Consider the following 141,460-nt stretch of genomic DNA (forward strand, 5'->3'; position numbering starts at 1 on the left):
CTAAACTCATGTAGCATGCCCCCCTTTTACGGGGCATGCGCTCAACCGACAACACGAGTAAAAATAAAAAAGTGAAAAGGTTGATACACATATACATGTTTAACCTATGTGATTGTTACAAAGTTATTTTCTCTGATGACGCCCCCTTCAGACTGTTTCGGATATATGGACAAATGATTGTCCTGAGAAGAAAACGTGAGCATTACCATGAGTTCTGTGTCATGCCAACAGTGGGGCATTCTGAGACCATTCATGTGTGGGGTTGCTTCTCATCCAAGGGAATGGGTTTGCTCAAAATTTTGCCTAAGAACACTGCCATGAATAAGGAATGGTATCAAAACATCCTCCAAGAGCAAGTTCTCCCAATGCTCCAGGAGCAATTTGCTGATGAACAATGCTTTTTCCAGCATGATGGCACACCATGTTACAAGGCAAAGGTGATAACCAAGTATCTTGATGAACAAAACCTTTAAATCTTGGGTCCATGGCCAGGAAACCCCTCACATCTTAATCCCATTGAAAACCTGTTGTCAATCCTCAAAAAAAGGGTGGACAATCAAAAACAGAAATTGTGATCAACACCAAGCACTGATTAGGCAAAAATGGGTTGCGCTCAGTCAAGATTTTGCCAAGTAGCTGATATCCAGCATGCCAAGATGAATTGCAGAAGTCTTAAAGTAGGGTCAACATTTTAAATATAAATATTAAGTGTTTGCTTAAACTGGATGTATTTCTCAATAAAATGTTTATTTTAAAAAGAACTTATGAAATGCTTATAATTGTACTTCACTATACCAAAAATGAGGCAGTAAACTTTGTGAAACCAAATTTGTCAGTCTCAACTTTTGGCCACGACTGTACTGTAGTATAGTGTGCTGAATGACTGAGTAGCCAGCAAGTCGCTACGTAGCTGTCCATCTGCACGGCCTTTAGTGGCTCAGCCTCTAGGGCTCCTTGCTGGTGCTGCCTCTACCAGTAAATCTGACTGTCATCTGCATAGGTGTGGTGAGAGAGCCCAAAATCTTGTGCTATATGGCCAAGATGAAGTTAAAAAAAAGAGCATGTGCTAAATGTCGTCAATGTAAATAAGACAGAAACTTAATTTTCTGTTTTGACAAAATATTTCCTGTCTTACAAGTATATACTGAACCATTTTAGGACTGTTCCTGCGAGTCATATGCGCAGGAAATTTGTATGAATTACGTCACTGAATTACACTGTGACGGATTAATTAAATTTGGAAACAGTGGACTCCATCTCTGTTCTCATTGCACCGGTGATCTTAGATCACTTGATTAGATTCCACCCACCTCTTTAATGTGAAGTTTATGGAGACAATTAAAAGGCCGAGGGATGAAAACAGAGGACGGTTAATACGTGTAATAATAATACAATACCGGTTTTCTATGACGTATGCTTTCCACTCTTCTCCGTCCAAATCTATTTGGATATATTTTTTAATGTTATAACTTAAAGATAGGCTTGTGTTTAAAGTTCTCCCATGGTTCAGTATCCATGATTTTAAAACCATGTTTACAACACTGTTTTTAATCGCCCATGCTTTTATACAAACTTGCAAAGAGTTTCCATCTGACGTCCACTGAGGTTCGTCAAATTTCGCAGTTAAATCCCTTATGATGAACAACAAGAGTTTCAGATTTTAGATTTTTCTGAGCACTCGGCTACTGAGGAATTATTGCCATGTCATGAGATGTCTGATCTCCTTGACTTTGCGTTATAGGGGCATGATTTCAGTGAGCAGACAGATTATCTGTCCTTCGAAGAACAGGAAGTAATCATGTTGTCTAGTAACACTTTAAACTGACAGACGAGGCTACAGACATTCGTCTGCAACATTCTGTGGTGTCTGGTTTTAGGAATAGATGTATAACCTGACTATAAAAATTGTTCACGAGGTAAGAGTACTCTCCTCATTAAAATATTTATTCTATGCTCTCTGAACTTTGGCAATGTAAATGAAATCTCTTGCACCCTTGATACTTCACTGTCAAAAGTCAGGTATCGCCATATTTATAAACAAACACTGGGTGTTCAAGTGCATGGTCAGAGTGTTTCCGACTTTGTTATAAAAACCTTCAGATTTATTTCTGGCATTAGGATAGCAAGAAAGCTTGGTTCAGTCAATAACGTTGAGATATCAGTGCGATGGTTGGTGCTGATGGAATTTGCTTATGGTAAATCCAACATGCTAGCTAGCTAAATCAGCTATTTAGCTAGCTAACCCAGCTAAATGCCTTCATACTGTTACTGTTGCATAGCTAGCTATAATTTTTGAATGTGTTGCCGACAATAACGTTAAATGGATCGCTTAGACGCGATATCTATCCAATTATATGAGGTCTTTATCTAAAACCACTGAAATTATATAGTTACACATTGTGAATCAAGTATTCTTTAGACGTAGTAGCTGTCGTTAATAGTGTGTTTGTGGTCACTGTGGTATTGTGCTGGCAAGAAGTAACATGTAACCAGATAGCTAACGTTACCTACTTGTTGTCCAATGTGTGGGTGCTAGACTACTGGTTGCACAGGTAAAACGTCTTGTACCCACTCCATTGTCGAGACTGCACAATATTGAGCACATTGCACACATTGAAGGAAAATATGAAATATTTGGTGGAATATTTTAAAGTAAGCTTTCAGAAGTTCTGCAAGCAATGAAGTTTCACATTCAAATTGGGTTGTCTGATTGCTGTGCAGAATTTATATGAGAAACACTACTAGACTCCAACACGTGTAAATGACTGTAGCCCCTTTAACGAGTTTTTTTTTTTTTGTTGTTGTTATTTCAGGGTTCCTGAAGGACAGCAGAATGTGGCGGCTTGGGAGGACGGCGACACAAACAAATGTGCCCCAAAAGTTTCACTCAGCAGCTACAGCAAAAAGTATCTTTATATTAAATGCCTTTATCTGTGGTCAAGTAACCAGTTCCTTACATGTGAAAGCCATTATTTTTTAATTTACTTTATCACAAGTCACTTTTTTACCCTTTCACCAGCTGACTTCCGTGGTATGAGAAAGACAAGGACCTCCCTGCTTCTCAGGTAGGATGATAACACAGTTTAAAGGTAGTATGGTGTGTAGTACGGCATATGGCAGCATGTGAAAATAATTACACTTTTATAGTTTTTAAGTTATTTTTCCTACATCCTTTATCCTCAGCAGAGGGATAGGTCCTCATGGAAGTGTGTGGAATGAACGGATACAATTAATGAATTCACCATCCACTGCTTTCAATTTGAGGTTATTTAGTTATAGCATATCTGATGCAGGTAAGCTTGCATTTTTACTCATATCAACTGTAACTGTAAATGAAGATTTTATACCTCTAAAGTATCCTTAAATTGTATCATATTCAATTCAGTTCAATGTTGAGCATTTGTTCCTAGCCAGTGGCTGTAAATGTTGTATTGAAAACATTGTTTGCCCCCAGTGACATTAAACATTGTCTCCTCTCAATGTTGTTGCTGTGTTTGGCCCCCAGATCCTGTAAACATCCACAAACAGAGGTTACTGTTATGGTTCAGTCACCTTCCCCGGGAAGAAAAGCAGTTTGGGGGTTACTTTTCTCCTGAGACAATGCATGTAGAGCCACTAATCCTGAAGAGGAACCCAGAGGATGGAAAAGGCCTTTCAACCAGTCCCTATAAGGGAAATGCATCAGTGAGCCATGCTCTCACAGTCGAGCAGCTTTTTGACGGAAGTCAAAGTGATGGCCAGGGACGAGGACCAAATGTTCTGCTGTATGGGGCTGTTGGTACTGGGAAGAGCACAGTTGTTCGCAAGCTGGTTTTGGACTGGTGTGCTGGGTCTGTGCTGTCCCAGTTCAAGTTAGTGCTGCCCTTTTCATGTGAAGACCTCTCTAATTTGTCCAAATCCACATCACTGAGAGACCTTGTGGGTAGAAAGTATGTGCACCTTCGAAAGACAGCATTTGTTAATGGAGATGGTAATCAGGCTAGAGAGGTACTCTTTATTTTCAATGGCATGGAGAAGATGAACTTAGACTTTAGGATTGGCTCCACCGACCTATGCAGTGATCCTAATGAGGCACTTCCACCAGCAGCCATTGTGGTTAACCTGCTTAGGAAGTACCTCCTACCTGAGGTGTGTGTGTGTGTGTGTGTGTGTGTGTGTGTGTGTGTGTGTGTGTGTGTGTGTGTGTGTGTGTAAAAGGTCCAGATATTCTCTTCATCTTCATAAGAACTTTTTTTCTGTTTATTAAATCTGTATTACTATGTTGTCTTGCTGTCATTTATTTATTTTTTTGTTTCTTTTTTGTAAATGTTTATTTTAAAGTGAATAGATGTACTAATTTTTATCTTTTAACAGCCAAATTGAGGATTAATGCAATGTTTTATCCTTTTGAATATTTTTCAGGCCAGCATTTTGATTACAACCAGACTGTCTGCTGTAGATTATATCCCCAAAAAGTACGTTAGCCGCTATGTTCAGATCTGTGGGTTCAACGATCCTGATCGCCAGAGAGCCTACTTCACAAGCAGATTGTTACTGCAAAGTGGAGAGAAGCCAAACAAGGAGGCAGAATCTCTGATCGAGATGCTCTACCTCAACCTTCAGAAGGAAAGCCAGCTGGCCACAGCCTGCTTCTTACCTTCCTACTGCTGGCTCACCTGTGCCATTCTACACTTACTGCACTTCACTGATGTCCATGCACCCATTCGCACTCTTACAGGTATCTACACCAGCTTCCTGGGGCTCAACTTTGAAGGAGAGGTGCTGGCCACGGGAGACGCATCTTCACAAGAGCCCCAGACGTCATTGATGCTTTACGTGGTTCGCACTGTAGGGAAGCTGGCTTTTGATGGAGTGACTAGTAAGCGCACATCGTTTTCCAAGAAAGACCTAGAACAGTGGATAGGTGGACAGACTAAAACTGACGAAGAACTTCAGCAGCTGGCAGTGTTTCGCACAGATGTGCTGGACTTTTTTCTGGTGCCTTGTGTTGAACGTAATAAAAATCTTACTGAGCTGGATGACAAACGATATGTCTTTGCAGTTCCTGCCATGCAGGACTATCTGGCTGCACTTTATGTTGTTCTTGGTGAGAATAAGAGTGCTATGGAGAAGGTGACTAATCAGTTGTCAGTAATAATTGGACAAGCTGGCGAGGATGTCACTGCTTTATTGAGCATCCTCTCCAAGTTTCTACCTCTCAGGATCTTCGCCATTTTCAACTTGGTGAAATTGTTCCCAAAACTTTTTGAGCGTGTCAGCAGTCTTAGCAGGGGTCGTATTGCCAACACCATGGCTGCAGAAATGTTTCGTTCAGAAGACAGTTTCAACGAAGATGTTTTAGATCAAGTGGAGCAAAGCCTGCTAGGAGTGCAGGGCCCGCAGCTGCAGCAAGAAGACGACACTGGGCCCTTCGAGCTGTACCCTATTTTTAAGGGAGGACTTCTTCATTATGGCAACAGAAGATTGCTGGATCAGCTGGGCTGCAGCATCAAGAGCTCCACGGTGGCGCAGATCACTCACACGCTTAAGAAGCAGCTGATCAAGGGGAGCCGCCTGGTTCTGCCTCCTACCGAGTTGATGGACCTCCTGGTTCTGCTCTACGAGCTCCAGAACCCGCAGCTCATGGCTGAGGTCCTGCAACCCATCAAGGCCATCAAGCTGTCCACCGTGCGGATGACCCCCCTCAAGTGCTTTGTCTTGAGCTCGGTGCTGGACTGCACACCCTCCACCTTCCTATTGAACGAGCTCGACCTTTCCTCCTGCCACATCACCCCAGAACTGCTACCCATGCTGTGGCCGGCCTTTCATCACACCCGGAGCCTCAAGTGAGACATTGCTTATTAAACCTGGCAAGCTTACAGCACTTATGGTAAATCATAAAATGTTAAGCATGGCATTGGTATTAGCAATTAGCTCCTTGTCAATTACATCAATTTTCTCACATGATTTACATGATTACATGAACTGATTATATGATTAATTTTGGAATGTTTAGTAGTACCTTGCCATGTGTATTTTTTAATACATTGACACATTTTATGAATCACCCAAATGTTCTTTCAAACTGTTAACTCTAATAATTGGTTTAATTATAGTCAGTGTGTAGTTATGTAAAGCCTTAACTTTGCCCATTATGTAAAACTGATGAAGGTAGGTTCAGGCAATATAAAGTGAGCTCAAAGATATCCGAGCATATCTTGAGAATAATGCATAGATTACTTGGTGTTTACATAATTGTATAGTCATACAATGCTCCTGCATGGACGATGATGTAAGGTAATAGAAGACATTAATTGAATTTTTAATCTGTCTCAAAAGGTTCACCAAAGGGACCTGATTTAAGGTGCATTTGCAAGCAGTATATAATCAATATATGATTTAAAAACACATTACCCTCTTTTTTTAAAAAGTAGCAAACTAATGGTGTGTATGTGTGTGTGTGTGTGTGTGTGTGTGTGTGTGTGTGTGTGTGTGTGTGTGTGTGTGTGTGTGTGTGTGTGTGTGTGTGTTTTTCTTGCCATTTTCAGTCTGCAGTTTAACAGCCTGGGTCCTGAATCATGTGCACTGCTGCGAGATCTGCTACTTGGACCCAGCTGTACAATTAAATCACTACAGTAAGCTGATTTCATCTGCATTTTGTTTTATGTTGAGATTGCTTGGTTCAAGAAGATCAGTGGTCTTGAAAATGCTTGTTTTCTTTTATATAAATTATTCTAATTTTTCTGTATTTGCTAGGCTCTCTTCTAAATCAGCATACTTGTACACAACTATTTTTACTGTGCACACATGTAGAAATAGGGCCACTGTTTCTTGCATTCTTAGGTTATTTGACATAGATATATGCTGTATTGCTTCTTGTGTATAAACTTTATTCTTCTTGCTCTGGCTACAGGTTGTGTGATAACTCCTTGTTGGACAGCGGAGCGAGTCTTCTGCTGGATGCTCTGCCTGGTAACAAGTCTTTGCAGAAGCTATCTTTGATGCATACTGGCCTGGGAGACTGTACTGCGCTTAAGATGGCAGAGCGGTTGAGCCAGCATACTGGCTTACAGGAGCTAAATGTGGCCTACAACAACATTGGAGACGATGCGGCACTGACCCTGGCCGACGCCTGCAGAGAGCATCCGACTGTCCACACTGTGCAGTGAGTGTGGCTGTTCTTGCTTTCACTCTGCCATTTTACTATCCATTTTGCTGCCATCTGGTCATGATGCTTTTTCAGATTTTAGAAAGTGCATCAGTGATTTGATTGAGCCTTTTTTCCGGTGATTTCCCAGCCTGTACCTGAATCAGTTGACTGACGCTGGCAAACGGTCACTGCACATTCGCGGTGTCCCGCAGAAGAAAGGGGGCAGGCGTGTGAAAACTCTCGCATCGGTGACGGAGGGGTCGGACATCTCGGAGGACTGGCACCCCATCCTGAACGTGATAGGGAAGAACTCACTGTTGTGGGAGAGAGAGCGCGTGCGTGAGCAGCTGCGGGTCTTCCTGAAGGACCTGGAGTGGGGACGACAGCAACACCACAGCTTCTGGAAGAAGCTGCACTTCCACAGAGTGGAGAGTGTGGTGAGGAAAACCCTACGAATGCTGGAGACAAGCAGCACAACAGGCACCACACCTGCTTCAAAATAAAAGTCTAGGTGTTGGGGGGGGGGGGGGGGGGGTGTTTTGGGGGATCCAAATATGCAGTCCTATGAACATATGTACAAATCTAGTCTTCCTTTGCATGATTCATTTCTGTTTATTATTCACCGTGCATTTCCCCACTCAGTGCTTCCACATAAAACATACTTGTTTGTAGACAGTGTTTCAAGTTATTATGGATGAATTGGACTATATTTCTGAACAGTACTTGAAAAACCTTTTAGTGGTACAGTGATCAGTGTAGCAGGTCATGTAACAAAAAAATGTTACCTTGGTTTTTGGTCTGTATAGATATTTATTAATGCTTTTGTAAGGTTTGTCTTCTGCCTATAATCAAAATGTTGTTCCAACCATTATGGGTTTAGCACCCTACAAGCAATAGTACTACACTGACTAGTTTTGGCAGTCTTCAGTGACTACACAGTTGGTACAGTATTAAATTAGCCTATTAATTAACACCTACAATTTTCTTTCACCACTGAGTTGCAATGGATATTTAATAACTTTCTACCGTTTAACTAACAATTTTGTGCCTTCAATCATAGTTTACCTCATTTTAGCATGCACTATGTGCTCCCTCAAAGAATAATCAATAAATAAGAGACAAAATGAGAACCTTTCTGTCTTGTTCTTTTTTTCATGTGCAGTCTAAGAGTCATTGCATTTGTACTGTTTCCATTCATTACACAGTTAACATGTTCTATTTTGGATCTTTATGTTTGACTTTACGCAGTGTTCTATAGTAAAAGCATTGGAGCCTGCTGACAGCTAGCTCTTTCTGGGCTATTGTCTCATAAACCTCAGCTTAAATATTAAACTCCAAAGGGGTAGAGGAGAAGGGAGGAGTCATGGGAGGAGTGCGCTAGGTGCTTCGACATGCACCTTGATCCTTCTTACTGTCTGCCACCTACTGAGAGAGTCAGGACGCAGGACACAGGACACAGCACCATGAAATACACCGCAGGTAACTAGCCTCGATCGTGTTTAGGATAAGGAAAATGTAAATCACTGGAATTTGCAAATATAGAAGCAATATATGATCTTTTCTCATGTTAAGGATTTTATGAGTGATTTGGTGTGTTATGTTTATAATGCTTGTTTGGGTTTATATTCATATCTTAATATCAGATATAAACAAGAAATAAAGCACCATTGTAAGTTGCTCTTGACAAGAATGTCTGCTAAATGCAAAGGAAATATATATTGAAAAGATAAACCTTCAAATACTGTTAGCTAAGTGTTATCACTTTAGAAGATGAAATCAGCATATTAAGGCGGTGATTCTCTCAGGACAACCTGTCATAACAGTTGTAGCTGTCAGCTGATATATTAGAACATAGCTGCTCTTTGCCTAGGCCTACACAAACCATTAGAGCTGGCATGGTCACAAACTGTGCACCAGATAAACACTGTCATTAGAATTTTTAACCTTTTAACCCTAATATTCTGTATGTCATATTGACATACAGAATTTCAGGTTTATTTGACAAATATGTTCATTTGCTTATTTTTTATATTATTTTACAAAGTGCAGACTGCATTACCCAAACCAGTGAAAGTTGTTTTCAAGTTAATGTTAAACCTCAGGCACACGTCAGCAGGCAGAATTATATTTTAAACTGGAGGAAAGATTGTTGGTGGAAATAGGGCAACATTTTGAATGTTACAAAGTTATTTTTATATCTATAGGGCCAGGGGATGCGACAGAGTTGCCACAGTAAGTGTCCTTTAATAGTTTCATGAAGTGAATAAATGATAAGTGAGAACACGAACATTCTAGCCTTATTCTGCAACTCTTGCAGAGTAACCTATCAGTTAAATTGGCTAAATTAATAATATCTGTTAAATAATGTACTGCAATGACTACATACCAAATCCCACTTTTTTCTATGTCTGGTTGTCCCAATTTGATTTTGTAATTTTATTTATTTGGTGTTTGTTTAAAGAAAGTTCACTTTCAACCCAAAAGAGGGGATTGACAATCCGGCCCTGGTTATCTCAGATGATGCAGGTAAAGTCAACCATCTCTTCTGTATTTGGAGAAGATACCAGATCAATACCCAGTGGCGTCTGCTTTAGGTCCAGACCTGTGTCCACGTCTGTGCCTGTTAAAGCGAGAGGAGGGTGAAGGCTTTGGATTCTACCTGCGGGAGGACCAGGGTTGCAGGGGCCATGTGGTGCAGCAGGTGACTCCATGGAGCGCAGCACAGCGCAGCGGGCTGAGGGACGGAGACCGCATTCTTGAGGTCAATGAGCACTTTGTGGACAATCAAGAGCATTCAGAGGTAAAGATCTACTTCAAAAGGTAAAGACCTACTTCCTAACAGAACCATGAAGGAAAATGGATGTTCCCCCTGTGCTCCCAAGGTAACCTACATTTCATCATCCCTGCGTCCTACACAGCCGAATTGCTAGTGACTAGTGTTAAATAAATGTATCAGTCACAGGGAAACCACAGAAGTTAACTGCAGCACTGCTGATTTTTCTGTAAATGGAGAAAGCAATAAATGTATGCCTTTTAAGCAAACAAACTAACAAACAAACAAACAAAATATTTGAGCACAATGAATCTTTAGCAAGTATGTGCAAAAGCTTCTTAATTCAAAATATATTTTAAAAAATACTTGACCACAGTTACCTGCATTGCTTCTGTTTTACTGGTTGTGTCTCTGAGCTGTGCTGTCTCTGTGTCTGGTTGTGTCATTGAGCTCTGCGTCTCTGCTGTCTCTGTATCTGGTTGTGTCTCTGAGATCTGCATCTCTTGTCTTTGTGTCTGGTTGTGTCTCTGAGCTCTGTGTCTCTGCTGTCTCTGTATCTGGTTGTGTCTCTGAGCTCGGCATCTCTATTGCCTTTGTGTCTGGTGGTGTCTCTGAGCTCGGCATCTCTATTGCCTTTGTGTCTGGTGGTGTCTCTGAGCTGTGCATATCTGTCTATGTATCTGGATGTGTCTCTGAGCTCGGCGTCTCTGCTGTCTTGGTGTCCTGTCTGGCAGGTGGTCCAAAAGGTGCGAGCATCTGGGCTACACGTGTGCTTACTGGTGCTGGGTGCTGAGGAGTATGAATGTGCTGTGTCTGATGGAACAAACCTCATGGCTCTGGTCCGGGCTCACCGTGGAGATGGCTATGCCCGCCCCCGCCTGTACCACATCAACAGAGAGCCTGGCTTCGGCTTTGGGTTCAGCATCATCCCAATTGAGGGTATGGGGTCATAGTAGGTTAAATACAAACTACAACAGTGAAAATGTATGGACGTCTGTTTGTATATACAGATCTACACAGACTGAGGGAACACTGATTACTTTTTTTGTACAGGTGATAGAGGGAGGTATTATCTGAACCCAGCGATTGAGGGTCCGGCTGAAAGAGCAGGCGTTCAGGCAGGGGACCATCTGCTCTGGATCAATGGAGTTATGGTCTCAACCCTCTCACATTCAGCATTGTCAAAAATGGTTGGTTGGCATCATAATTATGTAACATTTGGCCCAGTGACTATTTTTAACCTGACATTCTCTGAAATTTTTTTTTTCTACTAGATTAAGAGGTGTGGCGAATATGTGACCATCTTGGTGATAGACAGCACAAGTGAAGAGAGCTATATTCGCCGAAAACTGCCCATTGTTCCTGCATTTGCTTGCACCCATAACCTACTGCACAGGCCAAAAACTCTACATCTTGTCCAGGGACTACAGGGCTATGGCTTCCTTCTACGACAAGAGAAGCTGACTTCAGGGAGAATTGGTGAGTCAGCTTCAGCACACAAGTATTCTCTCTACATACTAAATTATTAGACAGTATTTAACTTGATCATCATCAAATCTCAGGATTTTTGGGGGGGGGCAAACCCATGTAAAATGACTAGCGGGCACAAGTGCTAAAATGTGGGTTGCATCAGCGTTTTGCAGTCCACTTCTCAAGACTCACAGTTCAAGTATTTGTTTGATCCCAGCTCAGAGTATTACCTAACCACGTGAACTGAGGTGTGTCGGGAGCTTGGTCAGACCAAACAGAAGAACTATATGCAGTGGTCTTGAGGACTCTATTGTGAACCACTGGCTTATAAGAATAGGTTCTGTATGATACAACTCAGATTCAAAGCCCAAACGTGTTTATGTTCTATTATGTCCATATTGGTGATTTGGATTTTTGCCCAGGCCTAGTGTTGGTTTGGTATTATGGGGTATGATGAAGTGTGTTCTGCGGTATGGGGCACTGTAGCTCACGTGCTGCGAGAGGTGGACCCTTGTAGCCCAGCAGAGGCTGCAGGGATGGAGGATGGTGATCTGCTGTTGGCAGTCAATGGAGAGCAGGTGGAAGGTTTGGAGCATGAGGACATTGTCAGCAGAATACGGAAAAGTGGTCAGCAGGTCACGTTTACCACCATCTCCATCCAGGGCAGAGACTACTTCACACAGGTGTGCATTAACGGCAACACACACACACATGGGTGATATACTACAGATTTGTGGACTATATTCAATGCCATATAAGGAACAGTGTTTTAGTGAAACATTAATATTCATATCGCTTACTGGGTTGGTTGCTGAAGCAACATCTTTTTTGACATACAGTACATATTACCATGAGGATTACACTCAGCTCTGCACATTAAGACTCTCACTAACCCAAATGTGTTTCATATTGAGCAGATACTGAATGTAGAATAGCTGTGTCCTGTGTTTTCCGTATATTTTGTTTATTCTACAGACAAAACCTGATTTTGTTGCGATATTCTGAATGAATAGCAATCATTTCCTGATTGTGTCCTCCACAGCTGGGTTTTTCACCGTTATTGTTTTACGAACAAAACATTCCAAAAAGGGAGCATTTCCCTGAGCTCACTCTACCACGCAAGGATGTGCACACTAACCGGTCGTGTCCTCGCCTCTGTGTCCTTCACAAGGAGGCCAGAGGATTTGGCTTCATCTTGGCTTGCAACCAGAACAAACCGGGACCCTACATTGGACAGGTTCTCATCTATTCACCTGGAATATTTTATCAGCAGCATACTGTACTGTTCAAGACCAACATTACATTTTCTGTAGCATTACCTTTAGGCATAAATCAACATAATTTTCACTGACCTCATTCAATGGCAGCAAATCTGATTTCTCCGCTGGGTAAGTCACTTCTACTCTCCAAATGCTTAAACAGAATAAGGTATCTTGCTTTTGTCCTGTAGGTGACAGCGGGGTGTGCTGGAGAGAGAGCAGGACTGTGGGAGGGGGATGTGATCGTGGAGGTGAACGGCCAGAACGTGGAACATGAGCACTTTGAGGAAGTGATGAGGCTGATCAAGAAGGCAGGCACCTCTCTCAGACTGCTGGTTGTGAAGGGTACAGGGTACGAGGCCCGCAGAAACAGTGGCCTACCGATCAACCCAGGATTGATCCCGGAAGGCACACAGGTGAGGAAACGCATGAGGGAATGGAAAAAGATAAATGTCGGTCTGTATTTAGGGCAAATGTACACCTGAGGGTATTTTATACATGCATTCCTTTCCACCCGAGATTCCCCACGTGACGCTCAGCTCCTTAGTTCATGCAAATGTTTCAATAGAAATGATGGCCTGTGCTTATTTGATGCCCCTTCCTGCTTTCACTTGTAATATTAAATGCAATTAAACAAAGATAAAGCAAGTTAGGATGTTCCTTAGGAGCAATTGCTCTTCAAAGACAAAGTCAGTTTATTTATATGATGCTTTTCAAAATAGCCTCTTCACAAAGCAGCTTTACAGATGTCCAATTCCAAGCACCCAGTACGCAAGCCAAAGGCGACAGTGGTGAGGAGAAACTCCTTGAGAGCATGAGGAAGAAACTCTCACGGAGAACAAGAATAAAATTCAGACTAGAGTCTTTCTATTCTTTCCATTACAGAGCTGTACAGTGAAAAGTGCACAAAATACAAATTTTCAGTCCGTGTTGAACTTTCCTCAGGGCCAACAGAGCAATGCATTATGAGTCACCATATAAGTAGATCAATAAACAGGTGTATCTAATCAATGAATTCTGGCTTGGCCATTCCTGACATACTAAAATAATATGAATCCATAGGTGCTATGAATTCATATTATTTTAGTGTGTCAGGAATGACCTGACAATAATTGGCTTTGGCAGCTTCTCCATCAAGCCATAGTTCACTGATACACCTGTTTAGTGAACTACCTATATACAACACTTTCCCATAACTGATATTCACATAAACAAATGGTTGTATTTCACATTGATTGTATGTCATATTTAATGGAACAAATGTGAATATTTAAAATCTGGAGAGTAGATTATTAGAGTGGAGAGACGAGCTGTCTGAGCAGTAATTACAGTAAGTGCCTTTTTGTAATTAAGACAACTCTCTTTCACATGCGATTCAGAAGACTACAGGTCCAGTTGGGCACCATTTGCATTTTATCTTTCGAGTGTTACCTTTTAAAATGCGAGTACTAGTACCACGGTACAAATATTTCTTCCATTTTTTTATTTTTAAGTGGAGCAAGTGTATGCAGCAAAACTCTGTGTTAAGTCATTTGATCCAAGTTCTAAAGGGTTTGGGGGTATCCCAATCAAAACTTTTGGGATAGATTTGCAATAGCTGTCGTGAACATACATCTGGTGTGTTAGTGAGGCGAGGCGACTATATTGTGACTGATGCATAGTTCAAATAAAATAAGGGAATAGTCTGAGATGGACTGGGGTAAGAAAGCTGTTTTCCGTGTCTATGCTGTATATCAGTATAAAGTCAAGCGCATGTCCACCAGAATGGGTGGGTTCTCTTATACGTTGAGTGAAACCAAATGAATCTAGTACAGAGGTATATGCTGATCTCAAAGGGTTTTAAGGATCACCAAAGTGAATGTTGTAGTCTTTGACAATAATAGCTCATTCTACCAAAAGAACTAGATTATAGAGGAAACGTGCAAACTCATGAAGACGTTCAGAATAGAACACACATATTTGATTTATTGAAATGCTTTCTTACAGCCTCCAGATTCAACAACAGACTACTTTGTGTAAAGGGGTATGACATAGCCCAGAGAAGCTACTACAGCGATTGCTCTGGCCAATTCTAAAGGAATTCAAGCCAAACTCTGAACTACCACTCTGCTCACTCTACTGAATACTAGATCTGCTGCCATATCAGTCTATTGGAGGCAAAAAGCTAATGTGCCAAAGAAATAAACACATTATGAATGTTTTTTTTTTTTATTCAAGAGATGCATACATATTACAATGCACATAAAAACATATGCTTGTCAGTTTATACATTGACATTAAATGTTTAATGATGTATATTAAAATAATTGAAATGTGAAATCTCAACATATACTCACAAGCCACTTTATTAGGTGCTATTACAGGGTTGGACCAATTCTTTGTGGCATAGATTCAACAAGGTACCAGAAACAATCACCAAGTGGTTATTTTTGAGTTATTGTTGCCTTTCTATCAGCTCAAACCATTCTGGCCTCTCTCCCCTGACCTGCAACATCAAGAAGGCCTTTTTGCCCAGGGAACTGCTGCTCACTGGATATTTTCTCTTTTTTGGACCATTATCTGTAAACCCTAGTGATGGTTGTGCATGAAAATCCCAGTAGATCAGCAGTTTCTGAAATACTCGGACCAGCCCGTCTAGCACAAACCACCATGTTCAAAGTCACTTAAATCTCCATTCTGATGCTCGGTTTGAACTTCAACAGGTCATGTTGACCACATCTGCATGCCTATATGCATTGAGTTGGTGCTAATATTTAATCAGAAAATTAGATGTGTTATTAACAAGCAGTTGTGCAGCTGTACAGTTGTACAGCTCTACCCAATAAAGTGGCTGGTGAGTATAGTTTTAAGATTCAATAAAGGACATTGAGTTGTATTGTTAGTGAAATTTTAATGTGGCCAGTGATAGCTCAGTGTTTAAGGCACTTGACTTGTTATCAGAAGGTTGCTGGTTCAAGCCCCACTGCCAAGTTGCCACTGTTGGGCCCCTGAGCAAGGCCCTTAACTTTCAATTGCTCAAGTTGTACTCAGTCATAATTGTAAGTTGCTTTGGATAAAAGTGTCAGCTAAATTCTGTAACTGTAAAGTGCCCTTAATTGTGTACAGTTCAGACTTTGTTTCACATTCTAAAAATGTTGGCTATTAAAGGTTTTGTAATTTTATGCTTGGCTAATATCCTTGTTCGCCACACATCAGCCAAATTCTCATTTCCTTCTTCCTTCCACTGCTTGTTATTGTTTTTTCATTGCCTATGGAGAAAAAGATCACCTATACATCAGTTCATAAGTAGGTTTGTTAATTTCAGCTAACACCAATCTTTAAAATGTAAGACCTATATATAATTGACATATATATATGCAATAACAAAATAAATATGACATTTAGCTCTTTTTTTTACTAACCATCTTTGTGTCTTTTGTCTAGTTATTGGAAGCATCCTCAATTTCTGTAAAAGACCCAAATTCAAGTTTTTTTTTTTATCCATGCGTTTTTCTACATTTAAAAATTGCATTTCCAAGTTAGAGTTTCAGACCAATATTAGATGTGTAACCTTGGAGAATAAAGCCAATTTGTTCAGTCACTCTTTCAGCATCCTCCATGCTAAAGCACATAGGGGGTTTGAATTTGATCACATTCGCCCATGGTCCATCAGTGCTCAGACATATGTGCCTCTCTTTCAGCCTGAAAAAGAGAGTATGACAGCATACATTCTTGGTCAAAAGAAATCCTAAGTGACTATTAAGGAACATGTACCTTGGTTGGCATGTCTGAATATTTCTCACCTCTGGACAAGCAGGCCCGCTTCCTCTGTTGCTGGTGTCAAAGCTACTCTGTCTTTAACCAGTTCAAAGCCCAAAAACAGCCCTACACCACTGCAAAGAAGGGATGTCTTAATTAAGAATGTCCTGATGTATTTCTGAAATTGCAGTATCATAAAGGTCATGTCTAACATGCATAAGATTAACCCTTGTGGATCATTCCAAAAATACCCTTTTCCATGTTTAACAATGAACCTTGTAACTTCCAAAATCAACCGAGCTCTGACATTATACTCACCGCACATCACCAATGATTGTGTGTTTGGCCTGGAGCTGTTTGAGGAGCTTCTTTAATTGACTGCCAACACGGACAGCGTTTGCTCTCAGGTCCTCCTTCTCTATCACATCTAGTACTGCCAGGCCAATTGCACAGGACACTGGGTTCCCACCAAACTGCATAAAAGATTGAGTCAAATCTACACTTATATACAATACAAATTATGGTGCTGCCAGTTTGGTGGTTGAACTTTCCTATCTATGTATAGCCCATATACATAGCATTTTACACTAAACCGTTCTGAATGCTGTTTTGTAATGAAATAGTACAATAACAGCTCCTTACAGTATTGAAATATTCTACACCATTGGCTGTGAACGTGCCCGCTATCTCCTTTGTGGTGACCACACATGCCAATGGATGCCCATTACCCATGGGCTTGCCCATAGTCACAATATCAGGGCAGAAGTCTTCACCCTGGAGCTGAAAGGCCCAGAAGTGGCTTCCCACGCGGCCAAAGCCGGTCTGAATTTCATCAGCTACAAACACTCCCCCTGCAGCTCGGATGTACCTGCAGGAAAAATAAATATGGCCATTTACTTCCTTCATCAGTTCCCTCCAGGCAGTAAAAGTCTTAGTCATCGTGTACAAAATAACATGTAAAGGACCTCTGCACCTTTCTTCATTTCTGAGCTCAGCCATGAGAATTAGAGCCACAGCACATTGTATTATGTGGAAAATAGATCATTGTGAGTTATATTGCCCACAAAACTGTATTGTGCTGATAGGGGACACCTACTCTGCAACTTTTGGGAAGTAGCCAGGTGGCAGGATGATATGTCCACCAACACTGGGTAAGGACTCCACAAAGAAACATGAAATCTATAAACAAAAAGGTAAAGATCCGAATGTCAAAGGCATGACAACGCTACAACTACACACTGGCAGAAAATTTGCCGACTTTCTCAAGACCTAAATATGTAATTTCTTTGAGACATGATGAAACGCAGCATGGCTGCATGCCTTGCGTCCTCTGTTCTGCACTTCATCAATAAGGTTCTTCACGGTGTCTGCGTATGCCTGGCCTGGGTTGGGATGACCCTCTCGGTAGAGGCCTCTGTACGTATCAGGGAGTGGTGCCTGCATGAACACAAATAATATTGTAATATTATTATGTAATATTGCAAGAGCTATGCTGTCATACTGGAAAATTCTGTGTAGGTCATGTTTCTTACACACCACATGAACCCACTCTTTTTGGCCTTCCAACTTCCAGAACTTGTAAGGACTTATGTCAATAAGACTGGTAAGATGTCCATGATAGGCACTTGAGAGAGAGAAAAGGCCAACACTGAATTAAACACACTTTAGCATTACATTAAAATCAAGGGTATTGGTAGATATATGAGAATGCTCATATCTTAATTGGTCTTACTGGTTTAGAACTACAACATCCTTATTTTGAGTATATTGACGAGCCAATCGTAGGGCAAGATCATTAGCTTCTGATCTTTGGAAGAAGAGAATTATTCAAATGAGACAATTTCTGCTGTTTCAAATCTCTGTACATTTGCATAATGGCGGTTATGACAATGTTTTATCAAACAAATCTGAACAGGCTCCTTACCCTGAGTTGACGAAGTAAAAGACACAGAGTTTCTGGGGAAGAGTATTTGCAAGGCGTTCTGCATATTGCACGATATTGTCATGTAGGAATCTGCTGTTTGCGTTAAGAAGCTCCATTTGAGCAGTGGCTGCTTTAGTAATACTCGGATGACAGTGTCCCACTGCAAGATGCACGTGATAATTTGTTGCGCTTTTTTTTTTTTTTTTTTTTTTAAAGATCATAACTTTGGATGATGTCTTGCATCTGCACACTATTTTATGTGTGGTAACGAAGACTACAGCAGAGAGCATACGAGACGGATGACTTTACATTTACTTACCGTGTTGAACATTGCTAATGCAATCCAAGTACTGTGTCCCATTTTCATCATACAAATACTGTCCTCGCGCTTTCACTATTTTTAATGGTTCGTGCGAAAAAAACAGTCTGCACGATTGCCTACAGCGACACAAAAGGGAAACTAAATATTCTGCACAGTGTCAAAAAATATTACCAATTTCCCCCAAATAAGTAACTAGAAAACTCGCCAGCTATAAACAGAGATCAAAGCAACATACCCAATTAGTTTTTGACGCATTTGCAGAGTTCGTTCCTTGTCAAACATTTGCAAAGCCATTTTAATGATTTTTGCAGTTATTAGCCTATGCACTATTCATGTACTCTCACGAGTTAGTTCACGTTTGGGAAAGTGCTTGGCTAAATGGACTTTGGGACAAACAGCTGTCATGAGTCGTTCGATATCCACCGAGTTTGGGCTGTCGATGATGACGTTTTGCACATCCAGGAAACGCAGTAGTGGAGACTAAATAACACACATCATAGCAAGCAACATTACACGTTACCAGCAGAAACCAGGTATGCCATTTGCTTTGCTCGATGTGTTTTCACGACGTGCGTGGTCCCAGCTTATTCTTCTGAGACGTTATTAGTTGTCCTTTTTGCTAATACGTGCTGTGTCTGTACGGGCTTCCCCGACATCCCTCCTAGCTGCGCTAACCGAGCTAGCGTGGCAGCTCGTTACCTAGCAAGCCGTCTGTCCTCGCAGGAGCCAGTACACGTTAACCGCAGCCGCGCAGTGCTGCTCGTCCGAAGTGAAATGACACCTGTCGTAACTTATTTGAAAACCCCCGGTTAGCTAGTTCTAACTGTTTGAGCCAGTTGGCTAGTTATTAGTGTCATTAAGCCTAGTTAGCAGGGTTTGCTAGGGTTTGGTGGACAGTGGTTTGTCCATTTGGAAGGAGAAGGAGGAGGAGATTTCCTAATTTCATATTGTTCATAACTAGCTATGTGAACGCATACAAGGCAGACGTATGTGTCCGAAGCAACCTGGCCTGCAAATTCGTATCACCGTTCAGTATTTCTCAGTGCCAGCAGAGTTTAAAGAAATGTTTAATTGCTAAAATGTGTGAATAAACGTGTTAACATGCAGTACTCTTTACAGGCTGGTATTTAGCACCTGTATATGCTCCAGTGAAATGACAGACCAGGGTAATAATAATCAGAGCATCTCTCGAAACCCATTTGCTGCCCTCTTCGGTTCTCTTGCGGATGCAAAGCAGTTTGCATCAGGGCAAAATCAACAGCAGCAAGACAAACCACCATGTAAGTTTTCTGTTTATTGCATCTTATAAAGGCATACTGATAATTTCTCAGTATATGCTTATTTATGGTTATTTTATTACATAATTAATGCCACGATTTACAGCGGAAGACTCTGGTGAGAGCCAGTCTGAGTCTGAAAATTCAGTGTCTGACAGCATTGAGGACAACGATGACTCTGTGGCAGAGATCAGTCGTTCGTTCCGATCGCGCCAGGAGCTCTGTGAGCAGCTCAATGTCAATCACATGATCCAGAGGATCTTTCTGATCACACTGGACAACAGTGAGTGCTTCTCATCTGTACTGTTTGATTGTAAAGTTGAGTTGATTGATTGTATTGTAATTGATTATAAAGTTGAATTGTACTGCCTTGAAGAATGCTTTTATTTGTATTTTATGGCATTTTCTGAATGAGACATGAATCACTGTTCATGTAATGACATTATGATGATCTCACTCAAGTTGATTATAGTGAAGTGACATTGCTTTCCAGAGCTAGAGTAAGTAATGTCTATAATAACAGTCTACATTAGTTAATCTTCCCAGTATTCTCTGGCATTGGTCATCATGTGTTGTTTCTGAATCTTAAATACTAGTCTCCTGCAATATGAACGTCATTCTCATTTATGCAGAGTCATTCAAATCATTGCCACTATGGCACAGATAATACATCTATGGACATGTATGTATGGAAATGTATGTATACGCTCTATTTTTATGACCTTCAGGTGACCCCGGTCTCAGAAGTGGCAATGGCATTCCTCCTCGATGTGTCTACCTTGAAGAGATGGCAGCTGACCTTGATGGTCAAGACTGGCTGGACATGGACACCATAGAGCAGGTGATGAGCCGATGATCATCATTTTACTCTTTTCTCTGACTGAAATGAGCAACTCTGAAAGCAAATTGTGTACTACTTGTTGTTTTTTGTGTAAAGAAATAAAGTGTGTGCATATGGCCTCTTAGGCTATTTTCACCAGGCTACTCTTACTGGATCCAGGGAACCACCTCATCTACATGACCTCCTGCAGTGCAGCAAATCTGTCAGCAGACCGCGATGCTGGGGAGAAACAGGCCATTCCATACCTTTACGCCTGCTACCAGAGAGCTAAGGAAGAGGTGGGTTAGGTGGTCATCGTGCTGTAGAGCTCTGTACCTTTCCTGCTAAACCTTATTTGTTTTAGGTCTTTTGAAAAAAGAATCATTTAAAGTCATATGAAGGTCTACTTTTAAAATATCTCAGTCAGGGCAGCTCATGTGGTAGTATGGTATCCCATGTTCTCCTGCCTACCCCTGAGGGTATTGCATACAAGACCATACTCCATGCATCGTGTGGCCCTGTAGTAACATTACTGATCACATGATTTTATAATCCATTGATTATTGCTATTTGTAAGGGTTTTGTTCAGTTACAGATACAAGCCTGAAGAGCCTGCATTGGTACAAATGATTTGCAAGACCTGCCACGTTATTTTCTTTAAAAAACTGCTATAAATTATTTACTGAAAATCCCACAGATCACAAAAGTTCCAGAGAAGCTGCTGTCATTTGCAGTACGCTGTAAGAACCTGACTGTGTCAAACGCTCGCACAGTGCTTCTCACCCCAGAAATCTACATCAGTCAGAACGTGTACGAACAGCTCCTGGACCTGCTGCTGGAGGCAGTGAACGGAGCCCGTATGTCATATTAATTATGGAATCTTTAAAAAAAAAATTTTTTTTTACTCCAAGTATTTTAAGGTAATTCTAGGCATTATATGCTTACATTTTGTAATGAATGATTGATTGCTTGTGTTGCTGTTTTGGTCTTCTGGCTGTCACTGCAGAACTAGAGGAGGTCGTGGAGTTTTTAGAAGAAGTTATCGCAAGCCTTTTAACTGATCAGGAAGTCCGCACGTTTGGGGAGGTTATGGTCCCCATGTTTGATATCTTTCAAGGCCGTGTAAAAGACTTAGACCTCTGCCAACTGCTGTTTTATTCCTATCTGGATATTCTGGTGTATTTCAGCCGGCAAAAAGATATTGCCAAGGTTAGGACTCCCAGTTAATATTGTTCTTATATAGTGTTGATTAAACAGAGAACCTAAAATATCTAAGACATGCCTCTAAAGCCATTAATGATCATTTATAGTCAGTCCTTTCCTCCTAGGTATTGATGGAACACATTCAACCCAAAGATCCTAACAATGGACTTCAGTATCAGAAGACCCTTTTGGGTACTGTGTTAAATGTTTCTTGTCTACTGAAAACCCCTGGGGTAGTGGAAAACCATGGGTTTTTCCACAGTCCTTCCCGTTCCAGCCCACAGGAAATGAAGATTCAAGAGTCTAATATCCACCAGGTGAGTTTCCATGCTGACAGTAAAAAAAAAAAAATGTACAAAAGCATGCCATGGTGCGTTTTTCTTAGATTACGTGAGATGGTTTAGGTTTGTGTTTGTATTTAAACTTTAAACTTTAACCCTTTAATAACTCAGTGTCTGTGTTCCACTGCCAATTTCAGTTCATGGGGCAGTTTCATGACAAGTTGCACCAGATACTGAAGAACCTGCTGCAACAGTCTGGCGAGACACGTCACATGCTGCTGTCCTGGCTGGGCACCTGCCTGCAGGCCAACATGGGGCGGGCCAAAATTTGGGCCAATCAGATGCCTGAGATCTTCTTCCAGATGTATGCTTCAGATGCATTCTTCCTAAATCTGGGTTCTGCACTACTCAAACTCTGCCAGCCTTTCTGTCGCCCTTGCTCCCCCAAACTCTTGACCTTTAACCCCACCTACTGCACTCTCAGGGACTTGAGTGAGGAGGAGAGGCGCAATAGGAACGTACATGCCCGAGGTAGGCTACCCACTCTCTGCGCTAAGCTTCGCTCAGTCCGCTTTCCTATCAAAGGCTGAAAGGTCAGCTAAAACGGTATTACACTTTCCTCTTCAGGATTAGACAAGGAGACATGTCTGATTCCTGTTCCCCCTCAGCAGACGGTTGAATTTGCCCAATCGTACAGCCTTCTCACAGAAAATCTGATCCTCACTCAGCTTGCCCTGCACCTTGGCTTCCACAGGTCATTTCAAGCTCTATACTGTTGCCTAAAAATGCATTTGGTTATTGACATATTGACGTATTAACAATAATACTATAATTAATTGCTTCAGAAAGGAGTGCAAATAGTTTTAATTTTTTTGTTGCTTAAATGGCAGTTTAGTTTGAAAAGAGGTCCAGGGAGGATGCTGAGACGCTGCTTCTTCTCACTTGCTGTGTCCAGATTACATGATCAGATGGTGAAAATGAACCAGTCTCTGCACCGGCTGCAGGGCACATGGCGGGAGGCCCAGCTCGGTGGAGGCCCAGTGGCAGAGCAGCTGCGAGAGCAGTTTGAGCGCCTCATGACCGTCTATTTGTCTACCAAGGCGGCAGCCGCCCAGCCTGCCATGCTTAACAACTGCCTGAATCTGCAGGCCTCCTGTGCAGCCCTCCTGGTCCAGCTCAGTCTGGGCAACCAGGGCCCAGAACATATACCCCTCTCCTTCCCCCTGCCTCCACTGCAGAACAGCCTGCTCTGCTATGTGCCAGGTAATGCACGCCTTCATAAGCAGGTTTTCGGTCATTTTTTTGAGTACCGGAGCGATGTGCACACTTTGTGCATTTATAGTAGATCTGTTTCAACCCTCACTGAAGTATTTTGGTGTCTTTAACCTCTCACATTCCAAGCACCTGCCAGTGGGTATACACCCTCCATGACATACCTTTCATACTATATTCAGTGTAGTTACTGAATAATGTGCCTTACTTCACAGTGCTGTGGAATACTCTGTTATTACTGTTCAATTGAGGTGTTTGGAAGTTTGTGAGTAACAGACACATTGCTACTATAGCCAACCACTGTTATCTATTTAGTTCTGTTTTTTTTTTTTTTTGCAGAAACTTTTAATGGGCTTCTTAAATTCAAAACCATTAATAATTGTCATAATCATTTGGCATGTAATAAGCAAGATAACACACAGGCAGCTTATCATTATTGCAAAATAAATGCCTCTAAGGCAATTATAAGAACCTGCCACTTCACTTCCTCATCACCCTGTCAGGCTTTATTTTGTGATAATGACTAGACTTCTGCACATTATCCCCTCACCTACTCCTAATAAATAAAGAGCGAGTCTGGAGCTGGTGAGGTTAAATAAATGCCTGGTTTTACAGAGTTCTTTGCTGAGAACATGGGTGACTTCTTCATATTCCTCCGACGCTTTGCTGACGAGGTGCTGGAGTCATCAGCAGAGAACTTGGAGCAAGTGCTCAACTTCATCACTGTGTACATGGGAAGTGTGGAGAGGTGCGAGCGACTGCCACTACGTTCCCTCTGTGTGCTTGTGCGCCGTGTGCCTGATGCAACAATGGATGACTGTGCTCATGTAACTATTTACTGACAGAATGAAAAACCCTCATCTGCGGGCAAAGCTGGCTGAGGTCCTGGAGGCTGTGATGCCACATATGGAGGCTGTGTCTCCTGGCGCTCCCCAGCCTATCATGTTCCAGAGAGAGAGGGTGTTCAGCTCGTACTGCCATGCGCCTTATTTAGCAGAGGCTCTCATCACAGTGTTCGTAGACATTGAGTTTACTGGTGAGTTTCAAGTTAAATTTAGCTGGCTTGGAATAATTCATAATTTGTTGTTGATATTAAAAGTAGTCAGATAGCATTGTAATGCTCAGAGATGTTGCCTAAGTCTAACCTCTTCTTCCACCCTCCAGGTGACCCTCACCAGTTTGAGCAGAAGTTTAATTACAGGAGGCCCATGTACCCCATCCTGAAGCACATGTGGGGAGAGGAGCGCTACAGGGAGAGTATTAAGGTGATAACAATATTGCAAACATTTTATTTTTGGAAGCATTTAATCACCAATGTTCGTTCATTTTTTGTTATTCCTTCCTATATTTAAAAAATTGTGTTTCAGCATCTGGCAGATTATGCTTCTGAACATCTAGAGGCCATGAATCCTCCACTCTTCTTAAGGTTTCTAAACCTGCTTATGAATGACGCCGTCTTTTTACTAGATGAGGCCATTCAGGTATGGATTTATATCAAAGGGATTGGATTTATATCATGCTGCATTCACTTTTGCCACTTTATTCAGTTTTTTAGTTGGATTAAGATAAAGGCTTGGTGTTATATATTTGATATATGTAATAACAATGGTTTATCTTAATTATGTATGCCAGTTAGCTATCAGTATACAATATTTTTGTATCTATTTGTAATTAAAATCCAGTCAAATGAGTTGTGTGCACATGTAAAGGCTGTTTGATTCTGGACTGATCTGATGAGCACTTCTCCACGGGTTGGTTCCTTCCAGTATCTGAGTAAGATCAAGCTCTTGCAGTTGGAGAGAGATCGAGGTGAGTGGGAGGGGCTGACCCCTGATGCCCGCAGAGAGAAGGAGTCCAGTCTGCAGATGTTTGGACAGCTGGCTCGCTTCCATAACATCATGTCAAATGAGACCATTGGCACCTTGTCTTTTCTCACATCTGGTAAGGGACATACAGGTGTTTAGAGTCTATTAGAGGCAATAGGGTAATGTATGCTTGTAGCTGGTCTTAATTTTCTTATCTTGCCCAGAGATCAAAGGTATTTTTGTTCACCCTTTCCTTGCTGAGAGGATCATCTCCATGCTCAATTACTTCTTACAACACCTGGTGGGGCCCAAGATGGGGGCTCTGAAGGTGAAAGACTTCAGTGAGTTTGACTTCAAGCCTCAGCAACTGGTATCAGACATCTGTACTATTTACCTGAACCTGGGGTAGGCTTTCTGTATATATATGTAACATTTATACTTTTTGCTAAATTTAACAGGAGCTTCAATTAAATTTCATCTTTCTTGTGCACAGAGATGAGGAAAACTTCTGTGCCACTGTCCCAAAGGATGGCAGGTCGTATTCACCCACACTTTTCTGCCAAACTGTACGAGTTCTGAAGAAAATCAACAAACCTGGTGACATGATCATGGCTTTCAGCCTCCTAGCAGACAAAATAAAGGTTTGTCACACTATAGATTTGGGGACTAAGATTTGATTTTCTCTGTTATGTATTTAGTGTGTTGAAAATACTTTGTGTTAAAGTCTCTGGCAGACCGGCATCAGCAGGAAGAAGAGACCTACTCAGATGCTCCTGATGAGTTTTTGGACCCCATCATGTCCACCTTGATGCTTGACCCAGTGCTGCTTCCTTCTTCAAATGTGACCGTAGACCGCTCTACAATAGCCCGGCACCTGCTCAGGTGTGCGACACCATCCTGCTCACACTTTATGCACTAACATGACTGTTTACTTACAAATGCAATTAGTGTCTCAGTCTAATGTCATCACTGATGTGGTGTTTCTGTAGCGATCAGACGGACCCTTTCAACCGCAGTCCACTCACCATGGATCAGATCAGGCCCAATGAGGAGCTCAAGCAACAGATCATGCAGTGGCTGGCTGAGCATAAGCAAATGGGTCCCAGTGGCTAGTCCACATAGTTTACTACCATCTCAACCTTCAGGCACCATCCAGCAGAGAATTGCATACTCTGTCTCCTTCTCATACACTTCTGTGCCACAGAAAGAAAACATTCAACCATTAGTGAAGACCAGTCCACTAAAATGGTGTAGGTTTATTGCTTAAGGTCAAATACAGATGTGCAAATGCCATACCTCTGTAGTATTTTAAGCATTTTTCTCTCTAAGGCTCCTAAACATTTTCTGATCATCTGCTCAAAATCCTAATTATCATCAGTAATTAAGATCTACCTGGATAGACAGCTTTTATACTGCTGAATTAAACAGCTCATATTAATTTTACCTTGCTATTTTTCTTGTCTGTTTTTTATCCAGCAGAAATTTATTTTCTCTTTTTCAAGGATGTTGGTGTACAGATGATATGCAGGTCTGCAAAAATACATTCAAAACAAGCTGAATAATTTATCCCCTTTTAAATTATAATTAATTTGTTGAAACCATTTTGCCATGCACAGGATTAGTTACCCTGACAAAAAAATTAAAAGGGCAAAACTAGCATAAATCAGTTGTTACCTAAGTCCATTAGAATTGCTTTATTCATTTAATACAATAATTAGATGTCAAAACAGTAAAAATCAATGTTTGCGATATCTGAAATACATTATACCTAGGACACCTATGGCCATACATTAATTCTTGAGTTTAACCTTTTTGCAGGATATAATGGAATACATTGAGCTGTGATTTGTAATTGCTAATTGAATTTTTTTTGTTGTTGTTGTTGTTGTTGTTGTTTTTAGAGGACCATTATTAGCCACTGAACTAATGGCTTGTTAGCTTTTTGTTATTTAAAATTGAAATTTATTTTTGTTATTATGGAATGGGAAGTGTATTGTAATATGTTTTTGCGTTAAATGTTAGTGACACTGTGATAAGATTTTGAAACAAGTACTCTCTTTCATTTTACTTAGATTCATTGTATCTAGCGTTGTCCCACCGAGTTACTTCTCGGAAAGATGAGTCAGAGTAGACATGATGAGTCAGTTACTGTAACTAGCTCATTATATGCCAGATGACTTCAGTGCGTCTTTGCCAGTGACCCTGAGAAACTACAGATGTCCTGGGGGTTTGACATTGTCCTCTAAATAGAGAACTTTAAAGATGACATCAACTACTCTTCATCCTGCTAATGTGAGGGTGTATTAATGGTTGTTGCCTTCAGGATAACTGTTTTGGAGTATGTGTGCATGTAGTTTGTGGTTTTTTTAACTGCCCCCAGCTCATTATGTTTAACTATCTCCAGAGAGTGTCACAAGTTCTGCAATTACACAAATAAATAAGTTTATTAATTAATATATAAATATTCAGTTACATTTGAAATGACATTTTCTCTGAATTTTTGTTATTTTTTATTGAGATGGTTGTAAATATTTTTTCACATGATCATAAATACAGTTGCGATGGGGATGAGTACATTTCTACACTTACACTCAATAGATTAGAATATTAATGTGAATCATTTAGCCTTCAGATTTGAATGGTCGCACAATATAGCTTGCTTTTTTGTTTGTTTTATTAATAAATATGACAGTGATAACGTCTAGTATTTTAAATACTACTAATGTAGCTGTTAATTAACAGTAAACAGCTGTTAAATAAGTTTATCAATTAAGTAGGCTAAATGTTGAACAGTAATTGGGACCTAGAAATATGCATAGGGAACCTTAAATATAAACCATAACCAATGTTTGTAACCATTAATTATGACTGATTTTATTATGGGTAAGGGCTGGCTGCATTTAGGGAGTGATGCCAGAAAATAGCATATTGGGGAAAAATAACGGCCTTTTAACGACTGCGTAATAAGCTAATGCACCTGTAATACTCGCATCATGTTGTTTCAAACATTAAGCAACTTATAGAAGTCGGTCGAGGTGAGTTTCTTCAGCTATTTTCTATTTTTCTTGTTTTGTCTTATTTCCCGACGGCTATCAAACTTGAGCATGAACTACAGAAAAAAGTTATCTAAGTGGGTTAGAAGGATGGGAGACTATTAAGCAACTCACTTTGCTTTTATGATTATGTTTTCAAGCAGGTCTTCATTTTGAACATGTTATTGAACTCAGTTCGTTTGTTTACTCTGCTCTTTTTAATGCGGTGCTCTCCCGGGTATTTTAAGTGAACCTGCGTAAGGCATAATTAAACATTCTGTACTGGGATGTAAAAACGCGAAGTCGGGGGTCCATATTACTACCACCCCGAAACATGGATATTCAATTCTCGCCGCTTGACGAAAGTGGCAGTTTGTTGAAATCGCTCGTTTAGGGGCCACGCCCACTGAGCTCCCTGATCCTAGGGCAGGCAGGCAGAGTGTAAAATGGCGCACAGCTGTCGGTGGCGCTTCCCTGCGCGGCCCGGAGGGAGCAGCAGCTCGGGCACCGGGAGGAAAGCGGGCCGGATCCGGGTCGCCGCTTCCCTCCGAAACGGCACGGCGGCCCATCCGAACACCAGCGGGCTCGGCCCCGGTTTCGACGCGGCGTTGCGAGTGACCGCGGCGATCGACAGCAACCTGCGGAAATTTCGGGATGTTTTGGGGGAGTCGAGTGGCTCCAGCAGCGGGGAGGTGAGTTACGCCGGACCCTCCGCGCTGGCTGCACTCTGCTGGGAGCGGAGCTGAGTCTCTAACAGTACTTGCAGTGGCGAGTTGCTTTGGCTAAATGTGCACACTGAGCAGTTATTTTGCTCTACAGTAGGCACATGCCTCCATCCATGTGCAGTTAGCTTCGGAGGAATGACAGTCTAAGAAGCTGGTAGATAAAACGAATCGCTATCCGTATATCTGTCTGTGTGTTTTTCGTACGTCAGATACTAATTGGGCAGATAACGGCGATAGTAACTAACTTGGTAAATTATTGGTATGTTCTGGGGGAGCTTGGATAAACACTTTGGCCCTTGAAGCAGAACCTGAGTGTTTTGACAGAATAGTTGGAGACCCTGATAACGGTTCGTTTGCTAATATAAGAGGTTAGCATAAGAGTTTACTAGCTTGCTCAAATATTGCTCTGGTACACGAAAAGATGTAGACAGTTAAATAAAATTTGACGTTTGTAGATTAACGTCCATAATGGATCTCGTACACTTTTTTAATAGAGCTACTTACTAAAAACTTCAGGCTTGCTAAAGCTAGCTACACGAGAAAGGTATCCTAGCTTAGCTTAGCTAACAACAGAAGTGCAGAAAAATAAAACTCCCCACTTTTTCAGCGCAAAAAAAAAAAAAAAAAAAATTTAAATCTGTAATTCAGTGCCAAGACTTCACATGGATATACAGGTGCGTTGGCCAGTTAAACGCCATCATAGCTGGCCAGCTAACTTAGTTTGATCCCACTTGGGTTCAGCTTCATGAACTCGTGTAACCGCGGGTCAAGACGTAGGTTACTGTAAAGTGCCGATGTTAACAGCTACCAGGCGTTTCATCGACATGTTTTACTATCTTTGTGAATGAGTCAGACTTTGCAGATTTCCCCTCTAAACCTCGACTTCCAGCTCCTCTCCGACAGCGGAGCGTTCGTTACCGCAGTTATGAAATAACGTCAGAATTTTAGTTTTATTTTCGGTACGGAAGCGTGGCTAAAGGTGATTTCCCGAGGTATCGGCTGTATTGGACACATTATTTGCCATTTGCCCCGTTAGAAGGTGTCCTGGCCTGAGGTATTTGCGGAGTTGGATAGCTTAGCTAGTTTATTTGCTAGCTTGTCATCAACGTCTTGCTCTGGCCCTTCAAATAGTCCGACGATGCTAACCTTAGCAAACTAGCACAGCGCACCTACTGTCATTTTCTGTCAGTTTCCTTCAACTCTCCACAGCTTTGCGGCCCGAATATAAAACATTTGTATATTAGCGTTCCTCTGGGTTAAATTTCCCCGCTACTGTTTATTTATTTATTTATTTATTTTTTTGCTTTAAGATTGATTCAGTCCTTCACCAGGTGCTAATGTTAGCTAGCTGGCCAGCTAACGTTTGCTAACCAGTTAGCCGTTGCTGATGATGGAAAATGGGAGGTGGACATGTTTTTTTTTTTTTTTTTCAGCACATACTGCGTAGTACCAAAATTAATTCGGAAAAGCTGTAATACGGCGAGATGTAATCGCCGATTTCTATTAAAGGGGGTCTGTGTTGTTGTGTAGTCACCGTATAAATGGTTTATTGGTGTAACGGACGTGTTTGTTTGAACAGCCAAACGGCTACAATAACAGCGCGCCTTTGGACGGAGGCTGTGGGGGTGTGTGCGCTTACGAACTCGCGAGCTACCATCTTCCTTTTTCGTGATGAGCACGCGTACGAGGCGAGGGGTGGGAGCATACCGCTATCAGGACAGTGTCATGTTTGGTGCAAACCTATTTTGTAATGGGTTTTTTTCCGTCTACACGTTTGTTTTCGGTATCGTCTGTTTTGGATGCACTTTTTGCGTGCTGAAATGTTCGTGCCATGTTTTGGAAATTAGCCAGTGGCTTATTCTGTTTTACTGCCTTAGTGTACGTGCATCATTAGGGCGTAAGGGGGGAATTGGCCCAATATGCTTCGCATCTCCATCTGTTCCAGTTAGACTTTGAAAGTGCATACGAGTAAAATAAGAATAGCATGTAAAATGCATAAGTCCTATACAAGGTAGACAGACGGTCAAAATCCCAGTGGAACTTGCAGCTCCTAGAAGTTGCGGACACAGCATTGTGATTTCATTCCGAGGGGATGTTGCGCCTGAGAAGGATTGTTCTGGCTCATCACAGCCTGCTGAGCTCACAGAGCAGCCCGAGGCCAGCATCCTCAGTAAACAGAAGGACAGAGAGGCCCTCCTTCATGCTAAACCCAAGTCCTGCTGCTTGGGTCCACTGGGTCTCAATAGGAATTCACTTGCATTTTAGATTGCTTAATCAACTGGTATGGTTTGCTAAAGATGCTGCTTTATCAGTAGAGACACAGTTTAATGTTTCATATACAAATGTGTAAAATGAATAACATTTGTTTTCAGGTATGATATTGTTTCATGTAACATTTATGAATCTGTAACATTGACTGTTACTGACACTTCAAGAAGACATTGAGTCTGGTCATGTTTTGTTTTGTTAGGGACACCATTTGGCTTGCCTTTTAGTGTCCAGAATAAGCCCTACTTACCAAAGTAGAATGAGGATCACTATCAAGGCCTGATACAAAAGTGTAGTTGAATAGATACAGCAAATGAAGGCTTTGCTCCACTGCTTTCAGATGAATGGTGCAGCCTATGCAGAGGGCAAAGGTCCAGCAGGTGTTTGGCCTATTTATGTGGAGAGGGCCCTGTCCCCCAGACAGCGTGTGGATCATAGTAGGAAGCTTTGTGTCTGCTTTTATCCAAGTCTTTAAGAAGCACAGGCGGCTGAAAGAGCACAGGGGCTGATATCAAAGGGTGAAGAGCGAGCCCTCCTCCCCCTGGGACGGCACTGGGAGGGACGTTGGACACAGACCCTCCCATCCATGGCTTTATTCTTCTTTTTATTTTTTTGTAGACAGGCAGTTAGAGGAGCTTTGCTCCTGCTTTGGGGGGTTGGGGGTGTGGCTCAGGCGTTGAGCTGTTTGCTACGATTTTTATGTCCCTCATTACACCTCGCAGGAGGCGCGTCTTTTGTTTTTATCACGCCTCTGTCTTAAAGCCACAGCTACCCAGTTGTGTGGGTGTTAGGTGTTGGAACATGGTGTCTGTGCCGTCTCTGTTTGGGGAGTGTAATGTGTGGGTACATGAGACAGTTTATATACATAATGTAAAGGGAAATTTCTCCATGCACCTTTAAAGTCTTTTGAAAGGCTGAGATGATGGAATACCTAAGATGATTGGAATTCCCCTTCTTTTGTAGTGTTTTTGCTGTGGGTGGTGGAACAACCCAAATGAGTCTTGCATACGGCCCAGTGCAATCTTTGTTTCTTATTAAGATGTCTGTTAATCTTTCAACCCAGCAAATAATGTGATATAAAATCTTGGTTGTTTCTATACATCTTTAACATTCTTATTTACATACTTTCGAAGTAATGTGCAGATTTCATTCATTCATTCAGAGTGAGAGAGCGCCCAGATAATGATGGTCAGTATTTCTTTACCCAGGTTTAGAGAATTTGGAGAATTTGATCAGTCAGCAGTTGTCAGAACCTATGATCTTTTAGGGAAAATGGATTCAGTAATTTAGTCAATGCCCTTGCTATCAAATATCCTTGGGCTTACGGTTAAGGACTGGGTATGTTGCTTGATGTGGCTGTGTGGGCCTATGGTGATTATAGGGGTTTGAGTATGTTTAGTATCACTGGTCACACACAGAGTAATGTAATTGTGGCTCCTTCAGGGGATGGGTAGTTGCTAAGTTTCACTGTGCTTGCCAGTTTATGTCTAGTTTTTGAGTTAACTGCCATATTGAACTTTTCCTGGGTTTGAGACCATCTGCTCAGGATGGAAGCGTCACGAACATGTGTAAACAAATCGGCTGCTTGTTAACCTTTTGTTACCTAAAACTGGCAGATGGCCCACAAGTTGTTTTGTATAGAAGAAGGATTTTCAGCGTGGCATAGAGAGTAATCACAACCGTGCTTTTTCATCTGTGGCCGGTGCTCAGGCTTTTCATTTTTAATCTAGACGTTTAATTTTTGCAACAGTCTTTGTTTTAGCAAGAATTACTGTCTGAATGCATTCTTATTTCAGAGAAGGGAAAGTACAAGGGTCACTGTTTCTAGTTGACTCCTGCCTGTTTTCCAGAGTGTCCCTCAGTCTTCTTGCACTTTGTGTCTTTGTCGGCCATGCAAGGTGTCGCTTTCTCAGGGCCCAGTGTCTGAATTTCGCTATCTCTAAACTCCCCTTCTGCCGTGGGCGTCGATTGAGCAGCTCTGCTTGAAGCAGAGAGTCAGGAACTTGGAGTGTGTGGGCGGTGTTGTTTAGATTAGCTTTTCATGTGTGCTTGTCGGCCACTGAGCCTTTTCATCTCCCCGAATCTGCTGCGGCAACTGCTGCAATGTGGTCAGAGCAGTGCCCAAGATCTCTTCCGCCTCTTCTTTCTGCATCTGTCACTGGAGGTTGTTTACATTGTGTGTGTGTGTGTGTGTGTGTGTGTGTGTGTGTGTGTTACAGAAAAGGAATGAGAGTGTGCCTGAGGCAGTCATTCTGTCATTGAGAGCCACTCATGCTCTTATAGTGACTTCTAGCTGCAGAGCTTTAAGTAGTCCACTACTGCCAACACAGATGGAAGGGCTGCTGTCAGATCCACATCACAGATGATGAAAAGGAAACTCTTGGTGCAAAGTTGGACTCTAAAGCCTACTTAAGCTATCTTGGATGTTCCTTTAAAACTGCAAGCATTGCTACTAATGATCATAGGATTTCGTATAAAATACAGATGTTCATAAAGCCTGAACAATTATATTGACACATTTTTAAGTTAATAATAATCTTTGATCTGATTTTGATTTAGTGTTCTTTTCCAAAGTTCTCTGTTTAACTTGAATAGTTTGTTGTTTGGTCTAAGGTTTATTAGTTACAAGTTGCTGTAAATCTTGATTGATTGAACAACCCTCATGCAACAAAAACAAAAATAGGCCATTTTGTTTTGCTCATAAAGTGTCAGTTTTATAGCTGCAGGGAAGGCAAAGAATGTAATCATCATTTTTGAAAGCTTCAAAAAAAAGTGGCTTTATTTGAGTAAAAAGAAAACAAGAATAGCAGGAACTTTTATATTTTTAAATTTCTAGTTATTTGTAAGAGTCTTATATTTGAACGATTTAATAATTACATGTTTTGGTAAGAACTAGTATGTTTGCCTCATATGGTAACAGATTTACAAACATGCCCCCCACATGCTTCTCTAAATAAATATTAAGAAAGGACACCCCCCTACACACACTTTAGAATCAACACAAAAGGATGTGCAAGCAAGTCTTGGACATTAGTTATCCTGTGTTACAGCTGAAATTTAGTTCTGAATTACACAGAGGATCTAGCCTTAACAACTGCTTGACTAGGACATATTACTGTAGGATGCATTACTGTGTACTCTAATCTAGCATATTGGTGAAGGGGATGCTAGTTGTCTTTCATTCTTAGAGTAATGAACGAACGTGCAGGCTGTGTTTTTTAATACAACTTCATTCTTTAATAAGCATGATGAGATTGTTTAATGTGCCCTCGTGTTTAGAACTGGAGTGCCTTGTTAACCCTTTTTGTGTGTTCTGTTTGCCTAATGTCTACTAGAGTTGGCATTAATTAGTCATCTACAGTGTAAGCCTATTGAGAAATCTGATAAATGTGGACTTCATTGGGACAGATACCTTGCTTCTAAAATAAGCTTGGAATTATGACCTACCTAAACAGTTGTGACAGAATTAGATCATAAGGACTATAAATGGCTTTCGTAATAAGTGCTCCTCCCAGTATCCCTTGTGGTAGGAGTGGGATAGGCTGCAAAATATGCAGGCCTGTTGTATGGTAAGTTCCAAATGATCTTGTTCACACAGCCTGCCCTGCAGGACAAAGGTGGAGAAATTGTTTGGTGTTTTTGTAGCATATCTGGGCTAGTAGCTTTGTATGCTAAGAAAGGGTATGCTATTTGATGTTTTCTGTAGCTAACATTATAGCTAACTGCTGGTTTAACAATATTAAATCGGAGATGTAGCTAGCTAGACATGTTGGGATCAGTAAGGTTATATGGTATTGTCAGTATTAAAAATTAAACCTTATTCCAGCCAGAATGTAACGACTGTTTTTATAGTTTTGTTTTCAGATGGCATCATGTTTGTAATCAAGTGATGTCGTGTGTTTTCCATTCATACTGGAAAACTAGGAAGATGATGGCAGGAATAATGGTTTCATCTTCTGCCATGTGTCTCTCTGTGTAAACCGTTCTCATAGGAAAGACATTTCCGTATCAATCTAGGTTTCTCATTCTGTTTTCATGTGTATGAGGGGAATAACAAGTATTACTCCATTTGTGTACACTGATAAATATTTTCATCCCAGATTTCAAGCAGTTGTCAGCAACTTTCATTCTAATTACCAAATCCAGACTGGAACTTCCTTTTCTTTCCAAGCATATGGATTAACTGTTTACCTGACATACTGTTTCTACAATCTACATCACATGTTGGCTAGCCCATATTATATGTTATGTTTCTTAGAATATTGCCATTAACATTTCTATATCAGAAAGAATTTTGTTGAAGCAATTCCCTGGTTTTTCCTTTGTTTTGTATATTGCTTTTCTGTTGTGTTTCTGGTCTTCCTATGGATTATTTGGTTCTTCTAGTTGTGCTGTCTGCTGTTGACCAAAGCTTCTGCCTTTTGAATCTTGCTTCCTCTTGAAGTTTCTGCCTCGCACTCACCACTGTCGCCCTTGGCGTGCTAAGTGAACACTTGGACCTGGACATTTGTAAAGCTGCTTTGTGACAATATCTGTTGTAAAAAGTACTATATAAATAATTTTTGATTGATTGCTTGTGTATTTACAATTTCTTGGGTGTCATCGAATGGAATTTCAATGTTTTTTCCAAGCAGCAGACATGAGGGTAATTTTTTCAGCACTGCTGGTAGCGACCTGTGGTTTGTATTTACATGTGCTTTGGTTTGGAGGATTACTGTCATGAGTTTTCTACAAAGCTAAAGCTCCACATTGGTCATGAAGATGGAATGTAACTGAAGTCAGAGCTGATCCTCTTAAGAATTAGACTCAGAAGATGATAAAAGTGAATCAGGCATCAGCAGTACATTGCTAAATGACCTGCAGAAATCCAGCTGATTATTTCTCCATATTGATTTTTATAGGAAGAAGTATTTGGAGGCTTTGGTACGGTCAGCGAAAATGGAAGAATACAGAGTCCTGGATGGACCTCAGGTGAAGTGTTTTTTTTTGTTGTTGTTGTTTTAGCAATAACATGCATTGGGCATATTTCAGTACAACAGTACTGTGGAATATGTTCTTTTCAGTGTTTATCATGTATTCTGTTTAATACCAGAAGTGGAAATAGTAGAATATCACAATTCTGTTTTGAAAACTGATAATCTTGATCTCTACAGCCCATAGAGATGTCATACAATGCTCACAACTTTTTTTTCCAACACCAAATTTTTTTTAGTCTATAGTAATTACTGATTTCACTTAGTCTCTCTAAAAGAAGGGTGATGCACTTTCTGAATTAAGCTCATTCTCTTTGGGTTAGTTACTCCAACACAGGAGAAGAAGCCCAGAGGTCGCCCCCCAAGAGCAGCGACTGTACAGAAACTGGCAGGTGTTGAACCTAAGCCTCTGCCTGTCCTCACAGCTCCACCCACAGAGAAGGTGAAGCGGCCGCCCGGTAGACCCCCTGGCTCTGGCGAAAAAAGAAGAGGTCGTCCTCCTGCATCTGCCACCCAGAGGAGCTGGTCGCACAGTGGCCATGTGCTGCCCGATGAAGGGAAGGATCCTGCGCTGGAGCCCTGCCCAAGTCCAGCACTTCACAAGGATGCGGAGGACGACAAGGAAAGAAAGGCCACAAAACGCACACCCCTGGGGCCTGTCGCGCAGCAGGCAGCTGAGGCCAAACTGCCCCGAGTGGGCTGCGAATCAAGGGTGACCAAACTGAAGCGACTCCGAGATGTCAAGCTGAGTCCCCTTAAGTCTGGACTCTTGAAGGTTGTCCCAGTCCCTGTGGTGCCAAGGCGGAGACGTGGCAGGCCTCCATCTGCTGAGCGCCTGAAAGTGGAGGCCACTGCGACTGCTTCCCAGGCTGCTGTCTCCTCGGCCCCGGAGTTGTCTCCTGGAGAGGCTGGCATTACCAAACAGAAAGCCTTCAGGGTTCGCCCGGAACGAGATGTGGACCCCCGCACTCCACAGCATCTCAAGCTCAGGGCCCCTCATCCTGCTGATGAACGCACTAGCCCAGAACCCCATGGATCCCCACCAACAGTTGACCCAGCCACACCTTCAAAACTCGGAAGACCTTTGGGTTTACGGCAAAGCCCTCGCCATATCAAGCCTGTGCGCATTGTCCCACCTTCCAAACGCACTGATGCCACTATCGCAAAGCAGTTACTGCAGCGGGCTAAGAAAGGAGCACAGAAAAAGAAACTAGAGGCAGCAGGGTCTCAGAGTGGGGCAGGTATTGAGGTTGGGATTAGGAGGAGGAGGAGAACACAGCTGAAGAACATTCGCCAGTTCATAATGCCTGTGGTGAGTGCGGTTTCCCTGCGGATTATTAAGACCCCAAAACGCTTCATTGAGGATGAGTCCAACTGTGGAGCTCCACCGCCACACATGAAAATTGCACGGTTGGACCCTTCTGCACCAGCAACAGCACCTCAGCCTGCCTCCCCCTCCCCCACTCTTGTTTCTGTTGCTCCAAATACAACCGGAACCGTGGCCATCACCGGGGCAGGACCTGCTGTTGATTCCCTTCCCCCCCCTCCTCCTCCAGCTCCAGCTGCCAGTGCCACTGTGGTTGCAGCAACCAGTCTCCTCAATAACAACAGCTGCAACAACAGTAACGGACGCTTCAGTAGCAGTGCAGCCTCCTGTGGCTCAAGCGCGGTGTCACAACACTCCTCCCAGCTCTCCTCAGGGGAGTCTTCCCGCTCCAGCAGCCCCAGTTTGGATGACTCTTCCTGCGACTCCCAGGTTTCAGATGGCACCCAAGTCCTGTCGGAGGAGCCTGACCACTCTCCCTCTTCTCAGGGCGAGAGGGAGACTAGTCTGCACCATACCCCACATCCGCTGTCCCCACCCTCCGAGCCTGAGATGGAACACTTGTTAATGGAGCCAAACAGAAGGGGCCGTGGAGGTCAAAGCCTCAGGAGAGGTAGTCTCGTGGCACGTGGTCGGGGCAGTCTGATCAGTGATAGGAAAAAGGCCATCATCAGCCCAGCCACAGGGGTACTGATGTCCTCTTCCCAAACAGGCTCTCAGCATGCATCATCTACTGCCTCCTCTTCCTCCTCTCCTCCCCCACCTCCTCTTCTCACCCCACCTCCACCTCCTCAGTCAACTTCATCGAATGCATCAGCCATCAGTGAACATCACTCGCACTCTGCATGGATCATGCCACAATCTATTGCCTCCTTTTTGCCTACCCCTGCGATACTCCCCGGTTCTCATGACAAACGTCGTGCCATATTACGTGAGCCCACTTTCCGTTGGAAGTCTTTCTCACGCACAGAACAGCAGTGCTTCTCCTCTGCAAAGTATGCAAAGGAGGGCCTTATTCGCAAGCCCATCTTTGATAACTTCCGCCCTCCACCACTCACAGCTGAAGATGTGGGACTAATGCCTCCTGGTCCAGGTGGAGGTGGTGTGGCACCAGGAGGTTTCCCCACATCAGGTAGAGCAGGGGGGACAGGTACCAGACTGTTCTCCCCACTGCATCACCACCACCAGCATCCCTCGTCTCGGTTTGAGTCGCCACTCCAGAAACGCATTCCACTGCTCCGTGCCCCCCGCTTTACTCCTACTCCTGAACACTCCCGCATCTTTGAGTCGGTTACTTTCCCAACTTCCTCAGGGAGAAGTCCTTGCTCGCTTTCTCCTCTCCAGGCCACATTGCCATCAAACAGGACTCTACGACGCCGGAAGAGGAGGCAAATTGGGCTTTCACGTGGACAACCTAGGTCCCCTTCGCACTCTATGACTACTAGGAGTGGTCAGTCAGGTGCCCAGGCTGGAAAGAGCTCCTCTGAACTGTCTTCACTGACCAGCTCTGTCCCCACAAGTGTAACTGGAAACTCCAGCCCTTTACCTGGGGTTGCAGTCAGTGCCTTAACTCAAGCCCCTTTCAACACCTTCTCAGAAAGTTTTCTTGGCCCCATTAGTCACTCAGATGGCCGAAAAGTGGATGGTTGCCTTGGTGTTGGTGGGAGTTCTGCCTCTTCGTCACAGCTCTTCCCTCATTTTGCTTCCGGTCCCCAAGGTCAGAGCGCTGGAAAAGCAGGGAGAGAGCGGAGTGTCTCTACTTCAAGAGACTCTCTTCCCAAAGAAAAGGAAAGAGACTCTCTTCCCAAAGAAAAGGAAAGAGACTCTCTTCCCAAAGAAAAGGAAAGGGAGCCAGAGAAAAGTAAGGAGCGTGAAAAGGAAAATAAAAGGGAAGGGAAAAAAGATTGGGAGAGAAGAGCGAAGAGCCATGTTTCAGAAGGGCCAACCTGTTCCACTGCAAGCCTTTTCACTGTGGATGATAAGGATGCTGATGAGTCGTTCACCCAGAAAAAGACTCCTGGGCAGAAGAAATCTGTCACAGTTGACCCTAGTGCAGAGGCCTCCCCAGGTGAAACAAGTGTGGTCCAACCAATAGGGGCATTGTTGTCCAAGGTACGTCTGTCTAAAAAAGGCAGATTGTCAGAGAAAGGTGTGGAAGCTGACGCAGTGGAGAAGGACAAGGATAAGGAGCGGGTGAGTGTAGCCATCCAGTCTGGGAACACCCCAACCACAGCGTCCCTGGGTTCAGTGCTGGCTCATGCTGAAAAACAGCCAGTCACTGATCGGCGTGTGGCAGGACTGTTGAAAATGGCTAAAGACCAACTCTGCAAGATAGAGAAGAACAAGTCGCTGAAATCAGTGGATCAGCCTAAAGGCCAGGTTGGTGCAAGATGTTGTTATTTTTGTGTTTGTTTTGACCAGTCTTATTTTTAGTGTTATTCTGACTAAACAGGGCTGTAGCCAATTACTATTTTAGTAATGATCTTTCAATTATATATCTCCCTGAGAGAAAAAAGGGGTGTGGGGATCTGTGGGTAGGTAGGTGGGTGGGTGTGTTTTAAAACACACACAAGGGTCATTCCATGCCAATTCACCTGGGCTTCCCAGTTCATGTTGTGGATGTTCTTGAAAAAACTCTTGTGCATTTAAATTCTTGAGATCTTGCAAAATCCTAGTTATACTATGAAAACTTTTTTTTTTAGTTAATTTTGAAGTTGAAGGTATATTCTGTGCCTCACCAATTGCCTGATAATTACCAAATAAGGATAATGAGGATAATTAGCAAAACATATTCATAAATATTTGTTCCTGCATGTTTTACATTAATCAAATTAACACACATCATTTTTACCCAAACAAAGAATTAAGTTTTCTTTAAAACAAGCTTAAAAAGTAATACCTCTACTAGTTTTCACTTTTTCTGCCAAATTTTATTTTTTTGTAGTACTAATCCTTACATGATGTTCTTTGCTGCTTAAAAAATTGAGGGCCATGGGTCTTGCTAAATATATCTTCGGTACTGAAAAACCTAAATAGCTTTAAGTTTTTGTATTTGTATGGCAAAGTGTTCATTGTCAATATATGTATTTCCGAATTAAAAAAAATTATTGCTCCATAATTTAATAATTTTGGAAAATAGTTTTCATAATTTTCCCTGTCATTGTATTGTGGTTTTATTTTGTAGGTAGATAGTACAAATATGTTGACTGCAAGGTTTTCTATCTGTGTGATGGGCTGAATAGGTATTTTTCATTGGGGTCAAGAGATCAACAAGTTAGAGCTTGTAGGTAAATTAGAACATCTGAACTAATTTCCCACATCAGCAAGTAACATTAGAAACATGTAATGCAAGCCTGGGCTAATCACACCTAAAACAGGTTTGGGCTGATTCCTGAATGGATTGCTACATACTGTATAAAATATTGCACTAGAAATGAGATGAATTATTAAATAGTTTGAGTAAGATCATGGGGCCCTGCTCTATTGACCTATAAGAAGAGGGAAATTGTCACAAGACAGCCTACACTAATGGAAAAGTGCATTTTTCAGGTTTGGCCAAGTTTGGAACAGACAAGGAACTAGTGAAATTGAGAAATGACTGCTCTGACTTCACAGATGATTCACCAGAAGGGCCAGTTTGGTGAAAAATGGCTTTCTTCAGACACAAATATTTAATGTTTTTCTGGATTTATTCACTGTTAAGAGTATAAGAAATGCTTGTTTACAAAAATATATATATATATATATATTAAATTATTCAATTATTTTATATATTGGCACTGAAATATGAACACTTTCTTGTTTGAAGTACATTAATCCTCTTTGGGAAAATATACGGTCAAACTATATTAAATATAAATAGTGCGCTATTTATATTTATCAAGATCTGTATCACTTTCTTATGCAGCACCAAATAAATGTTATATGTGATAGAACTATATTAATACTATGCAGAAACTAAATTGGTTGAAAAAGTGAAAAATATTGGAGATATTAATTTTTGAGAACTAAAATGTTCTTTTTTGGGTAAAAAGGTTCTGTGAATAAATTAATGTGAAACATTCAACAGCACATTTTACATGAATATTGCAAATTTATACTTTATTGTATGTTCAGTACAAATTTCAATCCAAATCCAGTGAAAAATAGGCTGTTGATGAGGGTTGGAATACACATACAAAAAAATTCCCAGATGATTTTTACTACAAACAGTAACAGAACTTTTATAGATCACTGATTATTCAAACTTTAATGGGTTTTTAAATGAATCAAATCCTTTTAAAAGGAGCAAAAATCCTCTACTTTAAAAGTTAACTTCACACATTGTCATCATTGAATGGGGATTGATCATCTTGTGTATTTCCCCCAATGTTGAGGTTTCTTTCCCTGAAACTGAGAAACAACAGGGGCTTTGGGGGGAGGGGGAGTCCAGAATGAAGTTTTCTAAAGAGTGATTATACTACCACATGATTTCACTATGATTCAGGGTTCACACCAGGTGCCTGGTGCATAAAGTAATGAAAGATTCAAAGATTTATGTCCCCCTTTTATGAAATACTGTCTAATGTGTGGATGTCCACCCTTTCACTTTAAAATCTCATCCAGGCTTTTGGGGTATTCTTCGAGCAGATTTTGTGCCCTCACAGGTGTAATTTCAGTCCATTCTTACTGACATGTTTGCTCCAGTCATACCTGATTGCTGGGTTGTCTGTCGTGTACTGCTTTCTTCAGAGCTGTCCTCAGATTTTCTGTTATATTGAAGACCGTAGACTGGGAAGGCCATGGCAAAACCTTCACATACTTTTTAAACCATGACTTGGTTCACTTTACTTTATGTTTTGGATTATTGTCTTGTTGCAAGATTGCTACTAGTATCCCAAAATGCTTTGATATATTTTAATATCCTTCTCCAGGTCTGTGAAATGTTAAGTCTTTTTTTTTTTTAGGTTTTCCTGATCTTTCCTGATTTTTGTTGATCTCAGAATCCTGCTTGAGACTGAACCTGCCTGCAAGTTTAAAGTGCAAACCTAAAATGGCATACCTGATGCCACTCTTCAAGCGTCAAGTGCTGGCATTGATTTTATTTATTTTTTTAAAGATCAGACAAACAAATTACACATCCAAGTTAAATACTTTGACTGTTTATCAATGTGGATGCAATCATTTGAGCTTGCTAATAAAGATAAATATTGACTTGGATTAAGCTATTCTAACATGGAACTCAGATTTCAGAGAAAAATCACCTTTAAAATTAGTATGCAATGTTATTTTGAAGATTAATGGTATAATGGAATATCTATAAAAAATCCAAACATTTACCTCTTAGAGGGACACAAACTTTTGAGAGAAATGGGGTGGGCGGTGTAGAGGTGTGAGATATCTGGGACACTACAGTTATGCCGCATTTCTGTTGTGAAACCCTTCAAACAAACAAAAAAAGAATTGGTACTTGGAAAGTTACAAAAGTTTGATTTCAAAGCATCTTTCTGAACCTAAATAACCATCTCTGATCCTGAATAATTATAATAACTGCAGCACAATTACGGTTTTTATTTGTTTGTTTGGCCCGCAGTTCATCTATCAGTGTTTGTCTGCCTAGGGTCAGGAGAGTGATTCTTCCGAGACATCAGTCCGTGGTCCACGAATCAAACATGTGTGCCGTCGTGCAGCTGTAGCTTTGGGGCGCAACCGTGCTGTGTTTCCAGATGACATGCCTACCCTCAGTGCCTTGCCATGGGAAGAGAGAGAGAAGATCCTGTCTTCCATGGGAAATGATGGTCAGCACCTCCCAAATATTTTCTCCTAATTTTATCATGATTGGTTTGGTTTTACACTACATTTTCATATGTGATTGATTATTTCTGATTCTCTTGTAGACAAATCTTCAGTGGCAGGGTCAGAAGAAGCTGAGCCATCCACACCTCCCATTAAACCAGTAACAAGGCAGAAAACTCTCCAGGAGGCTCCACCCAGAAAGGGCCGACGTTCACGGCGCTGTGGGCAGTGTCCCGGGTGCCAAGTACCAGAGGACTGTGGGGTTTGCACCAACTGTCTCGACAAACCTAAGTTTGGTGGACGCAACATTAAGAAGCAATGCTGCAAGTGAGTATGATCTTCAGAAATTTAATTTGTTGTGTAATTTTAAGGATTCTGCAATAGTGGATTGAAAATAGGGCAGTGGTAGCTCAGCGGGTTAAGGTACTGGATTTGTAATTGGATGGTTGCTGGTTCAAGCCCTGCCACCACTGCCAAGTTGCCACTGTTGGGGCCCCTGAGCAAGACCCTTAATCCTCAGTCGCATTGGATAAAAGCGTGTCCGAATTGTATTTGACCATCCTAGCATCATTACAAATTGTAGATGTTCAAACAATATTATGATTCACTAATTAGCATTTCTACAATGTGTGTTGCAAATTTTAATTGCAAATGTTAATTGTAATTGCAGTATATTGCTGAATAATCAGTCATATTCTATAACCATTTGTCCTTGCATTGATTTGAGGACTTTACAGATATGCCTAACACAAAAGTATACATGTGCATTGTGACAGGGTGAGAAAGTGTCAAAACCTACAGTGGATGCCGTCAAAGTTTCTTCAGAAGCAAGCAAAAGGTTAGAATCTTCTCTAGCAACATGCAGTTTAAAAAATGCATTCCCTTTATTTTCACAATATACAAACTGTTGCGTGTTTATTGCTTTTAGGTAAAAAAGATAAGAAGAAAAATAAATTGTCAGAAAAAAAGGATGCACATCATTCCATCAAATCTCACTGTCCTGAGGTGAGCCCCAAACCAGTCCCACCCCCCTTAAAAGATGATCCTCCCACAAAGAAAAGTGAAACTCCACCCCCAGTACAGGGAGAGGACAAACACAAGCAGCGACCACCATCCCCTCCGCTACCCAGCTCTTCCACCGCCGACCCCCCTACGCTCCCCAGCCCTGACAACTCAAGACAGCCCTTGGCGTCTCTGAGCTCTGCCTCCAGGAAAGAGCGAAAGCAGCAGCCGCAGTCCAGCCCTTCCTTCAGCTCCTCGCCCATGACTCCGTCTACCCCACCAGCCCAGCACCTGCAGGAGCAAAGCCAAGTTCCCACAAAAAAGGAAACGTCTACGAAGTCGCCACCCGCTGAGCACAAAAAGAAGGCCCATCACCGTGGTGAGGCTTCGTCTCATGCACCCTCGGGTAGGAAGCCCTGATCACCTGACTTACCCCCCACGACTGAAAGGTGTTGAGTACACGAACTTCACGTTTTATGTGCTCTGATCTTTCAGCATCAGAAGCAAAGCAAATGAAGAAGCAGACTGCTCGCTGTGCGCCATCACCAAAGCTGAAATCAAAGGAAAAGGTGAGGCCCTTCCTGCCAGGTAGCCGTTTGTCTGTCTGTGTCATGCAGGAGCGTTTGTGGGCTTCTTGGCGGTAGCTCATGCCACCCACCTGACTTGCCGTTGTTTACAGGAGAAGCAGATGGCCACCAAACCCGACCACAGTACTTTAAACTTCCTGAGCACTCCCTCGACTGGGGGCACAGCCAAGCAGAAAGCGCCCTGCGACGGAGTGCATCGGATCAGAGTGGATTTTAAGGAAGACTGTGACATTGAGAAGGTGTGGGAGATGGGGGGCCTCAGCATCCTCACCTCTGTGCCAATCACCCCCCGGGTGGTCTGCTTTCTCTGCGCCAGCAGTGGCAATGTGGAGGTAAATAATCTCTCACTGGATCATATTGCACTCGCCTCTGTGGGTTTTAGTAACTGATACTGAGACTTTTGTACGCAGGATCATGTTAGAGGCTTGGCTCAATGCCTTCTCTCCTCAGCATCTGACACATGTAAGATTGCTGCTGCTACGGCTGTTGTTGCTTTGCTGATCGTGTGGCCTCTCTACAGTTTGTGTTCTGCCAGGTATGCTGTGAGCCCTTCCATCTCTTTTGCTTGGGGGAGACGGAACGCCCCCACGATGAGGAGTGGGAGAACTGGTGCTGCCGGCGATGCCGCTTCTGTCACACCTGTGGCCGTCAGCGCCAGAAGACTAAAGTGAGCTCATTTTCCGCCTGTTCTTCTTCATGCTGTGATTTATGCATGTTATGATATTGTTAAATGTCCAGGGCTGTTAAACTTAACATTTTATGAAGGGTTTTTAAAAATCCTTGGTTAAAGTAAATGACTAGTGTGGAATAATTTTCAGTATCTCAAATTTAATGTCCTGATTTAAATTTTTATTTATTCCACTTATAAAATTTGCGGTGACTTATTAGGAGAGAACCTATTCACATGCTTCCAGCAGTTATCAAATTGAATTAAATCATTATTTTAAAGGAATACATAACAATTTAACAGGAATACATTTGCCATATCTAATATGTTTGAACAGGGAGCGGTAACCATTCCCATTGAGCAGGAGGTATAAATTGAAGCTTGGCTTAAATTCTCTTGACCACTTGCTGTGTACCATCCAGTGCACATATTTTAGCTTTACGTAATGATTTAAAAATAGATTGTAAATTGTTATGCATTCAGAGAAGTAAATTTTGGTAAGTCATGAGTCAGTTCTAGAAAGGTTTGCAACACGGCAATGGAATATTTACTGCTTTAGATGAAAGCAATGTTTTTTTCTTCCCCCAGTTCATGAATCAGTTGGAATATCATACCACATAGCTACTATTCAGTCCATACATGGCATTACCCTGGAAGCCTCATTTCCTGTGTAAACATGTGATGGCCATGACCCATGCTTATACCTGGAAAATGACTTTAAAGCCTTTGGATCATCCCAGACCTTCACTTAATAGTTCAGGAATGTGATTAGAACTGAAGGTGGTCTTTGTAGAATCTGAAACTGTTATACTTTTCCTTCACACAGCAGCTGCTGGAGTGTGACAAGTGCAGAAACAGCTTTCACCCAGAGTGCCTGGCACCCAACCATCCTACCAGACCCACCAAGAAAAGAATCTGGGTATCTACTCTCCAGCTCCAGGCATTTATGCTTGCTTTGCAGTGTTGAGAGTTGCTGAGTTGTTTAGAGTTTCTTCATCTCCCCCCAGGTTTGCACCAAATGTGTTCGCTGTAACAGGTGTGGGGCCACCAAACCAGGAAAAGCCAGGGATGCTCAGTGGTCACATGACTTCTCCTTATGTCATGACTGTGCCAAACACTTTGCTAAAGGTTGGTTATGGGTCCAACACACCAGCAGGTGTGGCTCTGTGTGGCCGTGTGCAGGCCAGATTTAATATACGATTTCTTCTTGTAGGCAACGTCTGTCCTGTTTGTGATAAGTGCTGTGATGATGAGGAGAGTAAGATGATGCAGTGTGGGAAGTGTGATCGCTGGGTCCATGCCAAATGTGAGAGAGTAACTGGTGAGTGAACTGTTTGTTGTGCTGCTCCCAGCCTGGTGCAGCATCCCTCGGTGCTGAAAGCAGTAATCCTCTGACACCTTCTGCTTAACCTAACCACATTTATCACTGACACTTTTATTATGTAGCTCATTTTGAAGCAGGAATACGGGGGTGAGAAAGACTCTCAAATGCTGTGTTCACTCTGTTCGCTTTAGACGAGATGCATGAGCTGTTATCCAGCTTGTCTGAAAGAGTGTCCTACACCTGCATCAGCTGCACAGAGTGCAGGCCGTCCATGTGGCGCACTACCTTGGAGAACGAGATTCAGAGGTCTGTGCGGCAGGTTCTCACCGCACTCCTCAACTCCCGCACCTCCACTCACCTACTCCGCTACAGACAAGTAAGCCCGCCCTCTACTCCTCCTGTCGGTATATTCCTACCAGTAGACTATCTTATGTTGATTGACGTCTTATGTCACAGGCCGTGATGAAGCCCCCAGAACTGAACCCAGAGACAGAAGAGAGTCTCCCTTCACGGCGCTCCCCTGAAGGGCCTGACCCTCCTGTCCTTACTGAGGTCTCTGTGCCCAGCGACTCCCCACTTGACTTGGAGTCTGTGGAGAAGAAGATGGATTCAGGGAGCTATAAATCTGTGGTAAAGGAACTGTAATGTACAGTATGTTAATTTCTGAATGATGGTCTTGTGGAAAGTTCTATTACTACGTCTGTGGAAAAGTGTCAGCAGTGGCTGATTGATCCTCAGAAGCGGTTTCAGGAACCAGGTCCTCGTCTCCTTGTGTTTTTCAGATGGAGTTCAGTGATGACATTGTAAGAATCATCCAGACAGCCATTAATTCAGAGGGAGGGTTGCCTGAGAGCAGGAAGGCCAACAGCATGGTCAAGTCCTTCTTTGTCCGGGTGAGGCTGGACCGAAAGCGATGTCCACAATGTCAACCCATTGCCCTGCTGTCTGTAAAACTCACGCTACTGTGTCTCTTACAGCAAATGGAACAGGTTTTTCCTTGGTTCAAGGTGAAAGAGTCAAAATTCTGGGAAACGCACAAAGTCTCTACCAAGTGAGTTGCTCCTTTACTGAGTGTGCCGCTGTTGAAAAAATCATTAAGTATCTTTAATTTAGACAGGGGGGTGATGAAGAGATAATCCTCAGGTCTTGTGCTGTAACGGTTAATGCAGGCGGTGGCGTTGCCAGTCATGTGAGGAGCTGCTCTAACAGCTTGTCAGCGAGCATGTCTCCTCTTTGCTCGCTTTCAAAGCAGAATATCAGCTTCCCAAAGGGAATGCACAGTCTACATGCTTTAGCTCCACTGTCTGAGACCAACCTGCAGTGTTAAATTTCGCATAGGTGCTTTGACAAGTCTTGCGGTCACCCTGTGGTTGGTCTGCTGGTATTCATTTGTTAGTGTGAATTATTCAGAAGTTTACAAGCCACTTATTTCATATCTTGGAGAGAGAATTTCTCTTGCATGTAAGCTCATTTCTCACTTATTGCATTGTACTTATTAGCTTTGTTTTTGTTCATTTGCTTGTTGAAAGAAATTCATCACCAGCATCTCACATATGTGCTCACATATGCTGTGGTGGGAACACTTCTGCTTCCCGTCACTGTTTATGCTTAAGATTAAACAGTCAGACCTTTTGCCCTGACTCTGTTAATTATGACACTAAGTAATCCGAATCTTTCTTATCTCCTACAGTAGTGGGTTGCTTCCAAATGCTGTGCTGCCCCCTTCTCTGGATCACAACTATGCCCAGTGGCAGGAGAGGGACGAGAGAGCACGTGCTGAGCAGCCTCTGCTTATGAAGATCATTCCTGCTCCTCGTCCCAAAGCCCCTGGAGAACCTGAGTCCCCCACAGCCCCTTCACCCTCACCACCTCCTCCACAACCTGTACATGGTGAGAACAAGGGCACAGAATCCAAATTTGTCTAACATAATTACTTTTATAAAGTAGACTGTAAACTGAAATGTTAAATTTTTTTCTCCTTTTTTTGTTTGTTTGTGTGTGATTTCCCCCCCAGGCTTCAGTCGGGAAAACAGCCCAGGGAGCCCTCCTCTTCCTGCTGTTGGTGACAACAGACAGTGTGTGCTTTGTCTGAGCTATGGAGATGAGAACACCAGTGTAAGTGAACACACAACCACAGCACAGTCAGTGTGTTTCACAAGCACCAGACAAGTGTGAATGTGTTCGAGCATAAAGTAATTTATACTCTGTCCTGGCACCCAGTTGGTGAAAAACTCTCACTGCCTGTCTGAACAGTGTCCCTCACTGCCTTTCAACACCAACTGAAGACTTGTTTCTTTGAAAAGCGTTTAAATTAAATGGAAGAAGGCCCTTGTAGGAAGATTTTTATATTTGCACTTAACCTGTCTTATTTGCTAAATACCCTCAAATTGTATTATATTTTATCGCTCAATTTAGGTTTCAGCACTGATACTTGTTTCTTGTAGTATCTCGGTTAAAGATGTTTTAAAGATGAATGTTAAATTATTTGTGCTAGCAAAGGATCATTTTTTGAGTAGACAACTAAAGCACTTTTTCTAAGTCGCTCTGGATAAGAGTACATGCAGAATACCTTAAATGTAAATGTAATTCCGCTGGTGTCAGCCTATTAGGTTATTTTTTCCAAGCATATTGAGTGAGCCGGAGGTGTTGACAGTCTCATTGATCTCTTTTCTTAGGATTGTGGAAGGCTGCTGTACATTGGCCAGAATGAATGGGCCCATGTGAATTGTGCGTTGTGGTCCGTAGAGGTATTTGAGGAGGATGATGGCTCTCTGAAAAACGTCCATATGGCAGTGAGCCGAGGCAGGCAGCTGGTAAGGCGACGCTAGCCATATGCTTTATGTTCAGTCTGTCTATGTGCTTATTAATGCTTTATTAACATTTAAACAGGCATATTAAATAGTTGTTTTCTGTTTTCAACACAGCGATGTGAGAAGTGCCAAAGATCAGGGGCCACTGTGGGCTGCGACTTTCCCTCCTGCTCCAGTAACTACCACTTCATGTGTGCCCGGCAGTGCAACTGTGTCTTTCTGGAGGACAAAAAAGTGTACTGCCAGCGCCACAGGGACTTGATCAAGGGCGAGGTGGTGAAACATGCAGAAAGTACTAAATGTTTTTTTTGCACCAGGGCTGCATATTGCATACACCTAAACAATATTATTGGAATTGTTTAGGTGGTGACAGACACAGGATTTGAAGTAACCCGGAGGGTTTTGGTGGACTTTGAGGGGATCAGTTTGAGACGAAGGTTTATCGGGGGCCTTGAGCCAGACAATGTCCACATGATGATAGGTTGGGTTATATATATTTTTTATTATTATTGTGATGAAGTGGAGAATGAATGATTGATTGATTGATTGATTGATTGATTGATTTTTTGCCTTTTTATTTTGTGTAGAATAAAATATCAGTTTGAAAGCATGAACTTTGCTCTCTGTGTTTTCAATGCAGGTTCCATGACTATTGATTGTCTTGGTATGCTAACAGAGCTCTCAGACTGTGAGAGAAAGCTTTTTCCTGTTGGATACCAGTAAGTGCCCATTATATCAAACTGTTTTTCATGTACATTGTTAATTTAACAGCGATTTTAATGTGCAATTTTGTATTGTTTTCTATTTTAAGATGCTCAAGAGTCTACTGGAGTACTTTGGATGCCCGCAAACGCTGTGTGTATACATGTAGAATTCTGGCATGCCGCCCTCTAGTGGCAGACACTGTCAGTAACGGCATGGCCATGACAGAGGATAACCATACCATCGCCCACAGCCCACCGCCTGTCTCTGGTGAGACCTGAAGGGTTTTTTTGTTTGTTTGTGATACATGTGATGCTGTTTTTTATATCCATAGAAGCTTGTTTTAAAATACTTTTTAACTACCACTTCTTTCATCAGAAATGAACCCATCACCCTTGCCTGATTCCATTTCTATTGACCACACCACCACGCCCATTACACCAAAACCAAAGGTTTATTTTAGGAACAGACACCCCAGTTATCCACCCTGTCACCGTTCTCCTTCCTCCAAAACTCTTCCCTCTCCAGGTATCCATGTTAAACAGATGTACCATTATTCAGACTGTGGATAAGAGAATTCATTATAAGCCTTTTTTGTTCACTCCATGTTTCTATCTGTATTCTCTTCATTAGGAGGTGTCACGAGCTCATCCCATGAGATTGTAACCATCGGTGATCCTCTGATGAGCTCTGTTTTGCCAAGTATTGGGTCTCGTCGCCATAGCACCTCCTCTCTTCCCACTCAACAGCCTGGACAAAGAATTTCCTTTTCTCCACAGAGGAGTAGTGTAACTAGCCAGAAAGGCTCTCCTTCGTCTGCTTCAACTATAACCTCAGCGTCCCAGGACCGTGGAATCAAAGACTCTGTGAAAGGAAAAATGTCTGGTGTTGAAAGGTCTCAGTTTCAGGTGGCAAACACTGTAAACACAGGAGCTCAGTGTAGACTCAGTTATGGTTTCACTGACAGAATGGATGGTGGTAGAGATGTTGCCAGAAAGCAGCCGGAAGGTGAGAGTTTAAAATCGGCTCCACCAGGAGTACTGACTGGAATGAGTCAGGTGTCCCCTCCACTGGGAACAGCAGTATTGACTGGGAATCAGAGGGGAAGTGGAAGTTTGAGAACAGAAAAGGGAAAACAGACCACAAAAGACACCGACCTCCCACCTGGAGTGACTCTCTTGTCCTGTCATCCACTTGCCACTCTTCTAAAAGATAAGGCTATTGCAGTGAAAGAGGGAGGCTTGACCACAGTACCAGAATCTAAAGATATTGGGAAGACTGGCTCTCCCCAACCACTGTACCACAAAAGTAGGAAGTCTAATGACTGTGTTTCAGGACCATCCCCTGCTGCAGCTATTAAACCTTTATGGTCAACTGTAGTGAAGACAGGAGAGGAGGACATAAAACGTGGATCCCAGGCAAGCCCTTCTGTTACAGATGTTCGTGGAACCTCTAGCACCAAAGAGAAGCGCTCCAAAGTTAAATTAACAGTGGCCAGGGATATTGCAAAAGAGAGAAAAGGTATGCCTCAAAATAGTAAGACACAGATGCACAATAGCAACTCTAAAGGATGTAATATCAAAACACATGGTCAAGTACCATCATCACAAAATAATACCCACAGACCTCTTAGCAGTAACAAGGCTGCAGGCACTGCAGAAATTAAATTAGATAGTCAGAGAAGCGAAAGACCATTAAAGTCTGGCGAGAGAATTGGCACAGAAAAAAAGCACAGTTCCGCATCAGAAGCAGTCCAGCCAAAGGCAGGTTCAGAGCGAAGTTTAAGACCTGCACAGGTTCACCCTAAATCAAGTAAAGTGCTTACACCAGTGGAGAAGAAGTGCACAGAGAAACTGTCTCTGATGTCTCAAAAAATGGATCCTAATGGCACCAAAGCTGTCAGCACCTGTTCTGATACAAATACTTCTACTTCCATCTCTGCTGTAAGTCATGGTCCACAGAGAAGGTCTTCCCGTGCAATGATGTTCTCCCCGTCTGCAAGCTCGGAGAGCTCAGAGTCCGACAGTCACATTCACCCCGAGGACTGTGAAGAGCATCTTATGGACCACCAGTCAGCAGAGGATGATGGTGATGGGGAGGATCATCATTTAGAAGATGAAAGCTTGGCAGACAAACATGAGGAGGACAGTGATGGCTCGGCCAGCTCAGCAAAACGGCGATACCCAAGGCGAAGTGCTAGGGCTCGGTCTAACATGTTCTTTGGGCTTACTCCATTCTATGGTGTGCGTTCCTATGGTGAGGAAGATATTCCCTTCTACAGCACTGGGGATATTCCCCTAAGGAAGCGCTCAAGCAGCAGTAAGCGATCAGCTGAAGGACAGGTAGACGGGGCTGATGATATGAGCACGTCATCTTCTGCTGACAGTGGAGAAGATGAGGAAGGAGGGTTTGGGTCAAATAAGGATGCATACTATTACAATTTCACACGAACCATCATAAACCCCAGCTCAAGTCTTCCAAGTATTGAGGGCATTGATCAGTGCTTAGGAAGAGGGTCGCAAATCCACAGGTTCTTGAGGGATGGAGCCAAGGAAGGTCATTCTGAAAGTGATGAAATGACTGCAAAAGCCAAGACTTTGGAGTGCCAACAGATAGGCCAGCTAGATGGCGTGGATGATGGTTCTGAAAGCGATGCCAGTGTGAACACCAGCAGCACTACCACTGCTACCACTTCCTCTACACTTAAAACCTCAACGAAGAAGAGGGGTCGAGACAGTCGAGCAGAGAAACTGAACATCAGTACAGGAAAAGATGCTACAGGTGGGGGAAGCAGCCACAGTCGTGATGGTCGCAAAGGTCAGAAGGATAACTGCCTGCCTTTGGGAAGTGTGAAATCACAGGGTCAGGATCCTCTTGAAACCCAGCTGTCACTCAGCACCGACCTCCTTAAGTCTGACTCGGACAATAACAACAGTGATGACTGTGGTAATATCCTTCCTTCTGATATTATGGAGTTTGTACTTAATACTCCTTCAATGCAGACTCTGGGGCAGCAGCCAGAGGCTCCCTCCACTGAACCATTTTCCTTGGATGAAGGCTATGGAGTTGATGTCAACAGAAGGAAGGATATACTGTTTGAAGACTTTACACAGCCACTGTCCAGCACAGAACCTGTAGAAGGTGGAGTTAACACCTCGATCACAGTAGAGGAACCATATGTCCTCCCTTTGGAGTTGCCGTCTGATCTCTCTGTCCTAACAACTCGTAGTCCATCTGTAAATAACCAAAATCATGGCTCACTCTTGAATGAGAGCTCTGAGCGCACTATTTTGACCCTAGGTACAGAGGACTCTGGAGTTGAGAAAAGTGGTGACAAGCAAAGAGCAGTGGGTGCAGTATCCAGTGAGAGCCCACGTGAAAGTGGTGGAGATTCACAGGTGACAGAAGGGCACATGACTCCAGAACATTTCATTCCCACCCGCATTGATGGAGACCACATCTCAAGTCCTGGAATATCCCAAGTGGCAGAAGCAGGGAATCAGGATTTGGCCAGAACATCTGGAACACCTGGCTTGCCAAGTTCACCTACTTTGTCTCTGCAGGGTCAGAAGTTTATTCCAGCTGCCACAGTCAGCACAGGTCCCAGTCAGATTGCAAGCTCTGCTGTTCAGTCCACCCCCTCTCATTTGAAACCTGGTCCAGAGAAACTGATAGTTCTCAATCAGCATTTACAGCCTCTCTATCTATTGCAGACTCTCCACAATGGTGTAACTCAAAAGATACAGATTGCGCCATCTGTCACAGCAACGGGTGTCATGAACACCAGTACTCCTGTTTTAACAGGCCTCAACGCTGGGATCCCTACTTCTCAGTCCATTTTTTCTGCTAGTGGCAAAGGATTGGTACCTGTGCATCATCATTCACAACTTCATGCTTTCACTACCACCACCCAAACAGGTTTCCAACCAGTTATTCCCAGTACCACATCGGGCCTCCTTATTGGTGTTCCTTCTCATGATCCCCAGATTATTGCATCTGAAGCTGGACAGAGACATGACCTGGCCCCCAGTGTTGCTATGGTGTCCAGTGCATCGTCCATTTCTCCTACACCTGCTGTGCTTTCCACTGCACATGGCAAGAAGCGCCCTATTTCTCGCATCCCACCTCGGAAAATAAAGAAGCTAGCTCGTTCCAGAAGCCAACCCACACTGGCACCATCAGAGGTCGGGCCCAACATGACCCTTATTAACCTTTCCTCTCCACAGATTGCTGCAGGAATCCCTGCTCAGTCAGGACTTGTTGAACTTGGCACCATCACCACTGCAGCAGCCACGTCTCATCGCAAAATGCCCAACATTATAAAGCGTTCAAAATCTGGAGTAATGTATTTTGAGCCTGCACTCCTTCCACAGCCAATGCCATTCTCTACTAGTCCTCAGCCTAGTCTTCTTGGACATGATTCTTCGACTCACTTATTACCGTGCACCGTATCTGGACTTAACCCTAATCAGTCTGTACTGAACGTAGTGTCAATGCCTCCTACAGCACCTGGGAACCTACTGGGTGCAAATCCAGTATCTTTAAGTACTCCAGGTCTCATTAGCTCTACAGAGATCACCGGACCCTTAAGCAACCTCCTGTTTAAAGCAAGTCCACATAATCTGGGCCTTCCAGAGCAGCAGGTGGTTCTTCATTCAGGAACCTCCATGATGTCACAGATTGCCAGTCCAGCCCAGACTTCCATTGCTAGTAACATCTGTGTTCTTCCACCAAATCAAACCATCAATATGTCTGTCAGCCAACAGGTAGACAAAGAAGGCAACCTTCATCTTCAAAACCCAGTTAGCAGAGTTGGGTCGGATAAGGCCATTGATCCCATTACAAACACTTCTGGCCAAGTCCCTCTTGCCCCCAGTTCCGTCACGCAAGATGTGACTAAGGGTCGTGTGGGTGGAGTTCTTACACAGAGCTCGCGGACTACACCGATCTCACGACCAGTAAACCAGCAACAGGTACTCAAGTCACCCGCTGTAGCAGTTTGCACAGCCGTTGGGAAGGGGAAGCAGAAAGCAAAGAGGACTCTGCCAAGTCTAGATAAGCCTGATGGAAAGAAGCACAAAGGCCTTCAGTCAGAGACCCAGCCAGAACAACAGGGTCCTCCTGGCTCAGCAAGTCAATCCTCCTTTGCAGGGTAAACACCATGGATTTTGCAGATTTACCTCCCTGAATTTTCCTTACCAAAAGACATCAGTTTAAGGGGTTGTGTTTTGCTTATCAACAGGCTTAGAGAGAGTGTCACTCCTGAGCCAATGGAAACAGGAAAGCCTAATGAAAAGGGCTCAAGAAAGAGGTATCCAAATTCAAGGTGTTACATTTATAATAATTGTGTATGGATGGATGATAATTATTGGACTAAATTAAATGAATCTTGCCTGCAGTGACTCTGTAACTAGACCATGTGAATCCACTCATAAGCAGAAGGCCATAGAACCCAATGATGAAAAACCTAAGCCTACAGGTGGGATTTGAAATGTTTGCAATTCATCTGTGCTCTTATTTTCTGCTTTATTTAGTAGCCGAGTGTGTTGATGTTCAAGTACTTGTTTCCCCCAAAAAATGTTTTAATGGTTAAAGAGCAAATTCATGTCTTTGCAGTTCTTGTTTGTATGATATTTTAGGATGTCTTGTAATTCTCTGCATGTTGTCTTTTAAGGCCTATCTGGCCAGAATAGCGGGACAGGATCTAATGTCATACAAGCCGCCACTCCTGATCAGAAGGACGATGGGCATGACTCCTCTTCAGACTTCAAGCCCAGACAAGGGCTCCTGTTTGAAATCTGCAGTGACGATGGCTTTAAGATCCGCTGTGAAAGCATTGAGGGTAGGATTGGTTTTGGACAGAATGAATAAAGATAACTGTAACCAAAGTAGTTTATGAATTCTATATGGTCCCCCAATTCTCCTCAGCATAAGTGTATTCAGATTCTGATGTTTGCCTACTCACTTTCAGAGGCCTGGAAATCTCTGACAGATAAAGTCCAGGAGGCACGCTCTAATGCCAAGCTTAAAGAGCTGTCTTTTGATGGTAAGTCATTTTCCATATAATTTTAAAATAAATCCGATACATGGTTTGTGGCTTCCAAATGGTCTCCTCTAACTTCCTGTCCTGGTTCATGGTTCTGTCAGGAGTAAATGGATTGCGCATGTTGGGTGTTGTCCACGATGCTGTGGTTTTCCTGTTGGAGCAGCTTTGTGGTGCCAGGTACTGCAGGAGCTACAAATTCCGCTTTCATAAACCAGAAGAGGTAGATGAGCCTCCCATTAACCCTCATGGATGTGCACGTTCTGAAGTCCACCACAGGTGTGTGACACTGGCTTCATGGCCTTTTTTTAAAGGAGTCTTCTGTTGTGTATATCCAATAAGTTTCATGTAGTAATCGATCTTTTGTTCTAAATTGAGCTTGGTCACTGTCAAACCGTACCTGTTAACAGAGAATAATGTTTTACAGATATTTGGTCTGGTGTGTTTGACATTTTTCTAATTTTGCCATCTCTTCCTGAAGGAGGTCAGTGTTGGACATGTTTAACTTCTTGGCATCCAAACATCGACAAGCTCCTGAATACAACCCCCAAGAAGAAGATGAAGAAGAGATGCAGCTCAAATCTGCACGGTGGGTCATAATGTTCACCTTGCCTTGACTTTTTTTTTTTTTTGGTGAATATATTTATTCTGCATTCTCTTGTATTCCTTCTCTTTCCATTTCAGACGGGCAACCAGCATGGACTTGCCTCTGGCTATGAGGTTCAGGCACTTGAAGAAAACATCCAAAGAGTCTTTGGGTGTTTATAGGTACAAAATCCATCTTGTGCCTGAAGAATCTGGCTGTCTTTGTTAAACCAATAAAGGGTAACCAAGACATGCATTTGTAGTGTTTTCGTGCAAACTATAATGTTTTTTATTGTTTTTAGGTCTGCTATACATGGGCGAGGTCTATTCTGTAAAAGGAATATTGATGCTGGGGAGATGGTGATTGAGTATTCTGGTAATGTCATTCGCTCTGTCCTCACTGACAAACGAGAGAAGTATTATGATGGCAAGGTAAGGACACCTTCACACTGCAGTGGACAAACCGGGCTTGATGTACAATGAGGTTCTTAATTGATTTCTTCATTTTTCAGGGCATTGGCTGCTACATGTTTCGCATTGATGACTATGAGGTGGTTGATGCCACCGTTCATGGCAATGCAGCTCGTTTCATCAACCACTCGTGCGAGCCCAACTGCTACTCTCGCGTGGTCAACAGTGATGGGAAGAAGCACATTGTCATCTTTGCTATGAGGAAGATATACAGGGGCGAGGAGCTCACATATGATTATAAGTTTCCCATCGAGGAACCAGGCAATAAGCTGTCTTGCAACTGTGGGGCCAAAAAGTGTCGGAAGTTCCTCAATTAACACTTGTTTTTTACTTTTGCCTGAACCCTCTCCTCTCAAACAAACTGTCTTTAGTCTAATGTCGACAGTATGTTTATTTTGAGTAATAAGGCTATTTATTGAAACAGGCTCAGGTTTTTCAGAGGGATAATGGCACTGTGCCTCAAGTTGATTCAGGAAAGGTTTCAAGAGCAAAGTCACAATGAAGAAAAGGACTGCCTTCAGTGAATTCCCCCTCCCCCCCCCCCCCCCCCCCCCCAAAAAAAGATCAGTCGAATATGAATAACTGCCCGTTTGCTTTTAAATTGTATGACCAGTTTTATCTTCCAAATGGTTATTATGAACAATTATAAATTTGTGATATTGAGTCTCGTCTGCCCATGCCTATGGAATGCGAGGAAAAAGTATGATGGAATTGCCACATTGTTTCGTTTTGACACCAAAGTGCAATTTTTCTAAGGGAACGATACACTGTCTTTGCCGATAGATGAATTGCTAGTGGTCCATAATTCTTCTTTTCTTAGCCTGGCCTGCACAGCCTCATCTCCCTTTCTGAATGTACATTGAAGCCTTGTCCCTCTAGGTATGTGAGGGATGTCTCTGTATTTGACACTGTATATATTATTTGCAAGAGCTAGATTTTTGGGGAGGGACCACCAGAGGGAGCCATGGTTCCAGGGATGGGCCACATATGATTTAGGAGTTTGATCAGTAATAGGAAGAACCATGAGTGTACCTAAACTGTGTTTGAGAAGTAATACTAACCCTGAGGCAGTGCTCATTGTGGGCTGGCTGGGCTAAGATCCTGGTGGACTGACAGCCATGGGACTAGAGAACATTAACGGGTGGGTGGGAATGCTTAATGGTTTCCTCCTCTTCTCTCCCCCCCCCCCCCCTCCCATTTTTTTATATCAACTTAGTCTGACAATAGTTAAATCTGTTGTATAGAGGAAACTTAGAATGTGTACTCTAAGGCCTGTTGATAGTAGCTGGTAGGTTTTGCTAAACTCCAGGGCATCCAATTGCTTTATTGAGTTGGAGTTATTGTCTCATTATTAGGGATGAGTCATTTTTTCACATTTTGCTCTTTTTCCTGTCTCTTGTTGTAGACAGGTAAATGTCATTATTTCTTTTGATATGTAAATAATATGTATATTTTTCTATACAAAAAAACTGAAAAGCACTCACTAGTGAATAGCACTTAATAATGGTATTTATATTTTTAATAAAACGTATTTATTTTATCAACATTTTGTAGGAGATAGTGGTTTACAACACTAATGCTTGGTCATTTTTATAGTTTTGCCTCCTTTTTTAGTTTTGTTTTGTAACATTTTCTTTTCCTTCTTATTCTCTTTTCTATTCCAAAGACTGAAGCAGTAGCTGATCCCATAGAGTGCAGTCCACCAGTCGGGTTAGGGTTAACCCAGTCCACCAGTAGCTCTCATTGCCAATCAGAGTCGGTCATAACCATTTCAGATGACCGCGTATAGTTAGAGTAAGCTCTGTAGCACTTAAATATGAGTGCTTATCTGCTGAAATGGCATGTCTCCCCTAGTGCCAGCCTTAATATTACAAACAGGACCCCTACCCCCACATACATAAAAGGCCCCTGTTTGCGATTTCTGAACCTTTCTGATTTCTGAACATAAAACAACTGTCTCAATGGGATATAAGGGGGAAAAATGAGATGCCTGAAATCCTTTTACATTTAAGCAACTGGAAAGTTCCAAAGTTTACTCCATCTATTTTATTATTGTAAAAATATTTTCATAGCTATCTGTATAACCCAAGGAATTTGCCACGGAGGCTAGCCCTTGAACCCTTGTTTCTAAAGCACTGGAGTAATGGAGGAAGGCCCTCATTCTCCCTGCTTTGTGCACTGAACATCAGTCTTCTTCCCAGCTTCACACATGTTGCCTTGGCACTGTATACAGGCGCCAGCCATTCGAAGCACGTAACGTGCTCGTTTTGTACCATTTCCTTGTTCTCTAACAGTTTTAGTCCTCTCCATTATCCTTTGGAGCAAAACTTATTTCCTGTTCAATAGATGAATATGAGTATTTGGACTTCCCATAGTCGGCTGCCGTGTAGTTCCTTAACAGAGTTGTGGTGCCTTTCTTTTTAAACTTTTTTTTAATTTATTTTTCTTGTCTTTTTATGCATCTATTAACTCATGACTATAACAGATCATAAGACAGCTGCATTGAGAATAATTGGCGGTTATCTGGTGTTCGTAGGGTGGAGGCATTGCTTCTCTGGACAATACTGCAAGAGTATCATGCTGAGATATATATATATATATATATATATATACACATACATACATACACACGCACACACACAAAAAAACTTTTGTGGACTCTACTGTCCTTGACATTTGACCCTGTTGTATATTTTTATTGGTCACTAAACTAAGCAATCTTAACCATCAGGATTTGAGTTGTTTTAAAAGGGATATCGTGTTCCAGGGACGTGCCTCTATTGCCGGAAATGTTGGGTTGTGTAAATGCCTCCAGACAAAGCTCACTCGGTTGCTGCTTTGTGCACGTCTGGCTCTAGCTTTCAGAAGGACTCACTCAAAGGCCATGTTCTTTGTCTTATTGCCTCATCAGCATTAACAGAGATTTTCTAGGCAGTTCCAGATTCCCAGACTCCTTTATTTACCAGGCTCTGCACGTCACCTATGACAAAAGCACTGACACACAGAGCAATCTTCATTTTGTTTTGCGTCATTACCAACTGGCTGCTTTTTCTTGGGCTGTCGTGTTCGTGTGTTTTGGCGGTTTGATGGAGCTGCCGCAGCTGTGCTCTTCACAGTGTGGCTCTTGCCATCGATTCAGGGATCGAGTTCCTCTCAGTCCGGCACTCTGGGGCCCGCACAGGCAGAGCTCTGCAGCTAGGCCTTCGTTGAATGTATTTTTGAATTTTTTTTTAATTATATATATATATATATATATATATATATATATATATATATATATATATTTTTTATTTATTTTTTTTTTTTTTATTATTATTTTTTTTTTTACTTTTATTTATCTTTTAAAAAAAATTTTTTTAAATGTTTGTTGCGACGTGAAAGGCTCGGGCGTTTCAGGACAGCTTTTTCATTTTAGTGGGTGAGGATTGTACAGCCGTGGCAATCTTTGTACAGAACTTGCATCTATGGGTATGAAAAAGTATGATTTTTATTAATTCAATTACTAATCCTAAGGGCTTTGTGAAAGACTTTTCCTCCATGTTTGTTTCAGTGCAACTTCAGATGCTATACAAGCTGGTGAAATGTAGTGATCAGTCTGTTTTCTGTAGCAGACGGGTTCTTTTTCCTGGACTTTAAACTTCCACACCAGTGGTACCACACCATCTCCTGTACTTACACGTGTGTGTGTGTGTGTGTGTGTGTTCACGTCTTCAATACATGAAAATATATATATATATATATAATATATATATATATATATATATATATAAATAAAATTATTTTATATACACACACACACCTAAACATATGTATGGATAGTAACTTGTACTTCAATATTTACAATATCTACGCAATATACGGAATGGACAGACAAACTTAGTTACAGTAGCAAATCAACAGTTTCATAATGGTAAATAGAAATGTTCAGTGTAATCTATAATGGTTTTGTGTTACAGATACAGTCTAGAGTAATGTGCAACATTTGAATATTCACATTTATGTCCCAGTTTTCCTGTGCCTGTGAATACTCCGGCAGTGGAGTGCTACAACTTTTATTCTTTTTGGAATTTTTCTTTTTACCTTTTCTATTTCTTTGCAGGTGAACAGATGGGAGTTAATGGATGATATTTATATAATGAAATGAGTAAATGTAAAATGTGGTTGTACACTTTGAGATTAGCCATTTGTTTCAGTGCTGTAGTTTTTATTTTACTCTCTGTACTTTTTAATAGTTTGTGGACATCAGGAAAATGAAAAGTCTTTTGCCCGGTTGTTTCCCATGTCCTTTCTCATGTCAGACCTTAAGTTGAATTATAATGTGGTGTTCTGTAATAAGTAACAATAATGGTAAGCGTTTTATTTATTTTGTGTATTTCTGAAACATCTGTGTATGCAGACAAAAGGGTCATGAAAGCTCCCCTGAGGACTCACAGTTGTGTCTGTGGTGAGACCCTTTGTACCGCCCTGTGTTATCAGTAATGCAGATGGCCTGTGATTACTGAGGTGGCTTACTAAAATGGAGGGCGTGAGGCTGAATGGTCCTCCTCCTGAGGCCTCCTGTTTCCCCTTTGTCTTTTAAACACCTTTCTTTTTATGGCCATGTCATGATGATGATGATTATGATGATTGGTGATCTTTTACTTGGTTTTCCGAATTGCCCAATCAGTGTTCCTAAATGATAGAAATGAAGGAAAGACCATTCAGTGACAATAGTAAACCACAAACAACTTAAGGATGAATGTATAATGAGGAAAAAAATGTAAATAACTGTAAAAAGGAAAATTTCTAATCATGTTTATTTTCTATGCACTTTTTTATTTAAGTGATAGTTTAAATAATAAACATGTCTCGTTTACTCAACATGGTTCTGGGTTGTTCTTAACTTTTGTAGTATTATTTATTTGGTTGAAGCTGTTCTGCAGGTCTGTTCAGCTTTGTGATTTTTATTTACTTTAGAAGTAAACAGCTTGTCATGTTGAAGAAAACATTAGGACCAGACAATTTATTTCTGGGGGAAAAGAACAATCTAATTCTGATGTCCAGAGAGGGGTTATGTTTCTGTGTGGCAACATTAGCTACAAGTTAACTGTTCTAGAGCTGTTCTGTAGTCTTCAAGTATTGACCAATGTTTAACAAGCAGGAGCAATACCTCATTTCCAGAACTAAATAAACCCAAGAGAAAGCAGGGTTAAAGAATATCTGGATGAAGGGATATACCATACATAGCAGATCCACTCACACACCCTTCTCATCTGTTTTCTGGTTGAAACTTGATTATATACTTTTCTGGAACTGGTGATTGGATGAAATTATAATTGGAAGTTCCACAGTGGATGTTTACTGATAATTGCTATTTGTTTTTAGTAAACAATGAAAAGGAATCGGCATTTAAAAAAAAATCAGTTCCTCACTCTCTTGGGACCATCTCAGAAAATTCAGCTCTTTTATTGGTAGATTGTGATCCACGTGGTCCCTTCCTCCAGTGCGTCTGCCTCGTGGAAAATCAATGTGACTGAGGGTTACTTCCTGCACTGCAAAGTTCTGAGTCAGTTGAGCAATCTGGGCTTTTCATGCCGTTTAGAAAGGAAGTGCTGAGTAAGCGTATTGCTCTGTACAGATATTTTATTACTGGCTTTAGCTACTGAGCCTGGAGCTGTCTCTAAAGTAGGAGGAAGGGACTAACGTAATTAGAGATGACCTTAAGCACATGAGAAATGGTCTGGTAGGTTTTTGGGACTCTCGTGCAAGTCTAACCAAATCCATCCTGCTCTGTATTATCCCATTTTTGGGTGACTTCACAGGGTGTCTGGATCTGAAATTTCTGCAGCTATATCATCACTGCCTCAAGCCCAGGCTGTAATGGAAACATTTTATTTATAATGACGCTTAAGTTTTAAAGGAAATTTTATCTTGATGTAATTACTTCATGTACAGAGTTAATGTTTTGGGGTTTTTTTTGTTGTTTGTTTTTACAACTTCAACACAACTGTATCCATCTGCAAGGTTGCATCTTTTCTCCTTCAACTGCCAAACACAGGGACCACCTGTTTAGATTTTGATGGGGGGTTTTTTTTCAGAGATAAAATTTTCTGAAACTTTCTAGGTCTTGTCTCTGTATTTTATCCCATTTTAATTCACCATAAAATGAAAACAAATAATTTTCCTGAAGGCTGAGATTTGGAAACTTTGTGGCTGTAAGTACAGCTTTCTTTTTGGCTTCAGCAACAGCAAGCTGTAATGGTTAATGTAATGGCACATTTGTCTGGAACAAAAAGAGGGCTCCTTGCTTTCCTTCCTGCTCAGACAGGATGCACTTGGTCGTTACTGTAGGTTCAATGTGAAAAGGTTGATTTCACTGACTCTTTCTGTTAACCATTTTTAAGCAGTTGTTATCTCTTCATAATTTTGTACAATTTTTAAGTTCAATTTTCTTCCAGCTTTTCAAGACCCAAAGGATCTTTCACCATCTTTACATTTATGCCAACAACTTTTACTACTTTACAGACAAGCCACCAGAATATCTATAAAGAGATTAAATTCCAGATATTTGGGTAATGATAATAGCCATCCCAAATCAAAGCCAAATAGTTTGCCTTCTGAGTTTGGCATTCTGTCCCTTTAAAGGTGGGATGGTCTTTACCACCTGAGCTCGAAGTAGTGATCCATTTGTTGTTTTATTCTAGTGAAGTCAAATATGGCCAGCAGGCTGTCATCATTAACTTCATGCTAATGACTTCCATATTCAGAGGTCACCACCTCTATAATCCACTTTTATAATCTACCATGCTTTAAAAATATTTTGAACACTCATTGTTTTTTCCTTCCCATTTTACATTAGCCCTGCTTAAACCCCCCCTCCCCCCGTCCCTTGGATGCTCTTTCTCTCTCTCCTTGTGTCCCTCCCTTCATCCCTCCCTTTCACTGCCATTTCCTCTAACTTCAGAATGTTCATTTTTTCCCAGGCGCATTGGTCTGGAACAAAAGGAGGGCTCCTTGCTTTCATCCCTCCCTGCTCAGACACCATCCCTTCCGAGAAGTCCAGAATAACTCAATGGTAAGTTAACCATTTTCATTATTCGATCAGAAAGTATGCCAGTGTTGGCAGATGTGCTAATGATTCCATGACCCACTGAGGGAAGACAGCTGATTTTTCAAGAGGATCATTTTGTGTATTCACTTTCTTTTGTCCTCAGAAGGTTCTAGATCAGTGGACCTAAAAGTTCTTTCACAGCTCCCTACTTTAGAATGACTGACTGTATCTGACATCAGTTGCATTCGCTCAGCCTGACACAGATGCCTCAGTGTTTGTTCAGTAATTTAGCATAACAAACTGAATACGTGCTAGCTGAACATTATATGCATGTGGCATTTTTGGTTCTGGCTCAGACTGTATGCATTTCTCCTGGAGATTCCTTTGCCTTCATCGGAGACTCATTTTATGGAGTGATATTGTTAGGGGAAACATTAGTGTTCCATAACTTTTCCATAATTCTTCTTCTATTGCAGTTTTGAAGCAAATCTTGCAATGAGTACAAGCTGCTAATATGGCTACAGCAATCTTGCTTTGTGAGAGAAACCATGAAACTGAAATACAAGATGTGGTGTTCATTTGCAGAGTGCTTTCTGCAGTAGAGCTGCAGAGGAAAGCTGGTGTTTGTGTAGCAGACTCCCTGAGAGCTTTTCCAAGTGAGAGTTTTGACATGGCTTACGAAACATGAAGTGCTCAACCCAAAAAACACAAACACCGACCCAGGATCTAATACTAGATTCTGTGAGCAGATTGGACCCAAAGGCAGCACATCTGTTCCTGAAACAGATGTGCTGCCTGCCTGTCTAGCTTATAGGTTCTTGTGCCTGTAGTCTTGCCTGCCTTCTGTAGCAAACTTGGGTGGTCTGTTGGTGTTGTCAATGCGACTCGTCAGCAGTTTCTTACCTTTTACTTATACCAGCTGTTTCAAGGCAACAGGCAAGCAGAGAGACCCAGTGATTTATAGTAAGCCATAAAGTGTTTGAAATGTCTGGCCCTGAGGCAGCAGTGTGAAAATTCTCCAATCACTGAATACTTGCAGCTTTTGCTGACATCATGAATTCCTCCAATCAGTGCCTTTGCTGATGATGCTGTTGCTCACTGTGGACGGCTACTAAGATCATGTGCAATTCAGCTGTTTATTACTGATCAGTGCAAGCACTGAGACCAATGTGTGCTGCTTCAATCAGAATTGGAATGGAGCATTAAAATACGTACTGCATGTCTGCCATCATGACTATGCTCATACTTCAAGTATTATGGCACATTATTAAATTTTCCCTGGCACACATGGAATCATAAATAAGATTTTGCAGTTTTTTTTCACATCACCTGCTAAATACATCCACAGTGCCATTTTCAGGTCTAGCATCATTCACGCCTGAGTAAGCTGAGTGTGCCCTGTAGAGACGGCATGCAATGGCAGTCTTTATTCTGCTCTGTCAGTGGCTCTCTCTCTCTCTCTCTCTCTCTCTCTCTCTCTCTCCTCACAGACTCAACGCGATGACACCTCTCCAGTGTGGGCGTCTCTCCCTCCTCCTCGTGGTGCTGCTGCACTACACAAACCCACTCGAGGATAATAAGATTCATAGTTTGTGTACAGGCAGCCCGGGTATACCAGGATCCCCAGGGTTGCACGGTAGCCCTGGCCAGCCGGGCCGAGACGGTCGAGATGGCAGAGACGCCCCTCCAGGAGAACGAGGGGAACGGGGAGATCCAGGGGAGCCAGGTACACGCACTTCCACCGTGCGAGCTGCACGGCTCTGAGTGCTTTCAGTGGTTCTCGTACTGATGCTCCTAACCTTGCACAGGTCAGCCAGGTGTGCGTGGTCTGACGGGAGACAGGGGCGACCCTGGAGAGAAAGGTGAGAGAGGCTCACCGGGAGAGTGCGCCGTTGCTCCCAAATCGGCCTTCAGCGCCAAGCTGTCCGAGTCGCGCACCATGCCCCTGGCGGCAGGGGAGGCGGTACGCTTTGACAAAATTGTGCTGAATGAGCAGGGGGATTACAACATGGAGACCGGACGCTTCACCTGCAGGGTGCCAGGCGTGTACTACTTCGCCGTCCATGCCACGGTGTACCGGCAAAGCCTGCAGTTCGACCTGATGAAGAATGGCCACACTGTGGCCTCCTACTTCCAGATCTTTGGGAACTGGTCTAAGCCGGCCTCGCTCTCCGGAGGCACTCTGCTGCACCTGATTCCCGGTGACCAGGTATGGGTGCAGATGGCCCTGGGCGAGTACATGGGCTTGTACTCCAGCTCCAAGACAGACAGCACCTTCACTGGCTTCCTGGTGTATTCAGACTGGAAAAACTCCTCTGTTTTTGCCTAGTTTCAAAGCACGTGCTTCCTAAACACACCAATACAGTACTCACTAGCTAACAACAGATGAGACCTGAAAATATCACCATAATTTTCTTGTGCTTTGTGTTGCCACGGTTACAGACAAAGGCCCTTGTTGATCAATGTTTGGGCCTTCAGATGTTTTTAACAAGCCTTTTAATGCTTTTCTCTAATGGATGATTATATGCTCAGCATCGCTCGGACATTCTGTTATTGGCAGTGAATCGAATTCTACATAAAGCAGAAAGCCCCAGTTGCCTTTACATTTGATGTGCTCCAGCAGTGAAGCATTAACAAAAAAATGCATTAAAATACAAAACACTTATATTATTTCAGTTTTGATTCAGATATGGGTTGATTTATCTATTACCACTGTACACAATATCCGAGCATCTTTGAATAAAGCCATCAATAAAGGTATATGCACAATTAAGTTGAATTTATTACTGGTTAACCAAAAAACATTGCTGTTTGTTTGACTTTGGGAGTAGAAAGAATTGGGTGTTTATTAAAAAATGCATTTAAAGGAATCTGTGGTAACTTTGAAGCTAGCTGTATATTGCTCTTACTCCAAACCCAAACCATAATAAGGGCATGTAGACTCCTTTAGACCACATCACTGACATCTCCTGGGTTATTGGTTTCACCACATCCAGCAGGCTGTTATTAAAGTGTTTTTACAGGCTCCAAACTGTAACATCACTGCTGACATCCATGACACCTGGTTCTCTTTCTCTGCCTGTCTTTCTCTCAACCCAACGTGCACACATTCATACACTGTACGTCTGTCTCTTGGTTTGTTTCATTTACTTTTGTCTTTAAATGATTAATTTCTCTTTTGCTCTTTCTCTCGCTCTCTCGCTCTCTCTCTCTCTCTCTCTCTCTCTCTCTCTCTCTCTCATAGTTTCCCCCTACTATAGGCATGTGCACAATAGTTATTATGAATGGTTTTTATTTTATGCTTTAACTTTTTTTTTTTTTGGACAATATATGAGGTGTGAGGAGAGAAACCCTTGCCTGTGCTAGCTGGTCTTTTCCATGAAGGCCCTGCCCTGTGAGAATCCACCTCACTAGCTGCGGCACACATTACAGGTCTCAAGGTGTCTGAACTCCCCAGTTATCACCTTGACAGTTATCCATTATGACTGCTCTATATTTTTTTAAAAAAATGCAACATTTAGAATTATATACAAAGTCAAAATAAAATACTTAATATTTATCTTATGTAATTCTATATTATTTAATTAAATATGAATGTGTTCACGTGTACATGTATTTTTTTTAATATTCACTTGTTCATTACCACCAGGGGGCATCATTTCATCATATAAACTCTGTCCTGTATTACAATTTGGGGTGGATGTGGTTACATGTGGTTGAACGCTTAAGTCAGGAAAGTTCTTACTTCATGAATTTCTGAATGTTAATGGATCATTTAAAGAAAGAGATGAGATCTCCCACTCCACAGCCACAGCTGACTGCGAAGTATGGTGTCACGTATAGCAATTACACAGCTTGACCATTTAGTATTTAATTTCACACTTTCTTAAACTCATGTCTTAGTTTTAAATGAGATTGCCACCTGTAGTTTCAGTAATCACACGGTCTTGAGAGTTGAGCGGCTTTTCTATGGGCATCTTTCTGTTCAGCTGTTCCCCTGGAGGCAGGAATGTGCCCTTCTCGTTTGAGTTTGGGAAAAAGACCACGTCTGCGGTGCTTCCTTCTCCACTTGCTGCGTACGCAATTTAAACTCTCTTCCATCCTCTGTGACCATTTCTCACACTCCTACACTACAGATTACCATGTCCAGTGTTCTGAAGCATGGGCTTCCTGCTTAAAGATCTGTGACTTGTTCCATTGGGGGATGTAGTCACATTCCATATCCAAAATAACCACACCCTCACTACCTCTGATTATGAACTATGCTTATAACAAAGATCAAAAGCTGTGTCTAATACCTAGCCTTTACAATCAGACTTTATGAATCTTTATTACACCTTATGGACGTGCTTGCACTTTTTATGCACTAAATACCAGCAGAAAGCCTCAATTTGTTAAAATCATCTTGAAATAAAATATTGTACAATGAAGAATTAATTTTCAACTATGAAACTAAGCTAAAGTCTATACAGTGGTACGTTTTCATTACTGTAACAGAAGTTATTGGATTTGCTCTCTGGTACTATTGAAGTAAATTAACGTATATGTCGATGTCTTAACAACAGGATATCTTGTTGTTTCTCCACTGCAGTAGAAAGTGCTGAGAATGCAAAGCCTTTTAGAAATGTTGGTCAATTAATTTAAATTTCAATATCAAACATGAAACTTATCTGATAATGGACATCAGAATCGTCTGCGGCATTTTAGCAGCAGTGGGGTCATTACATGCCAGCTCACCAGGGCCTTCCAGTTCAGGTCATGTCCTGGAGAATGTATTTGTGGTAGTAAATGTAGCTAGTTAATTTTTGTAACCTACACCAGATATAGCTAGTTTATTGGTAAATTTGTGTGTATGTGTTTGGCTCAGTACGTTATGATCCTTTTTAGTTATATTAGCATTATAAAAATATATTAACTTTAAGGTTGCCAAGTTACAGTAGATTGAATTGAATTAAATGGAAGATACATGTAAATAACAAAAATATATACTGTACATAAAAGAAACCTCAGCTAATCATTTATATTTATGTTTAAGGAACCCACACCCTTGATTTATTGGTGGTGATGCATTCAAATTGGATTGCTAATTAGAGATTCCTTGACTGATTGCATTATCATACACTATATAATATAAGGTCTTTACTTTTGTATTAGCTTGTGTACCCTGAAATTCCTTTATGCTGCATACCATTTTTAGAGTGCAACCCAAGATTTCCAGTGGCCCCATCTGCACCCCCCTTAAATATTTTCTACAGGCACCACTGAACAAATAGGAAATCTTTCCTTTGTCAGATTCAACACCGTGCTTTCTTTCTGACTCTACAGATATTTTTAACCCATTGTTCTCAATAGGATATTCCCTTCAGGCTAACTGAATTCAACATGCAGTGTCACGTTAATGGCCATTCATGGACAATGAAATTAGAAAGATTACTGCAATGAGGGAAATGTTAATCTAATACAATAGTTCAGATGTGATATTCCCTTCAGGATTTTATGGTCTAATGATTTATGTCTTCGTTAACAATAACTCAGTACCCCTTAACCACTAAGGTATTCTGAGATTTAGTAGGAGCTGTCCAAAGTGCTGAATGGGTTTCTCCTTGCATTTTCACCAATTTGGTGATATCTACCTCTTTATTAATAACATTCAGGGTGAGTTTAACATTAAGTTCTCCTTTAAGACTCTCAACCATTATGACTTCCAAGGATTTCCCCCTCATGAACTAATGTAAAAACAGAAGAATCACTGCACTAGTAAGGTTGAAATGTTAGCACAGAATGTTAAAGCAACGCAAGCACAATGTAAAACCAAACTGTTTGCAATAACATCATGTGCTTAACATGGCATGCACTTATTCCTCTGAGGACTAGTCAGCTCTTAAAGGAATTGGCCTTCATTCCAGCTCCCTGATTATTTGCTCCCACACCCACACTCAGCTGCTCCTGAAGACAGGAAGTTGCATAGAGGTTAAATCCTCTTCTCACATTCAGACTACCATTTCAAACTTTAATATTTTCAAATAAAGTTATTATAGTGGGAACAGGGACCTTGAGCAATCCAAGATGCTTCCTAACAGTCTGAGCCCAAAATAAATACCATCAAGCAGCCACAGTGGTCTTTATTAAAGTTTTTTTACTCAACATTTTCTGTTGGCCTGTGAAGTCACAGCTAAGCATTGAAAAACATCCCATCGTCTTATATATCCCGCACACAGGCAAAGAAAACACTGCAAAAAATCTGATGGCATTTACACAGTCCGAGCCATGTTAACTACTGGCAGACGTTTCCTGTTCTTTAGCATGACATGGCAACTTTGTTAGTGTAAATAACTATGTCAGAACGTATTCCACGTCCAAGCTCGACACAATAAACTAACAGGAGATGAATAATTTGGCTTAATCTCACATGCTTTGGGATGTGGGGTTTCTGTACAAAAAAGAGGCATGTTATAGATAAGCAAAATCTAAACTTTGCTGCTCAAACACAGCCTGGGCTTTCTTATTTGGCAAAAATGATCATCAGTAAACTGTGTCTCATTTGCAGGAGCAAAATGATTATCCAAACAGGACTGTTCAGTGTTAGTGGATGGTGAATGTCATTTGGTCACTACTGTGATAATGAATACCCCAGTACATCAGATAAATGTGTTGAAACGACGCTCTGACATGATGGTCTCATGTTAGATTAAATAAATGAAAACACCTGAACACCATGTGAATGAATTTCTGGTAAGGGCCTTTTCCTATGGCCCCATCTGGGTTTTAGATTATGTCTGCATATTAATCAGTTGAATCAGGAGACAGAGCAAAACCCAAATTATAAAGTGTATAGCAGAATCAAGGGCCAATGTTTGGATTTTACTGGGTGCTGATCAATATCATTTATATGAGCACACAAATAAACACAACAGATAGAGGGCCATTAAAAAACCCCATCAATATTTGGTCTGAAGCGGAAGAACAAACAGCTTGAATATCAACTACATAATGTTGAACTGTAAAATGGCTTGTAGAAATAGCAGAAACATATCTGCCAGATGAAAAGAAGGAAGAGATAATAGAATAAAGCAAAGCAAAACATTGTCAGCACTAAGCATAAATCAATCAATCAGTGCAACAAATGTTACCATTTAAGAATCTGTAAAGTCAGGCAATAGTATCGCTCACATTATAAGGCTCGAGTATTGCATTACACAAAGACGTGCCCAACAACAGGTCTCGCTTGGGTCACTGTATAGTGCATACAGTGTTTTGGGATTGCAATGAAAGGATCACTCTTTGCTTTTTGTTATGCTAAGTTAAGCTTACATTCATGTTTTCATCATAGCAGTATAAAAATGTAGTGTACATCAATACAAAAGCTTAATTATTATGAATAATACTATGAAAAGACTATTGTACTTATTTGCCTCAACAAGCTGAGAATACCTTGAGTGTATAAAAGGGCATGGTCATGTGAATTTATAACTGACAGTAGCAAAAGATCCAGCACAGTGGAAAGGACAATATACACAGGGAATCTGCAGGCTGCTCCACCTTACTGACCGAGAGGTGGCGCAGCACACAATTAGACAACAGTCTTGCTCCATTAACCTGAGATTCACCCAACTGCACAAGCCGTGCATGTCCACAGTCTCTTTCAGAGGTACACGTCCATAGTCTGGAGGATCATGTGGCGGCACAGAGGGCAGTTGTGCTGGTAGATGGGTTGGCGGAGTAGGATATTGGTACAGTCTCTACACAAACACAAATGGCGACAGGGCAGAAGCACCACGGTCTTCGTGCTGTCCTGGCAGATGACACACTTCTTCCTCTCCTCCTGCTCATGCAGGAGGGTCAGCAGGTTATCTGCAGGGGGAGCCTTGCAGCTCTGCTCCGAGGCCGCTCTCCGCAGTGGTCGGTGAGAGCTGGAACTAGGGAGGGGCTGGTCCTGGAGAAGCTGGGCAGGGTGCTGGTCTGAGGAACCATCACCCCCCACGTCTGCTCCTCTAGCTGCGTCATCTGGAGGACCCACTTCCTCAGCTACGTCATCCTGAGGAGCGCCTTCCTCAGCGTCAGGTTGTTGAATGTCCCTGTTTCCTGTCCCGACAGCGCCCCTCCCTGCGAATGAAGTCCAGAGGCCCATACGACTGCGGGGCCGAGTAAACCGCTGCCATGAGCTTCTCTCCAGCAGGCAGAGCCTCTCTAGTGTTCTCCGGAGACGTTGCAAGCTGGGAGCCGTGCTGACGTAGTCAGTTATTCCCTGAGCTGCTTGTTGAGATAGGGCAGGATTCAGATAAACAGTGGCACTTATAATTATGGCCAGGGTGAGCAGCAACCCATAGGAATTGAGCAAGAAAACACTGATGAATATATGCCCGAGTGAGCTCAGGAACTCCATGGCTAGTCTGCATGGTGTCCAGAGCAGAAGTGACGTGCCCACCAGGGTACTGTAGCAGAAGGTGAAGACAGCCAGGGTCAGCTCAACAGCTTTCTGTAAAGGGCTGGACACGGCCTCCACTATGCTGACCAAAACACCATACAGGTTCTGTGTGCCTATGAGCAGAAGGTTGACGACTGTGTTGATGAGGTACAACAGGAGACTAAACACAATGCCACATCCCTCCCAGGCCTGACGCAGCAAGTGGTGTCCTGAGAGCAGTCCGCGGTGCAGAAGCTCTTTCATGCGCAACAGTATGTGTGAGGACAGGTAACCCACCATCTTAAAGCTTTCAAGTACACCACCAAGCATCTGCATCCCACCACCGATCACGTTGTGCGTCACGACAGTCACCCCATCCGTCAGTGTGAGGACGCACAACAGAGTAAGGTTCACACACTCCAAAACCGAATTAGTGAGCAGCATTGGTAAACTGCCAACGAAAGAGATCACTGCTACCAAAAAGCGAACTAGGGAATTAACAACCACAAAATTTAAGTCCAAAAGAAGGACAATAGTGTCAAAGCATTTTCCAATGGAGCTAAAAACAAGGTTTAGCAAACCCATAGTAACCTAGGTTAATGATCTCCTCACTGACAACTTCCACAACCAGTTCTCTAGATAGAATTCATTTGTGGCTCCACATTTCGAGTCCTAAAACACTACTCAGAATTAGCTGGACTAATTCTTTAAGACAACCAAATTCTCTAAGACAACCAATGTTAAACCATTAAGCCATCTGCTAGCTGTCTACTAAACCTGGCCTGTAAGAAACCAGCCAGCTGGCTTGCTAGCAGAAGTAAACTTACAGAATGGGCACCATGACCGGATAAAACTGAAATGCTGTGTGATATCATTCATTTCCCCACACTGGGACGTAACCTCCCAGCCTGTTGGGCGACATGAACGCTATTAGTACCGTTGAGTAACTACATGAAGACACAAGGTTAAGTGTGTAGTCAGCTAGCTAAGATAGCCTAGCTAGGTAACAAGCTCGTTATCACACAGTCGGATGTTTACGTTTGAACAGGCATACATGGCTGACGGCTTAGCAACTAGCTAAATTAGCCAGTTAAGGTTAGTGCTTAACGGTCTGCAGTGAAAGGCACCCTACAAATTAGCAAGAAAAAACGACTCAGTCCACTCGTGTAGTATTTAGCTCGAAAATCCTCTGCATCCAATGAGTCCAACAGTCCAGAGCAACAACAAACTTGCCCAGTCGCTCTCGTTTAGTTGCTACCACAAGCCAACATGTCAAAACTGCACCAATATTGCGCAGGATGACGGTAACGCACAGAATTGTGGGTAATATTGGGAGATTCTTGATAACTTGATAGGATGGAAGACTTTGCATTACACACATATAGACCGAAATTAGGATAATAAAAAAAATAAAAATTAAAATAAAAAAAATTAAAAATGTTCCAATATTTACAAGTTAATTTGTTCTATAATGTATAGAGAGTTTTAGCCTCTCTATGGCCCACTCTGATTTATTCCTTATGAGGAGTCAGGTCTTGTGGGATAGATGCCTGTGGAGTAGGACGATTCAGTCTGCCAGGAGCGTCAGGACTGGGAGGCATTTGAAGATGAGCTCCACAAGCTATCAGACTACACAGAAATGAGCATAGTGCATCGGAGACGTGTTCTGTTGTGTCCTGGGAGAAGACTTATGGCTTCATATCCTACTAGGGCTTGGAGAAATGTCCAAAGTTGTTTGAATTATTTCCACATTCAGAGATGTCCCAAATCAGCACTTCGTAGACTAGAGCTTATTACTGTCTCAGGAGCCCAGCTAATGATAAGATAGTTCTTACTGACACTGCTGACAGAGACTGTGTTTGTTTGCCTACAGTTAGTCATATATTTCAAAAATGCAAGAACCAAGATTTGCAAATTTAATATACAGACTTTAAGTGTAAAGTGTTTTTTTTTTTCCTCTGGTGATAAAACACCAAGGTAGCATCATGCAGAATGTCATAATAAATAAGTAAATACATACATACATACATACAACACTAGGTAACTGCAACTCTACTGGTAGAATGTTGGCAAGTAAGAGCACAACGATCATGTTACCTTTTGTGTGCAAACCTGCAGAGATGGTCAAAAGTTTAAAATGAATAATGGTAAATGTATCATTTTAAGTTATTAGTGTAAATGGATTTAAATACATTACAGATTACAGATATTTAAATTACAGATACATTTTTAAGAAATATATCAAAATAAATGACAAAAGCCTGATGCCAAACTTGTATTTAATTATGATGGTAATTTCTAATTCAATTAGAGCAAAATACAAACTGAATAATATGAAAGCATCTTACTATAGAACAAACGTACACTATGGGTAAAATAAGATTATTTCAGATTATGGAGATTTTGTATCTACAAGTAGGAAACAACAATCCTACTTGTCTTTTAAGAAAAAAAGTCTCATATATCTGAAAGCTGGGTTGAAATGTGTTTTGTTACAGATTACTGATGACATCTTAAATGTATTTGTAACCTAATGCCAGGATTGCTATATTAAACTTAATCTAATTACTTTATTTTTGAATACTCTTTAACCCATTAACTCCCAAAGAATTCCAGAACCCTGCTCCCCTGCAGTGCTGAGCCAGTATGGCTGCCAACATTCCAACTGTGAAACTTAGTTTATAAATGTGACACCATCTAATAAAATCATGTTTTACCATATGCAAATAATCACGATATTAATATACCAAACTACATTCATGAAAGATCTACATTTTACTGTAACCACATAATATCAACAGTAATGTGCTACATGAAATTGCTGAAACAGGATAGCTTGCTTGAAATAGTTTCCATGGGCTTTTCTCCTGACGTTCTGTATTATTGAGCACTCTCTCAGCACCTAATCAAATGACAGTCAAATCTAAATTTAATTTGCAAAAGTGATGAATTTAGAACATTTGTAATTATTGTAAAAAAAACAACAACAAAAAAAACAACCATTTATGATGATCAAGAATCTATACGAAGTAGCAACTGAAGAAAACCACATATAAACTCCATTCTGCAGAACAGAGGAGGCAGAACAGAGGGTGGGACAGGCAACACAAAATAGGCTGTAGGGGGAAAACCAAACAGAAAATAGCACAGCAATCTCTTTTCAAAAAACAATCTCATAAACATGATTATCTTAGGTGTGATGGAGTTGATAGGGCACGTTTGTCTGGACATGTCCTGCAGGAAGGGGATGTCCTCTTCCTCCCATTCCTCCAATTCCTCCCATTCCTCCCATCGTTTGACTCTTCCTGGCCAAGAAAATGTCATCCTGTCAGACATCAAGACACACCAGCCATACCCACTGAAGTCATCTGGACATCCGTGGTCCTCCCTCTCTCTAGAAGCCCATCTTCAACCACTGTCTTCCTGGAGTCTGGTACATCCAATGCAAAAGCTGTCACTTTTGAAAAATAATGTAGGCGACTTCTTTTACATGGTGATAGAAAGCGTGGTATCACTTCACACTAAGGTGCCCATATTCATATTATGTGCACAGTTGGTCTGCACTGTCCACACCATCCATAGACACGTTATAGTCCTTTACACACAAAGGCTTCTTCCTAATCATGAAGTCTATGGGCCCTCTACACCACAGCCTTTTTGACACGATTGGGCCTTTCAGAAATAGGGCAACTACTAGTCAAGTACCTTTACCACTGCCCCATTCCATTCCCATGCCAGTTCAACCCCACCACTGTTAGGCCCATGAGCAAGGGCCTTAACCCTCAGATGCAGTTGTGTTTATTTATAATTGTAAGTTGTTTTGGATAAAAGTGTCAGCTAAGTGCTGTAAATGTGTCACTTGTGCATGGGAAACTATTCAGGTACAGTATTTGAATGGTGCTGGTGGAACGCCACCGTTTATTCTGAAAATAGCTGATAGCTCAGGCTTAAGATAGCATTCCATTAAACTGTTTTAGCCCCTTTTATGACTGAAAGGTGATAGTAGGTCAGTTTAAATATCTTCAAGTGCCTTGCATCAAAAAGTGTCCCTGGTGGTTAATTGCCTTTTTCGAGTCTTTACAGATTCTGGTAAGACCAGACTTAGCTCTGCATCTGGCCAAACAACAATTTTATTTATCATTCCTCATCTGCACCTCACTTTGGCACAATGTAGGAGAGAAAAACTTTCTTCAAAGAGAATATTCTCTGGACAGTAACGAGAAGTGCAGCAAAAGTAATAATTGTATTGACATCTGGATAGAAACCAGCTTTTAAAAAGTAAGTATAAAAAAGAATAAAAATGGACACCAGTGGTTGATTGTGATGGAGATTGTCACTTAGGAAAGGTCCAGTGGTCAAAGCTCAACAAACAAAATCCTATTAAAGGATGCAAGGTCCATAAGATAACTTTTGGTTTCACAGAATATTTGTCAAGGAGTAAAATCAAATCAACAGTAGAATTCTAAGAAGACTTAATACTTAAGATGTTTATCTTCAACACAGTTCTCCATTCAGAATAGCTTGTCCACTCTGTCAAAACTGAGTTTAAATTATCAGCATATGAATAAAAGCCAATATTATAATCTCATGTGACATAGATCTTAGCGATATGCAGGCTGATTATCAAAGGGGGCCAGACGGTAAACAGAAATGACTAACTGAGTGGTGTTTATGGGTGATAAACAGAAAGTACTAATAAAATGGTGTTTATGGGTGATAAACAAATTACTAATAGAGTGGTGTTTATGGGTGATAAACAGAAATTACTAACAGGGTGTTGTTTATGGGTGATAAACAGAAAGTACTAATTGGTGAAAGACTATCAGACATGTCCAGATAAAGCACACTGTCAGAGATACAGATACAGGGCCAACCGAGTTGTAGTCATAGAGAGAGAAATCAAACAAGTGAGGGTCGGTGCATCATCTCACACAACCTCTCTGAAAAACTTCATGCATGTTCATCTCATTATGGCATCAAAGTCAAAGTTCCAGCCAATCCCCACCCACACACTCCCATTATAACGTACTACTGGTCAGTAGCTGAGGAGTCCAAAAGTGTCTGACTAAATTTATTGTGGTTTCAGGCCTCTGTATTAAGATGGACAGTGGACAGTGTTGCTGCACTGAAGCCCAGCAGTACTAAAAGAGCATGTGAAGAACACTGACCAGCACAGACTCTGTGCTATGATGCCTTCAGAAACATTTCTGTTTCCCTTAATAACAAAACTGAGATATTTGACTAGATTGACAAAAGGAGCAGTCCAGATGTGGTTTCTTAAGGAAATGCTTAACAATAGTGAGCTTGCATACAATGAACCTAACTCTGTCTTACACGGAAATACACTAACGGGACAGGATACAACTGTTTTCATGGACATAATTTGTTAGTGACGTAAACTTTAATCTTGCTTTGAAGCCAAGTAGAAATTTTCAGCTCAGAGGGCTCTCACAGGAACAGGTTATTTGCACTGATTTGAAGTTTTATTTGGGAAGCAAATCCCTCAAGAACAAATCTCAGACTGAACTTTAGACGTTTTTGTGTTGTTTAGTTTTTGTGTTTGTGTTCAGGGAGGGTACTACCTATCCTTGATCTGCTACATTGACTTTCCCTGTAGATATGGCTTTTAATTCATCTTGCCTAAGTTCAGCAACGCTTCATTCAAATGCTCTTGTGCAAATGGAGACCTGAAAATGAGACTTCCCCTTTATTTTAAGTAAACACCCACTTATTGTCAAGATATCACTTGGTATGTGTGAGATAAATTAAACAATGTTTGCTTTGTTGATAATTTAACATGTTTGGCGGACTGTCAAAGATACACCAAATGTAACTGTTTCTCAAATATCAATAATCACCAGACTGGTTAAAACACTCTTTATAAGGTTTTTAAAAATAGGACAAGAGGATTATTTATTTTCATGCACTGGTACTGGAATGGAAATTATAGTCTCATGGATCCATTTTACAAGTACAAATTTTAACAATTCTTAAATATTCTGTCATTGTATATAGCCTTTATTCAAACAGAACGAGTGCTTTTGGTGAACTAGAGAGAGTGAGGTAGAAAAGAACCTTCCATTTGCCATTTTCCCCATCTGTTCTCTTACCAAATGTCCTTATTATGATGCATAACATGATGGACTGGGCAGATGTAGTAGTCATTTTATTAACCAGAAAGACAACGTTTTGGCATATCCCTCTAGATACAAACATCACTTAAAACAAATATAATCTCTGCAAATATCACCTGAAGACTAGAAACTCAAACTTTTGACATACAAGTGTCCATCTCCTTACCTACAATTCTACTGAAATGTGTTGATCAATAAGAAGAGTCAAGTCCATAAACAAGGAACAGGACTTCTGAGGGATCTAGAGGCATTATACATGGAGGAATAGAATCAGATTTCTTGGGTTCTGCCACCTATTAAGCAAAAAGTCATAGCTATGATATTGGCAAAGGGAAGATGCACAGAGTGTATTTTAAAATGCCAATAAGTGGGACATCTTTTAAGGAACAAAAAATTGTATTACAGATATTTTCCCTTTAACTTGGTATTGTGTAATTTTGCCGGAAGACAGAACATAGAAAGTATTTGCTAAATTAATTTTAATAAGCACTTTTTTGTTCATATCAATTGTGCATGACAAAAAAAAGCAAGCACTGTATGAAGACAATGTGAGACAGAACAAGTTTTGGTAATACTGAAGACACTGCATGTCAAAGACAAAGGACACATTTGCAATATTTTTACATATTTACAATGGATGCTTGTATCTTTTTTCAGTTAACATCCATACATATACATAATGACGCATTCATTGGAGAAATCAATAAGGATAACATTGTTTTGCTGCTATGTTTGAAATTAGTGAGGATGTAACATCAGAGTACAAAGGTGGTGCACTGAAATTAAATGGCATTATATATGTAAAAGTAAGCAAAATGAATCTTTTTTAGTTGGTAGGAACACTAACCGTATTGAGGAAATTTTAATGTTTTCATTATGTTTAGCACATATTTAGTGATGTACACTCTTTTATTTTCAGTAAATATTCTTAATTTTTGATCTTATGTAGCTCAGTTGTCCATGCTATATAACTAAGGTGATGGAATCAAGTATCACATAGACTGTGAGATCTTGTGGCTCCATGCTAAATCTCTCTGTTAAAACTGTGTTGACTTTGTCAGAGTGCCCATTGCAATGTGAGGAGGGCTATAAATACTGGCCAAAATCAAGTGGAAAATAGAACTGTTGGGGGTAAATCAGTAGTCCAGAAGCTTCTATGGGAGAACACAAGCTCTTACCAGTGGTGTGTAGTCTCAACCCCAGCCATGACCTCACATATCTCAGCTGCGCACGGGTTCCCGCCAAACCCAACATGTGCAGACTTGAAATCCTGATATATAGGGAGCCACAATGACTAAAGAAAATATCAATATGTTGAAATTCATACTCCCTTGGGTTGATACGCTTGGTCTGGGAAAATTGGCTTCCTACAGATATTTATTCTGCCATGATGTACATTGGTCATTGTATGCCCTGTAGAGAGGAAATGGGTCTAGTTCCACATGACAACTCAAGGCCTGCTTGGTTTAAATTAAAAAGAATTTGGTGCCATACTGTTTAAATGTTTCCCTAATATTGAACCAGTGAGGTTATACTTAAGAATGAGGCATCAAAAATTCTGTGTGCCCATGAGAGAAGCCAAAGGCATTCACAGTTATGTACATCTGTGTAGAATCACCATAGAAACGACCTCATAAAAAAGCTAGTGTCAGAGCAAGTGTCCCTTTGCCAGTTCATCTTCGTGTGAGGATGCTTTGTGTAAGTGGGAGCCTAAACGTCTTTGCCTTTCTGCCCCCTCAATCCCAGACACACATTCGCAGCCTCCACCCTGACACTTTACACACACACAATAGCTTCCTCTCATTCTCGCAACTTCCAAACAATAAGCCTGGCTCCAGAGTGGAAAGAGTGACACTGTTCCTATTTCCTTCCTGTAGGGTTTCATTCATCTATGAGGAAGGGTCTTTCCACCAGTACAAGAAAGGCAAGATAGCAAACATCAACTGATTACCACACATTAATCACTCCAGATAGTTAATCCCTGGAGGACATACCTTTGACAGAAATCACCCAAGTAAAGGATGGCGTGGAACGCAGCAGATCCTGTTTCATGGTTATATAACCTGTCGATACATATATGTGTGTCTATGAGAGAAACATGACAAAGCATCCAAAATGTGAAAAATATGATCTTATGACAATGGCACACTTCAAGGATGTGAATTAAAAAAATAAATGCGTAATGAAAGGAGGTTGTGGACATGGTTGTCTGCTGTGGTTGAAGGTGTAGTGCAGTAATGTTCAGTGTGGCTATGTGCTACAGCTACATTAGGGGCACTTTTATAGTGGTGTCCATTTTTTGTTAAAACACTTGAGAAGAATCTCAGATTGGTTCAGTGTTGCCAGTTAAGAGAGCCCATGACTGGGCGTGATTCTAATTTTCTGCTGCAGACTGTAAACTAAGTAACCCTCTGTGGAGTGAGAAGATACAGAAAACAGTGACGTTCGTTATTGGTTCAGTTTATCTGGTCTCTGAGCAGGAGCAGGAAAAATGACTCATTGTTTCTAAATGCAAAGAGTAATAACTTGAACTGGGAACACTTCCTACAAAATGATTGCCTTTTATCCACTTATAGATTAAAAAACCCCAGAAAACTTTAAAGATAGATATGAGAGAATGTTGCTTATTTCAGTGGAGACAACAATCTTGCTTTCCCTGTCCTCAGTGCAGGTTTCCTAGGTGGAGAATGCTTCCTCCACTGTGCATGCAAATCATAGCCAGTTTATTTTTTCTTCAATTAATCTTGACAATGAAATTATTCTGTACTAAAACATTTTCAGAATTTTAAATGATTGGGAACTGGGGGTTATCATGTATGTCTGTGTGTATAAGTAATATCAGTATGTACTCATATTTGTCTGTGTTTCTGTGTAATATCAGTATGTGTTCAGGTCTGTCTGTGTTTCTGTGTAATATCAGTATGTGTTCATGTCTGTCTGTGTTTCTGTGTAATATCAGTATGTATTCATGTCCATCTGTTTCAGAAAAACCAGTATGCATTCATGTTTGTTCGTGTGTGTCAGTAAAATCAATATGTATTCAGGTCTGTTTTTCACTACAATCAGTATGTATTCATGTCTGTGTGTCAAAAAAAATCAGAAAGTATTCATGTCTGCCTGGGTTTCTCTGTAATATCAGTATGTTTTCATGCCCATCTATCTTGGTAAATTCAGTATATATTCATGTATGTCTGCATCTGTCAGTAAAAACAGCATGTATCAGTATCTGTGAGTATCAGTCAAATCAGTATACATTCTGGTCTGTGTGTCATTAAAATCAGTGTGTTCTCATGTCTATGTGTGTCAGTAAAATCAGTACGTATTTATAAGGGGATTCTGCATGAATACAGTTCTTGGACTATATTATATAGATGGAAAGGGATGTCCTTTTGCATCTTTCTTAGTCCCCATGCCTGCCTCCATGAGCTTCTATTAGTCTATATGTCTTTGTACTAATATATCAAAGAATTGGTGAAATGGATTCAAAACATCAAAATGATGTTTATGGAGTAAATCTCCATTGTGGTGTTCTGTCCAGATCTGACAGATCACAGAAAATAAATAGCTGTGACCATAAGAAGATGCAGAATTCTCTCTCAGTCTCTATATATGAAAACTGCTATAAAAATACAGCACGCTTACCTTGTGTTTTCTTCAGTGATACATAGATCTATTCTCACAATTCAGTGTTACATAGATCTAATCCCACAGCTCACTGTTACATATATCTAATCCCATAGTTCAGTATTACATATATCTAATCCCATAGTTCACTGTTACATAGATCTAATCCCACAGTTCACTGTTACATAGATCTAATCCCATACTTCCGTGTTACAGATCTAATCCCACAGTTCACTCTTACATAGATCTAACCCCACAGTTCCATGTTACAGATCTAATCCCATAGTTCAGTGTTACATAGATCTAATCCCATACTTCTGTGTTACAGATCTAATCCCACAGTTCACTGTTACATAGATCTAATCCCACAATTCACTTTTACATATATCTAATCCCACAGATCACTGTTACATAGATCTAATCCCACAGTTCCATGTTACAGATCTAATCCCATAGTTCAGTGTTACATGGATCTAATCCCAAAGTTCACTGTTACATAGATCTAATCACATACTTCCGTGTTACAGATCTAATCCCACTATTCACTCTTACATAGATCTAATCCCAGTTTACTTTTACATATATCTAATCTCATAGTTCACTGTTACTTAGATCTAATCCCATACTTCCGTGTTACGGATCTAATCCCACAATTCACTGTTACATAGATCTAATCCCACAGATCACTGTTACACATGTCTAATCCCATAGTTCCGTGTTACATAGATCTAATCCCATAGTTCACTGTTACATAGATCTAATCCCACAGTTCAGTGTTACATATATCTAATCCCATAGTTCACTGTTACATATATCTAATCCCATAGTTCACTGTTACATAGATCTAATCCCACAGATCACTGTTACATAGATCTAATCCCACAATTCACTCTTACATATATCTAATCCCACAGATCACTGTTACATAGATCTAATCCCATAGTTCAGTGTTACATTGATCTAATCCCATAGTTCACTGTTACATATATCTAATCCCATAGTTCACTGTTACATATATCTAATCCCATAGTTCACTGTTACATAGATCTAATCCCACAGTTCAGTGTTGCATAGATCCATCCCTACCACCCTGAGTTCTAAGTACAGCTTCACTGGATCTTTGCTCACATTTTAACCCACTGCAGCACCATTAGGAAATGTCTTGCTGTGTCAGTGTCTTGATCATATATTTGATTAGTAGTCTGCAAAAAAAAAAGAAAAAAGAAACATACCTGACAAAGGAAGTGTCTGAAATAGAAGGCAACACTGAATATGATCCAAACTATGAAGTAACTAATGCGGGAGAACCAGCTGATAATAGGGCCCTGGTAAAGTGACTACTTTCCAGTCAAAGAACAGTCATTTAATGTACACATACTCCAATACTATTTTCTATTTACATTTTCTTATCTTCCATTCACAACTTTTCTTTTGTAATTTGTAATTTTTTTTTTAACAGAATCTGTATTCTTATCAGCAAATAATTCCGTTTATTAGCTCATGTCAGTGTTCGCTGTGCCAGTGTTGGTCATGTCACTGTAACGAGGGGAGAAATGAGGCGGTTCCAGACTAGAAATGAAAACCTTGGAAAAACTCGAAGCAATACAGCGACAGCCTTTTCAGTTTGATATCCAGTAGTCTACAAGCACATAAGCACACAGGTGAGCAAACACACGGTTTTAGACAGAAGCTGTCGACAGCCCAGTGTTTTCACATTAGGGCTGGTGTGGCAGGTACTAAGGATGTAAAACTGGAGACAAAGGGCTTCATCTACCAGCTGGCAACAGACCTTATTAGTACATAATTCAGGAAGGCTCACAACAGATACCTGATTACAACACCTAATATGATAACAATTACAAACTAAAATAGGTTAAAAGAATGTAACGTTATTACCATATCATATAGCATCATAAGACTGAAAGTCTTCATGGATTTAAGGAAATAATCTCTGAATCATAAATAAATATAAATAAAAAACAAATCTTTGATTAATCTCTAAATCCCCAAGTAATCTCAGAAAAATTAAGTTTGAGACCAGTGGTCTCTTACATAAGGTTTAACAACCTGTTTAATTTCAGAATTTTGATCTTATAGCTTTTTTTTTTTTTTTCCTTTTCTTATAACAGTATAGAAAAGCACACTCATCTTTTTAAGGACATGGACATAATTGATACAAAACACAAATATCAAAACTCTTGCCCTAAAATAACCGCATAGCGACTTTGAAGCTTAGACTTTCGGAAAACTTGGGGAAGTCGTGCGCAAGCAGTCCTACGTTTACGCGCGCAAATGTCACTCTGATGTCGTGGTGTGTCGTGCACCGTGCATGTTTCGTCCGCGCGCAGCTCTCACACCAAGGTTCGCTCGCGGGGCAGCAGCAGGACAGGGATGGGTCTCCTCGCGCTTACAGGACTGTACGTCCTCGTTTTTCAAGGTAAGTTAGGAACACTACCGTTGCTCATAAATCAACTCGATGGTTCAGAATTATGAAAGGGTTTTTTTTTCTCTTGTGTCCTGCGACGGACGTTTATGAAATTAAGATATTTGATAAAGTGATGCTCTTGGTTTTTAAAAGATAATGTATTTAGTTAATTCTGATCTTAGTATCAAGGCTCCAATTTCTTTTTGAAAGATGTCCTGAGTGTACTTCTGAATAACGGTTTAGTATGCAACCATATCTTATTAAAATAAATTACATCCGTGCTCTTGAAAACTCCTGTTTGCAGGCAGTTGGTCTATGAATACTCTTAGGTAATGCTTCATTTTCTGTATGACTGCCTTTTGCAGAACAACAAGAAGTCTTTAAGTAATATTGTAGTATCCCGTCCGCACTTGATGTAAACTGGGTGGTTACAACTGTCAGCAAACGTTACTGTCAAATAAATTAATGTTTGGTTAACTGAGAAGTAAAGCCTACGAATGTGGAATGAGAAAACATATTTATTCACATAACCTGGAATCTGCATCCAGACATAAAATGTTAAAAAATGTTAAATGACCAGAATAGGTGTGTGTGTGTGTGTGTGTGTGTGTGTGTGTGTGTGTGTGTGTGTGTGTGTGTGTGTGTGTGTGTGTGTGTGTGTGAGAGAGAGAGAGAGAGAGAGAGAGAGAGAGAGAGAGAGAGAGAGAGAGAGAGAGAGAGCGTGAGCATACTTCTGGTACATATCAATACTGCTACATGTACAGCTAATGTAAATGGTCTTACAACTGTGGGCACAGAAGGAATTAACTCATCATAAGGCTAAAACAACACGCTGATTTATTGGAAAACCGGTGCTTTGTGTTTGTGTGTGTGTGTGTGTGTGTGTGTGTTTTTGCAGCCTTGATTATATTTGATTTCTTAAAACCACAATCATGTGGATCAAAATAGTATAGATACCATCTAGAGTATCATTGCTAATGACTAGTGCCATATGCCATAATTGAATCACTTGTATTAGGCATTTGTTAAACAATCAGTTAACCCCATTGTTAAGAGGTTTTCTGCTTGGAAGGATGTTGGAGAATGGCTTTGTCCTCAGACTCCATTACATTTATTTGCAATTTCCCTCCTCACCATCTTCTCTTCTGTAACATCATCATTCCTTCCTTAGTTCTCCAAATGTGTGTAAGTGTTTCTCCTTATTGTGCCAACCTCCTGTTTGGCTCATGTTCCTGGTCCTCTGACCTTCCTCTTCTCTCTGGCAAGCTTTTGTTAAGATGCCTTCATTCTCTCTTCTTCAGCCTTGTGCTATACTCCCAGCATACTCCCAGTATGCTGCCAGCATACTCCCAGCATACTGCCAGTATACTCCCAGCATATTCCCAGCATGCTCCCAGCATACTCCCAGCATACTGCCAGCATACTCCCAGCATACTCCCAGTATGCTGCCAGCATACTCCCAGCATACTGCCAGCATACTCCCAGCATATTCCCAGCATGCTCCCAGCATACTCCCAGCATACTGCCAGCATACTCTCAGCATACTGCCAGCATACTCCCAGTATACTCCCAGTGGTGTTTACCTTCATTATGAGCAGGTCTGGCTTCTGGGCTAGATGAAGATCTTGCCCCTTTTCTTACTTTTTTCGAAAAGAACATAGTGGGACATGGTGCATCTTATGATGAGCTGCATGTCCTCTGCACACAGTCTTGTTAGTTCACTGCACTTGTTACAAGAAACTGGCAAGTCATGTGCTTAGCTCCGAATCTCTCTACAAATGGAACTAATTCAAGTGATTAAACGAATATCTGTGACAGAGGTCAGGCTATTACTTTCTGCTTGATGCTATCTGGCCTACCGATAACAGGCAGCACATTTCAGTGCCAGGAAACTTCAGCGCTGAACTTGTCAGTCTCAGTGTAGGAACGAATATATTTTTAGCTGACACCACAGATATGGAATTCTTTGTGCATTTGCATTTTGTCTTGGGGCAACAACAAAAAAAGTTTTATACTGAGCACAAACTTAACTTGCAATCTGCACAGTCACTGCTCTTTGTATTTTTCCCGTTTGATTTCTGTTACACCATGACAGTACTCCGGGAGGTCAGTCGCTGTACTGTAGGATGCATGCTGCTTCGGCTGCCTCCCGCCCTCTTCTGCAGTCTCAATATTACAGTGTGCACCGTGCTCTGTGCATGGTGTTTTCACTTCACCAAACAAAGCCCCTGTGAATAGACTTGCTATTATGCTGATAACATTAAAGGAAGCCTTCTTCTCTTGACTCATCAAATGAGTAATGCCAAGGGCCTTCAGCAATTTCTTTGATACAAAGAAAATGTATTTTTCCTGACGCCATCTAATTATGGGTTAAAGGCCATTCTACTCTAGAGCAGCAGTACTTCTGATATGGAGTATCCTTCTCCATGCTCCAGAGTCCTCTGACAAAGGAGTCTAGAGTAACAATAAATGACTCTGTACCTAATCTTATAAATCACAGATAAGGGAGAGAAGATCTTGCCAGTGTACCATCAGAACACTTCTTAAAACAGAAGCCATTCAAGTGCTCGTCTAGCCTGAATGCCATATTCTAACTGAACTGTCCACAATATGCCAAAATTGAGAATAACTGGTTCATAAAAAGGCTTATATTAGTGGCAGTACTTGCAGTTTATGTTCAGCATCTCAACTGTTTGAACTGAAACTTGTGCAGTCGTTCTTTTTTTTTTTGTTTTTTTTGCACTATGTCCATTCATTTAATCATACTACTGTGATGTGCCTTTACCTCAGGATTACATTTGCAACAATTTGAAAACAAACCAAACCTTCATCAAGAGACACATTTGCATGCATAATGCCACTGGTTATTCTAGTCATGCTGGACTGCCTTCACTTACAGTCTTGGACAGTTTTAAGATGTATTTAAAGTAGCGTTCACAATGCCTGAGAGTGGGTTCAATTGTAGTCTAGAGTACAGGTTTTTTCTAAGAGTAGCTGCACTGGGAATTAGCCGGAGTGATGGCTAGCAGCTGACCTCCCACCAGTGTGAACTCTGCTCACGTTTTGGATGGGTTTCCCAATATCCCTCTGTGGCTGGTGCTGTCCGCTGCTGCATGTCCTTTGCACTCCATATTTTCAAGGAAAGAAAAGGTTCAGTGTGTATAATACCCAAGTCTGCACGATTTTCATCTTTATCCAAATGCAACCTTGTAATATGTCCATGACACTTAAAAAGAGACGTCTGTCTGCTTTTCATATTGTCTGTCGACGGGTGCTATATACATATGTTTCTGTATAATTTATAGTTGTTAGCATTATCTTGACAGTATCCAGGTCATGTGTGCAGTGTAAAGAGCATGGAGATGTGTTCTATTACAGTGCTGCAGTGTGAGCTGCATCTTTATGTTGCTGGATGGTTTTGGGCTGTTAAAGCAAACCAGTTTTACTCATTTTTTTAACATTTACTGATGATGCAGGCTGATGAAGTGTATGTTAAGTCAATCCTCCCACCTTACAATTAACTTGAAAAATGCATCAAAAACCATTGCAGGGCAAGATGTGCAAAAATATGACAAATGTCATCTTGTCTGTTTTACTATTTGTGAAATTACACATATAGATTTATATGGATATTTGGGTTAATTCTTTTTTTCTGGAAGTCAAAGTGCAAGGCTATGGTAACATTTGGCACTACTGGCTAAATTAAGAACAGCCATTTAAAGTTCAGCAGTTGCAGCAGCTCAGTCTTCTTTTTGTCTCTGTAAAATGTAGCGAATTTGGTAATGTACAGCCAAGAACTTCTCAGAGCTGTGCTCTCTAATTTAAGTGAATAGTTTTGAGGGAAAATGCAGAAGTCTCCTCAGCATGCCTGAGTAGTACTGCAAAAAAACAGACACCGCTGTAGGTAGAAAGCTGTTAGAGGAAGACTGACAGAACTCTTTAGGTAAAAGATTCAAAAAGATACATTAAAAAAAAAAGCCTAGGGAGGTTGCTATGGTAGTACGTCAGATTGTTGGTGTCATGGTGTTACGTAAGGTTGCTGTTGTCATGGAGGTATGTCAGATTGTTGGTGTCCCTGTCGGAAAGCTGCTGACAGAGGGCCTGGGGTGCAGGCCGGTCACGGGGAAGCAGCGTCACCGTGCTCACTCGGTCTCTGCCTCTCTCACGCTCTCACTCTGCTCCTCTCTAAGCACCATCAGACAGGAAGAACCTGTAAACTCAACTTACATTCTCCAGCATTCGTGCTGATGCTTGGCAGAAGCCTGAGAGCAACTGCCCTCACCTGGCATCCCCTCTCCCATGAAGGCCACTGGTGCTCAACACTCAAAAAGCAATCCCACCCTTTCTCTTGCCTCTGAGCCGTGGGCATGTAGACAGCTCCATTAGGAACATCACACCCTTCCTCTTGCCTCCATACCCCTCTTCTTCCGTTCAGCTCTTCTGAGTGAGTTTCTGGGATTGTTGTATTATTTTAAGTCATATATGGTGCACCTCATGAGCTTTTTTGTTGGAGCACTAAGTGATGTAATGCAACATTAATCAATACACCCAGGGATTTTTCAAGCACTCAACTCAGCAGAATCGGCTTCCAGAATGAAGAGTGATATCTGCTGCACTGTACAATGTCCTGTTGCTCAACTGCATTAGGGAGAGGGTAATAATTCTTTATTGCTCCAGCTATCCATCTATTTATTTATTTATTTATTTGGGTCAGCTAAGGTATTCATGGGCCACAGCAAAAAAACAAAAATCAAACAACAAAAAAAACAAAAACCAACAACAAAAAAGCAAAATAAATGAAACAAATAAACACTAAGCCCTAATTATTTAGGTCTTGCTGGTCAGCCATAAACAAGTGTTGCCTTCCAACAGAATAAATACAAGTTTCAGTTTGGTTCAGCAACTTGCGCTTATGTGCGAGAAGTCTGATCCACTTAAAACACTTCCCTACAGAGGAGAGTCTGTGTTCGGGCAGCCCGTTAAGCTGCGCAGCAGTCAGCTGGCCTGAAAGGCATGTTTGTTTTCACTAGGCCAGCAGAACCAGATAAATGTGAATTTTCTGAACACTTGACAGAAGAGCAGACCGGTTTCAAGATCACTAAGGTAAATTACAACAAGATGTTCCACACTGAGCATAAGTGAAAGGTATATAATTAGATCACAGCTGAGCCATATGCCTTTTATGGCCTGGGTTTTTGTGAATGTAGTTGGCCATGAAAACTTGGACAATATGAATGTCAGTTCCAGCAAGCCTCACTACAATCCTAACTACAGTGTCATGATGAACTCAGATCTGAGGAATTCTGGTCTTGTGCAGTCCGCCAGGCATCTGCTTCCTTGTTTCCTTATAAAAGGGTTCTGGAATAATGACAAAAAACAGAAAACAGTAACTCTGTCCCACTGGCTTTTTTACTTTGATAACGATCACCATACAGTAGCTTTAGTCCCTGAATTATGAGAAGGGCAGAAGAACTTGAGGGTGAAGAAACGTCGATAGATGGACAGAGAGATAGAAACTTTGATATATGGCAACTTTGAGGCTTCTATTTTCTTTTAATTTTTGCTTTAAGGTTGGGGTCAGAAAGATTGCCAAAAACTATGCATTCAGCAGAAAAATCCCATATTGGTAAATTAACTTACATACTTGTAAATGTTAAATGTCTTATACTTCAGCTGAGTTTAAGAGGTCAGAATTATGTTATTAGTAAAGCAATTAGAGTATGCATTACAGTCTGTCATAAAGTTCTGTTTATACCTCATAACTGGAAATCATGTATGTTATAGTATTTTGGAGCAGTGGGTAATGTGCATTTGCAGTGGAAGCATCTACTACAGGATTCACATATGTAGCAGATGTATGTTGTTTCATTAGTTATTTTCAAGGGAAATCCCCCCTGTGAGGAGTATGGACATATTTTGTTCTGTGATTACAACATGGCACACTCTCTCTCTTATCACTTGTCACCTTGACTGAGAGGAGTTTGGAGTAGCAGATAGGGATGTTTGCTTTGTTCTTAGTTTCTCTGAGACCTCAGAAATACACACAGGATGAAGCTGAAGCTGACATCCAGACTTTTGATTATGACACAAAGCTGGCAAGGGTGTAGTGGACCGGTTACACACACCCCTCCTCGGATTATGAAGTTGGAGAGCATATTGTTTAGCTAATGACCGTGAGCTGCACTCTCTATGATCATCCTGTTGGATGTATCCCAGCGTCACAAGCTCGGTGGTCTGACTTGCCTTTCATTGCATTTTTGGGCTCTGTTGCATTGGGCTTGGCAACCTTGAGAGATAGATGAGAGAGTGATCTTCTGAAGTGAAAGTGTGAGTGTTTGAGGAAACATCTTATGGCATGCACTTCATATCCATGAACAAGGTTTCCCTTTGTTCTTTATGATCATAACCATGGACTGTTTTATTTATTACTTTCGTAGGACCTTATATTTTCAATCAAATACATGGCAAAGAAACCCTCAAATTAGAGTGGCATGTAAGAGTTTATGTGTTTTAGTGTATTGCATGAACAGCAAGTAAAATGAGTTTGTGTTTGCTTTACATGCTGTGTGTTGTCTGCAAAGAAAAGTGAGCTGCAAAGAAACGTAAGAAATGGGCCCTCATACCATTCCTCTTTTGGTGAAAAATTAGCCCTTTTGTGCCGGGTCATTAGCCCATATCCAAATACTCAAAGTTCGGCACAGACGTGCTGGCTTCTTTTGGACAAAGTGTATGTAACGGCCCGAGTGCCGCAGGGCAAGGAGGAGGACACATAGATTCCCTCGAGGTTTATTAGACAAACATGAATAACTAACACAGTGGCACTCACATGAAACAGGCAAGGTGAACATGGGCAACATCTTACAATGTGCACCACATACGTAAACAGACTCAAAGTCCAACAACAATGCACACTCCCACATCAGTTCAAATACAAACAAACATAACAATAAACAATAAAGGTGTGTGCTAACAAGGAGGGGACAGTTACAAATAAGACAGTGGACTCCCACTGCACGCGGTGGGACGTACCACGTGAACAGTGGGAAGGGGAGCGTTCTGTGACAGTGTTCCAGATCACAGAATGCTCTCAGCAGACAGAGATGCTGAGTGCTGAACATCTTAAATTTGTTATGTTCAAGCACTTCTTCAATCCAGGCCTCACTTCAAAACGCTACCTTTCCTTGTGCTAAAAACAAAAATCATAGACAGAAATTGGTTGTAAATTGTCATTAATTTTCTTCTTGCTATTATTAATCATAATTAATCTTGTCTAGTCTCACAAATTGTAACTCCTGGACATGTAGCTGATTTGTGAGAAGGAATCGCATGGATAAACTACACTGATATGAGTCCGATATCTAACATATACTTGACACAACACTCATCGTAAAGAAAATCATAAAGAAACAAAGACGCTGTTCCTTTGTTTTTGCCACCTACCCTGTTCATTACAATGGACTGCCCTGTTGCATCTACTTCATGTATCACAGATAAAACAGTGAATGAAGGAACTTTGCCTGGTTTAATAAATCATTATTTTTGTGAGTTCCTAAGAAGTTATGTGCAGTATGTGCCACACTTTCAGGAACAGGAGGTGGACATCTGAGTTGTAAATGTCGACGAGTAATTAATGTTGCTCTTGACCTCCTAGACCTTGCTTGACATGGTGAGACAGACCACTGGCCTGTCCCCCCGGAGAGGATTGATGAGCTGGGAAAAATGTCTCCTCTCCATGATCTTCTTCTCCAGTGCAGACAGCATGTCTAATCTGTGCAGACTGATGTCTCCTGTCTCAGTAAAAAGCATGAACACTTTAGGAGCTGGTGGCTGGTGTCAGGGCGGGAACGATCATAGCCTTCCCTGTCTGGGAGGAGGACGGGGAGTCATTCATAATAGTTATCTAGACTGCCTTGTTGGGCTGAGATGCCACACATTCTTTCTTCACTAGCTTCTTGCTCCCACAACAAGGTTCCCTGCTGATTGGTGTGTGTTGCTCCTCTGTCCCTCCTGATTGGTGCATGTCAGTCCTTTATCTCTCCTAATTGTTGTGTGTCAATCCTCTATCCTTCCTGATTGGTGTGTGTCAGTTCTCTATCCCACATGATTGGTGCGTGTCAGTCTTCTAGCCCTCCTGATTGGTGTGTGTCAGTCCTCTATCCTTCCTGATTGGTGCGTGTCAGTCCTCTGTCTCTCCTGATTGGTGTGTGTCAGTTCTCTATCCCACATGATTGGTGCGTGTCAGTCTTCTAGCCCTCCTGATTGGTGTGTGTCAGTCCTCTATCCTTCCTGATTGGTGCGTGTCAGTCCTCTGTCTCTCCTGATTGGTGTGTGTCAGTTCTCAATCCCACATGATTGGTGCGTGTCAGTCTTCTAGCCCTCCTGATTGGTGTGTGTCAGTCCTCTATCCTTCCTGCCAAAGCCCCTGCAGATGCCACTGAATGGGTCTTTAAACATCCACTCATGACCTTCATTCACTAATGTCTCCTCGCCGTCTTGGGGTGACTCTAATCCTTCCTGCATTCATGGACTTTCACAGCTCTCCAAAATCTCCTACTCATACTCCTACCTTTAACCTCTTTTTATATATATATATATATATATATATATATATATATATATATATATATATATATATATATATATATATATATATATATATATATATACACACACACACACATACATATATATATATACATACATATATATATACATACATATATATATATATATATATATATATATATATATATATATATATATATATATATATATATATATATTCTTCTTTACTATTGTGGTGTGCTACGTTTCACCAGACTGTCAGATGGGAAGGTGAACATGCCCACCTCAAATTATTTATACTAAAAGAGTCTGGATTTGATATCTGTTCTTTATCTAGTCTTTCAAGAAAAGAAAACCTCTCTCTGATCCAAACACTAGTTCTGCAATGTAAACTTCACTGCAGCCTGGAGGAAGCAGAGTTGCATTCCAGGGAATTCCTTTCCAGACTCTGTGAAATCCATTTACATCTCTGAGAAAGCAGACACGGACAGTAAGAAGCAATGCGCAGAGGTTCTGAGATCCTCTGTCTTTTAACTGATAGAGTGGTCACTGGGGAGTGGATGTTGATCGCAGGAGAGCAAGAGATATCACTTAGTCTTCCATCACATGCTTCTTCCCGCCAATCACTATGGGCTTCTTAATAATTGATGTTTCCTGAAACCACAGTCTTTGCTGATTCCAGGCCTGCTAAGGGCAGACACAGTCTTTTACTGCCTTGCTCCAGAGAATACACGGCACGAGCCAAGAGAATGAAGAGCATGTTATGAACGCTCATGAAGTCCCCTTACGTATCTTACTTATGTAATCTATATACCTACACTGAATTAAAGTTTGTCTTGACTTCTGAAAGTTATGTTTATGCCAATTCGAATTTGTTCCTCGAGCACCTGTTTCATACATACTTCTATTGGGTTGGATTCCAGTTGAACTTGCTGACACTGATCTGTTGAGAGCAGCTTGGCAAAACCTCAGTCAGTCCTCTGCACATCCAAAGTTTGAGGAGTATTTTTGTACCTAATTAAGTGCTGGATGTCTTTTGTTTACACAAGGGCAACATTCCTCGAGAAATAACTGAAATAATTCTAATGCAAATACATCTAGAAATTGTATGATTATACAATTGTAAATTAATTATAGTGATGCCACTTGTTTTTGTTAGTCAAAGTAAACAAAATTCAACTGGAACTGAGTGATTGAGTTAATACCACGTGGCCAAAAAAGACTGAGGGGTTTATTTTGGGTTACTGGTTTTCTTGATGTTCAGGCCTGCTCATCCTGTTGGCATGTGCACTGAGAAACCCCTGGGGTTCAGACTGGGAAGCCCCAGGGTTTCAGACATCTGCTTGGATCCCCACATAATTCAGTCATATCCTATGATCCTAGGATGGCAGATTCCACTGCTATGGTTGTGTGAATCCAGGTGATAATTTATTGCCTAGATCTCAAGCCTAAGGTTTTTCTACTTAGTGACTTCCTATTTTGGTGATATGGGTCTCAGGAGAAAAAAAAAATTAGGTGATTTAATTTTATCACCAAAGAAAATTCCATTTATGAGAATAAAAATATGTAACTTTTTAAAAAATCTGTGGATTCCAGTGTCCTTAAAAGCTCTAGTGCACGTCATAATAACCACAGCAAATGTGGCCAAGTTGGCTTGCTGGAAGGGTTGAGATGCACAATGCTAAACCATGCCAGCATCTGTGACACCAAAAAAGGAGTGAGTTGTTCTCCTGTGCTCCATCATGTTGGCTGCAGCAGTTCCAGAGCCGGTGGCTATCTTTAGAGCCAAGACTCAGCCTACCAGAGAGAGATCACCATCACATATCCCATACTTCTTAGTGCAAATCATGTGACTTGTTCTTTGACATCTTAAACAGCATAGTAAAATATGTCCCACTGGTTGGTTCCCATACTCTAGTTCTGCAGCTATTTTTGCTTTATTTTCTGAGCAGGGCCCAGACTGGAGCCTTTTCTTTAACGTGGGAAAATGGGATGGAAGGGAAGTGGAGGAGCCTGGGAGCAGCCATAGGGGAAGCCTGCAGAGACCTCTCTTAAGTGCTCTTAAATTGTGTAGTCCATTAGTTCTGGTCTCTGGTCTCTCTACAGCCTTTTTTTCAGTATTTTGTGTTTGTAAGCTGCACATGAGAAGCTGACCATGTCCCACATAAGGTCAAATGTCATTTATAACCAAACATTCTTCTTTAGGATCTTTAAAGTCAAGCATGGAACAACTTGCATTCTTTACTTGAACCTCCAGTTCTGATTCTCAGGCAATGAAACAGCTTCATCCACATCAAGCATCTATTCAGGTCTTTCTGGTTCCCTGAGCTGTGTAAGTAAGCAGGCTCAACATACACCCAAGAACACCTGACCTGTCATTAAGCCTCTGCATGGTCTACTCACCTTTCTGCTCCATCTTCGCCCTCTCTGCATCAGTGATCTGCAAGCCCACTGTGGGTTGGCGCCTTGCCTGCTTCCATTTGTCGGGCCATAGGTCATCGGTGCTGTCCTGCTTTCAGGGCTCGTGGGATCGTAACAGCTCGGCAGCTGCTCACAGCAGCAAGTTCTCAGTGAGCCTCCAAGGGGCTCCAGGAAGGAGCAAGACAGCCATTCGACCTGAGTCTCAGCAGTAGGGAACGCCTGAAGGTCACAGTGCCGACTAACTTCCTGCTCCTCTAATGGCAATTGGTGAAATGTCTGCTGTGTTTAGTCCAAGGGGAAGTGCCTTTGCTGGGGCTTCTTGTCTTATAAGCAGAAATGCCATCGTTCTTGGTGTGTCAAGCGGCACCTTCAGCTGATCCTGCTGCATCTTTCTTCAGCAGTTAGCATGGTTTAGCCAACAGTCTAGACCGCAGGCCCATGCACTTAAAGCCCATTATAAACGTCCATGGGAGAAGTCAGCGATGGAGAGTTTTGCTCTCATAGGAGTTTACGATTATGCAAGGCTCCTAAATGCTGTGCTTTATAGTGAGCCCTGCTCCTCAGTGCAGGACTACTGACTCTTTGAGACTTTCTGAAGAAGCAGTTTAGAAAGCCTGAGGATGTGCATTTCACAGCAACGTGGTCATACTCTGAATATGTGCCAGTTACACGCCTTTGGTATTAAATAAGGGAATCAGCCAGGCTAAAGTGTAAGAGAGTAGCTCGTGGTTCCTGTTATTGTGGTTCTTGTTGTTGTGTTCAAATCTGTCCAAGGATATATAAATGTTCTGGATAAGGTCCTCTGATAGATAGCTATAGCCAGAAACCTTCAACATGCGTTCAGTTTCATTTGAGTTTAGAACAACTTGAGGCCAGTGTGTTCTTGAAGGATTGCACTCATCAACTACATTCATTAGGATTAAGGAACTGTTTATTAGAAAGAGCTTTCACTTCCAGCTAGAAACTGAAGCTGATATGCTGTCATGTACAGTTTGGGTCCAACCCCATTACCTCTGCTGACTAGACACTTTTGGCATGTTACTCCCACCCAACAGTGACATTGACATGTTAAAGCCCCAGTAACACTGCAGTGCCTGACGCACTCACACCAGCACACCAGCTCCTAACCTGCTTCTCTACCACAACCATGTCAGTGTCACCGGGGTATTCAGAAGAGTCTACCTCCCAAAAATATCCAGTCAGCAGTGGTTCTGTGGTCAGAAACTGACCAGTGAGCAACAAGGAAAAGGACAAGCTGTGAATGGCCTCAGAAGGACATGACTCTGTATCTGGATAAAATACCCATTAAGGTGGCTGGTGGGTGTAGGCCCAGAGGTAGCTGGTTCCAGTGGTATGAACAGGCACATCTTTTTAAGGTAATCAGGAATCCATTTATCTTATTTTATGTTCTTTTAATCAACCCACTGAGTTCTATTTATAGTTCTTGAGTAGATATATCTACATTTTCTCATAGGACATAACCTTTCCATGTTAATGTCAACCACACCTGATACTGTGTTATTCTTAGACACTTAATGTCATGTGGAAAAGCAGGGCACAGGAGTCCTCCAGTAACATGTCCACCAAACAAATGCTCCGTGAGTTCGTCATCATGGCAATAAAGCTTTTAATGCTGTATGGATCTTACTAATCTTGCAGGAACAAGTCTGATCAAACCAAAGAGCTAGACGAGTAAATCCAGCCTAGTGACGTCTCTGTGGCTGGTAAAGATGGGCCTCAGGCTGGGATGGGAGGCCCCGCTAAGGACATGAACCACAGTAGCTCTTCTGTGTGCTGTGGAAAAACACAAGTCATTTCCCCTGGCAGCAGTATTTCGGCTCATGTGCCCGGCCGCACGCAAGTTGTTGAGCCAGATATACACCAAAAAAAAACATTTGTGTGATGGGGGGACCCTGCTGTTTCTCAATTTGTTATTACCAAAAAAAAATTAAAAAATGACAGGAAGTGCGGATGATCACTGCTGTCTGTCCCTCGTATGTCTGGTCACTGTAGTATATTATAGGTCAGGTCAGCATACTACAAGATTAATCTGTAGAATAGGTGCGTGCAGTTCTTTATGCATTACTTTAGATGCTGCGTCATGCAAGGGAAGTGCCAGGATCATTCCCTTATCATTCAAGCAGATGGACCGTTTCTGACCATTTCTCAGACTCACGGGCCATATCTGTATTGCTTAGGCGCACGGGCCGTTCTCATATCATTCGGGTGTACAAGTTGTTCCTATGTCATTCAGATACATGGGTCATTCTTACGTGGTTCAGGAGTTGGGTCATTTCCGCGTGCTACAGAGAATGGGTCATTCCCGTGTGGTTTAGAGTGCAGGTCATGGGTCAGACATCCTGTGCACCATGACCCACTGCATTTTTGTATGAAACAGTACAGAAAAGCTGGAACCATTAACCACTAATCATTAATTGCTAACATCAAACCATTAAGCATTAACCACTAACACCTTACCATTAAGCATTAGCCACTATCTGCTAATCATTAAGCACTAATTCCTAGCCATTAGCCATTAACCTCTAACTATTAACCCCTAACCATTAAGCACTTACCCATAACCACTAACCTCTAACTATTAGTGACTAACCACTAACTACTAACTACTAATCACTAACAATTATCCATTAACCCTTAACCACCAGCCATTAACCATTAACTATTAACCATTAACCATTAACTACTAACCATTAACCACGTAAATGTGTATGTGCCTGCAGTGGCATGTTCACAGGCAGGGGGCGTTTGAGCGTAATCTTGGAGGTGTGTGATCTGTGGAGTGAAGGAGTCATATCCGCTGTAGTGTGTGGAGCCAGAGGTAGATTGTGCGTGCTAAGGGTTGCGTGTCTGGGGAGAAGAGAGTACCCTCTTTCCTTTCTCCTGGTTGGGCCGGTTCCCATGGCCAGATGTGTGGCTTGTTATGGGATTTATACCAAAATGCAGAAAGAGCGCATCACAGTTTATCTCCATATAGCACTGGAGTTACTGGGACACAGTGAGTGTGTGTTGTGACCATTGAAGGGTTCAGGCTGAGTACTGGTACCTGTTGGCATGACCTCAGAGGTTCAACTAGCATTGGCATCTGGTGGCACAGCACAAAACACAGGTTCCTCTACTATAATCAACTTTTTTAGCGATTTCTTTTTTTTTTTTCTAAAAATCTTGAAATCTGAATAGCAAGCTTTGTACTCATAAGATCTGAGAGTTCAAGTGTGCATGTGTGGATGTATGCATATGGGTGCATTTGTGCGTGTGCGTGTGTGTGTGTGAGAGAGAGAGAGTGGGGGATCTTTTGCACCTGTCTTTTCTTGGGCTGTTAACTGCCATAGTGTGTGGTCAACTAAGCAGGGTGCCAAAAGCCGTCCACTGAGCCAAATCGCATTTCACGTGTGAGTTCCAGCGGGAGCCATATGTGTCCTACCTGTGTGGGAAGCAGACATTTCTGCCCAGCAACGTCTTAGAACTCAACCCTGAGCTACTGGAGATATAAATGGGCTCTATAGAAGTCTGAATACTTGGATGTTGGATGGTGTGAATGTATATAAGATTTCCCTCTCACGTCTGCTATCAAAGCTGCTTGAGTGACTGGAAATGTCTGCTTTTACTCTCCACAAAGAGAAGACATCTTTGGTTTCTGGCCAGTGTTCAGTTTAGGTGTAACTGAAGTCTGTTTTCTCTCTTTGAACTGTCATTAAGATGCCTAGCAATGTTGCTCCTTGTGAGCATACCATACTCCTTCATTCGATTTCACATTACTTCATCAAAACGAGTTAATACAATATCATTGGAAATGTCTGCTAATGAGTTCATTTCTATGATGATATGAATAATCAGGTATGAGCTAATACAAGAAGCTTTATCGTCGTCATCATCATCATTATTATGAAAAGAGATTTTACTCATGTTTCAGTGAATTTCTCGATCAAGGCCATGGACATAGTTTAAATACCTTTTTCCACATTTCCAAATTTCTGTTTAATCCCGCGCAGGTAGTGGTAGACCCCTCCCCCACTGCATGGTACGCTCCTAAGTCAGGGCTTTTAGTGGGTCCAGCCTCATGAAGAGCATCAGGGAAAATTGATTTGGCACGGAAAAGGCCCAGTGTAATTCCTGAGCCCCCTGGACTCCAGGGAGACTGCACGTTGTCTTGTCGATATGTGACGCTGCACTAAAGGTAGAGCAGGTCTGATGGCCAAAAGTGAGAGAGCCCATCCTGAGCAAACATCATTAATGCACAGGAAATGCCTTTGTTAGGAAAAATCTAATCGAATTGCTGTAATGGGGAGGCATCCTTCATGGTCAGTTTCTGTGCGCAGGAGCCACCGTAGTGCAGTGAAGGTGGGCTACGCCCTGTTTGATGACTGCAGATCTGCAAGGCTTCTGTATGATGTGTACGATGTCACTGTGATGTTTTGCAGTAACTTAGCTTTCTGCTTATGGTCATTTCTCATATTAAACTCAGTGCTCTTTTTAAAATTTTAATATTCAGCTAAATAAACATTTTACGAGAAATTGCAATGAACATTTATTGATGTGTGAACTTGGAGCTCATGACCACCTCGTTAGACTATTGTGATGAAGCTGGTATTTGAAGCCTGGTGTATACGGAATGCATTATGGGAGCAAAGCGTGTTCTCATGGTCCAGACAGCTATAGGGTACTTTTAGGGGGGAAAGGCTGCAAATTTCCAGACCCCCGGGGTGAACACTGCCTCACTATTCTGGATGTAAATCGAGCCTTTATTCTTCCAGAGTGACACGCTGGAATGCCCAGCATTAACGCACACATGGGTGGGCTCAGTAGATTCCACTCATAGCAGGTCCCTCCCACCTCCTCCCCTCCCCCACATCAGCCACTGGTGTCTGGTCTGCTGGCAACACAACGGCTATGCGACTTGGATATAGGCCTACTAACTAAACAATTCAACCAGTTCCATTAAGGACATCTGTTATTTCAGTTTTGATTATCTTATGACAACAAAATCTTTTTGTTTTGACTGCACTTAATGAAAGTGAATTGGATTGACTTATTTTGTGTGTGTGTGTGTGTGTGAGTACAGCATGGGCCCAACTCGAGGTCAGCATGGAGGACAGAGTGGAGGTCCTTCTGGGTAATGTGGCAGAGATCCCCTGCATATACAGCATGAGTCAGCTCAATGGTTCACTGCTGGTACAGTGGTTTGCGGTGAGTCACAATGACACAACTAACACATTTTGACACAACGCATTTGGAGGCCTCCCTCATGGATACCTCTATCTGATATCGGTCTGCCTTTGTTCTTCATTTAGAGGTCGCCAAGCGGCAACGAGGTGAAGATCTACTACAAAGACAAGGTTGTGGAGGTTGTGTCCATGGGTACAGACTACTCGGAGAGGATCAACGTCTCTCATGCTGTAGATGGCACAGTGGGGAGCTCCATTTTGACCATCAATGACGTGAGGGTCAAGGATGAACAGGAGTTTGTGTGTCAGGTGCAAAGGAACACCAGCCACACCAAACTCCTCGTGTTCAGTAAGTTGAAGAAAACCTTTGCCACACCATCCACAAAAACAAATATGAACGAAATGACGATTAAATTGTTGTTTGTTTTTTGTGCACTCAAGCTCTTTGGATTAAAAGGGAAAATATGATAATAGGCACAACCATAACCCTTTTGTTACGAGTACATTTGCACACTTAAGGGCTTATTAAGGACTTATCAACTTCCCCTCCCATTTTGGTGAGCCACACTTTTGCAAGTTAAGCCTTAGTGCTTCATGCTGCATTAGTTAAGTACACATGTAAAAATGTATAGTTGTACAGGTGTAACTGTGTAGTGTTGTACAGGTGTAAAGGTGTAGAGTTGTACAGGTTTAAATGTGTAGTGTTATACAGGTGTAACTGTAGTATTGTACAGGTGTAACTGTAATGTTCTACAGGTATAACTGTGTAGTGTTGTACAGGTGTAAATGTGTAGTGCTGTACAGGTGTAACTGTGCAGTGTTGTACAGGTATAACTGTAGTGTTGTACAGGTGTAACTCTGTAGTGTTGTACAGGTGTAACTGTAGTGCTGTACAGATGTAACTGTAGTGTTGTATAGGTGTAACTGTGTAGTGTTGTACAGGTGTAACTGTGTAGTGTTGTATAGGTGTAACTGTGTAGTGTTGTACAGGTGTAACTGTGTAGTGCCGTTCAGGTGTAACTGTGTAGTGTTGTACAGGTGTAACTGTGTAGTGTTGTACAGGTGTTAATGTGGATGCATGTACATGTAGTTGTATTAGCCTTTGCCATCTCAACAGGTATAAATGAATGTAGAGATTGAACATTTATTTTAAGAATGAGTTTGGAACTACCAAAATGACAGGAAATCAGACTAATGACATTTATCATTTTCACTAGTGTGTGGGTCTGTAGTAGCCTGGACCTTCTCAGCATTGGCATTATTAATAAAACCTCACTGTCTATTTACATGCTACCATAGCCAGCTAACTTTAAATGGTGACTACAATGAAGCTCCCAATCAATCATTCAGCAAGCACAGCCAACTCCATCTAGGTCTGAATCTCAATCTTAGCCAGAATTTAGATTTAGATCTCAGCCAGAAAGGACAAAGTTATATATGTAGTTTCTGCATGCTACTGTTAATTTATAGAGAACAGAACATAAACAGTACAACTGCTTTAAAATGTTCTGGGAATATGGCTATAAAAGCATCTTTAGTATGACCCTTGTCATTTAATCTTTAACTCCAAAGAGTTTGTGTTGTTATATAATAAAACCTCTCATTTTCACCTTTTGGCCCAGTTACCAGTACTGGGTAATATCATCCCCCCCCCAGTTCTTAGGACAACATCACATGTTATAAAGAACAGGTCCCTAAAGGTTTGTTTCTTCTCTTTTGTTCCTCAGGTACACCATCGGTTCCGCACATTGAACTAGGATCTTATACTCCTACAGTCAACCTGAAGAGGGAGGAGGTAGAGAACTAGAACTGTGTCAGCTCTGCTTAAACTAACGTAACAATGTCATGACCCCAAACCAAGTATAACCGTAGTGTGGTGTTGATGGATGTTACATCAGCCAAGATGAGTAAACCTCACCGGGCCATTCCCAGGTTCGGTAGGAAGGTTTCAACAACTGAGAGGCAAACCCTAAATGTATTACCAAAAACAATAGCAAACTGTACAGGCCTGAAGAAGGGCTGGATAAAAAAAAAAAAAAAGTTGCTAGCCAGGTAGTCTTATTCTTTCTTACATGCATGTTTTAAGTTCAGTCCCTTTCAACTGCAGCCTCCCTTGTGTGTGCGTGTGCGTGTGTGTGTGTGCATGTGCGTGTGCATGTGCGTGCGTGTGCGTGCGTGTGCGTGCGTGTGTGCGTGTGCGTGTGCCTGGAGCAAAAATTTTTTTAAAAAGGGATCCTGTTGTCTCAGGTGCTATATTGTGCAGGACCCATGAGTTCACGGGCTTCATCTCTCTCTTGCACACACAGTCTATAGTGCAGAAAGTACTGTTACATGTCACCCTCAAAGTGCAAAGAAAGTACAATCAACAGCGCAATTAGCCTATCACAAAAAAAAAAAATGCAAAAAAACACTGTCCCAAAGACAGCCCAAAACACAGACCCAAGCAATGACCGTAGTCTGTGTCTGTGTTTCAGATTGCATCCTGTGAAGTAAACAATGCATACCCAGCTCCAAACATCACATGGTATAAGAACAGATTGCTCTTGCAGTCATCAGTCAATAGTAAGTACCGGCCCTTACACCTGTACGAGGTCATAGCCTTCACACCAGTACGAGGTCATAGCCTTCACATCAGTACGAGGTCATAGCCTTCACACCAGTATGAGGCCCTAGCCTTCACATCAGTACGAGGTCATAGCCTTCACACCAGTATGAGGTCATAGCCTTCACTCCGGTACGAGGTCATAGCCTTCACACCAGTACGAGGTCATAGCCTTCACTCCGGTACGAGGTCATAGCCTTCACACCAGTACGAGGTCATAGCCTTCACTCCGGTACGAGGTCATATCACACCGGTACGAGGTCATAGCCTTCACACCAGTACGAGGTCATAGCCTTCACTCCGGTACGAGGTCATATCACACCGGTACGAGGCCATAGCCTTCACTCCGGTACGAGGTCATAGCCTTCACACCAGTACGAGGTCATAGCCTTCACTCCGGTACGAGGTCATAGCCTTCACTCCGGTACGAGGTCATAGCCTTCACTCCGGTACGAGGTCATAGCCTTCACACCGGTACGAGGTCATAGCCTTCACACCAGTACGAGGTCATAGCCTTCACTCCGGTACGAGGTCATAGCCTTCACACCGGTACGAGGTCATAGCCTTCACTCCGGTACGAGGTCATAGCCTTCACATCAGTACGAGGTCATAGCCTTCACTCCGGTACGAGGTCATAGCCTTCACATCAGTACGAGGTCATAGCCTTCACACCAGTACGAGGTCATAGCCTTCACACCAGTACGAGGTCATAGCCTTCACTCCGGTACGAGGTCATAGCCTTCACACCAGTACGAGGTCATAGCCTTCACTCCGGTACGAGGTCATAGCCTTCACACCGGTACGAGGTCATAGCCTTCACTCCGGTACGAGGTCATAGCCTTCACACCAGTACGAGGTCATAGCCTTCACATCAGTACGAGGTCATAGCCTTCACACCAGTACGAGGTCATAGCCTTCACACCAGTACGAGGTCATAGCCTTCACTCCGGTACGAGGTCATAGCCTTCACACCGGTACGAGGTCATAGCCTTCACTCCGGTACGAGGTCATAGCCTTCACACCAGTACGAGGTCATAGCCTTCACATCAGTACGAGGTCATAGCCTTCACACCAGTACGAGGTCATAGCCTTCACACCAGTACGAGGTCATAGCCTTCACTCCGGTACGAGGTCATAGCCTTCACTCCGGTACGAGGTCATAGCCTTCACACCGGTACGAGGTCATAGCCTTCACTCCGGTACGAGGTCATAGCCTTCACACCAGTACGAGGTCATAGCCTTCACACCAGTACGAGGTCATAGCCTTCACACCAGTACGAGGTCATAGCCTTCACACCAGTACGAGGTCATAGCCTTCACACCAGTACGAGGTCATAGCCTTCACACCAGTACGAGGTCATAGCCTTCACACCAGTACGAGGTCATAGCCTTCACTCCGGTACGAGGTCATAGCCTTCACACCGGTACGAGGTCATAGCCTTCACTCCGGTACGAGGTCATAGCCTTCACTCCGGTACGAGGTCATAGCCTTCACTCCGGTACGAGGTCATAGCCTTCACACCGGTACGAGGTCATAGCCTTCACTCCGGTACGAGGTCATAGCCTTCACTCCGGTACGAGGTCATAGCCTTCACACCGGTACGAGGTCATAGCCTTCACTCCGGTACGAGGTCATATCACACCGGTACGAGGTCATAGCCTTCACACCAGTACGAGGTCATAGCCTTCACACCAGTACGAGGTCATAGCCTTCACACCTGTCCTCAGTCTGTAATTCGCTACCATGACTTAGAAATGCTGATGACAGATCTTTGTCTCCTTCCCAGACATGGAGTTAGAGAAGACCGTGACGCAGAATCCCAGTGGCCTGTTCATTGCACGCAGCACCCTTTTCCTCCAGGTGGAAAAGGCGGATGAGGATGCAGAGTTCTACTGTGAGGTCAGCTACTTCACCATCGGAGGATTGCACATGATGGAGTCTCAAATATTCCACGTTGAACTCCACTGTGAGTTGTACATCTCTGAGCTTTATGTTCATGAGACACTTTCATAAATCAGCATAATATCACAAGTCAGATTCACATGATTTCATAGTGTACCATAGATATCTGATATGAATTTATTTATTTTTTTGAAACATAACACAAAATTTGTTATTCCACCCTAGTTTTATGAGCTGTTCATGACAGCATTTGTAGGATGGACTTTTCACACATATACAGAGGGACTGTGGGAGTCTCTCCTGGTGGTTTCCATGTGCTGTTTTAGCACAAATTGAATTTAAGCAATAATAATAATAATAATAATAATTCCATATGACAGAAAAAACTTTTATGTCACTGTTTGTGATGCACAATAAGCATTACAACAAACCACTGAAGCCCTATCCACAATTTCTTATTGTTTTTACCATATTTGCAGATTCAACAACAAAAGTTACAATTAGCGTGGATTCCCCCCATCGGCTTGTCAAAGAAGGTGACAGAGTGAAAATTAGATGCAAGGGCAATGGGAATCCTCAGCCAATCTTTTCCTTCCAGCATAACAGTGTAAGGGGACTGTTCTCATCCATGACCTATAACCCCACCCTGTCTATACTGTAGTTCAATGAAACCACAGCTGGCCCATGGCATCGTGTGTATGTTGTTGGGTCATAACTCTAAGGGTTTGCTTGTGCTCCCCACAGAGGAGTCTGAACGTAGAACTGGACCACGTGGTCCTTGATAACGTGACGCGAGCACACAGTGGCCTGTACAAGTGCACCTCTCTGGACCAGGTGGACTTCAGTGAGTTGACGGACAGCTTGGAGCTCATGGTACACTGTACGTAGGGAAGCCTGCCCCTGCCTTAACATCTGCATTCGTGTTCACGGCTTACGCTCCATGTTCCCAACTCTTGTCTTGTTTTACAGACCTGGATCCTGTTGTGATCACCTCAGGGGGGTCATCAGACATGCTGGATCTGGGCCAGCATGTGTCCCTGACCTGCAACGCTCTGTCCTCTCTGCCCACAAACACAACATGGTACAAGGTAAAGAGCCAAACCACTCACCGTGAAAACACATAGACAAGCAAACAAAAAAGCCCCCTAAAAAAAGCCCCTTGTATTCTGTACTATTGCTATGACCAGGAAGCATGGCTGTGTTTACCAACTTTAGTGATTTGATTTAAAATAGAATAATAATATTATATGTAATATATACAAATAAAATACTTGTATGGAAGCTTTAAAAGGAGGTTCACAATGTACTTTAAATGATTAAAACACAATAATGAAGAAATAGGAAAAAAGAACTTAAAACAATATTGAGTACATGCATTAGTGTCTCTGCCTCTGACTCATACAGTGTTCAACTTTGAGAGGTGTCAGTAAGGCTCTAAGGGTTATAAGTGCTAAACTGGGCCCCCATTCGGGTAAATGTCAATATGTCTGTCTTTGAATACTCATTTTGCAGCTGGCTTGAGAGTAATTAGATTAATTGACAGAGATTTACATATTGTAAGAAAAAAATATACAAATTAGTTTGAATGCTGACGGATATGTAGGGTTGTTAATGTAGAAATAATCAAAAATATTGGGGTCCTCTGAAGTTAGTCAATTAGACCAAATTTGTGAGTTGTGCCTACAAACTGTATAGGGAGTCATAGACCGGAACTCCTGCTTCACGGGATGGTACGTGCGTGTGTGTGTGTGTGTGTGTGTGTGTGTGTGTGTGTGTGTGTGTGTGTGGAGGATGGTACTGTTCTGGAGGAGGGGCACATCCTGAACTTACTCAACCTCTCCTATGACATGGCTGGGACATACGTTTGTGAAGTCCATGCGCCCAGCTTGGCTGAGCTAAAGAGACAGAACTCTCTGAACATTACTGTCAGAGGTATGTGCCTGAAGACATCCCTGTGTGTTTGTGTGTATGTGTATGTGTTGAGTTGGGGGGTGGAGCACAAGAGGCCTGTTGGCTGATAATCCTAACATGGCTCCGTCTCATGTCCAGGCAAACCTGTGATGGTAGAGGAAGTGGCCATGATTTCACTGGATGCTGAAGACTCAGTGAACCTGACTTGCTCTGTGAAGGGACACCCGATCCCAGACATCCAGTGGAACCTCTCTGACAACCAAGTAGCGTACAGGCCTTCGTCTGCTCACATAGCCCCGCCCAGTTTCACGTAGCGTCTCTCAGTGTCACGTAGCCCCGCCCAGTTTCCCATAGAGTCTCTCAATGTCACGTAGCCCTGCCCAGTTTCAGGTAGCCCCGCCCAGTTTCACGTAGCGTCTCTCAGTGTCAGGTAGCCCCGCCCAGTTTCACATAGTGTCTCTCAGTGTCACGTAGCCCTGCCCAGTTTCATGTAGCCCCGCCCAGTTTTACGTAGCGTCTCTCAGTGTCACGTAGCCCCGCCCAGTGTCACATGGCCCGGTCTGCTATAGGGCTTTCTCTCCTAGGTAATTCAGCAAAAAGAACAAGTGCTCTGAACACATGTATGGCTAATGGTCGAAAGGAAGGAACTCTCTGTGGGTTTTAATGGCTCTGGTTTGGGAAACCTTGTTGCGTTAATACCACTCTTGTGTTGTGCAGACTATTCTGGGTGAGCGGATCACAATGACAGACTACACCATCGTCAGTGTTATTACCATCAGAGCCACGTCTCTCGTCAACGCGTCCTGTGTGGCGACCAATGAGCTGGGCAGTGCCCAGGCCTTCAGCGACATCAAACCAAGTGAGTCTTCTCTCCTATCTGATTGCTGTTTCAATCCAGTCACAACAACACTGAACAAAGTTAAATGGTCAGTGTAAGCTTAACTTCAGCATTACACTGTATTTAAAGTACTGGTCAAGTTATCGTTACTTGTTATTTAGTTTGATCAAAGAAAGTTTTTCGAGAGTTTGCTTTTTTTTTTTTTCTTTTTCAATTGAAGTTCAAAAACCAACTGCCACCACAGCCATCATCATTACGTCCACCAGATCTACGAAGGGTGAGTGTCCGGTAAACCCCCTCAGACTGCCACACGGCAGGCTTTGATCGTTTTGGCTTACGCTCCATTGGATCAAAAGCATTGTTTTGTATCATTAATGGGCAGCTGATATGGTAGCAGAGGCTCCCTGGGCCTTGAGTGGAACAGTAGAAGGCAGCTAATGGCCAAAGTGCTCTCTGCAGCCTCCGCATGCCATTAGCCCCCTGGCCAGCTCCGCTTTAACCCAGCAGAGGGGGGCAAATGAGATGAACTGGCCTGCTCCTCTGACGGAAACCAAAGTGATGTTTCCCTCAGTTCCAGCCCCCAGAGCTCCTTGGGTTTAGCCTCTGTTAAAAACACTGGCAGACCAGTTCAGAGTGGTTGAACTGCACGCGTCTCTGATCGTTTGTAATTAGTAATGAAAACAAAGAGGAAGGTAGAGAGAGAGACAGAAAAGAGAGAGAGAGAGAGACAGAAGAGAGAGAGAGAGAGACCGGAGAGAGAGAGAGAGAGAGAGAGAGAGACAGAGAGAGAGAGAGAGAGAGAGAGAGAGACAGAGAGAGAGAGAGATAGGAGAGAGAGAGAGAGAGACAGGAGAGAGAGACAGAGAGAGAGAGAGGAGAGAGAGAGAGGAGAGAGAGAGGGAGAGAGAGAGGGAGAGAGAGAGAGAGGAGAGAGAGAGAGAGAGAGAGAGAGAGAGAGAGAGAGAGTGACCTTGGATGACTGGGACTGGAACTCTAAACTTGTCAGTTCAGCACCAGGCACGGTTTATCCAAAATGAGTCAGCTTGTCAAGTACCTCCGTCTCGCCTGTTCACTCTCTGCTGCTGTATTCTGAGCTCATAGCTCCCCTCTTCCACCCTAGACGCTCGACACGTTCAGAGCTGTCAGCTGCTACACGGCATGGATCATACACAGTATAACGCTTAAGTACTGCGCTGTAAAGCACTCCTCGAGCTGTGGCTCATGCCTCTGCTGCTGTTTTAGAAGGAGGACGCTGAGAATTGAGAACACTGTAGTACCCTGATGCAGACAAAGCATGTGTTGTCCTCACAGAGTTCATCACAGCGTTCCCTTCAGTTTGTGGTCCGTGGCATAGCCATAAAAGGCACAAAGTAATCGGCATATTTGCGCTTAAAGGCATCGTTAGCCTTGCCATGGATTAGGGAATGTGCTTACCCACCCGACCCCACACCATGCATCACTTTTGTTGTTTTGTGTGTTGCGTCTTGTAAAACATGCCTGCATTTTCCCATATGTCCACCAGAGGGCAATGGAGTCGTCATTGCTGTCATCATTATTCTCATCTTGCTGCTAGCCATTTTGGGCAGTGTTCTGTACTTCCTCTACAAGAAAGGCAAGATCCCGTGTGGCCGCTCAGGGAAGCAAGACCTGTACGTGCTTTTTAAATGTCACCACTCATACTTAAATCTGGCAAGCCAAACAGAGTACATTAAAACTACTTATTATTTTCTTGAGATCTCAACTGCATTTTCAGATAAGGCAAAAAAGCGCGATATTATTTTAACGTGGTGGGGTAATATGACTATTCTCAGCATGAAGGAGAAGTCCAGTAAAGATGATGTGGAGATGAAGAACAGCAGATCTGAGGAGGCGGTGCTTCTACAGGGAGTCAATGGGGGAAAAAGGTCCCCCAGTGACCAGGTTGGTAATCCAGCATGCCCGCATGACACCTGCACATGCAGCACGGGGCAGCAGCCTCCAGAAAACCTCCATCACCTGGTCATCCACTCACAAACATCTCTGAAAGTGACTGAGCATCGTGTCCAACGTCTCTGAAAATAAATTATTTGTCACTTATGGAAAGCAAAACCCGCTGTCATTCTCCTACCTTTCCCATAAAGTTAATTTCTGTTGTTGTTGTTGTTGTTGTTGTTGTTGTTGTTGTTGTTGTTGTTACCCTGCTACTGCAGTAAGAGGAGGAGTGAATGCTGTGTGCGTGTGCAGGACAGACAGGCCTCCAGCACTCTCACAGTCCCGCCGTAACAGCCGCCTGCTACAGCCCCGGACTGCTACATCGACTCCTCCCCTTGTGACCTGGGGCAGAATCGGATTGGTTCATACATTCTGCCCCACTTCATTTGGCTCATTTTGTGACACTTTCAAATTTTGTTCCATTATCTTTTTTTTTTTTTTTTTTTTTTTTTTTAAATTTATTTTTGATATGTTAACCCAAATGCCGCATCGTACGCGAAGAACAATCTCTACTCTATACATAATGTATATAAGAAATACTGTACATATGTAGCTATTTAAAATTCCTTATACAAACGAAATCTGAAGTGTTCAAATGAAGCGACTGAAGGATGCGTCATTCTGAGGTTCAGCTGAGGCGTGGAGGGGAGACCTCTGTGGAAAGGTCATCTGTGAAGTCTTGCTTGTTGTCCTTTTATCTGTTCAGACAGCTCTCACCTCACTGCCTCATCTCTGCACTGCCCCACCCAGACATATCTCACCACTGCAGATGCTTCACCCTCCCCTCCAAAACAGCTCAGAAACTGCAAATCTCCAAAGATCAGAGGAAAATGTCATCAGGCGATTTTTAAAAAAAGTTGTTTACAGTGTTTGTGATGTTAAAACATATTCACCATAAGAGTAAGGTGGAGATATGTACATGCTACACACTTACCCGCTGGGTGACGACGCATTCATGTAGGCCTTGCCGAGGTCACTGACCTGTTTCCTGATCATCTTCTGCTGTCTTCCTCTTGCACTATATGTAAATAATGAATTATAATCCAACATTGGATCCAATTTGCAAGGCTTTCTATGTGGACAGGAGAATTTAAGAAAACTTTGCAGGCAAGTAGTTGTTTGGTCAATTAAATCAGAAAATGTTTGGACGTAGCTGGTGCTCTCACCACTTCCCTGAAATGTCATGCCTTCCAGGATTTCACTGAATGTCCCTTCCATTTTTTCCTCTTAGAATGATCCATATGATTCCACATTCGTTATATAATTTTTTATATTCGTCTTTTTAAAAATCCTTTTTAATTAAAAAAGGAATCCTTTGTAGACAGGAAGACTTCATGGCTAAACTGAGCTAACTACTGTATTATTCAGCTGTCTATACGTTATTACTTTGTACACCTTCACATACCACGCAAACCCTGGGTCCATAGGAAAAGATTATGTGATGATTAATGTGATGTTTAAAAATGTTTTTAAACATTTTTGCAGATTTTACTTTTAATCTGTTCAGGCTCCATTCATGATTTTTTTTAAAACACAGAACATTTCTCTGGTAAGATGGAAGTCATGCCTTATGATTGTGGATTCTTCTGTCCCAAGATCATTAAAAGGTTTTCCTTCAAATATATTACAGTTTTTCTCAACTTTTTAAATAGTTCTCACAACAAATATATGTTATCAAAACACTGAACAAAGTGGTTTAAACTAATAAGAAGTTGCAATAAATCGATAATAAATTGCTAAAGTAATAACATTTTTTAAAAATCTAAAACACAGACAGAAGTTCTAAACTTAGAGAACAGCTCTCAATACATTTACGGATTATGGATTTTATCCAGAGTGACTTACAAAAGTGCCTTGTCATTTCCTCATAGAACATATACTGGGTTAGTGTCCAATATACCAATGATCTAGAATACTGTAGAAATACAGGGATCACTGCTGATGCCTAGAGGCACAAAACACATATAAGCTCAGACAATGATTGCAATAACAACACCGTTCAATAAGTCAATAGCATGTGATTTCTCCATCACCTGAAATAGTGTTTTCTGAACTCCACTAATTGTTAGCAGCTCTTTTAGCTGATTAGTTGGTTTTGAAAGTGCTGTTTGCCAAAGCGTTCACCTGACTGTCAGCTCATTCTTTACTACAAAAAGAATCGGGGTAGAAGATTATTGCCCAAATTATGCGTGGTGGACTTGCTGGAGTGATGGCGAAGAAAGCACGATCAGGGAGAAGTGGATATGTGGACAAAGCAGGAAAGTTGCTGGATGGCTGGAGGCAGGTAGTGGGAAAAGGAGGTCAAGGACACACAAGACATGAAGCGAAAGCACGTCTTGTAGATTACACTATGTCCCTAAGAGAGGCTGGCCAGAGCGCAGCCTCGTGTGCACAGATCAACAGGGGCTTCAGTCATTCACACATTTCAGAGGGATATCAGGTATGCCATGGTTACTGCTTCTGTGGGTTTGACTGGTCATAAAACATTTTGGTTTAATTGCTACATAGAAATAGAAATTGAGTGCCATATCTTTTATAGTTTCTCACTCATTTCTTAGACTAGAAAAAGGGCTTCAACCAGAGGAAGACATCACATGTTCACAGAGTGAAATGCAATTTTTGACTTGGATGTCCAAAGAAACACCATATGCCAAGGAATTTCTGACTGGACAATTCTGGATAACGTTTTCAGACAGGGAGGCATACCAGGGTTGGATTCGACATTCCTGCTCATTTTTTTCCCCAGGTGCTTTCCAAGAGAAAATGTCAAGTGTGATATAGATGAAGCTCTCTGGCCTGACAGGGATCAAAGATTGTACCAAAGACTATTTTGTGTTCATATACTGACCATGGAAGCAGGTTGTGATTTGTTTTCAGAGCGAGTCAGAACTTTTATGTGTGAATCTGACCATGTGTCTGCCTAAATCCTTCTGAACTAACCTTTTTTTTTTAGGTATGAGACTAAACACATTATTTACTTAAATGGACATCCTGTGTAGGTTTGCACGCACAATTTATCTATTCATTGGTTACCTTGTTTGTATAGGTTTGAACAAATCCCACAAATATAAAAGCATTAAGGGAAAATGTAAGCAACATTTCAATTTGCAGTGACATTGAAACGTTTTATAACGTGGGTATTGTGTTGCAATTGTTTTGTTATGTAGGCACATTTGTTGTGAGAAATCTTTTATATCAGTTGAGAGAAACTAATGCATTCTATATTGTTTGGTTATATGTGTAATACTCCCAAATACACACAACAGTGAAGTTATGGACAAAGACAGAAGCTTCTACCTAAGAGAAGAATTTAATTCTTAAAGCTGCTGACAAGTAAACTAAGATTTTAAAGCTATTAAGCTAATTATAGTAATATTCTAATGGAAAAAAAACAGTATTGCAATGCAAAACAAGCTCAACTACTATCCGTTTATTCAAAATTGCTTTAATAACATGTATAAATTCAAAAATTAAAATGACTTCATGAAGGAAGGATCTCTGGGTTGGAGTACATCAACATTAATAAATAACATTAGTCTTTTTTTCTTTACAAATGAAACGAAACACAAACACACACCCCTCTACATGTGAACTACTTCTGGAAGAGGGAATGGTCTCTGTTGCTTTGCACCCCACTGGTTTCCAGTTTGTATATACTGCTGAGCCTTCACAGCAAGACGTTTAATTGTACACACCTGCTTTATGATTGAGGGATTCATTCTTACAGTTGTTCAGTTTGACAGAATATTTCTTTCTCTAAAGTGTACCTTAGTGGGCCAAACTTCCATGTATGCTCGTACTGAAATATCACCATTTTATACAGTATCACCAAATATATTTGGCATTATTGTGCCCTTTAAATCTAAATGACACTGTGTAGCCAGATGTCTGCCTGGTTAAGAACAAACACCCAGCCGTAACTGGATCTAACCTACAGAGTACCAAGTTCAGATCACAGAAGTCACGCCGGTGCGCACTCTCCCACTTTCAGACGAACACAGTTTTTAAAAAATCAAAATCAAAAAGAATCATGGCACTGGCAAACGATGGCAGTCTGAATGATGAACATGACTATCAGTAAGGGAAAGGAAATCTCAGAGCCACAGTTGCATGGCAAGATACTCACGCTCGCTCGCTCTCACTCTCTCTGAGAGGGTGAGAGGAGGAATCCATTGTTTCAGTCCTGTACCACCAAGCCATGTTCCACTAGTTACGAGAAAGGTTCACGAGCATCTCGCTTTAAAGATCATCACATGGACAAATGGAATAAATATGTTCTAACACTGACTTCTGGTAATGTCCTCAAATTTACACGCTTTGTCCCTTTTAATTTAGCTGCAAGGATGTTATCTATCAGCACCAGACTGGTAAATGTACCAGGTGTTTTACCATCAATGTTGAGAGTACCTATAAGTAGAGACTGAGGACATTGTCTTTTTTCTATAAATTTAATTCAATAGCATAGCACTGTGCATACTTTTGATGTGATGAGTCAGCAAAAAAACAAAAACAACAAACAAAACAAAAAAACCCTAAAATAGTTAAGGAAATTATGGCAAAATGAGGAAAGCGCTCCCTCTTGTGGACTGAACCGGGAGATTCCAGTCAACTGTTTTGATGTCACTGAAAAAAGGTTAGAGAAACATTGAAGAACAATGGGCTTGTGTCAAAACATCACAGATCATTCACTCATTACAGGAATAAGGCCGTATGCTGGGCAGTAGAACAAAACCAACATTACTAAAAACTTATGGCACTGCTCACAGTATTGCTCACATCAGTAAACACAAAAAAAAATAATTAAAACAAATTCTGACATATACAGGAATGCAAAATGAAATAAAAACATTGCCATTCACATGTTCTATATAAGTAACTTTATACAATTGATTTTAAAGTGACAGTATCGTAGCACAAATTGGTGTATTGTGCGAAGTATTGTAAAACACGCACAAGTGTGCAGAGGCTCACGCCCACTAGATATACAATATCGACAAGAAATACAGTAATCAGAATGAAACGAATCCAACAGTCCTGGTGAGAAAAAGAACCCTTACTTCACATGATGCAATTAAAACATGAACTACACAATAAAACGGTCAACATTTGTGTCGAGCGCAAATGGAGTAAAAATCTGTTAAAATGATTCAAGGTTGTATATCATCTGGGAAACTGGGTAGATGTTTCTTTCAGTTCAACAGGATTAATGTACCTACAAGCTTCATATTGTGGAAGTACCTGCAATGCCTGTGCAATATTTTAGGGAAAACAGACCACCCCCCACCCACCCAAACCCTCCCACATGCTGAACACAGAGAGGCATCAAGGATCACATACTGACAACCAATAACTACTTGACAATAAGGATTAAAGTTAGGGTTGACAATAAGATAAGTAGGTCCGTCTTAACCCTCACCTCACACATGGCCAGTACAGCTCACTCTGACCCAGACGGACCACTGCCCCAAACAACTGCCCCCCATGACGGAGTACACCTGACCACTTCAGTTGTAAGGTTCTGCGAAATTACTACATCAAAGAGTGACCTAAAGGTAGTGGTTCAGGGCGCCTGCCCTGAACAAGAGAACATCGGTACTAGTTCAACATTTCACTGCTCGTACAATACTGACAGAGGCTGTTTAGACTTACGGCATTCCTGAGAAGAGGGAGAGATTGGGGAGGACTCGGCCGAAAGAGCCACCACTCAACTACTCCCACGGCCTGGAAAACGGGGTGGACAAGTGAATGCGTGCGCTGGACAGGCCCAACCGCGGGGTGAGTAAGGTTGACTTCACGCCAAACACCAACACCAGCACGAAAAAGAACGGCGAATCTGCACATCTTTACACCGATCTACGTCATCAACAGACGACAGGGTGGAGAGAGGGAGAGGGATAGGGAGAGAGAGAGGAAAAAACAACACAGAAGCCAGCCTGTCCCACAAGCTGGTAGGAATTTCAAGTATGCTACATAATCAAATTAAACTGAACAGATACTGTCACTTTAAAATAGGTTAAACACAATATTCACAAATATACATTTAAGGCTTAATTGTTTAGCACTAACAATAGTAGCAGCAGTAAAGCACTTCTGAATTAATAATAAAAACAAGAACATTAATGCCTTAACAACAACAACAACAACAACAACAACAACAATAATAATAATAATAATAATAATAATAATAATATTAAAGTGATCAATGATTTCACTTTGATGAACAGCTTCAGATAAAAGCCAAACTCATGCCAAAATGGGAGCAATTTCAGTCCCAGTTCAAGACAGAAAGCTGGCCAGGGGGCTGGTCTGGACTAGCAAGCACGTCCTTCTCACAAAGCCAGACGTCACCATCACCGAGCGAGAGCTCAGCTTGTGTACAACACCACGTGTGGTAGAGCACAGTGCCTTTATGAGAAGCACATTTACATCAGGCTGTGATTCTGCGTCGCACAGACAGGCTAAAGTTTACAACACACACAAGCCTGGGTCAGAACGCATTTAACAGACATGTTGAAATTCTACCTGGATCCTAAAATTACACTCATGACCTGTTTCACTATCTGCCACCATGTAAAATATTAATGGAGTCAAAAGAGAGGTTGTAACATCGAATTCAGAGTTTCACAGAACTTTCTTGAAGCTAAACGTATATCTATTACAGTAATGCTACACAACAGCATAGGCAGTGCAGGTGATTAATGTTGGTTAAAGCCAATTACAAAGCGTCACCGTCCAGTGACTTCACACAGCTCTAGTGCTCCACACACACACACACACGCACACGCACACGCACACGGAGAAAACTCCAGCGACCACGGATTACTGATGCCCAACTTCAGATCAGTATCCCAAGGATGCCACCGCAAGCACAGGAAGCTGAAGTAGCAGATTGTGGTCTGGGGACTAATCACTCATGCCATGCTACTTTAGAGAAAACACACACGCGCACGCACGCACACAGTCTCTAGAAAGTACCAAAGCAACACAATTAAAGGCCATTTTTGACATCAGCAAAATGTTTAGCTGCAGGTGTCTGCATGTCTGCCTGGTGGTTGAGAGAACAGTCGTAAGGAGGAGGATGCTGCTGCCTCTGCCACTCCCACCCTGCAGCTGCTCCAACCCCTCTCCACCCTACAAGTGTATATATTAACTATTTTCAGTATGCAGACTTATATATTAAATTATAAAACACACAATAGTTTATTTCTTGTCCTTGCTCGAGTCTGACTTAAAGCCTCAGGGGACATGCAAATGCCTCGAGACGAACTCCAGGAAACGCACTCGCGCGGGCGGGTACGTGGGGCACCGAGCCGTGGCCTTAGCCGAAGTAGGCCGGCGTCACACCGTGCCGGAGCAACGGTCAGAGGGTGGCAGGTAGGCACTCCCCGGACGTGTGGGTGGGGCTAAACGCAGGGTGAGGTCTCCGGTCCGATGCAGACGCAGCCGGGGCTCGGGTGAGAGGTGAGGCTACGTGAGGATGTGCGCCGTGGAGGGCACCGACACAAACTCGCGCAGGATGTTCTTGGCCATCTCGATGTTGTTCTGCGCGATCATCAACGCCTTCTGGATGTCCTGGTAGGAGTAGCCCTGGCTCATCAGGAGCTCTATCTCGCTGCTCATCTGCGGGTTGCCGGGAGCCGGCCCCGACGGCGCGGGGCTGGGCCGGCGATCCGAGTTGATCCGGCGTGGTAGGGGCTTGGGGGGACGCTCCGGAGCCTCGGCCGAGTCGATTGCTGGTGGAGGAAAGACGCGAGTGCCCGTAAAGAGGGGAGAACGGAAAACACAAGCCCTGTTAGACGTGGGCAGCAGAAGACTGATCCTATGTGCTCTATGAATGTCAGTGAAAAAAAAACTTGTTTCAGACACATTCGAACACTCCAAATGCAGGACGTGCCGAGGTTTCGTTCGAGTCAGCTTCGTGTACTCACATGCTGACGTGCCGGGCTCGCTGTCCATGGAGAGACGGTGGAACGCTGCCGAAGAGCTGGCCACCTCGGAGAGCGGGCGCCTCCCCACAGGCAGGGGGGGCTTGGGGAAGTCGTAGCCATCCTCCTCTTCCTCTACCTGCTCCTCCTCACGCTCGGCCTCGCGGGGCCCGTTGGAGCTCACCAGCGGCGGTAGCTCGGAGTAGTCTTGGGACGAAAGGAGAACTGGGTGTTTACACGGACACACCTCGCCGCCCAGGACACGCGAGCGCGGCCGAGCAACACAAGCGAAGCGGTGGTACTTTGTCTGCCCATACGGGTGGGCCGTGTAATGTCTGCGTGCTCCTCAAAGAGGAGCTGGAGGGAAGGGTACCTGAGTCTCTGGCCTGGTGCGAGAGGGAGGCTGTGAGTGCCTGGGCCTGTATGTTGTACATGGCTTCATACATCTGCGGGCCCTCGGAGTCCATGTCACTGTGCACGGGCCTGCAGAAACAAGCAGAAATTCAACCAGTTGGCACACAGCATCTGGTAGGTTACCACATGAATGCAACCAGTTACAAGCAACACAGAGCCTCCACCTACAAGGCGCAGAAAGAATTCGGGCCTATGAAGTAGATAATGCATCATGTTTAACAGTGCGCCGTGGGGCTTAAAGTGCAGGAGGGGCGGCGTACCTGGAGTTGAGAGACGCCTGGGGGGGTCTGGGCACTGCCTCCCCGAGGGAGGGGCTCACAGTGGGCAGCACGGGGCGAGAACTGGGGCTCATGTAGTCAGAGTCCTCGTCACTCTCGCATCCGTCCTCTCCTGTCAGACGCTTCACCGCAGGGAGAGGCCTGCCAGTGTAAACACACAGACACGGACATATGCACGAATAATAAGCACAAATGAAATCACACAGCCCTCCACAAGCAAACATAATATTGCACTTGTACAAACTTATTTACCAGCAATCTTTCCTAGTACTTAATGCAGAAATTCACAGCACAAACGTTTTCCTGCACCTTCATACATACACAGCGGGTGCTTTGGGGGCGGATCTACACGTACCTGGCTGCCAGGGAGTAGATGGCATTGGCCGAGGCAGAGGGCTTCACTTTGGGGTTGTCGTAATCGGCTCCACCTGAGGCTGACGCGCCAAGGCTCTGCGGCATTGAGACAAATTCAAATCCACTACTGCGTTCCAGAATATTCCGCGATACAGAAGGTGAGGTGGCTGGCCCCCGGGAGCAGTCGAGACCCTGCCCTTTCAGGAGGAGAGAGGTATGAACGTACCAGCTGGTGGTCCAGACTGTTGTTCCTCTGGGCGTCTGACCGGGTGTCCAGGGCCGAGGGCAGTGCCAACGGAAGGGAGTGGCGGTTGGACAGCTCGCGTACCCCGCGCGAGTCCACTCCTGCAGCGGGTGACTGGGAGGGCGCTTTGGGCACGGGGCGGGGGTTCCAGTCCAACACGTTGCGGTTGGGTGGAGCAGGAGGCAGCTTGTCACGGGCGGGTTCGCCAGGCGTGCAGGGCAGCGGGCGTCTCTGGAGCCGACCTTCAGGCGCGGCGGGGTGGGGGCGGTCTGGTGGAGGGGGCGGGGGCAGGTCCCGCAGAGCTGGGGGCAGCGGTAATGGCTTGTCCTTGTGGTGGGAAGGAGCCTGACAACAGGTGGGTATAAGCAGGCACAGACCACACTGCAGTGGCAACCTTCGGACTCATTACCTACTCCATAACAAAAGCACTAGTGAACTTCCCTCCAGAACACTGAGAGTTACCTTTGATGTGGCCCCTGGGCTGGAGGCCCCTGGGGGGTTGGGCGGTCGGTGCTGGTTCAGCAGGTCTAGACGTGGGGGCACAGGGGGCAAACTGGAATGAGGAGCTGCTGACAGCGGGGATGGAGGTCTCTCCACCTGCAAGACAGCAAACAAACTGGCTGCCACCATACTTCAAAGGTTTGAAGACGTCAGCGGGCCCTGTGCAGAACCAAAACGTCTGGCCTGGTTTAACTTTCAGACAGATTAGGGCAACCAGATTACAAAGCAGGACCCTGAACACTGCACACCTAGATGGTGAGAGGTCGGGTGACCGGCTGGGCTCTGTCTCTCATGTGACACCAACAGGAAGGATGCCACATCTGATGTGCACCCAGCAATGGGGGCGACGTCCCCCCAGCACCGATCACCGGTGGGCATTAACAAAGCGGATAACTAGGGGGCGCTCTACTCACTTTAGTGCCAGCTAACTTGCTCATCATGAGGTGAGGGTCCTCAAGCCGGTCGTCATCGTCGTCGTCATAGCTGGGGGAGGGAGCCCCTTCTGCCCCAAACATGCTCCTGCAACCCCCGTAGGAGCTACCGCTGTTGTCCTTGGGGTCGAAGGGGTCCACCACGATGGGCTCGGTGCCCTTGATCTCGCAGCGGCAGAAAGGACATCCCTGGCCCTCCGACTCCTGCAAGGGGTAAAAGTGAGAGAGTCTAAGCAGGCCACGGGCAGTCGCTGGCCCTGCCCTGTGCAGACTGGTCTCCGCCCTGTGCTCTTGCCTGCCACGCCGTAAGGCAGGACGTGCACATGAGGTGACCGCACGGCTCGATCTTCACATCTTTGTCGTTCTCGGCGCAGATCTTGCACAGCTGGAAAGTGGAGCCCATTTCGCAGTAGAGCTCGTACTGCTCCTGAAGAACAAAACGGGAGCGCATTACAGCCATGAATGTGCTACGGTGTTAGGCGGGGTGCAGGCGTGTGCATGTGTGCGTGTTCACCTGGGTGACTTTGATATGGTCTTGCGGTGAGGGCTCACAGAGGCTTGTGAGGTCAGGGTTCTGAGTGCGCCCGTCAGGGAACAGATAGCTGTGTAACAGATGCTGATCTCAGTCACTGAGCCATTTCTAGCATTCACCAATGTCAATTAGATTACAAAGTAATACCCATGAACACTGAGCAATAATAATAATATTATTATTATTATTATTATTAACAACAAAAGCAGCAAAGTATAGAATGAATACTACAGCACAATTACCACCACTTCCTGGCACATCCTGAAGTTTGAGTCTATACTGAGACACTGCTTTTAAATAAAGACAGATAATCTCCAGGCTTTCCAGAAAGCATTTTAAGAAGCTTAACAGTACTGCACAAATGGCCGGTGGGAAAAACGTGCAAACCCTTATCCTGCCAAATGATTGGCAGTAGTGTATGATTTGGGGTGGGGGGGGGGGAAGGGTTGAGACCTAACGGGAAAGCAACAGCTTACAACTGAATCTGAACAAACTCACAATCCTTCCCGAAAGCCGTCGATGAGAGCCTGGAAGAGGGGCTTGTTGTGGGGGATGGTCTGGAGAATGTTCCCGTCTGCGGTAACGTAGCCAATCGCCCACTGGCCCAGGCGTGTGCAGCTCAGCCTGAAAATGTAGCTGCAAGGGCACGACCATTTAGCGTTACATTTCAGTAACACAGCACCGCGTTACAGCAAGACTAGAGCTGAAACCATTCGACATTAATGACAGTGTTGACAAAAACTATGGACAAATGTTTCCCCGTGTTGATTTTTTTGTTTACCTTTGAAGTGGGTTCAAACCATGAATTTCTGACTTAACCTGAATGCTCAATAAGAAGCAAGGCATGGGAGCAAGTTTTATGTGAGATATGCCAGAATCAGCTGACTTTCCACAGAAGTCCAACATGCTTGAGCAACTGAAAGGAAAATGTCCTGGTGTGGATTGCAGAGATCTAGCAGTAGTGCGCTAGTTGAACTGCACCTCCATGCCAGTGTCCTTGAGGACATGAATCTCAGCAGTACTATCCAAAATGAATATGATGCTTGGACAGAATAAGCTAACAGCTTTGTGCCTGAGAGTGGTGGTGTTTCACATTGCTTAAACAAAACAATCAACAAAAAAAGTGTGCGCCAAGTGACTTGCTACAATCTCAATATTAACAAGCCCTTTTTAAGCTGATTAATCAATTATATGAATAACAGATAAGCAAAATGCGTCTTTGCAATTCTAAACATGACAGTGCTGGCACTGCAGTAACGGGGCACAGTGTTGGCACCTGCCTGAATCAGTCACAGAGAGAATATCAGCCTTGTTCTTATCCCCTTTAAGACAAAGAGGTTCAGCATGGACTGCATCTTATAAAGACTAAATCGGACCTACAGACCGATGCGGAGCTCCCTAATGAATATTCAAGTGTCTGGCTCCAGGTCATCTCATGGCGGGTTCACTCTGCGATGTCCGCTATGACATCACTTGGAAATTTACAATACGTCTATTGACGTTAGGTACCATGCTGTTCTGTGAGCCACTGGGAGCGTGACGGCTTCTGAGAAGCCGTGAATTGTCCCCTGTGTGTCCCTGCCATTGGTTGTGTGAAAGTCCGCTTGTGTCACGAATGGCCATCTGGACGGGGGCGTGGCTGCATGAAAGTATACAGTAGGTATCTTATACCAAAGGACAATGCATGAAGTCTCTCATGTCTATGCAGGTGTAGCAGAGAGGCCACAAAGGCTTGGGAGTTATGATTCTGAAGTAGCAGCATGGAGATTTTAGTGTGTGTGTATGTGTGTGTGTGTGTGTGTAATTATAAACGCATGTTTGTGCATGCTTGTGCATGTTACCTGCCAAGTCTCTGTGTCAAACCTCATGTGCATAGGTGTGTGTGCGCATGCATGTAGGACTCTTGTGTATGTGTGTGCATGTGTATTACCTGCCAGGCTTGTGGATGAACTTCTGCAGTCGAGCTTTGACCTCATCGTAGGTGAGAAAGGCCATGTAGCCTGGGTGAGTCACAGCCAGGCTGTTCCAGTTCCGCAACAGAGATGACCACGGCTGCACAGCGCGTGCGCACACACACAGACAGAGACACAGTCAGGATCTAAAACTAAATACACAGTGTGGGTTAACTTTGCCTGCATTGGAAAGAAAAGACAAAACATGCTCGTTTGTGTGCTACACCAACAGTCAATGACCATGAGCAGAGCAGGAGTTCTGGGAGCTCCAGTGGGAATGAGTCACCCTCACAGCTATGGCTAAAAACACAGCGCTTCAAACTGACACTGAAGGATGTGCAATTGTAACGAGCAAGTTTTCACTGAATGGGAGAACAGAAGGAAGAACTCAAGCAGACTGAATCATTCCCTCATGAATCAACGATGTGCATGCCAACAACACAACACGCTTTATTCGTTGGCAAACAGAATGCAAACCTTGTTTGGAAAGCAGCACTGCATCTTCACAAACAACGCCTCCTTTGATGAACCAAGTGACGATTTGAGCAGCCCACTAATATAATGAACACTAAACTAACTTTAAATTAAAACAATGATAAAAGTTCTTAGTACCCACGTACAAGAAAAAGTGTACTGCACAATAACAGATTTACAGTTTTCCCTTCAATCAAGTACCATTTATATAGGAAATGCCATTTATAAGAGAAAGCTATAAAATGCTGAACACTCAAAGTTAAATAGAAAATAAACATAACCTAGAAAACACTCACAGAAAACAGACTACCTATAAAGCTAAAGGCATACAAGTGGGATTTAAGCCATATTTTAAAAAACGAGGTGAAAGAATCAGAACGTCTAATGTGAGTTGGGAGATTATTCCAGAAGTTTGGGATCCAAGCAGCAAATCAACCTTCTGCTTCGGTTTCTTCCTCAGTAACACCAGGAGCTCTGACTTGAGTTCCCTAATAGTCTCTGACCAGCATAAGGCATTAGCATTTCATGAATATATCCCAGTGCTTCCCTGCGCAGCACCTGCTAAGCGAGAACCAGTCATTTAAACTCGATCCTACACCTTAGTGGTGGCCAGTGAAGTAAGGCCAGCAGTGGGCTAACGCGTCTGCCACACCTGGACCCAGAGAGAAGACGAGCGGCTGAGTATTGCACCAGCAGACCGCTGCCCCTTGGTTGAGGTGGGTAAAAAAAAAAAAAAAAAAAGGGGGCATCACAACAAAGTGAGAGGACAGTCCCACAGAAATGGCATATCTCTCATTTTTCCTATATTCCTAAAACGAAAAAAGCCAGACTGCAACTAAAGAAACCCATTCAATGTGAAGTGTAACTAGGAGTCCAAATAATAAAATTGCCTTGTTTTTCAGAGAAAGATTAACTCTTGACGTGAGTGGACCAAGAGCTGCCTACACATCTCCCATAAGATCGCTGGAATTGAATCAGGGTTTGTCTGGTCCTCAATCAGCTACCAGATACTAGATAACATGTACTTTATTGCTATAATGTAGTCCAGTAGATTGGATCATTTATTGAAATCATTAAGCATCATAGAAAAATAACTGTGTGCCAACTGCATAAAAATAAAAAAATATTAAAAATTCAAATGAACTACCGAGTGGTAGAAAATAAACTCGGGTTAAGAACAGAAACGTGGAGGGCTCCACAAGTAAGATTAGCTATGATGGGCTGCTCATCTCCCACTGATTCTAAGCAATTCTATACATCTAGTTGAAATAGAGTTGCAGTATCTGCAGGCAGTCACACATGGGGCTGAAATCCATAAATGACGCTGGGCACAGGTGTGTGGAACCTGTGTGGCTGGCACTGCAAACAAGGCTTGCTGCACGCAAACTGCACCTCACCTCTGAACAGAAATCTGCCTCAGAGAAACTATGCAGGAACATAACATTTAAAATCCATATAATAAGTGTCAAAATATTCAACCATTCTTTTAAAATGGCAAGTCAATACGATATTTGAAAGTGGCACCCGTTTTCTAAAGACCTGAAACCCCGATGAAACCCTGTATAAGTCATGAGCTCTGTGCCAATGTGTCTGCGCTGTGACATCTATTGCTTTACCAAGCACACCTGCAGTTCTGATCCAGCCATGCATGCAGCTTATGCAGCATTTCAAATCTGCGCGCAGACCTGGCAGCTAATCGCTTCCGTTAGCCTGCTTACAGGAACAGACTTGAGAACCGATAAAACTGATCTGAAACTTTTTTTGGCTGAATTTTGCCTGTGGTCAGTGAGCATGTCACACTTCACTTATGCAGAGCCAAGCAGTAATGCAACACCTCTAATCTGTTTATCGTGTGAGAAACAAGCCAGTGCCCTCAATGTCGCGCATATGCAATGCTGCCATTCAGAAAGCAGGCCTTCTCAGCTCCAGGCTTTCGGACCTGCTACTCAGAACAGTTCCAAGTTTCTCATGCTCCCAGCGCACCATATCCAGCTCAGATATGTTCCGGTAGGAAAAACTAGAAACTTGGGATTTGTGAAAAAAGGATTTAAAACAACCCGAGGATAATCACTCTCTAAAATGCATGCATAATACCTGTTAGAAAAGCAATAAAATCTTTACTCCATATTTCATTTGTTTGAGTTTGACTGCAAAGTGCATCTCAATGGAAACCAGACATGGGCAACAACAGAAGCTGGATTTCAAAGGTGACCTCAGTGGTACAAAACCTTCAAATGCTCTGACGGAGCACCGTTTCTATGCAGCTCACCCACCATCCCAGTGGACTGATCCAATCAGAACCAAATGACATGCATGACCTTGCTGGGTGCTGCTTCAGCAAAGGGCATGCGGACACCTATTTGTGGCTGAGGGTGGGTCCAAACAAAGGGGGTGGTTCTCCAAGGCCAGCAGCCACAGTGCCAACAGCAGAGATGCACAAGGAGGACAGTACAGCATCGTCATCATTAGAAATGTAATTTTCTAAATATTTAACAACTACACAGCACAACGGTTCTCAACAGGCCCAAGCTTATGCTTTTAGGACACTGATGCGAATCCCACCGACTTAAAAGATCCCCTCATCCTCCCCAGATGAACCTTAATGCAGAGAGATAAGGGCAGGAGCGATATGTGCTGGTAGCCTGCGTTGCAGAGAGCTCTAATGTCTGCTTTGAGCCCACTACTAACAGAGGAGCATGGGCCACAGAGAGCGCCCCTCTCGCAACAGACATGTTAGATGGCAGAGAGGAGGGAGGAGGGAAGGAGAGAGAGAGAATAACTTTGTCGTTCTGATTAAAATTGTGACTGAGGATTTAGGGACAACGGTTTACATGAAACATGCTGTAATAGGGCCTAGTATTTCAATCAGAACAGCTGTGTGACATGAGCTAGATTGAGTGATTATATACTGCATACATATTCATGGCGTCTAATTTGCATGAGGTGAGGAAGCGAAACCTGTTGTCAACGTATGCTTTTCTAAATCTGCAATACTGACTTCTTTAAGTGTTTGGATTAAAAACAGTCAAGATGAGCCCGGAAGCCGCCCTTTTGACAAATGTACATCACTGTGCATTTATGTGGAGAAGGACAGCATGCTAAGAAAGAACGCAGCCAGGAGGTAAATTGGGTTAAGATGTTTACAATGGGTACAATTTCTCTTCTGAAAAATTAACCGTTTAAACCACCCCTGTGCTACTGATTGAAACATCAATCAGTTCTGGTTTTTTTATTCTGATTGAGGTGTTTATATGGAGCATTTTCATTTGGTTTAGGCTCCATGTCAACCCTCCTACTGACTCGAGTCCTCACACACAACAGTGGAATGGATCCCAAAACCATGCAGCAGAATTCATGGACCTGATCATCTAACTGGAGAAAACCAGTAGTGCTTTACAACAGGCATCACATCATTCAATTAACATTCAACAATGGGAGCCAATTCCCTACCTTTTACAAACTACACTGGCCATCATAAAAGCGCTTTTAAAATCACTGAACCTGAGCTGTATGCTCAATGTGTTTTAAGTGCTAATTTTAAATGTAATTCAATTTTTGCTTAGTTTAACAATAAACAATTTCAAAAACACCCAGCCCTAGGACATCTGGATACGTCATGCGAAACAGACCGAAGGAACAGCATGTTACAAAGCCTCCGAGTTCCAATTTCCTGGATGCAGATTTGATCCCAGCTTTTGATAAAGTCTGGAAGGACCTCACTTTTCCCTGCCTCTCTGTCATTTGTATTCCTGGCACAGATCTCCTATTTCTCATTTCAACCAGACAATATTTTATATCTGCTCAGAAACACAAAGCTTCCCCTGCCGTCCTCAGTCGAGGGGTTACTCAAGGATCTTCTCTTGGCCCTCTTCATAATCTGCATTCTCACTTGATGCCAGATAACTTGTTCAGGTTATTTGTCGTCACAGACTCGGTTTTCATTTTTACGTTGATGATGCACTAATTCAGATCAGTACTTCCACAGTCATTCTTCCACGCTCACTAATCATGTGCTGGATACACTAATTTTCTCTAACCTTGATAATCCAAATCTCACTACTGACATTTCTGAAATGCAAGTTCCTAACCTGTTTGCAACCTTTGTTTATCTACTTTTTCCATTGTTTCACACCACTCTGCCCTTTACCCAGCATAAAGAATGTGGAAACTCCAGTTCATGACTTCATGGCTACAAGGCTAATAGTCTGGGAATGGGTTAGAAGGTTAAGCCACGATGAAACCACTACGGTAGCATAAAAATGCAGCTCAAGCAACGTGCTCACATCATTCCAATCCTTTACAACATGCAGCGGTTACAATTTTATCTTTTACAACCGGTACTGGTTACAGCCACATCCTTTTAATGGCTAGTGGTTAGAGTTACACCCTTTATAATCTATACTGGTTACAGCTGCATTCCTATTAACCTGCATTGGTTACCAGTTACAGTTACATACTTTAAAACCTGTACTGGTTATACCTCACACCCCATGCCAACATGTCCTTTCTAGTGAACAATGCTCAGTCTAGTGACCTTGAGCTTGGTAAACCTGGAAAAGGTGCTTTATATTTAAAACACATTTTTATTATGATTTAATATGACAAGAGGTTTCTGCTTAGTTTACTTCTTAGCAGGTTTAGACTTTAAGGCTGCTAAAGCCTAAACTAACCCTTACTGAATAATAAAAATATGAACTGCAAAAGAAAAACCAGTCCTGTTACTAATGAAATGTTTGTGGGTGCTGGTAAAATACATTTCAAACACAGTCGGTCTAATTTCACACTAAAAATAATAAAGAATCATAATAGATCGTTTTAAAAAGTGCAGCTGTTCCCTGGTGTAAGCACATTTCTGTGCTAACACTCAACAGTGGCCACTGTTAAACCTGAGCTACCACCAACAGAGACAGTCAGCGGTAGGCCGAAGCGTGGGAGTGTGACATTGCACCTGAAAGAGCCTGGTGAAGATGTCAAACTCAAACACAGAGATGTAGTCATTACAGGTGAGGTCAATTCGTTGGACTTGAGTTGCCATGGCCTCCAGGCCGGAGCTGATTGGGTGGAACTCATGCAGGGCCTGTCGGAATATCTTCCACGGCACTATGGTCCTGCACAAGGTGAAGCACACAACACCACTGGGTCACACACACTACAGTCCTGCAGAGTCAGGTGGAGCACAACCCAGCATTAAGTCACACACTCCACCACAGTGAGTTATGCTCATAATGGGACAGAAATGCTACGCCTGATATAACAAAATACTTATAAGCTGATTGGGTGCATGGGAGAAACCTCACTTGTCACCAAATGATCTCCTCCAGAACTCTGCTGCATCTGCCTTGGTGATTCTGAAGTTATCGCCTTGGAACAAGCCATTGGGGAAGATGGCCTTGAGCTCGGCCAGCATGTGACTGAAGATCAGCGAGAGTTTGGTCAGGTTCCGTCTAAAAGAAAGGAACACAGGAGAGGACAGCCAAGGGTCAAAGGTCAGTCACAATTAAAAAAAAAATTGTTTTTTTAAAGCCATTAAACATTAGCCTGTGAAGTGTCATGATTGAGGAACCGCCACATTATCGAATGCTCTAGAGATTGTAGAGGCTGTTGATTTCACCTTTTAAAAAAAAATAAAAAATTCCTCCATGTTCAGGTAAGGTACTCCCTGGGAACTGGAGCTGAGCAGACAGGGAAAGCACATTCCACCCCCTGTGGAGATGAAGGCAGCCGCACACAGCGGCATGAGGAAGATGATGGGTGAGTTGGACAAGGCCCACATGAGCAGGGAGGCTACAGCATTTTTCTGATTCCACTGGCCCTGGGCATATGGGCCCAGGCAAGGCGTGCAGCCCCGCAGGGGGAGAGAGGGGGAAAGAGAGCTGTGATTTACAGGGCAGCACAGCGGGGGTTTGTGTGAGCTCTGCGGCCTGGAGAATTAACATGCACAAGAGCGCGCCAGTGTGTGGCAGGACTGCAGCTGCTTCCAGACGAAGAGTCCCAAATCTCAAATGTACCCCCCCACCCCCACCACACACACACACAGTTACAAAGCCTGTGCTCACAGAGATGGTCACTGAAACATTCACCAAGGCACTCCCCAACAGTGACAGGAGCGAGTGATGGCCCACTTTCAACACAGTGGAAAGGTGGCAATGTGCCGCTGTGCGAGGACCAGCTGTGCGGCACCTCTAAACGCCAGGGCAGCTTCAAATTCCAGCATGTGGTCAGGGCGGAATGCCATGTGTGCAACAATACGGAGTGAGCACATGAAGGAGTGTTACAGTTTAGCAACCAGCCTTTAAATGTGACGCTGGGAGAGGAGCTGTGATGAGACGGGCAGGAGAGAAGAGATCTGTGATGTGACTGGTATGCAGAAGAGGCTCAAAGACTGCTGTGTGTGTGAAAAGGGGACCGCTGGGAAGGTCTGTATACTCAGCCCCAAATAGCAAACAAGGATATGCACTCTGAAAGGACGACGCTACAGTAAACACAGTGCGGCCAAAGCCCAGGCTTATGTGGACACTAAGTGCGACAACCAGAATACCAATGTGAATATTGTGAACAAGCTCTTCAGTGCCTGAGATAAGCATTTGAGAAGCTGTCATGTGCAGATATGCCTAAATTCAGAGGCCTCCTTTAAAGTGTTCGGAAGAAATTTGACAGTGACTTGGACCTGAAGCCAGAGTCGACACCCTGATCTGATACTGAGCTCTGCATACAACACCAAATGTCAAAGAAAAACTGCTTTTTTTTTTTTTGGACACCAACACCAACCTTCATGTTCTGCAACCTAGCAGGGGCCAAACTAAAGTGTCCAGTAGGTTCTCCAAAACCAAGAGGAGTCTAGAAAGTCCTCCATAAACAGTTAACATCAATCGCCAGTCATGGATTGTCAGAGATTTCTACAATTCTAATCTAAACCGTGCTACCAGGGGAAGTGGTCGTAAAATGTGTTACATTACTGGCATGCTAGCGTCACAGGTCAAAACATACAGGGCAACAAATGCCAGGACGGCACAAGCGACGCTCAACCAGCAATTGCTCCACTACATCTCCGTGCGACTATAATATGGACACAAACCGATTACAGTTTTGTCATAACCTCGATTTCTCTGAAGGGCAAAAATTCATCTCCTGAAAATAACCTCAAATTCTCTGGATTGGATCTCGTCCCATGGGACTCTAGCCAAGTTTGTTAGCTTAGCTACTATGCTAGCCGGGATAACGCTACATGGAGCTTCTTCCTTCCTCTGGGATTCCTGCCAGCACACTGCACTGGGCAGCTCCTTTCCAACCCATTTCTTTTCTTTATATGAAGCCCACACACACAAACACACGCACGCATTCATGCATGTTGCAGGTAAAGGCTATATAAAGGCTGCGCCTGCTTTATGTAGGCTTCATACTTCATATAAAGAAAAGAAATGGGTTGGAAAGGAGCTGCCCAGTGCATATATATCTCTCTCTCTCTCCTGTAAGACAGCTCTTAAAAACGATCCTTTGGGACAATTGCTGCTTTCTTTATGTGTGCTTTCGCTTATATTACACAGCAATGGCAGTAACTACTTAATCTGAGAATTCATCACCCGAGACTACATCACTGAGAGATTACAGTCCAACAGCCAAAAGCACTGAAGACTACACAGTACTAGATATTTCAAAAGTGGCGTGTGTTTCTCGACTATATTAAAGCATTTGTTGCTCTCAAGACTAACTCTTGGAATGATGTTACAATGCTCCCCATTTCCTCGGCCTGATGACCTTGATGATGAGTACAAGCCAATCTACAGGCACTTCAGGACGTTCCCTCATCTGCACTGACGCCTGCTGGTCGTACCTAAAACATGACCTCACATCCTCTGTGACAGTCACTGCAACACACACTGCAGATCAGGGCAGGAGTGTGTTCATATACTAGTGCGTAGTCTGGGGTACTACAGCAATCCTGGGTCATGCCATTAACCTGATGAATAAGTCTTTCTAATTTAAACGATGAATTACAACAGATCACTTTTGAAAAAGTCACCTAATCACATTTCATTAGGTGATTAGCATTTAGTGTTTTGCATGCCACAAGACTCTAATTAGGTACCAAGTCAGTCATTCATACATTCTATTATGTGTCTGAATTAGCTGAATAAAGACCTTATTGCTTTTTATTTAAATACTATACTGCTATTTCTCCACAGCTAATAACAGACTGTGGTGCAGTGGGTAATTCTAATATTCTCTCCTTACAAAAGAAAAAAAGAAAAAACAAACAAACAAACAAACAAACAAACAAACAAACAAAAACACACCCCAAACCCAGGCAGCCAATCAAACCTCTGCCACAATCCCATCTGTGGCTGAGGTACAGCCATGAGAGCCTAGCAAGTCTATGGTGAATTCATCCCCCACACTGTTGCCATAATGACTAAGTGGAGACCAGTGTGGAGAGCTCATCCCGCCTGGCCTTCCCTGGCCTGCCCTGGGCGGGGAGAGCTCCTCTCCAGTGCCCGCCTCATGGGCCAAGCTTTCCCTAGATACTGCGCTTTTGTAAGCTTGACTCCTCTTTTGGCCTGAACTTTGACCTGCAGCTGGCGGCTCCCTTCCTGTTTCCTGTTTTCCATGATAAAACGGCCAGGCCAACGAGAGAGAGAGAGAGAGAGAGAGAGAGAGAGAGACAGAGAGAGAGAGACAGAGAGAGAGAGACAGAGAGAGAGAGAGAGAGAGAGAGAGAGAGAGAGAGAGAGAGAGAGAGAGAGAGAGAGAACAAGAGAGAGCTGTCAGCTAATGCTGACTGTATACCATCAGAGAGCCCTTCCTCTGGCCTGGGACCTTCCCACCTATAAGCTCAGCACAATATGGCCACAAAACAATCATTTAGGAAAGCGATTTTTTTGCAATTGTGTATTTTTAGTTCTAGATTAAAGCACACTAGTCTCATATTTCTTTCTGCATGTAGGCGTAGTACAGAGATCATTTTGTCATTTACCATCATAAAATGTGCATGTTTAACGTGCCTTATGTACGGATCTTTCTGACCAATGACAAAGAAAAGGCATAAAGTGAGAGCTTACTTGTTATTGTTGCAATTGAATAGTTGTGCAAGCATGTACACTTTGGCAAACACTTCTCTTTTGACACACAGCATTTCTCAACCATAGACCATCACACTTCTGTGTTTTCTGTGGTTTTTTTATGTAAAGACAACAGACTGCGTGAATCCTGCAAGGGCAAAAATACCCGGCAGCTGAGAGTAGGTCATTCCAGGGCTGACACAAAGGATCATTACTTAAGCAAGCTCGCTCCAGTCTGGAGAGCTTATCCATTTCAGTCCAGCACCATGCAGAGGCTGCAGTGATGCCTATGATGTATATGGATGCCAAGGGAGAACTCAGAGACAACACGTTATTCAACAGATGACCTTTGTCCAAAATGTCCTATTTTTCTGAAACTCTTGTGTATGTCCATTTTACTACAATTTTGAGATCTATAACGTGTACACACACACACACACACACACACACACACACACACACACACACACACACACACACACACACACACACACACAAAGAGTTCCCTTTGTGGAAATGGACCCAGGTCATAAGATGGGTTTCCTTTTCAACAGAGTCATCACTTTATGAATTTAACTCCGGAACTGGCTTCACACTAGATCTCTGCCAGGAAACAGCAGTGACAGGAGGCTCACACCCCACTGCGCACACACATTCACACCATAAATACAAAAATATCAAAGTCCCTTCACATCCACCGGAAAGAAAAAAAAAAAAAACCCATCTTCAAAATATTTGTCTGTTTGTTCTCATAGATCTGACCTTTAAAGCTGTTCAGAAGAAGACACTTAAAGGGATGAGAGATCAATGTAGCACGCGTGTTTTGGCTGGGCCATTGGAGGAAACTGGGACGCGTCCTGTAGCTGCCAGTGAGCTCACCAGGTCAGAAAAGCTGGTTGTTTTGCGAGTGAGCGTGCTGGTGTGCGAGTATCCAGCCCTCCTGAAAGGCAAGGCAGGGAGGACTACAGACCAGCATCCCTCGGAAGTGATGAGTGCCGTCTGCATCCAGCCTGCAGCGGCGTAGGAGGTAAATGCCAAATGACCTTCCTGCGGAAAGTACAGCGAGGAAGCTGGTGAAATGGGGTCCTTTAGTGGTTTCATTCCTTTAATCACTGCATGTTAATTTGTATTTATGTCTTCTTGAGAACAATGCAGCTTGTTAAAACAAATGATGAAAGATTCGTCCTTATCGTGGTTCCTATGTATCAGACAGTGTAACACTCAAAGGAGCTTTAAAATAACAGCCTAACTGCTTAAGATTAAAGGACCTTGACATGGTCTTAGCACCTGACCTCTCAGGAGGTAAAAGGCCTAATTTAATACATTTAAATAAAAAACAAAAGCCCACAAAGTAGAGCTTACAAGAAGAAACTATGTCAGCTTCGAATTGTTCATAAAGGAAGATTTTTGAATTTCTTTAGTACAACATTTCTAGTCACCAAATACTGCCTGTAAGCATGCGATAAAACTGAAATGGTATCTGTAGATCTCGGACAGCCCTAATGCGCCCCCCAGCCCAAGAAACACGGAAGAACAAAAGACATCTGCAGAGTTTTTCTGTGATCAGAAGAAATCAAGCGCCTGCAATGGTTGTGCCTTTATCTACAATCTTAACCATGTGACAAAACTCTCATTACCTCCTCTGAGATGAGGTTCACTCTTCGCTCAAGTTGAGCGAGTAGTCCCAGAACGTGCCGCGGAACACGATGCTGGCACCGTGCGCACAGCATAAGCCGGCACCTACGCCTCAACAAACGCACCTGTGACGATTACGCTGGGGCCAGTACCAGAGGAAGCTCTGGCAAGTTCACCACACAAAAGGAGCATGAAGAGTCTGTTACACCACAAGAGCATGAAAGCTGCCTCTGGGCTAACACACGTGGATCGAGGCCTCGTTAGCTTGCTATCTGCCGGCGTGTTACCGGATCGCCATAACGGATCCTTTCATGCAGAGTTCCCAGGTTTGAGATAAGATGAGGCGATAATGAAATGCAGCTGGGAGCTCAGACTGTGGGTGCACCCCTGTGCCCACCCATGTAGGGACACGAGGCCAAAAATCACTGTGGTTTAATTTTAGCGCCTGGTACGATGGCCCAATTCAAACCGAGTCTGCATGCACAGAAACAAGGACACAGCGGCACACTAAAAACAGCTCAACCTGGCAGAACTCAGCCCGCTCACACAGGAGGGCCCGAAACCCAAACAGTGCATTCACCAAGAGGGTAAACGGTCTGTGGGCACTGTGGAGCAGGGTTACGGGACTGGCGCGACCCGATCACAGGCTTCCAGCAGTCGCCCGCCATAGCCTGTGCTGTAGTGGAGGACAGCAGTGGGGAAGTCCCTGTAGCCCTTCCTCCGGGCCCAGATGGCACAGTGCCCAGGAGTACTAAAACTCACAGGGATTATATGACGGGTTTTCATATAATCCAGATATCCTGTAGATTACAACATTCATGTTGCATTGCTGAACACGCTTACAAAGATCAGCGCGAAAAAACTGCATCACTACCTTTAGTTATGCTAATCAGAATGTGTGCGTTAAACGACAAGACCGAGGCCTGACACCCCTGTTCAGCATAACATATGGAACAACACCATCAACACAACAGGGGGGGAGTGTTAAAGCAGTGTGTTAATCCATGTGTGAACACATGCTGAATGTGGTAACAAGCACATTACTCCACTTTGGGTTTTTAAAGTGCTGATTCCTGCACAGTCTCACTGCATTATGATGAATGTGCATTAGGAATGGTGCGCATGGAGTAGGAACTGGGAGTGAAGTTATCAGGAAGAGTGGTGTCCACGTGAACACAGTGTGACTGCTATACCAAGTGTTAGTCATAGATCCCTTACACACCGGTCAGGCACGTCACCCCCTCAACCACAGTTTTAGCATGAAATTCTGCTCCAAAACATATCAAAAGAGAGGGAGGATATGAGGACTTAATGGGAAAAGGGAGACATTCCAACAAGATGTTTTCAGACCTCATCAGTCCCCGGATAAGCCAAGCCTGAATACCATAAGCCTCCTCCCCAAGAATGTACATTAACTGTCAAAGTGTTTTGGATTATATTAAGTCCACAATGTCAAGCCATCTGATCCGATCTCCTTGACTTGTGCAAGAGAGCTGCTTCTTTTCGGGCTTGGGAAGAGAAAAAAGTGTAACAGCAATGAAAAACAGGTTCGAAAGTAATTTTTGGTGTGATGTTTTTATAGCCTGCCCCCTCGCCCACACTAAAGCCAAGTCATGGTGTCACGATGGTAACAGTGCTCGCTTTGAGGAACTGAAATTCCGAAGGTCAACCAAAAAGTTTTCTAGCAAAGTCTTTTCTCTCTTCTGGCAACAGCGTTAGGTTCCTAAAACAGTTGTTACACGATTATCCAACCTATCTTCATTCTGTTACTGCACCTTAAAAAAAGACAGATACAAGCTCTGATCTGATAGGCTGCCCTGTATTGTGCCTCATTCAAAACGCACTGAGAGCTGAAACGTGCCCAAGAACGCCTATATGAAGGCTAAACTGCTGCAGGCTGAATAGGCAGAGACATGTAAATGAGTTTGTTCTGGTGACATCAGACAAACAGTGATTCCATATATGGACTGTATGGAACAGAGGCAGTGAATGGAGCGTTAAGAATCTTTAACACTATTTACATATTACTTTTTCAAAATTATTTTCAATAAACTGCGGAACATTCAGTATTCTATGATGAGAACCTTTTGATACTGTAATGTTTAACCCTTAGAAGAATGGCGTGATGCCTCAAAAACAGTCACTAACATTAATAATAATAATATCAAAATATTATGAATATGAATATTAATATTAATAATAATAATAATAATAATAATTTAGGTTTATATAGTGCCCTTCACAAATCCAAGGACACTTCAAGTAATATATACATATTTAAACAATAGAGTTTAGAGAGAGAGAGAGAGATTACGACGGGTAAAAAGAACAGGGAAAAGTTTTCAGTGAGGATTTGACAGATGTCGGTGACACGCAGTTACGGAGAGACTGAGGCAGAGAACTCGAAAGTTTTTGGGCAGCGGCGCTTAAAGATCTGCCACCCAATCTAATTTGACGTACATTAAGTCAAGAGATGGAAGATCTAAGTGTGCGAGAGGGCCGGTATGGGAGAATAAGTTTAACCTTTAGACAACTAAACAATGATCTCAAAAACAGACACTGTAGTTTTAATATGGTCATGCTGAACCTTTACTTTTGAGAAATCACTCTTCGGTCCTCTAATCATTACATAATCACTACATATTCACCAGCAACACAACATTAGAAAAGCACAAAGTAATACAGTTTATATGTAATGCAATAACGACACAGCTAGACAAACTATAAACTCCAACTCCATACACACACACACACACAAAATGGTGTGATTGCCGCACAATAAAAGCGAAACCATGTACATTCTGTTGAATTAAAGCTGAGATTACACACTTCAGCTCTCTATTTCAAATCCAATGTGCCAAAACCAAAACCACAAATTTTCACCGTCTACGGTCCATTTTCTGTTAAAAGCAACCGTTTTAATTAGTTGCGATGCAATATGATGAACACACAGATTCTCTGGCATGCTTGACCGATCTTTTTCTCCAGGGCAATTAGAAAATACCACCAATTAATTTGTAATATTTTTTCAATTTTCCATTACCTTTTATAAAGTGTCATTAATGAAGTACAACCTGCAAGTGTGCATTTGCAATCATGGCATTTGGTTTAAGTGGGAAAAGCTCTGCTCAGTTACGGACACTAAGTGACACTAAGCCTACTGGAGCTGCACCCGAAACATGTGAAAACTATAAAGTGCACGATATTCAATCGTCTCTGAGAATTTTACTTCACGTATTTCATGTAAAAATAATTCGGAAACATGAAAGTCAAAGAACGAGGGTGCACCAAGAGAAGGAGTCTTCCCAGTTCACAACAGCGTGCAAGCGAGATCACATGTAAACACCCAGTGCCAGCTCAGAATCACCAGCAGAACACAGCCGAGGTAGCAGGGGTGGCGAGGCCCGTCAGCAAACAAGGACTTCAAAAAAAAAAGCACCGCCTTTCACGACTCAGAAAGCAGAAATGCAACAGACAGCTTGCATGAGTCCTGCTTATACAGCATGGAGGTTCCAAACGGCACTATTTAAGTTTAACACAAGGTTATCGGCCCTTGTTGGGTTGAATGTTTGAATAAGTACTCACAGTACAAATTTGCACAGTTGCAATAATTCTACTCACAGAATTACATGCCATGAAAAACAGCATTATTGTAAAACCTGCATGCGCACGTCTAATGTCGAAGGCCACGTTGACCGGCATTCTGTCCACGCTGGTACAGAAACAAAAGCTTGCGTGAGCACCATATATGGCTCGCTGGGCCTGTGTGATGTCCATTCAAATCTCAAAAGAGAAATGATCGTAGGCCTCTTCTCTTTTATACTATGGAGAAGCTTTGCACTGATGAAAGATGAAACAAGCCATTAAACGTCTATGTACAAGAGGGGGGAGAAAAAACAACAACAAAAAAAACACTTGGCAAACAGCAGCAAAAAATGAGAGTCCATAATGGAGGCCAGTATATTTCAGGTCAGTTAAAAGCATGCTGACTGTCCCTGACAGACCACTTCCTCCTTTTCACCATTTGCATTTAATAGGTCTTTATCCAGTAATAAAACACCAGTGTTGCAAAGAGAAGCCACGGAGCAGATGCAATCTTACAGTGATACAAAATCCATGTGGCCCAGGCAGCTAATCCATGACATTTGCCTCTTAACACAATGGGAACACAAACCAGGAGATGTCCAACAATCAACTATGTAAGCAGCTTTTCACAATTCAAGACCTGACACACAGTTTCACAACTGATGAGTGCTTCTGCTTATAGCTCAACCTCCCACACACTGAGCTTAGCCAAGATAGTGAGCCATTTCTCCTTGCTGAGAACTACTTCTCAAAACACTGACCAGCAGTACCACAACCCTCAGAGGGTGGTCGAAGGCTTATCGAATTGATCACAATTCACTTCTTTTGTACCTTAATTTTGACATTGTGTATAGACCGTGCACATGTTAAGTGCAGCTGTTTTTAAGGTTGTTGTGGGTGATCTCATTAGGCCAAGACTGAAGCAAGATTGTGTCTTGCGCTTGGTAAGCAGAAATGCCTGACTGTGAGCCTGGTCCTCATGAGTGCACCAAAAGGAAGAGCTTACTACAGGCATGGTTTGTGAACAACAGGTTTGATGGGGAGGCACCTGGACTGGGCCTAACGGCTCACCTTGGCTGGGAGTTCTCCTCATACATGCGTTCTTTGCCTTCCTTGAAGAGGCTGATGGTCTGCTTGGTCTTCTTTGTCAGGTTCTCCATGAAGACGCGAAAGTATTCGTTATCGCCCAGTGTCTCCATCTTGCCCTCGTAGCGGGACAGGATGGTGCGTAAGTGCTGGTAGGTGTCTGGTAGCAGGTCCAGGATGTACGGGGGACTGTTCTTCAGGGCAAGCTTGGGGTTCTGGCATAATCGCACCACCTTGACAGAAACACAGAAGTGCCACTAAAGAAGTTAGGCTGACAAATCATTTACATACTAAAATTACACATTATGGAAAAAGATAAAACAAAAATAAATATTTAGCTAATGAATCATCTTAGGAACTGTCCCCAAAGATCGCTTTCTCTATCCATAAAATCACTTAACTGAAGAAACAGAAGAACACATGATAATTAGGTGATCAGAAATGATACTTGGATAAATTGTTATAAGATTAGGGACAAATGTGTCTTCCTCTGGTTCAGGTGGTGCCAACGACCTCAAACGGGTCATCATTGGGGATCAGTAAGCCACTAGATTTCTGTGTGGAGTATTTACTCCTTTACTTTACTGCTCTATGTACTGCTTTTTCTAAGCACACACTTTAGAAAACTGAAATCAACACTGCAGCTGACCACCCTAAAATGAACAAATTAGAGAGAAAAGCACAGGGTGGAAAAAGAGAAGCAGCACCAAGGACTGGTCTACCCTGAGAGCTGATGACGGTCTTTTTACAGAACGCATCCAAACACTATGCAATAACAGCCTCCATATTTGACTTCAAAATGACTAATCCCAAGTTACAAACTTAGATCTGCCAAAGCTTTCTGCTCAGACATACAGGCCCTGCCTGACTATTGTTGGTGCAGTAGCTATGCGCCGTCACCTTCTGAACTATTGATCAAGATGTGGGTGGGAAATTTGAGGAAACTGCGATCTGCTCAGATGTCAAGGCCCCAGCGGGAGCTGCGCTGCACAACAGCACCGGCCTGTAGCTGCTCGGAGCCGAGGGGTGGGAGCAGCAGGGTAACCTTGGCCCTTAGCTGTGCGCGAGCCGTGACTGGGGCAGCAAGCAAATGATGTCACTGTGAGGTCACAATAGAGTGCATTCTCATGCCCGCCCCATGTTTGGCTCATACCCGCTAAACATTGGTGCCTACAGTCCTGACAACCAGGAGATAAGACTGCCGTCATTGGGGCATCCAAATAATTATCAGTAAGCATGCATGCCATTATGCCAAGATGTGGACACTATCTCCTTCATGCAAATATGCATGCAGATACACTCCCAGAGGGAGTGCACTCATTGCAAGGGTGTCAAGAGTGCTTCACTGCCCGGCTCTCACTCCTGCAACCTCAGGATTCACGATGGGAAGCCACCCCGTGTCAAAGGACAAAAGCACCCATCATTCCCCCACCCTTCTCTGGACTAAAGCTACAGTAAAAAAAAAAACAAACAAAAAAACCCAACACCGTCCAATCGAGATAGAATGTGGTGAGTTGATAAATATAATCTAGGGGTGTGCATTTTAGAGAAAAAAAAGGTTTTGCAAACATTCATTTATTTTAATGAAAAAGGTCTTTTAATATTTGAAACCACCATTTTTTGCCTAATGAGTTCTGTATGGAACCAATGATAATTTGACGCAGCTTCATCAGCACTTGGTCATTTGACCTATAAAGCACATCAAACTATTTAAGAGTGTGCACAGGCTGAATTGTTGGCTGGACACCATTTGGAAAGGTGACTCAGCACCAAGATGCAAGTTTTACAGAATGATGTGACAGGTTTTGGGCAAAGCGGTCTAGCTCAAATGAGCTGGAATGTTTTGAACAAGAGTGAATGCATAAAGCTGGCCACCTGCTCTTTAGTCATGCTAGACACAGATGTGACACATCACAGTAGCTACTAAGTCTAACCCGATGATTTCTCTGAATAGGTGAACACAGTAATGAAAGTTTTAGACAGAACTCATTGCATCAACCAAAAAAGGCTGTTAATTTGCAAACTGATGACATGCAAGGAATTAAATGTATTTTGCCATACCATCCATCATTCTATTATTTTGAAGAAAATGGTCAAACCAAACCAAAAAACAGAATGGTTACTTGCTTTAATCTTTACTACAGAAGAAACTGAGTTTATTGTTTTTTATACACCACACCTTTTTAGTGTGCAAAATTTAAATTTAATGGGGTTGAATGGAATAATAGAATAGAATACAATAACCCTACTCAATTGCTAAGAATTAGTCAGCAAAGTAATATGAAAGGGTGGGGGGGTTAAGAAAACACCAATAGAGACAGACCAAATATCACTGAGTTGAGAAAAAGGAACAGCAAATTACAGAAAACACCAACCAAAACTTCCCATTTTTGGACATCAGATCTGAAAGTTTAAATAAAT

The 141,460-nt window shown here is 42.6% G+C and overlaps 9 protein-coding genes across 14 annotated transcripts in view; 6 read left to right on the forward strand and 3 right to left on the reverse strand.

Moving 5' to 3' along the window:
- The first annotated feature begins 1,652 nt into the window (after positions 1 to 1,652).
- nlrx1 (NLR family member X1) lies at positions 1,653 to 7,636 on the forward strand. Its single transcript, XM_027013412.2, has 9 exons — positions 1,653 to 1,916; positions 2,814 to 2,906; positions 3,020 to 3,065; positions 3,184 to 3,293; positions 3,506 to 4,128; positions 4,402 to 5,825; positions 6,528 to 6,614; positions 6,893 to 7,144; positions 7,278 to 7,636. The coding sequence occupies exons 2-9, from the start codon at positions 2,834 to 2,836 to the stop codon at positions 7,630 to 7,632; spliced, it is 2,970 nt and encodes a 989-aa protein (XP_026869213.2). The 5' UTR covers positions 1,653 to 1,916; positions 2,814 to 2,833; the 3' UTR covers positions 7,633 to 7,636.
- Positions 7,637 to 8,560: 924 nt separating this feature from the next.
- pdzd3a (PDZ domain containing 3a) lies at positions 8,561 to 15,607 on the forward strand. Its single transcript, XM_027013402.2, has 11 exons — positions 8,561 to 8,608; positions 9,334 to 9,361; positions 9,591 to 9,655; positions 9,724 to 9,929; positions 10,637 to 10,841; positions 10,956 to 11,092; positions 11,177 to 11,381; positions 11,859 to 12,055; positions 12,415 to 12,609; positions 12,823 to 13,047; positions 14,618 to 15,607. The coding sequence occupies exons 1-11, from the start codon at positions 8,593 to 8,595 to the stop codon at positions 14,648 to 14,650; spliced, it is 1,512 nt and encodes a 503-aa protein (XP_026869203.2). The 5' UTR covers positions 8,561 to 8,592; the 3' UTR covers positions 14,651 to 15,607.
- Positions 15,608 to 15,636: 29 nt separating this feature from the next.
- Positions 15,637 to 19,010, reverse strand: phykpl (5-phosphohydroxy-L-lysine phospho-lyase). 2 transcript variants are annotated; one of them, XM_027013377.2, is made up of 13 exons: positions 18,851 to 19,010; positions 18,613 to 18,731; positions 18,294 to 18,453; positions 18,102 to 18,176; positions 17,906 to 17,993; positions 17,690 to 17,806; positions 17,466 to 17,548; positions 17,012 to 17,237; positions 16,688 to 16,842; positions 16,414 to 16,503; positions 16,182 to 16,312; positions 16,033 to 16,076; positions 15,637 to 15,879 (listed from the first exon to the last, which is right to left on the reverse strand). In XM_027013377.2, exons 1-12 carry the CDS (start codon positions 18,907 to 18,909, stop codon positions 16,051 to 16,053), a joined length of 1,329 nt encoding a protein of 442 aa, XP_026869178.2. In that variant the 5' UTR covers positions 18,910 to 19,010; the 3' UTR covers positions 15,637 to 15,879; positions 16,033 to 16,050. The 2 variants fall into 2 exon arrangements, with proteins under 2 accessions (XP_026869178.2, XP_026869179.2); XM_027013378.2 differs by lacking the exons at positions 18,613 to 18,731; positions 18,851 to 19,010 and having other exon boundaries at positions 18,102 to 18,171; positions 18,294 to 18,446.
- Positions 19,011 to 19,062: 52 nt separating this feature from the next.
- On the forward strand, positions 19,063 to 27,727 carry ube4a (ubiquitination factor E4A (UFD2 homolog, yeast)). The gene is made up of 20 exons (XM_027013398.2): positions 19,063 to 19,148; positions 19,735 to 19,895; positions 19,999 to 20,175; positions 20,621 to 20,733; positions 20,859 to 21,011; positions 21,410 to 21,569; positions 21,719 to 21,921; positions 22,041 to 22,232; positions 22,394 to 22,727; positions 22,824 to 22,950; positions 23,152 to 23,459; positions 24,084 to 24,216; positions 24,314 to 24,504; positions 24,633 to 24,733; positions 24,836 to 24,949; positions 25,235 to 25,409; positions 25,498 to 25,678; positions 25,767 to 25,914; positions 25,998 to 26,155; positions 26,263 to 27,727. The coding sequence occupies exons 2-20, from the start codon at positions 19,769 to 19,771 to the stop codon at positions 26,384 to 26,386; spliced, it is 3,219 nt and encodes a 1,072-aa protein (XP_026869199.2). The 5' UTR covers positions 19,063 to 19,148; positions 19,735 to 19,768; the 3' UTR covers positions 26,387 to 27,727.
- A 1,024-nt stretch (positions 27,728 to 28,751) lies between these two features.
- kmt2a (lysine (K)-specific methyltransferase 2A) lies at positions 28,752 to 58,097 on the forward strand. 3 transcript variants are annotated; one of them, XM_035533909.1, is made up of 35 exons: positions 28,752 to 28,997; positions 36,200 to 36,269; positions 36,595 to 39,974; positions 43,195 to 43,372; positions 43,472 to 43,697; positions 44,147 to 44,208; positions 44,299 to 44,778; positions 44,868 to 44,941; positions 45,052 to 45,291; positions 45,480 to 45,626; positions 46,453 to 46,545; positions 46,634 to 46,754; positions 46,840 to 46,947; positions 47,142 to 47,326; positions 47,407 to 47,580; positions 47,733 to 47,843; positions 47,928 to 48,001; positions 48,641 to 48,840; positions 48,965 to 49,065; positions 49,626 to 49,763; positions 49,875 to 50,033; positions 50,124 to 50,241; positions 50,401 to 50,479; positions 50,572 to 50,732; positions 50,841 to 50,990; positions 51,096 to 55,614; positions 55,705 to 55,773; positions 55,862 to 55,941; positions 56,137 to 56,304; positions 56,434 to 56,508; positions 56,610 to 56,784; positions 56,987 to 57,094; positions 57,190 to 57,273; positions 57,393 to 57,522; positions 57,603 to 58,097. In XM_035533909.1, exons 1-35 carry the CDS (start codon positions 28,752 to 28,754, stop codon positions 57,876 to 57,878), a joined length of 12,759 nt encoding a protein of 4,252 aa, XP_035389802.1. In that variant the 3' UTR covers positions 57,879 to 58,097. The 3 variants fall into 3 exon arrangements, with proteins under 3 accessions (XP_035389802.1, XP_035389803.1, XP_035389804.1); XM_035533910.1 differs by having other exon boundaries at positions 46,456 to 46,545; XM_035533911.1 differs by having other exon boundaries at positions 44,299 to 44,751.
- Positions 58,098 to 64,493: 6,396 nt separating this feature from the next.
- Positions 64,494 to 67,457, forward strand: c1qtnf5 (C1q and TNF related 5). The gene is made up of 3 exons (XM_027013374.2): positions 64,494 to 64,615; positions 66,082 to 66,317; positions 66,400 to 67,457. The coding sequence occupies exons 2-3, from the start codon at positions 66,092 to 66,094 to the stop codon at positions 66,918 to 66,920; spliced, it is 747 nt and encodes a 248-aa protein (XP_026869175.2). The 5' UTR covers positions 64,494 to 64,615; positions 66,082 to 66,091; the 3' UTR covers positions 66,921 to 67,457.
- A 3,241-nt stretch (positions 67,458 to 70,698) lies between these two features.
- Positions 70,699 to 74,272, reverse strand: rnf26 (ring finger protein 26). Its single transcript, XM_027013405.2, has one exon. The coding sequence runs from the start codon at positions 73,578 to 73,580 to the stop codon at positions 72,234 to 72,236; it is 1,347 nt and encodes a 448-aa protein (XP_026869206.2). The 5' UTR covers positions 73,581 to 74,272; the 3' UTR covers positions 70,699 to 72,233.
- A 10,810-nt stretch (positions 74,273 to 85,082) lies between these two features.
- Positions 85,083 to 112,196, forward strand: mcamb (melanoma cell adhesion molecule b). Of its 3 annotated transcripts, none has more exons than XM_027013386.2 (16): positions 85,083 to 85,190; positions 101,245 to 101,369; positions 101,474 to 101,696; positions 103,075 to 103,142; positions 103,822 to 103,909; positions 105,737 to 105,916; positions 106,332 to 106,459; positions 106,597 to 106,732; positions 106,822 to 106,940; positions 107,643 to 107,784; positions 107,902 to 108,026; positions 108,481 to 108,622; positions 108,822 to 108,878; positions 110,124 to 110,250; positions 110,413 to 110,521; positions 110,791 to 112,196. In XM_027013386.2, exons 1-16 carry the CDS (start codon positions 85,145 to 85,147, stop codon positions 110,791 to 110,793), a joined length of 1,818 nt encoding a protein of 605 aa, XP_026869187.2. In that variant the 5' UTR covers positions 85,083 to 85,144; the 3' UTR covers positions 110,794 to 112,196. The 3 variants fall into 3 exon arrangements, with proteins under 3 accessions (XP_026869187.2, XP_026869186.2, XP_026869185.2); XM_027013385.2 differs by having other exon boundaries at positions 110,825 to 112,196; XM_027013384.2 differs by having other exon boundaries at positions 110,413 to 112,196.
- A 1,791-nt stretch (positions 112,197 to 113,987) lies between these two features.
- Positions 113,988 to 141,460, reverse strand: part of cbl (Cbl proto-oncogene, E3 ubiquitin protein ligase) — a 30,363-nt gene continuing 2,890 nt past the window's right edge. Inside the window, exons 2-16 of the mRNA XM_035534235.1 lie at positions 139,025 to 139,272; positions 128,975 to 129,121; positions 128,626 to 128,785; positions 123,182 to 123,303; positions 121,750 to 121,887; positions 121,234 to 121,321; positions 121,015 to 121,146; positions 120,702 to 120,923; positions 120,250 to 120,384; positions 119,770 to 120,132; positions 119,545 to 119,639; positions 119,172 to 119,330; positions 118,871 to 118,980; positions 118,501 to 118,704; positions 113,988 to 118,305 (exon numbers count right to left, since the gene is read on the reverse strand). Coding sequence (XP_035390128.1) covers positions 118,040 to 118,305; positions 118,501 to 118,704; positions 118,871 to 118,980; positions 119,172 to 119,330; positions 119,545 to 119,639; positions 119,770 to 120,132; positions 120,250 to 120,384; positions 120,702 to 120,923; positions 121,015 to 121,146; positions 121,234 to 121,321; positions 121,750 to 121,887; positions 123,182 to 123,303; positions 128,626 to 128,785; positions 128,975 to 129,121; positions 139,025 to 139,272 — 2,589 coding nt within the window. The 3' untranslated portion in view covers positions 113,988 to 118,039. The remainder of the gene's footprint in view (positions 118,306 to 118,500; positions 118,705 to 118,870; positions 118,981 to 119,171; positions 119,331 to 119,544; positions 119,640 to 119,769; positions 120,133 to 120,249; positions 120,385 to 120,701; positions 120,924 to 121,014; positions 121,147 to 121,233; positions 121,322 to 121,749; positions 121,888 to 123,181; positions 123,304 to 128,625; positions 128,786 to 128,974; positions 129,122 to 139,024; positions 139,273 to 141,460) is intronic.

The sequence above is a fragment of the Electrophorus electricus genome, chromosome 15 (genome assembly GCF_013358815.1).
Source record: "Electrophorus electricus isolate fEleEle1 chromosome 15, fEleEle1.pri, whole genome shotgun sequence".
NCBI classification, from domain to species: domain Eukaryota; kingdom Metazoa; phylum Chordata; class Actinopteri; order Gymnotiformes; family Gymnotidae; genus Electrophorus; species Electrophorus electricus.

Excerpts from the sequence above, each read along its gene's own strand:
- nlrx1 (XM_027013412.2), top strand. The coding sequence starts at position 2,834 with ATGTGGCGGCTTGGGAGGACGGCGACACAAACAAATGTGCCCCAAAAG. Across the intron at positions 2,907-3,019 it reads CTCAGCAGCTACAGCAAAAA|CTGACTTCCGTGGTATGAGA; the intron begins GTATCTTTATAT and ends CCCTTTCACCAG. Across the intron at positions 3,294-3,505 it reads TTATAGCATATCTGATGCAG|ATCCTGTAAACATCCACAAA; the intron begins GTAAGCTTGCAT and ends TTTGGCCCCCAG.
- mcamb (XM_027013384.2), top strand. The coding sequence starts at position 85,145 with ATGGGTCTCCTCGCGCTTACAGGACTGTACGTCCTCGTTTTTCAAG. Across the intron at positions 107,785-107,901 it reads TCTGAACATTACTGTCAGAG|GCAAACCTGTGATGGTAGAG; the intron begins GTATGTGCCTGA and ends TCTCATGTCCAG. Across the intron at positions 108,879-110,123 it reads GTCCACCAGATCTACGAAGG|AGGGCAATGGAGTCGTCATT; the intron begins GTGAGTGTCCGG and ends TATGTCCACCAG.
- c1qtnf5 (XM_027013374.2), top strand. The coding sequence starts at position 66,092 with ATGACACCTCTCCAGTGTGGGCGTCTCTCCCTCCTCCTCGTGGTGCTG. Across the intron at positions 66,318-66,399 it reads GGGAGATCCAGGGGAGCCAG|GTCAGCCAGGTGTGCGTGGT; the intron begins GTACACGCACTT and ends AACCTTGCACAG.
- phykpl (XM_027013377.2), bottom strand. The coding sequence starts at position 18,909 with ATGGCTTTGCAAATGTTTGACAAGGAACGAACTCTGCAAATGCGTCAA. Across the intron at positions 17,238-17,465 it reads TACTTCCCAAAAGTTGCAGA|GTACATCCGAGCTGCAGGGG; the intron begins GTAGGTGTCCCC and ends TTTTTCCTGCAG. Across the intron at positions 16,077-16,181 it reads AATTGGCTTTATTCTCCAAG|AAATTGAGGATGCTTCCAAT; the intron begins GTTACACATCTA and ends GGTCTTTTACAG.
- rnf26 (XM_027013405.2), bottom strand. The coding sequence starts at position 73,580 with ATGGGTTTGCTAAACCTTGTTTTTAGCTCCATTGGAAAATGCTTTGAC.
- ube4a (XM_027013398.2), top strand. The coding sequence starts at position 19,769 with ATGACAGACCAGGGTAATAATAATCAGAGCATCTCTCGAAACCCATTT. Across the intron at positions 21,012-21,409 it reads ACCAGAGAGCTAAGGAAGAG|ATCACAAAAGTTCCAGAGAA; the intron begins GTGGGTTAGGTG and ends AAAATCCCACAG. Across the intron at positions 25,410-25,497 it reads CTTGTCTTTTCTCACATCTG|AGATCAAAGGTATTTTTGTT; the intron begins GTAAGGGACATA and ends TATCTTGCCCAG.
- pdzd3a (XM_027013402.2), top strand. Across the intron at positions 9,362-9,590 it reads GATGCGACAGAGTTGCCACA|AAAGTTCACTTTCAACCCAA; the intron begins GTAAGTGTCCTT and ends GTTTGTTTAAAG. Across the intron at positions 12,610-12,822 it reads CGGGACCCTACATTGGACAG|GTGACAGCGGGGTGTGCTGG; the intron begins GTTCTCATCTAT and ends TTTGTCCTGTAG.
- kmt2a (XM_035533909.1), top strand. The coding sequence starts at position 28,752 with ATGGCGCACAGCTGTCGGTGGCGCTTCCCTGCGCGGCCCGGAGGGAGC. Across the intron at positions 49,764-49,874 it reads TGAGCCGAGGCAGGCAGCTG|CGATGTGAGAAGTGCCAAAG; the intron begins GTAAGGCGACGC and ends TTTTCAACACAG. Across the intron at positions 56,785-56,986 it reads CGTTCTGAAGTCCACCACAG|GAGGTCAGTGTTGGACATGT; the intron begins GTGTGTGACACT and ends CTCTTCCTGAAG.